Source organism: Amphiprion ocellaris, chromosome 2, assembly GCF_022539595.1.
Source record: "Amphiprion ocellaris isolate individual 3 ecotype Okinawa chromosome 2, ASM2253959v1, whole genome shotgun sequence".
NCBI classification, from domain to species: domain Eukaryota; kingdom Metazoa; phylum Chordata; class Actinopteri; family Pomacentridae; genus Amphiprion; species Amphiprion ocellaris.
The window spans coordinates 16,441,112-16,581,621 of NC_072767.1; the positions used below are offsets into that span (position 1 = coordinate 16,441,112).

General features: G+C 39.7%; 3 protein-coding genes, 1 long non-coding RNA gene, 1 other non-coding gene and 14 gene segments (V, D, J or C); 13 read left to right on the forward strand and 6 right to left on the reverse strand.

Moving 5' to 3' along the window:
* The first annotated feature begins 10,606 nt into the window (after positions 1 to 10,606).
* Positions 10,607 to 13,642, forward strand: LOC129347372 (uncharacterized). The gene is made up of 2 exons (XR_008599450.1): positions 10,607 to 12,157; positions 13,144 to 13,642. It is a non-coding gene; the product is annotated as an uncharacterized LOC129347372 (long non-coding RNA).
* A 6,980-nt stretch (positions 13,643 to 20,622) lies between these two features.
* aspm (assembly factor for spindle microtubules) lies at positions 20,623 to 51,807 on the reverse strand. The gene is made up of 26 exons (XM_055004213.1): positions 51,395 to 51,807; positions 50,981 to 51,124; positions 48,530 to 50,042; positions 46,380 to 46,475; positions 46,059 to 46,160; positions 45,807 to 45,953; positions 45,469 to 45,708; positions 45,312 to 45,379; positions 44,078 to 44,219; positions 43,015 to 43,145; positions 40,367 to 40,542; positions 38,620 to 38,765; positions 38,253 to 38,338; positions 37,946 to 38,158; positions 35,740 to 35,944; positions 35,140 to 35,288; positions 34,359 to 34,487; positions 33,071 to 33,265; positions 28,053 to 32,675; positions 27,641 to 27,790; positions 27,365 to 27,556; positions 25,300 to 25,492; positions 24,174 to 24,328; positions 21,233 to 21,409; positions 20,952 to 21,124; positions 20,623 to 20,852 (listed from the first exon to the last, which is right to left on the reverse strand). The coding sequence occupies exons 1-26, from the start codon at positions 51,668 to 51,670 to the stop codon at positions 20,750 to 20,752; spliced, it is 9,924 nt and encodes a 3,307-aa protein (XP_054860188.1). The 5' UTR covers positions 51,671 to 51,807; the 3' UTR covers positions 20,623 to 20,749.
* Positions 51,808 to 52,404: 597 nt separating this feature from the next.
* On the forward strand, positions 52,405 to 52,476 carry trnah-gug (transfer RNA histidin (anticodon GUG)). Its single transcript has one exon. It is a non-coding gene; the product is annotated as a tRNA-His (tRNA).
* A 13,647-nt stretch (positions 52,477 to 66,123) lies between these two features.
* depdc1a (DEP domain containing 1a) lies at positions 66,124 to 77,958 on the forward strand. Of its 2 annotated transcripts, XM_023292907.3 has the most exons (12): positions 66,124 to 66,309; positions 68,098 to 68,363; positions 68,487 to 68,625; positions 68,827 to 68,957; positions 69,672 to 69,802; positions 70,090 to 70,137; positions 70,734 to 70,871; positions 71,252 to 72,241; positions 73,776 to 73,948; positions 74,183 to 74,359; positions 75,516 to 75,722; positions 76,354 to 77,958. In XM_023292907.3, the coding sequence occupies exons 1-12, from the start codon at positions 66,262 to 66,264 to the stop codon at positions 76,489 to 76,491; spliced, it is 2,586 nt and encodes an 861-aa protein (XP_023148675.2). In that variant the 5' UTR covers positions 66,124 to 66,261; the 3' UTR covers positions 76,492 to 77,958. The 2 variants fall into 2 exon arrangements, with proteins under 2 accessions (XP_023148675.2, XP_023148676.2); XM_023292908.3 differs by lacking the exon at positions 71,252 to 72,241.
* Positions 77,959 to 80,124: 2,166 nt separating this feature from the next.
* Positions 80,125 to 92,973, forward strand: LOC111583702 (retinal Mueller cells isomerohydrolase-like). The gene is made up of 14 exons (XM_023292906.3): positions 80,125 to 80,260; positions 80,940 to 81,022; positions 82,645 to 82,795; positions 83,293 to 83,400; positions 84,964 to 85,105; positions 85,360 to 85,507; positions 86,188 to 86,269; positions 86,406 to 86,538; positions 87,868 to 88,010; positions 88,100 to 88,229; positions 89,208 to 89,322; positions 90,073 to 90,167; positions 90,287 to 90,398; positions 92,436 to 92,973. Exons 1-14 carry the CDS (start codon positions 80,250 to 80,252, stop codon positions 92,579 to 92,581), a joined length of 1,599 nt encoding a protein of 532 aa, XP_023148674.2. The 5' UTR covers positions 80,125 to 80,249; the 3' UTR covers positions 92,582 to 92,973.
* Positions 92,974 to 93,630: 657 nt separating this feature from the next.
* LOC111583700 (Ig kappa-b4 chain C region-like) lies at positions 93,631 to 95,238 on the reverse strand. The segment is given in 3 exon segments: positions 93,631 to 94,115; positions 94,929 to 95,010; positions 95,230 to 95,238. Coding segments are annotated over 3 exon segments (435 nt in total).
* Positions 95,239 to 96,262: 1,024 nt separating this feature from the next.
* Positions 96,263 to 96,795, forward strand: LOC111583703 (Ig kappa chain V region 3374-like). The segment is given in 2 exon segments: positions 96,263 to 96,365; positions 96,473 to 96,795. Coding segments are annotated over 2 exon segments (375 nt in total).
* Positions 96,796 to 99,226: 2,431 nt separating this feature from the next.
* LOC111583705 (Ig kappa-b4 chain C region-like) lies at positions 99,227 to 100,601 on the reverse strand. The segment is given in 2 exon segments: positions 99,227 to 99,733; positions 100,541 to 100,601. A coding segment is annotated over 1 exon segment (273 nt).
* Positions 100,602 to 101,581: 980 nt separating this feature from the next.
* LOC129350691 (immunoglobulin kappa variable 4-1-like) lies at positions 101,582 to 102,114 on the forward strand. The segment is given in 2 exon segments: positions 101,582 to 101,694; positions 101,771 to 102,114. Coding segments are annotated over 2 exon segments (393 nt in total).
* Positions 102,115 to 104,101: 1,987 nt separating this feature from the next.
* LOC111585332 (Ig kappa chain V region 2717-like) lies at positions 104,102 to 104,674 on the forward strand. The segment is given in 2 exon segments: positions 104,102 to 104,229; positions 104,337 to 104,674. Coding segments are annotated over 2 exon segments (375 nt in total).
* Positions 104,675 to 109,328: 4,654 nt separating this feature from the next.
* Positions 109,329 to 110,724, reverse strand: LOC111585341 (Ig kappa-b4 chain C region-like). The segment is given in 2 exon segments: positions 109,329 to 109,847; positions 110,649 to 110,724. A coding segment is annotated over 1 exon segment (276 nt).
* A 589-nt stretch (positions 110,725 to 111,313) lies between these two features.
* LOC111586194 (Ig heavy chain V region B1-8/186-2-like) lies at positions 111,314 to 114,363 on the forward strand. The segment is given in 4 exon segments: positions 111,314 to 111,634; positions 111,742 to 112,060; positions 113,870 to 113,896; positions 114,099 to 114,363. Coding segments are annotated over 4 exon segments (663 nt in total).
* A 3,109-nt stretch (positions 114,364 to 117,472) lies between these two features.
* LOC111585328 (Ig kappa chain V region 2717-like) lies at positions 117,473 to 118,005 on the forward strand. The segment is given in 2 exon segments: positions 117,473 to 117,575; positions 117,683 to 118,005. Coding segments are annotated over 2 exon segments (375 nt in total).
* Positions 118,006 to 120,022: 2,017 nt separating this feature from the next.
* LOC129350694 (immunoglobulin kappa variable 4-1-like) lies at positions 120,023 to 120,555 on the forward strand. The segment is given in 2 exon segments: positions 120,023 to 120,135; positions 120,212 to 120,555. Coding segments are annotated over 2 exon segments (393 nt in total).
* Positions 120,556 to 127,105: 6,550 nt separating this feature from the next.
* LOC129350696 (Ig kappa-b4 chain C region-like) lies at positions 127,106 to 128,545 on the reverse strand. The segment is given in 2 exon segments: positions 127,106 to 127,609; positions 128,410 to 128,545. Coding segments are annotated over 2 exon segments (483 nt in total).
* Positions 128,546 to 129,266: 721 nt separating this feature from the next.
* Positions 129,267 to 129,824, forward strand: LOC129350697 (Ig kappa chain V region 2717-like). The segment is given in 2 exon segments: positions 129,267 to 129,394; positions 129,502 to 129,824. Coding segments are annotated over 2 exon segments (375 nt in total).
* Positions 129,825 to 133,222: 3,398 nt separating this feature from the next.
* LOC111586198 (immunoglobulin kappa variable 1-39-like) lies at positions 133,223 to 133,846 on the forward strand. The segment is given in 2 exon segments: positions 133,223 to 133,309; positions 133,491 to 133,846. Coding segments are annotated over 2 exon segments (375 nt in total).
* Positions 133,847 to 134,805: 959 nt separating this feature from the next.
* LOC111587450 (Ig kappa-b4 chain C region-like) lies at positions 134,806 to 136,181 on the reverse strand. The segment is given in 2 exon segments: positions 134,806 to 135,331; positions 136,122 to 136,181. A coding segment is annotated over 1 exon segment (273 nt).
* Positions 136,182 to 136,978: 797 nt separating this feature from the next.
* On the forward strand, positions 136,979 to 137,565 carry LOC111585339 (immunoglobulin kappa variable 4-1-like). The segment is given in 2 exon segments: positions 136,979 to 137,114; positions 137,191 to 137,565. Coding segments are annotated over 2 exon segments (393 nt in total).
* The last annotated feature ends 2,945 nt before the right edge of the window (positions 137,566 to 140,510 follow it).

Here is a 140,510-nt window from a genome sequence, read left to right on the forward strand (position 1 = left end):
TCTTCATCTGAAGACCAGGATCTTCATCTTCATCCAAAGACCAGGACTCTAATCTTCATCTGAGGCGCAGGACTCTCATCTTCATCTTCACCTAAAGACCAGGACTCTCATCTTCATCTGAAGACCAGGACCCTCGTCTTCATCTGAATACCAATTCCTTCATCTTCACTTGAACACCAAGACTCTTGTCTTCATCATCATCTGAACACCAGGACCCACGTCTTCATCTGAATACCAGGACCTTCATCTTCACTTGAACACCCAAACTCTTCTCTTCATCTTCACCTGAACACCAGGACTCTCGTCTTCCTGTTCATCTTCATCTGAAGACCAGGATCCTCATCTTCATCTGAAGACCAGGACTCTCATCTTCATCTGAATACCAGGACCTTCATCTTCACTTGAACACCAAGACTCTTGTCTTCATCTTCATCCAAACACCAGGACCCTCGTCTTCATCAGAAGACCAGGACTCTCGTCTTCATCTTCACCTGACCACCAGGACTCTCGTCTTCCTGTTCATCTTCATCTGAAGACCAGGATCCTCATCTTCATCTAAAGACCAGAACTCTCATCTTCATTTTCATCTGAAGACCAGGACGCTCGTCTTCATCTGAATACCAATTCCTTCATCTTCACTTGAACACCAAGACTCTCATCTTCATCTGAACACCAAGACCCTCGTCTTCATCAGAAGACCAGGACTCTCATCTTCATCTTCATCTGAACACCAGGACCCTCGTCTTCATCTTCATCTGAATACCAGGACCTTCATCTTCACCTGAACACCAAGACTGTCGTCTTCATGTTCATCTTCATCTGAAGACCAGGATCTTCATCTTCATCCAAAGACCAGAACTCTCATCTTCATCTGAAGACCCGGACTCTCATCTTCATCTTCATCCAAAGACCAGGACCCTCGTCTTCATCTGAATACCAGGACTTTCATCTTCACTTGAACACCAAGACTCTTGTTTTCATCTTCATCTGAACACCAGGACCCTCGTCTTCATCTGAAGACCAGGACTCTCGTCTTCATGTGAAGACCAGGACTCTCGTCTTCATCTTCATCTGAACACCAGGACCCTCGTCTTCATCTTCATCTGAACACCAGGACTCTCATCATCTTCATCTGATGACCAGGACCCTCGTCTTCATCTGAATATCAGGACCTTCTTCTTCACCTGAACACCAAGACTCTTGTCTTCATCTTCATCTGAACACCAGGACCCTCGTCTTCATCTGAAGACCAGGACTCTCGTCTTCATCTGAAGACCAGGACCCTCGTCTTCATCTGAATACCAGGACCTTCATCTTCACTTGTACACCAAGACTCTTGTCTTCATCTTCAGCTGAACACCAGGATCCTCATCTTCATCTGAAAACCAGGACCCTCATCTTCATCTGAATACCAGGACCCTCAACTTCATTTTCATCTGAACACCAGGACCCTCGTCTTCATCTCACAGGCCAATAGGAGTGCAGGTTTTAGGCAGTTTTCCCTGGTAAGGGTAGATTGGGGGGCAGTCTTACCCAGGGAGAGCAAGTTTGAGGATACTTTTACCAGAAGAGGGGAGGTTTGGGGGTAGTTTTCCTTCGTAAGGATAGTTTAGGGGGCAGTTTTACCTGGGTTGGACAGGGCCTGGATGGTGAATTAACCTCATAAATGTTGTAATTTTAATGATTTTCTCATAAATATGACTTCTTCCTGCAGGTTTCAGGGCTCTCAGGGTGAATCTGCCTGATGAATGTTACAATTCTGATGTTTTTCCTCTAAACTTGATGTCTTCCTGCAGGTTTTGGTTTAATTTCTCATATTTTCCTCTAAATTTAACTTCTTTCTGCAGGTTTCAGGGCTCTCGGGATGAATCTTTACCTGATGAATATTATAATTCTGATTTTTTTCTTATAAATTTAACGTCTGTGCAGGTTTCAGGGCTCTCAGGATGAATCTCTACCTGATAAATGTTATAATTCTGATATTTTATAAATTTAGCGTCTTTCTGCAAGTTTCAGGATGAATCTCTACCTGATAAATGTTGTTATTTTGATGTTTTTCCTCTAAATTTAACGTCTTTCTGCAGGTTTCAGGGCTCTCAGGATAAATCTCTACCTGATAAATGTTATAATTTTGATATTTTTCTGACAAATTTAACGTCTTTCTGCATATTTCAGGGCTCTCGGGATGAATCTGTGCCTGATAAATGTTATAATTCTGATATTTTTCAGATAAATTTAATGTCTTCCTGCAGGTTTTGGTGTAATTTGTCATTTTTTCCTCTAAATTTAGCATCTTCCTGAAGGTTTCAAGGCTCTCAGGGTGAATCTCTACCTGATAAATGTTATAATTCTGATGTTTTTCCTCTAAACTTGATTTCCACCTGCAGGTTTGGTGTAATTTCTCAATTTTTCTTCTAAATTTAGCATCTTCCTGCAGGTGTTGGTGTAATTTCTCAGTTTTTCCTCTGAATTTATCATCTTTCTGCAGGTTTCTGGATGAATCTTTACCTTATAAAAGTTATTTTCATGTTTTTCCTCTAAATTTAACGTCTTCCTGCAGGTGTCAGGGCTCTCAGGATGAATCTCTACCTGATAAAAGTTGTTATTTTGATGTTTTTCCTCTAAATTTAGCATCTTCCTGCAGGTTTTGGTGTAATTTCTCAATATTTCCTCTACATTTAGCATCTTTCTGTAGGTTTCAGGGTGAATCTCTCCCTGATAAATGTTATAATTCTGAGGTTTTCCTCTAAATTTAGCGTCTTTCTGCAGGTTTCAGGGCTCTCGGGATGAATCTCTACCTGATAAATGTTATAATTCTGATGTTTTTCCTCTAAATTTAGCATCTTCCTGCAGGTTTCAGGGCTCTCGGGATGAATCTCTACCTGATAAAAGTTGCTATTTTGATGTTTTTCCTCTAAATTTAGCATCTTCCTGCAGATTTCAGGGCTCTCAGGATGAATCTCTAACTGATAAATGTCATAATTCTGATGTTTTTCCTCTAAACTTGATTTCTTCCTGCAGGTTTTGGTGTAATTTGTCAGTTTTTACTCTAAACTTGATGTCTTCCTGCAAGTTTTGGTGTAATTTCTCAATTTTTCCTCTAAATTTAGCATCTTCCTGCAGATTTCAGTGCTCTCAGGGTGAATTTCTACCTGATAAATGTTATAATTCTAATGTTTACCTCTAAATTTAGCATCTTCCTGCAGGTTTCAGGGCTCTCAGGATGAATCTCTGCCTGATAAATGTCATAATTCTGATGTTTTCCTGTCTTCCTGCAGGTTTTGGTGTAATTTCTCAATTTTTCCTCTAAATTTTGCATCTTCCTGCAGGTTTCAGGGCTCTCGGGATGAATCTCTACCTGATAAATGTTTTTATTTTGATGTTTTCCTCTAAATTTTGCATCTTCCTGCAGGTTTCAAGGCTCTCGGGATGAATCTCTACCTGATTAATGTTATAATTCTGATATTTTTCTCATAAATTAAACATCTTCCTGCAGGTTTTGGTCTAATTTTGATGTTTTCTCTCTAAATTTAGCATCTTTCTGCAGGCTTCAGGGCTCTTAGGGTGAATCTCTGCCTGATGAATGTTATAATTATGTTTTTCCTCTAAACTTGATGTCTTCCCTCCAGTTTTGGTGTAATTTCTCAGTTTTTCCTCTATATTTAGCATCTTCCTGCAGGTTTCAGGGCTCTCGGGATTAATCTCTACCTGATAAAAGATGCTATTTTGATGTTTTTCCTCTAAATTTAGCATCTTTCTGCAGGTTTCAGGGCTCTCAGGATGAATCTCTACCTGATAAATGTCATGTTTCTGATGTTTTTCCTCTAAATTTAGCATCTTTCTGCAGGTTTCAGGGCTCTCGGGATGAATCTCTACCTGATAAATGTTATAATTCTGATGTTTTTCCTCTAAATTTAGCATCTTCCTGCAGATTTCAGGGCTCTCAGGATGAATCTGTAACTTATAAATGTTATAATTCTGATGTTTTTCTTGTAAATTTAGCATCTTTCTGCAGGTTTCAGGGCTCTCAGGGTGAATCTCTACCTGATAAATGTTATAATTCTGATATTTTTCTGATTAATTTAACGTCTTCCTGCAGGTTTCAGGGCTCTCAGGATGAATCTCTGCCCGATAAATGTTATAATTCTGAGGTTTTTCCTCTAAATTTAGCATCTTCCTGCAGGTTTTGGTGTAATTTCTCAGTTTTTCCTCTAAATTAACGTCTTCCTGCAGGTTTCAAGGCTCTCAGGGTGAATCTCTACCTGATAAAGGTTATAATTCTGATATTTTTCTTATAAATTTAGCATCTTCCTGCAGGTTTTGGTGTAATTTCTCAGTTTTTCCTCTAAATTTATCATCTTTCTGCAGGTTTCAGGGCTCTCAGGATGAATCTCTGCCTGATAAATGTTATAATTCTGATGTTTTTCCTCTAAATTTAGGATCTTCCTGCAGGTTTTGTTTTAATTTCTCAGTTTTTCCTCTAAATTTAACGTCTTCCTGCAGGTTTCAGGGCTCTCGGGATGAATCTCTGCCCGATAAATGTCATAATTCTGATGATTTTCCTCTAAATTTAGCATCTTTCTGCAGGTTTTGGTGTAATTTCTCAGTTTTTCCTCTAAATTTATCATCTTTCTGCAGGTTTCAGGGCTCTCAGGATGAATCTCTACCTGATAAAAGTTGTTATTTTGATGTTTTTCCTCTAAATTTAGCATCTTCCTGCAGGTTTCAGGGCTCTCGGGATGAATCTCTGCCTGATAAACGTTGTTATTTTGACGTTTTTCCTCTAAACTTGATGTCTTCCTGTAGGTTTTTGTGTAATTTCTCAATTTTTCCTCTATATTTAGCATCTTTCTGCAGGTTTCAGGGCTCTCAGGGTGAATCTCTACCTGATAAATGTTATAATTCTGACATTTTTCTTATAAATTTAACATCTTCCTGCAGGTTTTGGTCTAATTTTGATGTTTTCTCTCTAAATTTAGCGCCTTTCTGCAGGTTTCAGGGCTCTCGGAATGAATGTCTACCTGATAAATATTATAATTTTGATGTTTTCCTCTAAATTTAGCATCTTCCTTCAGGTTTTGGTGTAATTTCTCAGTTTTTCCTCTAAATTTAATGTCTTTCCTCAGGTTTCAGGGCTCTCAGGGTGAATCTCTGCCTGATAAATGTTATAATTCTGATGTTTTTCCTCTAAATTTAGCATCTTCCTGCAGGTTTCAGGGCTCTCAGGGTGAATCTCTACCTGATAAATGTTATAATTCTGATATTTTTCTCATAAATTTAGCAACTTCCTTCAGGTTTCAGGGCTCTCAGGGTGAATCTCTACCTGATAAATGTTATAATTCTGATATTTTTCTTATAAATTTAGCATCTTCCTGCAGGTTTTGGTCTAATTTTGATGTTTTCTCTCTAAATTTAGCGTCTTTCTGCAGATTTCAGGGCTCTCGGGATGAATCTGCCTTATAAATGTTACAATTCAGATTTTTTTCCTCTAAATTTAACATCTTCCTGCAGGTTTCAGGCCTCTCAGGGTGAATCTCTACCTGATAAATGTTATAATTCTGATATTTTTCTGATTAATTTAACGTCTTTCTGCAGGTTTCAGGGCTCTCAGGGTGAATCTCTAACTGATAAAAGTCATAATTCTGATGTTTTTCTTATAAATTTAGCATCTTTCTACAGGTTTCAAATCTCTCAGGGTGAATCTCTACCTGATAAATGTTATAATTCTGATATTTTTCTTATAAATTTAACATCTTTCTGCAGCTTTCGGGCCACTCAGGATGAATCTCTGCCTGATAAATGTTATAATTCTGAAGTTTTTCCTCTAAACTTGATGTCTTCCTGCAGGTTTTGGTGTAATTTCTCAGTTTTTCCTCTAAATTTAACGTCTTTCTGCAGGTTTTGGTGTAATTTCTCAGTTTTTCCTCTAAATTTAACATCTTTCTGCAGGTTTCAGGGCTCTCAGGATCAATCTCTGCCCGATGAATTTTGCAATTCTGATGTTTTCCTCTAAATTTAGCATCTTCCTGCAGGTTTCAGGGCTCTCAGGGTGAATCTCTACCTGATAAATGTTATAATTCTGATATTTTTCTTATAAATTTAGCAACTTCCTTCAGGTTTCTGGGCTCTCAGGGTGAATCTCTACCTGATAAATGTTATAATTCTGATATTTTTCTTATAAATTTAGCATCTTCCTGCAGGTTTTGGTCTAATTTTGATGTTTTCTCTCTAAATTTAGCGTCTTTCTGCAGATTTCAGGGCTCTCGGGATGAATCTGCCTTATAAATGTTACAATTCAGATTTTTTTCCTCTAAATTTAACATCTTCCTGCAGGTTTCAGGCCTCTCAGGGTGAATCTCTACCTGATAAATGTTATAATTCTGATATTTTTCTGATTAATTTAACGTCTTTCTGCAGGTTTCAGGGCTCTCAGGGTGAATCTCTAACTGATAAAAGTCATAATTCTGATGTTTTTCTTATAAATTTAGCATCTTTCTACAGGTTTCAAATCTCTCAGGGTGAATCTCTACCTGATTAATGTTATAATTCTGATATTTTTCTTATAAATTTAACATCTTTCTGCAGCTTTCGGGCCACTCAGGATGAATCTCTGCCTGATAAATGTTATAATTCTGAAGTTTTTCCTCTAAACTTGATGTCTTCCTGCAGGTTTTGGTGTAATTTCTCAGTTTTTCCTCTAAATTTAACGTCTTTCTGCAGGTTTTGGTGTAATTTCTCAGTTTTTCCTCTAAATTTAACATCTTTCTGCAGGTTTCAGGGCTCTCAGGATCAATCTCTGCCCGATGAATATTGCAATTCTGATGTTTTCCTCTAAATTTAGCATCTTCCTGCAGGTTTCAGGGCTCTCAGGGTGAATCTCTACCTGATAAATGTTATAATTCTGATATTTTTCTTATAAATTTAGCAACTTCCTTCAGGTTTCTGGGCTCTCAGGGTGAATCTCTACCTGATAAATGTTATAATTCTGATATTTTTCTTATAAATTTAGCATCTTCCTGCAGGTTTTGGTCTAATTTTGATGTTTTCTCTCTAAATTTAGCGTCTTTCTGCAGATTTCAGGGCTCTCCGGATGAATCTGCCTTATAAATGTTACAATTCAGATTTTTTTCCTCTAAATTTAACATCTTCCTGCAGGTTTCAGGGCTCTCAGGGTGAATCTCTACCTGATAAATGTTATAATTCTGATATTTTTCTTATAAATTTAGCAACTTCCTTCAGGTTTCTGGGCTCTCAGGGTGAATCTCTACCTGATAAATGTTATAATTCTGATATTTTTCTTATAAATTTAGCATCTTCCTGCAGGTTTTGGTCTAATTTTGATGTTTTCTCTCTAAATTTAGCGTCTTTCTGCAGATTTCAGGGCTCTCGGGATGAATCTGCCTTATAAATGTTACAATTCAGATTTTTTTCCTCTAAATTTAACATCTTCCTGCAGGTTTCAGGCCTCTCAGGGTGAATCTCTACCTGATAAATGTTATAATTCTGATATTTTTCTGATTAATTTAACGTCTTTCTGCAGGTTTCAGGGCTCTCAGGGTGAATCTCTAACTGATAAAAGTCATAATTCTGATGTTTTTCTTATAAATTTAGCATCTTTCTACAGGTTTCAAATCTCTCAGGGTGAATCTCTACCTGATAAATGTTATAATTCTGATATTTTTCTTATAAATTTAACATCTTTCTGCAGCTTTCGGGCCACTCAGGATGAATCTCTGCCTGATAAATGTTATAATTCTGAAGTTTTTCCTCTAAACTTGATGTCTTCCTGCAGGTTTTGGTGTAATGTCTCAGTTTTTCCTCTAAATTTAACGTCTTTCTGCAGGTTTTGGTGTAATGTCTCAGTTTTTCCTCTAAATTTAACGTCTTTCTGCAGGTTTTGGTGTAATTTCTCAGTTTTTCCTCTAAATTTAACATCTTTCTGCAGGTTTCAGGGCTCTCAGGATCAGTCTCTGCCCGATGAATATTGCAATTCTGATGTTTTCCTCTAAATTTAGCATCTTTCTGCAGGTTTCAGGGCTCTCAGGGTGAATCTCTACCTGATAAATGTTATAATTCTGATATTTTTCTTATAAATTTAGCAACTTCCTTCAGGTTTCTGGGCTCTCAGGGTGAATCTCTACCTGATAAATGTTATAATTCTGATATTTTTCTTATAAATTTAGCATCTTCCTGCAGGTTTTGGTCTAATTTTGATGTTTTCTCTCTAAATTTAGCGTCTTTCTGCAGCTTTCGGGCCACTCAGGATGAATCTCTGCCTGATAAATGTTATAATTCTGAAGTTTTTCCTCTAAACTTGATGTCTTCCTGCAGGTTTTGGTGTAGTTTCTCAGTTTTTCCTCTAAATTTAACATCTTTCTGCAGATTTCAGGGCTCTCAGGATGAATCTCTGCCCGATAAATATTAAAATTCTGATGTTTTCCTCTAAATTTAACGTCTTTCTGCAGGATTCAGGGCTCCCGGGATGGATCTCTACCTGATAAATGTCATAATTCTGGTGTTTTTCCTCTAAACTTGATGTCTTTCTGCAGCTTTTGTTGTAATTTCTCAGTTTTTCCTCTAAATTTAATGTCTTTCTTCAGGTTTCAGGGCCCTCGGGATGAATTTCTGCCCCATAAATGTTATAAATCTGATGTTTTTCCTTTAAATTTAGCATCTTCCTGCAGGTTTCAGGGCTCTCGGGATGAATCTCTGCCTGATAAATGTTATAATTCTGATATTTTTCTTATAAATTTAGCATCTTTCTGCAGGTTTCAAATCTCTCAGGGTGAATCTCTGCCCAATAAATGTTAAAATTCTTATGTTTTTCCTCTAAATTTAGCATCTTTCTGCAGGTTTCAAATCTCTCAGGGTGAATCTCAACCTGATAAATGTTATAATTCTGATATTTTTCTCATAAATTTAACATCTTTCTGCAGGTTTCAGGGCTCGGGATGAATCTGCCTGATAAATGTTAAAATTCTGATGTTTTCCTCTATATTTAACATCTTTCTGCAGGTTTCAGGGCTCTCGGGATGAGTTTCTTCCCCATAAATGTTACACTTCTGATGTTTTTCCTCTAAATTTACCATCTTCCTGCAGGTTTCAGGATGAATCTCTACCTGATAAATGAGATAATTATAGAAGGTCTGGTTAATTTCCTGAGGTGACTGAGTATATTTTCCTGAGGGATCCTGAATTGCTGTTATGAAGGATTTTTCTTTATTGCACTGGAGTTGGTTCGCCAGAAATTTTCCTGATTTATTATTGTGTTCGAAATCATTATATCTTAGTTGTTGTAATAAAAACTCTGTTTTCTTGGATAGGATATTATCGAGGTTTAGTTTTGCATTTTGTAGTTCGGACCATAATTGATCACTTGGGTTTATTGCATAATTCTCTGTAAGTTGTTTAATTTTTTCTTCAATTTCTTTGTCTGTTTGTAGATCTTTTTTTTTCTTGTATGAGGAGTACGATATTATTTTACCTCTGATTACGGCCTTTCCAGTTTCCCAAAGCAAAGATGGGGGTAAGTCATTAGAGTCATTGTTTTTTAGAAAGTCTGCCCACTCACTCCTTTTTACTCGATCAAATTCTGGGTCTTTGAGTAGAGAGATGTTGAGGCGCCAAGTCTGAGGAGGTTTAGGGATGGAATCTGTTTGCAGGCAGAGAGATATTGGTGCGTGGTCGCTGATAACGATTGGGTGGATTTTAGTGGTAACTTTATGTGCGATAGAGTTATTTAAGAGGAAAAAGTCAATTCTTGAAAATGTTTTGTGCACCGGAGAGAAAAACGTATAGTCCCTCTTTGTTGGGTTTTTGAGTCTCCAGACGTCGTCTAGTCTGAAATCTTTCATATAATCATGTATGACTTTAACTGATTGTGATTGTTTTACATGTATTGGACTATTAGATCGATCTACTGAAGGGTTTAAAACTATGTTGAAGTCACCACCGATAATAGTTGTTGAGTTAGCAGATAAGTCTGCTAAGTGAGAGAAAACAGTGTGAAAGAAGGCTGGATCTTCATTATTCGGAGCATAGAGGTTTACAATAGAATATAATTTATTACAGATTGTTGCCTGGATAATAATATATCTGCCCTCTGAGTCCGTTACTGTACTGTTTAAAGTGAATGGTACTCTCTTATGGACTAGAATGGAGACCCCTCTTTGTCTGCTGTTATAACAAGATGAAAAGATGATACTATAATTCGAGTCTGATAAACATTTTTCTTCCGACTGTAGTAAATGCGTTTCTTGGAGGAGCAAAATATCTGCTTTTAATTTAGAGACATAGTCCATCATTTCAACTCTTTTTGTTTGTGAGCATATGCCATGAACATTCCAGGCTACGATATTAAACTTGAACATAGAGAGAAGATGTTCTGTCACTGAGTATGTAGCAATGTAATATAACGTCTGTGTGTGTCCTTGTGAGCTGTCTGTTGCTGTCTGTGAGCTGTGAGTGTTGAAGAGAGATGCATACAGCAGGTCAGGATCTATATATACATTATATAATAGCACATCATTCCCTGGAAAACTATCAACAAACACATTATAAAACATACAGGCACAATAAACATGGGGAGTACATAGAGTGTGAGTGAGAGTGTGGGGGGTGAGTGTGTGAGAGGGTGAGAGAGCTAAAGGGAGACATATAGAGAGGGAGAGAGAGAAAAGTAGAAGGAGGAGGGTGTTCTCCAGTGGGGAGTGTAGATTAGGAGAGTGAGACATTTACACCTGTGAGATTTTTTTTTTGATAACACTTTCTAGCATAAATGACTAAGTGATATATTAAACGTTTAAGCCAGTTGTTTTTTTTTTTGTTTTTTGTTTTTTTTGTTTTTTTAGAAGAGCCAGGGGGTATCATTTCAAAGCACGTTAACCACTGACAATTTTTTTTTTTTTAAAGGAAGTAACGGGATCCGACCTGGTCAAAACAAACAATATATTTGTGTGATTTGTGTCTTCCCAAACACCCTGGCTGGTTTAGAAATGGCAGAAGATACTTTTAATGATGTCGCAGAGGAAGACTAGAGTGAATTGTGGTGTTTGACAGTATTTGATTTAATGACACGTTCCTAATCCACCTTAGAGTACATGTAGGCTAAATATACAAATATGGCAGCACAATATCTTCAGAGTCCAACAGGAATATCTGTAGCTGTAACGTTCAAATGTGACTGTAGTCACTTCAATACATGCAATAGGTGCTCATGGCTCCCTGATAGGGCGAATAAACCATTGTTTGTTTTGACCAGATCAAATCCCTTTACTTCCCTTCCCTTTTTTTTTTTTTTTTTAAATATTGTCAGTGGTTAACGTGCTCTGAATGACGGTTAGGACGTGGATGACTGAACGAGTTTTTACTGTTTTCTGAGTGACTAGTTTAAACAACGTGGTCTCAGTTTGTTCCGATGTATTTTAGCAAATCAAGCTGATGTGCTGCGTGTTGTTCTGATGGGAGGCTGCTGAGGGTCTGAGTGTTTCTGAGAACAAACCCGAGTTAAACCTGAAGTTCTGCTCTGGATCTGTTCCACTGAACACACAAACTAACACACAACACAGCAGTGGACGTGCTTCTATGTTGTGGGTTTTCTTGGTGAGACAATAAATAGTTGTCTGACTTGTTCTTAACCAGGAAGCCTGTGTTAAGTTGTGATTATCCCCAGGTGACATGGACGTGTTTCCTGAACAATCACCAGGCGTTAAACACCTGACAGAATGACAGTGCTCTATGTAGATGAAGCAGAATGCTTGTCGAGCTGATCGGGAGCACAATGAGTAAAACAGTGGTCTCGTAATTTTATCGCTGGATTACGTGGTTTCGAATCCTCTCACCTACTTGAAAAATACGTGTTTTTTATTTCGGCCCGCACGTTTCTTTTTACTGTCTGTAGATGATATTTACATGGATATAGACTTTATTAAGTAGTGATGCCGACGTTTTTCGGCGAGGTCTTCTTTATCTGGTATCTTTATTTCACGTAAATCCAGGTCTGATCGTGACGAATCTGCGAACGAAACATCTGGAGACGGAAACTATCGCCAGTTAACCTGATCACCAGTTAAACTGGAACACTGGCTCACTGTGCTGCATACAGTTACGCACTGCGTCGTACGATTGAGACAAGGAAACTTGGAATGACTTTTCAGAGGTAAGAATAGTTTTTGGCTCTTTTTTCATTATGAAATCTTGTTGAGAGCTTCAGTCTATGAGAGCTAACTAGTTAGCCACTAGCAAAACACTAAGGCGAGCTAGCAGCTTGACAAGCAAATACCAGACGATTAATAGTAGCTGTAGTATAGTTGTACAAGCAGTAGTAGTAATACTAAAAGTACAAGCAGTAGTAGTATAAATAGCTGTTAGAGTCATAGAAGTAGTATCAGCATTTGTAATAATATTACAATTTGTAGTAGCAGTGCAAAAGAAAAACCCCATAGATTATGTGGTTCAAAAAGCGCAAAATGATAGGATGTTGCCTAACATTGTCATGTATGATATGCGGTTCAAAAAATGTCATAGTGCAATATGTTGTCAAAATAGTATGTTATTCAAGAAAACATCAGAGTATAATATGTCAACTAAAAAATGCCATAGAATAATTTTTCATTGCGCAAGTAAAAGTATAGTAAGTTTTAAAACTGTTCAAATTCTTATAATATGTTGCTAAAAAACAACAAAAAAACTAAAACAAAAAAAGGTCAGTAATATGTCAATAAAGCCTATAGTATAGTGTGTCGCCCAACAAACATCATAGTATAGCATGTCGCTCTAAAAACGTCAGAGTATAGCATTTAGTCCACAGCTGTCAGTAGGTGAGGAGCAACACAAAAACAGTCCAAACGCTGGTTTCCAGAGGGTTAGACAAGAATTTATTTGAAAGAGTAAGTTTACAACAACACAACATGTGAGGGGGTTAAAAACAAATGGGTGATAGTAAAATAAAAATAAACAGAACTAAAAGTGAACTTCATGTTGACATTGATGGGCATTCCAACCAGGAACAAAGTAAAAGATAATCAATATGAAAAAAAAAAACCTCTTCCTGTTCACCTCTTCAAGCCCAAAAACACACCGCAGTAGCACCCTAAACTAAAACTACCAATGGGTTCCTTGTTTTCCTTTCTGAACAATTCAAAGGTCCCTCTCTATCTCCCCACACATCCACCAACCACTGGAACACATCTCCAAAGTTCTGCCGGTCCAGCTCAGCTTCCCCTCAGAAGAAGTGCTGCCACCTGCCAGATGAAGGAGCCTTTTGAGAGGCAGCTGGCATCGTGATTGGACTGTACTTTGGTCTGTTCCAATCCAGCTTCAGCTCCAGTGACGGCAGGTGGGACGAGTCAACGGAGGCCTGGTGGACGAAGGCCTGCAGCTGAGTACAATCCAGAAAACAACAGAGGAGGAGTGCAGGGCCAGAACAAACAGAGTAGCACATTATGTCTCTTAGAAAACATCATAGTATAGCCTTTGCTATGAAAAAACACCATCATATACATCGTATATTGTACAAATAACAAGTCAAAGGAAAGAGACATACATTGTAGAATTGTAGTAATTGTGGGCTGACTGATTTACTGATTATCAGTATTTGATTTTTTTTTATTGATTTATGGTAATAAATACATTTAAAAATGGTGCTACTTTGGCTCTGAACCTTTATCTACCTGTGGTCGCTCTGTCTTCTGGAGTGATTTGATTGGTTATACGTCACGAATAAAACTGCTTTAACATCTGTAAACAAAACAAAAACGTATCAACAAAGTTTTCTGTTAGTTTGTGTTCTTCTAAGTTTAACTCCAAGATTTTAAATACTTTCATTTACTGCAAATGAATATCTGCTCCAAATGTCTCACTAATAATCATTATTAGCCTTAAAAACCCACAAAACACCCCTTTATACTCGACCACACTTAGTACAGTCCGGTTCCCCCTTCTATAAATCTGCTTGGAATCGTCCACTTCCTGTTTGTCAAAGTGGCTTTCTACCTGGATAGGTTTTGTTGGAGCACATGCAACAAACATTTTGGGTAACTGCACTTTAATATGGATGGATGACACTGAATTAGAGTCTGTTTTCATGAGACTGAGTTAAGATGTGTAGCTCTGTCGTTAAATAGGAATTATTTCTCAGAATTCACAGAGAAAAGTCTGATTGTTTGCTAGGTTAGCGTCTCATGTTCTTTGGCTCAGCTAAAGCTAACTCTCTCCAACTTCTGGATCTCTTGAGTTACTTGTTAAAATATCTTGCTAGAGGTGCTGAAGCTCAGAAAGTCTGAGATGTTTGTTCAAAATAAGCTCATTCTCAAGTCTTATCTGAACTGTCATCTTTTGTTTGAACTTTCCCTAAACTTAGGAGTTAATGACAGAGCAGCACATCCAGACTCAGTCTCATTTATGTAGAGATTAAACTTCAGTGTCATTCATTGATGTTAAAGTGCAGTTTTTCAAATGTTTGTTGCACATGCTCCCGACCAAACCAGTCCAGGTGGAAGACGATGTGAAGAGAAAGCTCCAGAGGATAAATATCCCACATTTACATTGGAAATAAATGTCCTTTAATTAGACATTGTCATCCAAAAGTTGGATTTCCCTTTAATGATGTTCAAATCTTTGTTGAGTGTTTTGTTGATGTTGGTTTGTAAATGTTTTTTGACACTCGGCCCCAAAGATTAAAACCTTGTACGGCTCACAAGCTGCAACAATTCACACATTATCAACTATCTTTCTGACTAAACTAAGATAAAAAGTAAAACACTGTCTGCATCATGAATGTAAATCTTTTTGGTTTTTATGACAGTAAACTGAATATGTTTGGGTTTGACCTTTTATAAACCAAAACAAGAAATGAATTACTGGAGAAAATGACAGATTAATGGACAAAGAAAGTGTGTTTTCCAACATATATGGCTGAATTACTCCAACATTACAAGATACATAGAATTTTAATTCAATTTTATTTATGTAATGCCAATTACAGGTCAAATTGTCTCAAGACTTTATATTTTTTTTGTCATATTTAAAATATGACAAAGTAAGAAATTTAAACCTCTTGACTAATCCAATTTATTATTTAGTTTTTAAGAGACTAATTGACAATTAAAACTTTCTCCACTAAAACTAATGAACATGAGGTCAAATAGAAACAGTTTTAAATACTGCAGTCCCACGACGACAAGAATAAAGTTTGCCAACAAAAACAGAATCTGCTGGTGGATTCCATTAAAATCCTAATAAATGATAATAAAGTGTGATACTAAAGATTTGTGGTGCTAAAAATGTCAAGTAAAGATATCAAGTTGAACATCTGGATGGAGGTAAAGTTGACCTTTCATTTCTCTGAAGCGACTCCATGGATTTTATGGATGGGGGTTAAAGACCTGCTCTTCTAGTGGTCTTTCTTCTAGTCGCTGTAAAAAGTCAGTCCATCCTGGCCGACTTCAACACCTCTTCATGACAAGTTGTTCTGCCTCCGACCTGGTGGAAACTCCAGAAACTCGGGAAAACCTGTGGAGACTCGAAGAACTCGTGGAGACTCGAAGAACTCGTTGGGCGGGGGAAGGTGTGGTGGGCTGTGGGGGGAGGTGGGGGAGTAGAGGGGGGAGGCCACCACCCACCTCCCCGCCTACTCTCCGCCCTGACTCCACCCAAGCTCCGCCTTGGCTCTGCCCATGTGGTCACTTCAGGAACTACGATGCCAAAGGGACGACGAATTTATTTCTTTTCATCTGATCTGTAGCTCAGTGAGTTAAGGATTTGCCTCTGGAGCAGCAGGTCGCTGGTTCAAGACCAGACCCTTCTTAAATTTTACTCAAAATCCTGACAAATACAAAGAAAGAAAAGGCCAGTGGTGGGACTTGAACCTGCGACCTTCCAGTTGGTAGTCTGTCTTCTTATCCCCTGAGCTATTCGCTCAGATACTAATTCTTCTTTTTTTTGCGTATTTATCATCTATTTTTTGTCGTTTTCGAGTTTTTTTTTAACTCGAGTCTCGACTCGACCGTCTTTCTCAGGAGGTTGGACTTCAGCCTATGTGCTGGAGGGTGGAACCCTCAGTTCCAAGACTTTCAAAGACTCCAGACCTCCCGAGTCCTCAGGACCTGAGCTTTCACACAGTCTGAAGGCTGAAATTTTCTAAGTCCCACAGTAGTTCTCTGTTAGTTTGAACCTTCAGACAGTCTGAGGACTGAAATTTTCTAAGTCCCACAGTAGTTCTCTGGTAGATTTAACTTTCAGACAGTCCAAGGGCTGATATCTTCCAAGTTCCTGAGTACTTCTCTGTTAGTTTGAACCTTCAGACAGTCTGAGGACTGAAATCTTAAAAGTTTGTCAGTACTTCTCTGTTCGTTGGAACCTTCGGACAGTCTGAGGACTGAAATCTTAAAAGTTTGTCAGTACTTCTCTGTTAGTTTGAACCTTTAGAGAGTCTGAGGACTGAAATCCTAAAAGTTCTTGAGTAGTTCTCTGTTAGTTTGAACCTTTAGACAGTCTGAGGACTGAAGTTTTAAAAGTTTCTCAGTACATCTCTGTTAGTTTGAACTTTCTGGTTAACAGAAGCCTTAGAACTTGTGACCATGAGTCTTGATTTCACATTTAGAACATCCATCTGAGTTCTTCTCAGACCTTCACCTGTGGGTTTTTTAGAAATCCTGAACAAACTTTGATTCTCTTCACTGAACAGTAAAGTTTGTCGAGATCAGAAGGTGACATTAGTTTGATCGATGCCTTCAACCTCTAGTAGACTTTATCTGGAAAGCAGTTTTCTGAAATGAATTCTTAGTAAATCTGTCCACAATCAAACCAAGAACATAGAAAGAGGAAATGTTTGAAGAAACAACTTGATGTTTTCATTTCAGACTAGAAAACACTAAGAACTTTATCTGTTTTTGATCGTTTTATTGTCTCCTGTTTAATTTGATCTTCTAAAGTCTAACTGGTGCCCTTTCAAAGGTTTTATCTTTAGTTTGATTCTTCTTAAATGTTTGGTTTTGCTCTTTTCTCACCTTTTATTCTGTTCTAATGTCTGATCTGATTTAGAAATGTTTTGTCTTTTTAATGTTTAATTGTTGTTTTTTCAAATGTTTTATCGGCTTATTTGAAAAATTTCCTTTTCTTTCCCAATGTTTAATTTTTTGATTAAATCTTTAAGGTTTTTCTTTTTAAATGTTTTACCACCTTTTAATTTTTAATTTTCTTTTTTAATGCTTCATTGTATTTTCTGTTTAATTCCTATTTAAAGTTTTATTGTCCTTAAGATTTAATTTTCTAATTAAACATTAAATTTTTTAATTAAATGTTTTGACTTTTAAAGGTCTAATAATCTAATTTTTTATATTTTTCTAAATGTGTAATATTCTTCTTTAACTGTATTTTTTAAATGTTTAATTATCTAAAATATTTCATCTTTAATGTTTAATATTTTTGTTTAAAATTTTTTGTTTAATTTCATAATTACATGTTTGTATCTTCCGTTTAATTATCTAATTAAATATTTTGTCTAATACAATTTAATTGTATTTAATATTTAATTTTTAAAAGTTTTATTATATTAAATGTTTTTTTCCTTTAATTGCTTTTTTACTGTAGTTTATTTCTTTAATCTTTTTTTTCTGTCAAGATTTTAACCCCAACCTTAAAAATGAAACAAACCCTTAAATCACAATGAAAATACTTCTGTTGTCACAATCATGAGTTAGTCAATTATTCAGTTTATCAATTCAACTTTATTTGTTTAGCACCTTTCACACAGATGACAAAACTAAACAAGCAAAGAGAAAAAACTATGCTAAAACTATGATTAAAACTCAAAAAAATAAATAATAATAATTTAACATCGTAATAAAAATGTGTCCAGGGGATGGAGGGAGTTTATTGAAGTCTTCTTGGGCTCACATGGGAAATCATTTAAAATATAAACTTGATATTCAGTCTAAGGAAACTGCAGAGCGACAGAAGAACCAACTATATCTCCTGTTTTCTCCTTTAATGAGTCGACTCTTCTTGTGCTTTCAGACCAACAAACTACAGACTCTTAACAACCTGCTCAAACTCTTCGTACAGGACCTCACCACATGGGTCAAGAAGGTTTCCATCTCATTTCTACTCTGAAGCTCACCTTCTCCTGCTCAAACTGCTGACAAATGTTTCTGCTGCTCTAAAGTCTGGTCTCTAGAACTTCCTAAAAACTCTTCAAGTCTCTTCTGCTGCAGGTTGCTTTGTAGAACTGTTCCAGAAAACCTCACTAAACCACATGGAGGGGCCTCAAGATAGTCGTCCAAATGAAACCATACAAAAACCAAACTAGCACAACCCAAACGCTAAAGTCTCCTGCAGCCTACCAGAGAACCTCTGAGAACAGAGAATCAGGACAGGAACTCTTACCTTCTGGACAACCAACGCTGGTTCACAAACAAGAATACAGAATGTGTCTGACCAAAACCTCTGAAGACTCACTACAGCCAAGATAAAGACACAACTCAGCTGTACCAAATCCACTAATCACTGCACACATTAGCACCATGTGCTAACTGTGGCTAAAGAACCACCTTTACCAAGACAACTGTCCAGTACAAAGCCCTAAAACACACCAAGAAACACATTAAAGACGATTTTACTGCTGGAAGCTGCAAGCCAACGCCTAAAGAACAAACTAAAGCAATGGAGCCAAACCCGGTTCAGTGGTGAAGACAAGCAGAGGAAATGTTTGGCTACAGCCACATAAAGCAAGAAGACACTGAGCTGCTCAGGTGTTCCTGATAACACCAAGCAGCCACCTGGACAGCCAATAGGAACACAGCTTACTGGAAGTCCAGAGGGCGGGGTTAGTGAAGCAAATTTAATTTAAAGTTGAAGCAGAAAGTTAACAAAGAAAGTTGAAAACCACCTTCTGATACCTGAAATCTCTGAGTTTTCACACAAAGAACACCTGAACATGTCAAACTGGTTCCATAGTAGAACCATCATTGTAAAAATGTCATAGTATGGTGTGTTGCTCAAAAACAACCAGTAGGTCACAGTTTATCATCCCCCAGTCATCTCCTGAAGTCCATATGGTGAGAGACATCAGTATCTGGTTGTTAATTTACCAGAGGATGCTTATAATCATGCTGATGTGGTCTGTACTCTACAGTATTTTAGTGACTCAATAAATGCCTAAGTAGTACTAAATAAATCAATAAATACATGCATACACACAAAAATAAGTTAATACATTAACTGTGTTAAGATAAGATTTAGATTTTTAAAAAAGTTGTTTATGTATTTGCAGAATCCAGTATTGCTCACTGGTTGGTTATTACATTTTGTTAGTTTGATTTCACTGTTTAAAATATTGCCACCTCTTTTCAGACAGAACCTGTGATAATAAAACAATACAAAATTTTTAGTTCCGTGTTAATAAAGCACTTAAAGCTTTAAGTATGGCTAAATGCTTTTTTCAAAATTAAATATACCACTCCTTAGGTGGTAGTGGCCCCAAGTTCAGTAAAGTTGGAAAGATATTCACAGATTCGGACTTCCAGCATCAATAACTCATTAGATATAGGTTGTCAAAACATAAACAGTGCCTCTTTCCCATTGTTGCAAGGCAGACTGTGCTACAAGCCCAGTTTTATCAAAAGTAGCTGTCTTTCAAGCTACAGGAATAACATTGGTGTCTATGGAGTGAACAGAGTCCGTCTGCAATTTGCAAAACCACTGCAACAGTAAAGAGAGACAAATATTCAATAACTTCACTCTTATACATTGTAGTGTCACTAAAATCACTGCAACCTTCAACTGGCTCCTGTTGACAAAGTGTTTTAACAGAAATGTAAATGCTGTAATTTGATTCTTTTAATGAACCATGTAACTTGAATGGATGTGATGCTGGTGTGACCACAGTGCACACGTCTGATGTTGCTCACAGTGGTCCAAGGGACGCTCAGGGAGTTTGTGTGTTTGCTCAGACTCACGAAAAATTAGAGGGAACATTGCCTGTGGGTAAGACATAGAGGGACTATATATTCACTTGACTCCTATGCAGCTACATTATAGTAATGTGCTTGTGTTTCTATATTTTCAGGGGAAAAAGAGAAAAGCAAAGTGAAGAAACTGTAGACTCAAGCACTGGGCAAAGCAAAGATCTAGAAGGGAGGAAGGTGGAGAGAGTGTTGAAATTGATGTTTTCTTCTTTTCCTTCAACTCCTTGTTTTCTTTCTCTTCTTTCACTTTAAAATTAGAACACCAATCAGCCACAACATTTTGACAACTGAAATGAATAACATCGATCATCTTGTTATAATGCAACGTTCTGCTGGGAAACCTTGAGTCCTGACATTCAAGTGGATGTTTGAAATGTACCACCCATTGGATATCAGACAATCCCCCAACCACCATGACAGCAGTCCTTGATGCCAGCTGCTACCCTCAGCAGGACAATGCACCCTGACACACCACAAAAACTGCTCAGGATTGGCCCGGGGAACACAACAGAGCTAAGCTCCACATGTTCCACACTCCTCAGATCAAAATCTTATTGAGTGTATGAGATGTGTCAGGATTTTCAGTTTGTAGAAAGTAAATTTTGTTTCCCTCTGTCTAGCGCTGTATATAAAATTTAGCCAAGGAACACCATGTCAATACTTTTAAAAACACAGATTTGTTTTATTATGTACATGGAAATCAATTAGTAATGAAAACAACATAAAAAATGTTTTTTTTCTGAAGAAAAAAACAACAATGAATAAAAACGTAAAAGTTTATCTATTTACAACACAATGGACAGTGTGTCTGCCACCACCTGAATGGCCCTGAGTGGGTCCACGATGTCTTTGAGTTTGTCCTTTCTCAGGACCCAATCCGGGGCAAATCTGAAAAAACAAACGGGATTTCAATTATCGTTGCAAACATAAACATATTTGTTTAACTCAGACATATATGGCACTGGATGCAAACATAAATATACATACTTTGGCGCAGGGCGGGATTTACGAGGTGTTGCTGAAACGAAAAAGCTTCCATTGATAGAAGCGTTAATTTTCTGTTTGATAATGGTTCTTTCTGCGTCCATCTTGTGCTTGCGAGCAGTGAGGCGGTAAATACTGCGTATCCGATCCAAGACCTTGGGGAGCTTCATGACCTCCTAAAGAAGATAAAGTTACCATTTTTTATCATCATGTGTCCTGTAAAATGAGCATTTGATATTGAATTTATGCATTTCTCTATTCTGCATGATATATTGGCTATGTACCTGAGCACGGTGCTTATCCTGCAGCAGCAGAGCAACAAGGAAGCAGGCCTTAGTGAAGATGCTTCCCCCTTTTTCTGCCACTTTATCTCCTGCTTTCTCCCGATATCTCTGCAGCAGGTCCAGCAGCGTCTCCACAGAGTCTTCCACCGAAAACACCGCCTCAATGGTCTTATGGTACTGAGGGAGGAAATCAACAATGAGAGAGTTGGTGAGTGAAAGAGAGGAAAAGAAAGACAGCAAAGAAGGAAGTAAAGCACAAACATGATATCAAAACATCCTAAACAGTTGTTCACGTAAAGCACAGGGTGAAAAGATTTAGGGCTGCCACAACTAATCACCATAATGAATAACATGGATGTTGACAATATGTCACCATCAATATCTTAAACAAATGTATTATTTTTACATTTTCTTGTAAAATACCACAACAAATGCTTTCTATTCCGCCAAGGAATGCGGCGGAGTTACGTGACGATCAGCGTTGGTTTGTCTGTCTGTCTGTTAGCAACATTATTCAAAAACTGACTAATGGATTTGGATGAAATTTTCAGGGAAGGTCAGAAATGACACAAGGATCAACTGAGTAGATTTTGGCAGTGATGCGGCTTATAGTCTGGATCCACAGATTTGTTAAAGATTTCTGTATCATTCCAAGATAGCGTCACTGTAACTATGACAATAAGTGAACACTACGTCAGCTGCCTGCTAACGATCACATGATTGTGATCCTACTTAAAAACGACCGTTGCAGACTTATTGGGACTTATCCATCGGAAATGATACAAGGAACAATTGATTAAATTGTGGGGGTGTTTCTGAGCCCCATCAATTCCTGCCGTCCGCTACATATTTAGGTCATGTGATTCTGTATCCGTACATAACTTACACATGCATAACATATGCCCGTGCTCAGCGCAAGGTCATTTTTTTATTGAAGATTTCATCTGTCGGAAATGATACAATGACTGAGCAGCCTTGGCGGAGTACTGCACTCTCAGTGCTTTTCTTTTTTAATTTCTTTAGGAGTACAAGTCTTGCATGATGGAAGAGTTTGTGCGTCCTTTTTATCGACTGTAAAGGTATGTGTTCCATCTTGTACTGTACATGCGCTGATTGTTTCCCGCCTTACGATGAAACATTTTGTGTATGTGTTCAAAGACAGAGGAGTACAAGTCTTGTGTGACGGACGATTTTGTGTGTCTTTTTATCGACACAACACAGAGAAGAGAAACCATTGGTAACATCAGCACCTCAACCTTGTTTCTGCTCACGTGAGACACTACAACATATGTGATGTTACTGCACCGAGGATTATGGGTCAGAATATCCAGAAACGCATGTTTCTTCACAGCTAAATCTGACTGGATGTAGGACATCCTGGTATTTTTGGCATATGTGTCGACTATATGTATTGAGAAAAAAGTTTTACTGGCATACTGTATCACATGGTAGTACGAATATTGGAACACACCCTTGGTTGTTTCTGGCTTTTTATTCTCACAGCGTATACTGCCACCTTCTGACAGAACTACATAGCCTTGTTTATTTGCCCCAAAGCAGTTAATGGAAACAAGTCTAATCCACATTTCCTTTTTCTATTTTTGTGACATTTAAAGAGTTCTCTTTAACTTTGCTTGACAGTCATATGGAGCCACAGCTAATGACACATGGGAGAGACCTCAAAGCACAGCTGCTGGCTCTGCTGCATTATAGGTTCCCAGAGTGACTCTCCAAAGGTTTCTACTGATTTTCAAAGCTCCAGAATGCCTGCTCTACATCTCAGGTGTCTCCTCAACCTCTAAATCACCCTCCAAAGCCTACAATCACTGCTTCATCACTCCCCTGCTGCATTTATTAAATATTCAGAGAGAGAGACACTCAAATTTGAAGGCGCAGTTAATCATGAGCTGCAGAAACCACAATTTGTATCAATAATCAAATTAATACTGCCTGTGTTTTGAGTGTGTTCACAGACTTCTACAGCAACTTAATCTGACAGCAGGACTACAGAATCTTTTTTGCGCTGAGGAGAAAAGTACAGCACAGCTTTAACCCTTTAAGAGTTATCGTTGTGCAAGTATGCCAGGACATACTCTTACATTTTTGCATACTGTAGTACAATCTTGCGGAGTATTTTTATTTGTTTTACATCAATATAACCCTTATATCCCAAGTTTTAATAACATGTATTGACTTACACTACCAGTCAAAAATATGGACACACCTTCTCATTCAATGTTTTTTATTTATTTGTATTATCTTCTACATCGTAGATTAATACTGAAGATTAACACTTTTTTGTTTAAAACATAATTCCATATGTATTATTTTATACGTTTGATGTCTTCAATATTAATCTGCAATGAATAAAATAATTAAATAAAAACCATTGAATGAGAAAGTGTCCAAACTTTTGACTGTTAGTCTATATCTTAACTACTACAATTAATTGCTTGAAAGTGCAATAAACCAAAAAATTTTTTAAATCGCTTTTGTTTCTGTTACATATATCTAAAAACACAAAAATACCATAGCTGTATCCCTCAAATTTGTAAAAAAGTTGCACAGAAATCCTGTGGTCTCGTTTATTAAGGATTTTTGTTATAGGCGCTTTATTGTGTATCTTTACAAACCCATCACTGCAACCATAAAGCCCTCTGAGACATGGTGAATGTGTGAAATATTAGTCTAACGTCCCAGATTTGATATGCACAAACAATGATCGATCTATCTTATCTGGAATCAAATCTACCGCCAATCAAATATGACTATACAATCGCAGCACTGGTGCTACGCTGGGCTCTATAGGGTTAATGTCAAAGCTCTGCTACAGAAAGTCAACCCATTTCTGTGTTGTACTTTCGGGTTTTACACCCCAAGTGCACCCGATTGCTTTAAAAGGCAATGTGACATAGAAAGTGCCTCCCTGCGTTTGTGGTACCTTGGAGAGGTTGAGGAGGATCTGGATGGAGAAGGTGATGACGTCCATGCAGGGGACGCTCCTGTTGCAGCAGCGGATCAGAGTGAAGATGATGTTGGTGGCTCCGCTCTCAACCAGCCGCTCACAGCACTCTGGGGACAGCCTGGTGGCCGTCTCTGTACACACAAACAGACACAAAAGCATACACAGAGGGTCCTCTGTTAGTGCAGGACAAACCTCATACCCACATGAATCCAACTCACATACAGTAACCAAGTATAATCAGTTTTATTTTCTATGGGGAGTCCTGTCCTCGCACTCATAAAGTCGCTGCTGACACACAGATTTGCTCTGGTTTTGCTCAAAAGTGCTCGCAAATAATCCTGTTACAGAAAAATCCAAAAGCGGGCACAGAGATCTAAGACTACAATTTTCACGAGCAAACAGAAGTAATCTGAGCTACAGGAGAGGAGATTAAGTTGGGGCATATGAAATTCGTTCAAGCAGCTGTACATCCGAGTTTAGGTTTGAGCAGGAGAAGAGCAAATCTGCAATAACTGGATGTGAAAACAGGAAGTCATGCTCTCGTGCTGAAGGATCACACTCTGCTATAACACAATCCTGTTTACTTAGTTGGATTTCAGATTGCATATTGCATTTTGGGAACACATGTTAACTTGCTTATATAATCCTAAAAGCAGCAGCATTTCTTCTATTCCCCACAGCCACAAACAACAAAAGAGAAACTTTTTCTCACAGTTTCTGCAAGTCTTCTTTTTTTCATGCTCAGCTCATAGATTTAAGAATTGCAGCAAGTACAGTTTCTGGATCTAGATTTATTTAATTTAGTGCATTTCATCTTATTAAAAAGAGTTTGCTTTTTGTTTTTCTTAGCTCATCACCCAAACATATGAAGCTCCCCTTAGGATCAATACAGACTGATAGATTGTAAAATTACAGACATATATTTTAAAATCCAACTTTAAAATCCTTTGCCTTGTTCTTTTGTCCAAATAAAAAGCTGCCATCCTTCATCAACTACAATTAATATCGTTCTTCCACTAAAGCTACCTGGGGCAGAAAAATTAGTTGGAAGCTCTATAGTTGCTTCACATGTGGTAGCTAAAAGAAAAAGCTGAAGTCTTACCCAGGTTTTTCAGGGCCTCTAGGATGTAGGAGAAGTGTTTGTATCGAAGGAGGTAGTCGAGCGCAGAAGATGTCTTGTTGCACAGTTTGTCCTCCTCTCGGATGCTGGCGGAAACTTGACGTAAGCGGTGCCTCAGCTTCACTATCTTGGGATTGTCATTCAGTCGGCGGGAGCGGTGTCCTCTCCAAAGAGCCTAGAGGGATGAGGATGGAAAAAGGACAAAAAGACAAATAAAAACCAACAATTAGTTGCTAACTATTGGTGTATCTTTTCCCAAACCGAGCCTGTTCAAGGACTGAAATGGTGTAAAAACTCAATTGAAGGCCAGCATTTTGTTATGATAAATTATGGCAAAAACAGTATTACCAGTAACAAAAAAATAAAAGTAATTACATGCTACATTTGTGTTCTCAGGTCTCCCAAAAATGATCTGACAAAGACGACTGCTTGTATTTGCTCAAAAGTCCTAGTTTGAAAGTTAGAACAGCACAACAGCAGAATCTAACACTTTCTTGATGATTTATACTTTACTTGTGATGTCATCCATTGCGTCAAAATAAGGTAAACAATATTTCATTACTGTATTGGTTTTTCATTATGATTAAGAGCTCAAATGCCTGATGCCAGAACAGTAAAGCTCTACAGAATAACAGCATGCTGCAGAACACATGACTGTGGTTGAGATGCTGACTAGACTGATATTGTACTTTAGCCTCAGATATTATCCATCCTTTATCTACACACAGCTTAATCATCATTAGGGCCACGGGGGGCTGGAGTCTATCCCAGCTGACTTAGGGTAAAGACAGGAGACACCTTGGACAGGTCACCAGTCTATCACAGGACTACACAGAGAGACAAAAAAAAAAATCACATTTCCATTCACTATGGACAATTTAGAGTTACCAATTAACCTCAGCATGTTTTTGGACTGTGCGAGAAAGTCGTAGAAAACCCATCCGTGCACAGGGAGAACATGCAAACTCCATGCAGAAAGATCCCGGGAAGGCTGGGACGGAAACCGGGGATCTTCTAGCTGCAAGGCGAAAGTGCTAACCACCACAGATACTGTGATGATGATAAATAATACTACAGAGTCACGTGATAAGAGCTTCTATAGAAGCTTTACAGATATTATTTGCACATTCTGTAACTTTGAAGGTCGATACAACTGTTTTTGAGACTGCTGTGTTACAGAGGCATTTAAACTTCACCACACTTTCAGCGGACACAAAGTGGGAGTACACAATGATGATTTGTCACAGAAATTGAACTAGAATAATTCAAGCTCCATCATAAAGAATAAGCTCACAGTTTTTTCACTTCTGTCTTAAACAGGATGTTGATGATTAACTGCAGTTTCTGCTGCATCACCACAACAAGGTTTTCTGTGGCAGTTAATGGGTTCTGGCCAGAGGTCACATAATGAAGATGAGGCCATAGTTTACCAGGACAGTGTTCCTGTAGTGAGCCATGTGTCTGTGGTTGAAAATGGTTTTATCAGTATATGACAAGTTTGTCTGAAGTTTGTATTCTTTGTCCTAAAGCTTCATTTCAGTGTCCACGTGACATTTAAAGGTCTCTTTTACAGACTGGCCATCAACGGATCCATCCCAGTATCAGTGGAATCCACAGTCCTTCTATCCAGGCAGTAAAATCATGGAGATATCTTCCAAGCTTACAGTCTTTGGTGTTGAAGCTCCTATTTGTTTTTTTCTTCTGGACAGCGTTTCTCATTGCATTGAAGTGGATGGATAATAACAGGGGAATGTTGCAATAAAAAAGTAACTTTGGAAGATATTTACTTGATTTGTTTCAGCACAAATAGTTGAACTTCAGATGAAAATTGAATAAATTTTTTGCACAGTGGATCCAGTCTGTGGATTTTGTCACTGACTTACACTAAAAGGGCATTTTAACTCTGACTGGCCAGTATAACCAAGAGGAAACTTTTAGGGCTCATACAAACATCCGACTATAGATTATATAGAAATGACATGATGAAAATGTGTGAACTCGCCCGTTTCAGTATCAGCTGTATTAATTTCAGCAGTGATTGTTATACCTGAGCCTTGACAATGGCCCTTTGAACCTTCTTCTGGCGTCTCAGAAGAAGGAATTTCCGAACAGCCTGCTGGATGATGGAAGCGGCTTTGTTCCGACGAGCTAGCCAGCTTTTGACTACTCTCTGAGCTATAACCACCTTCTTCCTGTCTTCCAGGTACCGTGTCCTCTGCTGCCTTGCTCTCACCCATCGCTTAAAAAAAAAAATAAGAGAACAAGTTTAAGACATGTTGTGTTCTTCACTAGTAAACGGCATTATGGGCTCTTGTTGCTGTACCTGTATGGTGATGACAGAATGGATCTGTCTTTTAGCTGACTCTAAAGCCCAGTGAGCTCTCAGGGCTCGTTGGATCTTTATGGCGCTGAGATGATGGAAAACTGCAGATGTAAAACGGAGTCTCTTCTCTGCCTGAACTGCCACAAGTACCTGAAACATATTGGCTTAATTTTAAAGGACTGGAAAAAATTTTTGAGCCTTTTTTAGCCTGTTCAATATGAATCATAATTTCAATACTTCCAGACAGACAGTCATTTCCTTTCATATCAATAAATCTATTTTAATATCACAAATGTCACATCAAATTAACACTTCTATTGATGTTACTTTTAAGTTTCATTTGAGCAAGTACTGTAAACTAAGGGCTGCCTGGAAGGCAGGATAAACATTTCTAGCAACCGGTGAACTTTACCTGCCGTCTTGCAATCCAGCCTCGGCAGCATTTCTGTAGCGTGACGGCAGCTTTCCTCATTTGGGAGTAATTGTTCCTCTCCTCTCTGCCGAGCTGCACTGCTCGGACCCTCCGCTGAAGCTTCACTACTGCTTCTCTCTTCGTCTGGAAGATCCACCGCAGCATTGAACCTCTCCAGTATGACTGGATCACAACAGCAGCTCGGTTTTGTCGGCTGATGTCCCTCCTGACACACCAGCCTCTGAAGGCTGCTTGAATCTGGATGGCGGAGTGTTTCAGTAACAGAAACTCTTCCTGTTGTCGTCTTTTAAGAACACAGGAACGATAGTGTCTCTGGATGATAACGGCAGAGAGTCGCATTGCCTGGAATCTGTTTTGCTCTCTGTGTTTTCTGAATGCAGACTGGATCACAGTGGCGGCCTGATGGCGGCAAGCAACCTCCTTTCTGACCTGCTGCCCTCTGAACACTGCTTGGAGGATGATGGCTGCGCTGCACATTTCCAGGTACTGTGTTCTTTGCGCTTTAGCTGCCGTAGTAGCCCGATGTCTTCGCTGAATGGTCAGGACGGACAATTTCAATTTCAGATACTGTTGCCGTTGACAGTGGGCCCTGTAAGCTCTTTGGACAACACTGGCAGCTCGATGCATCTGTTTGATGTTTCGTCTGGATTTCATTCCACGATATGCAGCCTGAAGCATGACGACTGACTTTCTGACCTCCTCATAACGTTTCACCTCAAGGTCTCTCTGTCTCTGAGCTCTAAACCTCTGCTGCAAGACAGAGGTGGCCCAGCGTTGTCTCCTGAAGGCAGATTGTTGTTTGTGCCTCTTGAAGTTGGCCTGAATGACAGTAGCTGCCCTGTGCATCTTGGTCATGTTGTTCCGCACACGACAACCTCTGAAAGCTGCCTGAAGAACAACTACAGAACGTCTCATTGTCAGGAAGTTCTCTCTGTCTCTCCTCTGAAGAACATGAGCTCTATAGCGTCTCTGGATGATAATGGCAGACAGTCGCATTGCCTGGAATTTGGCTTGCTCTTTGTGTTTTCTGAATGCAGATTGGATCACAGTGGCAGCCTGATGGCGACAAGCAACATCCTTTCTGACCTGCTGCCCTCTGAACACTGCCTGGAGAACGATAGCAGCTCTACGCATTTTTTGGTATTTATGCATCTGCTCCTTTGCTGCTACAGTGGCTCGATATCTTCTCTGTAGGACCAGAACAGATGATTTGAGACGAACATACTGCCTGCGTTCGCAGTGGGCCCTGTAAGCTCTTTGGACAACAATGGCAGCCTGATGCATCTGTTTGATGTTTCGTCTGGATTTCATTCCACGATATGCAGCCTGAAGCATGACGACTGACTTTCTGACCTCCTCATAACGTTTCACCTCAAGGTCTCTCTGTCTCTGAGCTCTAAACCTCTGCTGTAAGACAGAGGCTGCCCAGCGTTGTCTCCTGAAGGCAGATTGTTGTTTGTGCCTCTTGAAGTTGGCCTGAATGACAGTAGCTGCCCTGTGCATCTTGGTCATGTTGTTCCGCACACGACAACCTCTGAAAGCTGCCTGAAGAACAACTACAGAACATCTCATTGTCAGGAAGTTCTCTCTGTCTCTCCTCTGAAGAACATGAGCTCTATAGCGTCTCTGGATGATAATGGCAGACAGTCGCATTGCCTGGAATTTGGCTTGCTCTTTGCATTTTCTGAATGCAGATTGGATCACAGTGGCAGCCTGATGGCAATGACCAACTTCCTTTCTGACCTGCTGCCCTCTGTACGCTGCCTGGAGGACAATAGCAGCTCTACACATTTTTTGGTATTTATGCATCTGCTCCTTTGCTGCTACAGTGGCTCGATATCTTCTCTGTAGGACCAGAACAGATGATTTGAGACGAACATACTGCCTGCGTTCGCAGTGGGCCCTGTAAGCTCTTTGGACAACACTGGCAGCTTGATGCATCTGTTTGATGTTTCGTCTGGATTTCATTCCACGATATGCAGCCTGAAGCATGACGACTGACTTTCTGACCTCCTCATAATGTTTCACCTCAAGGTCTCTCTGTCTCTGAGCTCTAAACCTCTGCTGCAAGACAGAGGCTGCCCAGCGTTGTCTCCTGAAGGCAGATTGTTGTTTGTGCCTCTTGAAGTTGGCCTGAATGACAGTAGCTGCCCTGTGCATCTTGGTCATGTTGTTCCGCACACGACAACCTCTGAAAGCTGCCTGAAGAACAACTACAGAACGTCTCATTGTCAGGAAGTTCTCTCTGTCTCTCCTCTGAAGAACATGAGCTCTATAGCGTCTCTGGATGATAATGGCAGACAGTCGCATTGCCTGGAATTTGGCTTGCTCTTTGTGTTTTCTGAATGCAGATTGGATCACAGCGGCGGCCTGATGGCGACAAGCAACCTCCTTTCTGACCTGCTGCCCTCTGTACGCTGCCTGGAGGATGATGGCTGCTTTACGGATTTGTTCATATTGTTTCTTTTGTTTTTTTGCCGCAACATTTGCCCGATACCTGCGCTGAATGCTGAGCACGGAAGATTTTAAGGTAAAATAGTGCTTGCATTCGCAGCGGGCCCTATAAGCTCTCTGGATAACATTGGCAGCCTGATGCCATTGTTTGATGATTCGTCTGGATTTCATTCCGCGGAAGGCAGCTTGTAAGACAACAGCAGCATTTCTTTTGGCTCTTAAGGCGTGCACCTCCGTTCTCATTTTTTTGTTAGCTCTATAACGTGCCTGTAATACACAGGAAGCCCAGCGGAGCTTTTTGTAGTTGGTTCTCTGCTGGTGCTTTCTGAAGTGAGACTGAATTGTTACAGCTGCCATATGCTCGATTCGCAGCTGCTTTCTAACTTCATATCCTCTGTAGGCTGCCTGCAGACAAACGACTGCGCTGCGCTTTGACAGATAGTCCAGACGGTCTTTTCTTGCCAGGATCACCGCTCTGTACCTCTGCTGACAGGCCAAAGCTGCTGCCTTGATAGCTAGGAACTGCTTTCTATCTCGGGTGGTCAGAAACATTCTCTGAATTAATGTCGCGGCTCGGTGCATCTCTGCAATTTTTCTCCTGTCCTGGTGGCCACGGTACACTGCCTGGATGATGACAGCTGCACATTTCATTCTTCTGTACCTCTGCATCTGTTGATCCATGAGCATTTTAGCCCGGTAGCGTTGCTGTATAACAATTGCAGCACGCTGGGTAGCAAGGTAAGCCAAACGCATTCTTCGCATCCTGATCTGAGCCTGGATTGTTGTGGCGGCATTGTGCCTTTTGTTTAGGTCTTTCCTGACCCTCAGTCCCTGGAAGACAGCTTGCATCGTTATGGTGGCTTGCTTTAGTTTTCTGAATTCATTTTGCTGCTCTCTGCAGAGTAGAAGAGCTCTGTATCGGCATTGGATGATAATTGCTGCACTCTGAAGGAAAAAATACTGTTTCCTACATAAAAACATTCTTATAAAAGACTGAATGACAGTCGCTGCCTGGTGCTTTTTCTTCAGCTCTGTCCTAACTGTCATGCCTCTGAATCCAGCTTGGAGAATAACACATGCTGCTTTCTTTTGTAGGTATGCTTTCCTCGTCTCCTTTCCAGCCACAAAGGCTCTGTAAGCATGTTGTATGACTACAGCTGCTGCCTTCATGGATTTGTACTCTGTTTGTGCTCTGTGCTGACGATAGTAGGCCTGTATCAGTGTTGCACACTGATGCCGCTGTTTTATCCTCTTCCTGTCAGCTCTGCCTCTCCAGTTAGCTTGTAAAGTGAGCGCAGCATTCCTAAGACCATCATATTCATTCTTTGTCTTACGAGCCAAAACTGTGGCTCTGTACCTCTGCTGTATCACAGTTGCAGCTTTTCTCAAGACAAAGTAGTGCCTTTGGGCAGCGTATTTCCTAAAAGCTGCCTGGATTACTGTTGCTGCCTCGTGTCGTTTTTTCAGCGACTCTCGAGCCACTTTTCCCCGATAAGTTGCCTGTATGGTAACAGCCGCGTGTCTCATCCTCAGAAACATGTTCCTTTCCGTGTCTCTTGCCACAGAGGCCCTGAACCAGCGTTGGATTATGACTGCAGCACATCTCATCTTGGCCTCCTGTTTCCTGGCAGCATGCCCTCTGAAGGCACTCTGGATGACAACAGCCGAGTGGTGCTGCAACTTCAACATCCGAAAGCAGCGCCTTTGTACATGGCCTCTGTACTGGGCTTGAATGAGCACAGCACTGCTCTTGATCTTTCTGTAGTTACAGAGACACGTGTGCATTCTGTACCAAGATTGAATTCTTACAGCAGCGGCAGATTTTTTTGCCATCTTGTCCTTGTACCATTCTTTAAATGCAGCTTGTATGACTTCAGCAGCACGATTTTCTTTGTGTGTTTTCTGAGCTTTCCATCTTCTGTACCCTCTCTGTATTTTCACCGCTGCAGTCCTAAGGCAGACATAATGGTCCCGATCTCTTCTTGAAAGAGCCCATGCTCGTGAGTACTTCTGAATGACTGTTGCCGCCCAGTAGATTTTTCCATAAGAAGAGGTTGCCCTCCTCATTCGCCATTGTGCCTGGACAACAATGGTGTAATATCTGAGGCGTTGGTAATCCCTCATGGCCGAAAACATCCTCCACTGAGCCTGTACAGACCAGATAAGAAACATTTATTCAATGAACAATTGCATATGGCCGCTTCATTGTGCAGCAAATGTCCTTGCTGTAACAAAACTGACAAAGGGAAATTGTCCAAAAAAAAAAGAAGCAAAATCATAAAGGTTGACTTGAGAGCATGTAAATTCATGGCCATTAATATCAGCGTGTCCTTGGCCAAACTCTTACAACTGGAATCTCTGAAGTAGGAAAAACTAAATCAGATCAAGCAACACCTGAGGACACTGAAAAATACTGCAACATCTAATATGGATAGTTTTTTTCAGTACAGTGTAGCTACATGTTCAGAAAGTCTAATCATGTTCAACTTGGGTCATTCCCACTTTGTTATCAGTCCTGTTTATCAGTACATATGTGAACCTACCTGGACAACAGTTGCTGCTTCGTGCTGCACCGTCCGAAGCTGAGCCTCTTTTTTCAGTCTCAGCCTCTTGCGGGTTACATAGCCCCTCCAGAATGACTGAATGATAACAGCAGCTTGACTCTGCCTCTTAGCTCTGCACTTCTGGAGAAACCTCCTTGCCACCACCTGGATTTTCACCGCAGCCATGTTTCTCTTCTGTATCCAAAGAAGAAAATGAGATAAACTTAATACTGGTTCTATTTTTTGTTCTGTATCTCTTTTATATCGAGCAGTGTCATCTTTAATTTGAAGCTGGTTGGACAGTTAAACAAGAGCTGAAACTCAGTGAAAAACCCTGCAAAGACAGGGGAACTATAGGTTTGTCATAGTGTCACATTGATTTCAAAGTGATAATTGACACCAAAATTACTACCCATGTATACAGCATCAATAACATGTTCTGGGGAAAGTAATTATGAACAATCCAAAAATAAACAAGAAAAGTACTCAGAGAGCGCAGTACTCTGCTCTGCTCATTCCCCCATATGGCATTGTCAGAAATGCAGCATTTTCTGTTTGGCTTGTTTTGTTTGTTGTTTTTTAGAAATGCAGCATCAGAAATCACGGCACAATAGAATTTTGGCCATTTAATATAGATGTACCCACAAACAAAATGACCTTGTGCTGAGCACAGGTGTGTGTTATGTACGGATACCGAATCGCATGACCTAAATATGTAGCGGGCGGAAGGAACTGATGGGATTCAGAAACATCCCCACAATTTAATCAGTTGTTCCTTGAATCATTTCCAACAGATAAGTCCCAATAACTTTGCAGAGCTGGATTTGTAGCATGATCGCAACCATGTGATCATCAGCAGGCAGCTGACGTAGTGTTCATTTGTTGTCATAGTTACAGTGACGCTGTGCAGGTAACTCACAAAGATACAGAAATCTTTAACAAATCCGTGGATCCAGACTATAAGCCGCATCACTGCCAAAATCTAATCACTTGGTCCTTGTGTCATTTCTGACCTTCCCTGAATATTTCATCCAAATCCGTCAATCCGTTTTTGAGTAAAGTTGCACACAGACAGAATAACAGACGTAAGGACAAACGTACGCCGATCGTCACATAACTCTGCTGCATTCCTTGAGGGAGTAATAATAATAACAAAGCAAAACACCAGCAACTGAAACAGATTTGGTTGTTCTCCTGATCTGACCTGAATTATTGCATTCATACATGAAGGGCTCAAGTGGCTCTTTTGCTTTTAATTTACTCAGATAAATAAAAACATAGCACCAACCTTGTAGAGCTGTAGATCTTTCTTTAGTCTGTATTTCCTCCAGGCGCCCTGTATGACCCGAGCTGCTCTGGTTTCATTCCGCAGGTCCAGCAGACGAGCACACAAGAAGGACAGGTAGGACATCACAACCTGGAAACAAATCAATATGGTTGAAGCTGTAGGGTTTCACGCTGGTCTGGACTCCAGTTTTCAGACATGCTGGAAACTCTTTCTGTATGTGTATTTTTGAGCCACTGTAAATATTGACTTTTAAAATGAGGGGACTGTAATAATGCTTAAATCCACTAATTCTGAAAATTGGTTTAACCAGGTTAGTATTTTTTAAGCTAAAATGCCAAACATCTCTCTATTTGTCATGTTAGAATAAAACTAATATCTTCAGGTTTGAAAAATTATAACAGGTCTTGCTTTCACGGACAAAATTATCTGCAGATAAAGTGATAATGAAAAACAATTGTTGGTTGCAGCCTTAACTACCTGAGAGAAACAAATGCCACGTTGCTGTTCAACAAACAGCTACAAACACTTTATGTTATAATAATAGCAATGTGGATTTTTTGTGTTTAGAGAGAGACCTGAGTGGAATAGAAAGCTCCATTTCTCTTTTAGAACACGTATTTTATGGCCTTACATGCAATCAGTTATTACAAGCCTGGTGACAGGAACAGTAATGAGAGAAATCTGCTTACAGCGCATGTAAACATGTTATTTAATTACTTCTATCATCTGGTTTCTACACATAAGCAGAAAGAGTGGAGAAAAGCTCCCGTCTTCATCTCACCTTCTCGTTGGGAATGGTGTTGGACATGTCAGCTGGGTTGATCATGGCAGGAACTCCGCCCAGGAACGCCACAGCACTGTTGACCAGTTTGAAGTTGTTTTTCTCATTATCCAGGAGCTCTTTAAACTTCAGTGATGGAGAATCTAGCCCTGATCACAGAATAACATCATTACGTGTCGTTATTGTCTGTTCCTACATTTATAATAATCTCCTTGAAGCTAGAAAACACATTTAACTTCTGAGCCACAATATGATATCATTCACCTGTTCTCTAATATTAAGTCACTATAAGTGAAGAACAATGATGTTTTTTTGTTTCAGCCAGCAAAAGTTCCAAAACATCTAGTTTGGGTTGAAATGTGGCCCGGATTGTAAAGTAATATCAATGCTCTCTATCGGAAGAAGACTTTTCAGCTTAAAAAATTCATCTAACAGGTGGATGTGCAGCTTTTTAAATCCCTGTTTCTTGCCGTTTTCCACACTTTGATTTTCTCCAAATGTCCGTGTGACGCACAAACATCCTGCTAACTGAACAGTAGATGAAAAGATGCATCCATACAGGCAGCTGCACTGAGGTTGCAGCACACAACTGACACGTACCGTTCGGGCCTGTCGGCATGGAGTCAAAGGAGCTGTCGGAGTCGCTGGCTGAGCAGCTGAGCTCCAGTCGGCCCCTCGGTGAGCACTCGACAGTCTGAGTGGTGCTGTGACTGACGGACGCCTCTGGCAGGAGACTGGGGTGGTAGTGGTGGATAAGATAGCAGAGGACGCGGCCATCCGAGAACGTCACGGTGAAGTTCTCCACCTGCTCACACAGACAGCAGACTTCATTTACTGTATCCTTGAAGTTGGACTTTATGCTTCCCTGGGTTTTTCCTGAAAGGCTGTGAAGTTGTGCTTTCTACAGGATGCAGCAGCTGATTACAGGTTGTGCTGTAGCGGACGGGGTTAGCACTGGATTTCTTAAGAATTTAGAGCTATACACTGCGCTTGGGCAATGCTGATAGTAAACATGTACAAATCAAAGCAGCGGCAATTCCTTGATGGCTAATGGACTACAGAGATGTGAATGACGTCTTTAAATTCCAAGGCCCTGATATACACTACCAGTCAAAAGTCTGGACACACCTTCTCATTCACCCATCCATCCATCCATCCATCCATCCATCCATCCATCCATCATCTATACACCACTTAATCCTCATTAGGGTTGGAGAGGGGCTGGAGTCTATCCCAGCTGACTCGGGCAAAGGCAGGGGACACCCTAGACAGGTCGCCAGTCTGTCACAAGGCTACATATACAGACAAACAATCACTCTCACATTCACACCTACGGGCAATTTAGAATGATCAATTAACCTCAGCATATTTTTGGACTGTGGGAGGAAGCCAGAGTACCCGGAGAAAACCCACGCATGCACAGGGAGAACATGCAAACTCCATGCAGAAAGATCCCGGGAAAGCCGGGACGTGAACCAGAGATCTTCTCACTGCAAGACGAAAGTGCTAACCACTATACCACTGTGCAGCCCCCCTTCTCATTCAATGTTTTTTTTTATTTATTTTTACTATTTTCTACATTGTAGATACATACTGAAGACATCAAAATTATAAAGCAAGCTATATGGAATTATGTAGCAAACAAACAATTGTGAACAAATCGTCTCTACGTGCATGGTCCCACCGTGAAGCATGGAGGAGGAGGTGTGATGGTGTGGGTTTTTTTTGCTGGTGATACTGCTGGGGATTTATTCAGAATTGACAGCACACTGAACCAGCATGGCGACCACAGCATCCTGCAGCAACATGCCATCCCATCTGGTTTGCGTTTAGTTGGACCATCACATGTTTTTCAACAAGACAATGACCCCAAACTCACCTCCAGGCTGTGTAAGGGGTATTTGACTAAGATGGAGAGTGATGGAGTGCTGTCAGACGACCTGGCCTCCATAGTCACCTGACCTAAACCCAATCCTGTTGTTTTGGGATGAGATGGACCGCAGAGTGAAGGAAAAGTAGCCAATAAGTGCTCAGCATCTCTAGGAACTCCTTCAAGACTGATGGAAAACCATTTCAGGAGACTACCTCATGAGGCTCATTAAGAGAATCCAAGAATGTTCAAAGCTGTTGTCAAAGCAAAGAGTGGCTATTTTGAATAATTTAAAATATAAGTTATAAGTATGTTTTGACTTATTTCACACTTTTTTGTTTACTTCTACATAATTCCATATGTGTTCATTCATACCTTTAACGCCTTCAGTGAGAATCTACAATGTAAATGGTCTAAATTTAAATAAAGAAAACACACTAAATGAGAAGGTGTGTAAAAAGTTTTTGACTGGTTGTGTATGTGCAAAATATGTATCTGCACACATATTGTAATTGATTGTCAAATGTACATGGGGCGTATATCCTTGCTCCACAGAAACGTAGCTGCCCGTAGATATTTGTATTGATGATATCTTTTTGTTGAGGTTGGCATTTGGTGCAAATTTAGCAGCCTAAGCAAAATCACCATGTTCATCGGTTATTTCAAACCTAATACTCACGTTGTTTCTTTACTCGTCAAATCATTTCCATTTGAAATAAAGAGAAAGCATTAACTGTTTATAGACAGATTGAAGATAAAGCTTCCAGCAAAGACACAACACCAAAGGTTAGAAAAATCCAATAGCACTTTAAAGTAAGTGGTCATACTGCACCAAGCCAAACAAGACAGAATTTAATCAAAACCTATAGAACTCTGGAACTTTAACTCCGAACATGACAGTGTTTTTTTTTTTTTTTTTTCCCCAGTGTGTCTCACCTTGAGGTTGTAGAAGTCACACACAGAGCGGACCCAGTCCATCAGCAGGGTAACCTTGGTGCTGCTGTGTTCATACGGCACCTTGGTCATTGCCGGACTCAGCTGAAGGCCCCGATCGGTCCTCAGAGACGCCAGGCTCCGTTTGGTCCTCAGGGTTCTCTTCAGGAAGCCGATCTCGTCCCTGAGCTGATCCTCATCCAGAATCACCTCCACCTAAACACATTAGTAGCACATCAATCACCTTGTTAAAAAAGTATAAATACTTCTCAGAACTATTCACCAGAGGGAAACAAAATGTAATACACACATGAAATGCAAAGATGATTTTCCACAGGAGGCTCAGTGTCTTTTCTCTGTGTCCATCCACAACATCTCTCGAGTCAATGGTGGCGCCTAAACATAAGAACACAACTGTTAAATACATGCTGCAAACATAATTTTGGTTTGTGGCTGGGAAAAAATAATGTGAATATCAGAAGATTGATGTTGAACTGCAGATGTAATCAAAGAGAAGAGTCGGAAAGTTGTAGAAAGCACAACCAAGTATGAGAACACAATGAATATGTAACACTTTACCTTTTGAAATAGTTGATAAAAAAAAATACACAACAAATCCCATTTCGCTGAGGGCAGCCATTCATTCAAATCTCCCAGATCATAAATTTATTCATTACCGTGTTCATCCTTGAGGTCGATTCCTTTGCTTCTGAGCACGTGCAGAGCGACGTCGACGTTGTGGACCTTCTGCAGGCGGCTGATGGCCGGCAGACGGAGCTTCGCTGATAAACTCCAGTCCTGGACGAGGAGCTCCATCACACGCCTGAGGACAATATCGTATTTAAACAAATATACATTTATCAGAAATGAATGCAAGATAGGAATCCCTGTTTGCTTCTCTTTTTATTTTCTACACCATGGGTGGACAGCAGGAGAGATTTAAAGTAACCAGGTTAGAAAACATGTGGCTATGATCAGTATGTGTTACAATAATAGAATAAAATCACAAATCGGTGTGACAATGTGAAAGGGATCTCTGGTAGTGAGACACCTACAGTTTATTATTAGCTGAATCTAAAGGAGTCTGAGTTTTGTAGTGAGTTTGAACTCACTGCTTAGCTGTTTGGCTGCTCATAGGATTTAGTGAAACTGGTGTCCACGAAGACAGCAGTCCTAAATGAGGGGATTGTAATAATGCTTAAATCCAATAATTCTGATAATTGGTTTAATCAGTTTAGTGTTTTTACGCTAAAATGCCAAATAGCTCTTTATTAGTCATATTAGAATAAAATGAATATCTTCAGGTTTGAAAACGTGGCTATGATCAGTATTTGTTACAATAATACCACCAGATGACCCATATAACTTATCTGCTTCTACGTGACTGTTACATGTCCATGTGTAAAAAGCAGTTCTACCACCACAGAGAATAATATCCACTGTACTTAATACTATGCAACAATTAATCAATTCTTGAATTTTCATCCCAGCAAATACTTGATCCAGTTATGTAGGGCTGCCTTCTAATAGTCAAACAAACGTTAGTTGATGAGGGGAGCCGTAATCATCCAAGTTTTGATTTGGCTAGTAGCTGGAAAAAAAGTCCTTGATCAGAGGCAGCACGTATTTCATATTTAAAAATGATGACTTTTTTACTTATACAAAAAGGTCTCTGATTGCTTAACATTATATTACTTAATCCCTGGAGGGAAACTCTGACAGATACAATTATATGCTGTCATAACTCCCACAGTGTCCAACTAAGAACTATATCAGTGATTATTAAACTCATCATTTTCTTTTACAGCTTTCTGCCAAAGATTTTCATGAAAGGGTTTGTGCGCTGTCCACAGGTGTACACCCAAAAATTCACAACCACAGCAATAAACTTCAGCACGCAGACACCTGATGTAGTATGAACAAGAGTTCATCCACACTCATGAAGCATATTTGACCTTTTTCTGATGAGTTCATCATGTCTTTCTTTGAATTTTCAATTTAAAATAGTGGCCTTTTACATCTAATCCTCCTAAAACCAGAGAAATACCAGTGAAGAAGCCTGCCAGTCTAAGAGTAACCCAGAGAATACTAATCTTATCACTGGAGAGGAGATCTTCAGTCTTCAACCTTTCTGTGCAATAAAAGAGCAAACACGAAAAATGAACTTTTCGGAAACACACACATGAGACTGAACTATGATCAGAGTAATGCAGTTACAGCGACAGGCCAGACAAAGAGATCGTCCTTCAGCGAAAATCCCACAGAGGAAATCCCCTGTCTGACACTTCTCTGCTGCAGAGTCCTAAACACCGAATCCCTCTGAGCTGCTGGGACACCACCACGCAGTCCAGAATGACCTCTGAGAGAAGAAGTATCCCTTCTGGGATCACAGCGTCACATTAAAATTCATGACGTCTCACTCACACTAGACGGATGCCGCATTTCAAGTCGACTGCCAAATTTTTCACAGCGAAGTTGAACTCGTCCAGAGGCCTCTGGACGTGGGAGACTGGTAACCCAAGGTAGCCCAGGTGCCGGGGGAGGATACCCTCTCCGCTCAGGAAATCCCTCGAGAAGGCCAGCAGCAGGTCTTTACTCGCCTGGACAAGAAACAAGCAGCACACGGCATGGCAGAGGTTAATGCAACTCAAGATGATGTAGGAAACGCTGCACGGAGTGTGAGATTTACTTTGAGATGGCTTTTGGGTCTGTGTACTCCCCTGTATTTACAGATGCACGGTCTCATTTTCAAAAAAAAAAAAAAAAAAAAAAGGAGTAAATAGACTCTGTATACATGCAGGTTTTTTTCTGTTTGAATAGACAAATCCACACATTTACATACACTACCATTCAAAAGTTTGGGGTCACTTAGAACTGTCCTAATTCTTTCATTTTTGAACAAAAAGCTTTTTTTTCAATGAAAATAACATTAAATTAATCAGAAATACAGTCAAGACATTGTTAATGTGGTAAATGACTATTCTAGCAAGAAACATCTGATTTTTAATGGAATATCTCCATGGGGTACAGAGGAACATTTCCAGCAACCATCACTCCTGTGTTCTAATGCTACATTGTGTTAGTTAATGGTGTTGAAAGACTCATTGATGATTAGAAAACCCTTGTGCAATTATGTTAGCACATAAATAAAAGTGTGAGTTTTCATGGAAAACATGAAATTGTCTGGGTGACCCCAAACTTTTAAACAGTAGTCTGTTTTTCACATTAATAAAAAAATAAACAACTTAACAACATTTATCTTAAAGTGTTGATTGGCTATTACTCAAGAGTAACAGTTGGGAAATTGCTCAAGACCACAGAATGGTAACTACAGATTGAGGGACCTACATCAGAGGTAAAGAAGCTCATTTTTAAATTAATGTTTTGGGATTTGAATTATACTACCAATGCTCAGAAAAATTTGGATAGGTTAAAGCTGCTCTAACATCAAAATACTAAGATTTAACTTTAGAGCTTTAAATAGAATTTAAGTAGGTGTCATATTAAAGGGTGGCTGAGTTGGTTAAATTACTCCTGGTGCTTTTGCCTGGTTCTAGCTGCCTGAGTTCAAGCCGTCAATCCTACTAGTGCCCACCTGTGGGCACAGCTTTTTTAAGATCAACTAGTCAATCATGGTATTTTCTAAAAGTAGGTAGGTGATGTTAAACATTTGTCTGTGCTCCCATCTGTGACATACATTTGTGTGTAGTGTGTCGGAGAAACAGAAATGACTGATAAAACAAACCAAAATACAGGTAGATGACAGCAGCTGCACTGTAAGATCAGTGAGTGATGAAAGCTTCCCCTGATCAGTTTGTGACTGTCAGTATGTACATGAACCAGCCCAGAGCTAAAACACACACCTTTGAAAGCACCTTAATTCCACTTTTGTGAGGTTAGGTATTAGTGATAAGACATGGTCTCAGCTCCTAGTCTACTCAAGAGGTAGATGATGGAAGGAAATAAACTCTTATGGGCCTTCAGATATTTACATCATTACACTAAAGCAGACTGAATCTGTTTCTGTGCTTTAAGATGGAGTTATGGTCTGTCCAGGGTGGATGTTGGATTGTCAGACTGCATCGAAGCCCCCCTCCTCCCACACTTTTTCAATGTTAGATAGCAGGTGTCTGCGTCGGCCGTCATCCGTCACTTCACAACCTGACATTCACACCGACCCATGTGTGCGGAGAGGAGCTCAGCATTGTACGTCTCTTTCTAGCACTCTTTTTTCATTTGCTATTCAACCATTTCTGGCACTTTTAAAGCACGCAACCCTATCAGTGTCTCCATGAACAGATCAGCTACAACTGTGCACCTTTATCCCCCGTTTTAAAACACTACAACTTCTCAGTCAGATCGGTGACAGACACATTTTCTTTCCTACCTAAGAAACAGTTCTGACAGACCATAAATCAGTTGCTAACTGAACCGGCACCTGTCACACAGAAAATAGGTGTACTTTCTGAAACCAATTTCTTCATTTATCTAAATTTCTAAGCTTTAAAACAGTATTATAAACTAAACATAAGTCTAATTTTCCTCTTAAGTTTATTCCAAAAACATTAGAGGTCAGACATCTGGAGAAAACACACAGAAACAAAGATGAATATCACTAGTGAAGTTATTGTATGTTGTAATTTTAGAAACAGACTTATATGATGTGACTGAACCTTTGCCCTTTAATCAGACTGATGTATAGAGGGTGGGCCAAATTAGGCTCACAGTTGTTTCACCATTTGTTTCACGTTTTAGATTGAATTTATCCAAAGCTCAATTCCAAGCCAGTATTCCATATCCCTTATTCACATTTTGGAAATTTGGTTAAGCTATTTCTTCCAATTTTGGTTTAGATTTTTATATTTGTTTTTGGTATTTTTTCCTCTGGCAAGACACTGAGCCCCGGGTTGCTCCTGGTGGCAGGTTAGTGCCTTGCATGGCAACACTGCTGCCATTAGTATGCGAGTGTGTGTGTGAATGGGTGAATGAGAAACACTGCAAAGCGTTTTGTAGAAGTGCGGAGGCGAAAAGGCGCTATATAAATGCAAACCATTTACCAAATGCAGACCCACCTTGAACTCTGCGTCCACACAGAACAGACAGGGGTCGTGTTCAATCAGTCTGGACTCTTTGGCTTTGTCCAGGAAACACACTAGCAGGAGCAGCTTCTTTAGAGTGAAGCGGGACAGCGCCTCCTCGTGGCCTGACCGAAGAAAATTCACACAAGTGAGTCTAAAAATGTGCTCCATACAGGCAGTTTTTTGGATAAAATTACAAAAATGTTTTTTGTAATATAAAATCATAGTTTTATTTGATAAAAAACAGGTCTTGATTAAGCAGGTAGGCACTGTCCAATGGAGGCCTTTGATGCTTGTGATTAGAAACTCAAAGAGGAAAACTACCAGAAACCGTGGAAATGCCTGATTGTTATTTTTAAGTCTATAACAAAAGTAGATCTTGGGTAGATCAGGGTATTGTAATAACATTCAATCAAAGGACTTTGAATTTATTTTTGAAAAAATGTCCTCTTTAGTGCTAGTTTCTCACAGGTGAAAATTTGCCATTTCATATCATTGTAAATTGAATATTTCAGGGTTTTGGAAAGCTAATCTGATATAAAGAGGCATTACAATCGTCACTTCAACCTCTATGAAACAGGTGTTGACTATTTTAGCATTCCCTGACATTTAATACACTGAACTGTTAATAACAAAATAATATTTAGATGAACCAATAATAATCATAAGCTGCCGCCCCAAATTTCAGACAGCTCTAAATATTGCAGTATAATATAAATGCACTGCACTTTTTTAAAGATTTTTTTTGGCATCAGAAATGTCAGTGAAGAATGACAAGAAGTCAGGTCATTTAATTAAACTTCTGCTCATACCATAGCTGCTAATTTTCAATCATGAAGAGTTTCTGTCTGCTTATGATAAGGATGGCAAAGGATGCTTACGTTACTTTTCACTCGAGTGGGAATACAAAACGCAAGCTGGGCTGATAACACAAATGGTACACTTTTAATTACTTTGGATATAAACAGACAAAAAGTAGTTCCCAAACAAAGTCCACCACAGAAGACTGCTGACATTTCTGCAGCTTCAACACCGACACAACACACTCCGTAATTACCGTCTTTGTAGAGGTGAGGCACTCTGGGGTGCCTGAACTCAGCAGCGATGTCTGGGTTCCAGAGCAGCCGCTGGAGGATGAACATAGCCAGACCCAGAGCATCGCTGTTGCTCTCCAGAGAGATCAGCTCACCGTAGATCGTCTGAGGAGGAGTAACATTGTGATGGTGAGAAACAGTGTTTGAAAGTAGGGCTGAAATGATTCCTCGAGCTATTCAAGTAATTTGATTACTAAAATTCCTCAAAGCAAAATTCTCTGAATTGAGGCTTCGTTTAATCCACTACATATAAGATCCCAGGTCATTAACTGAAGGACCTCAGTTTGAGTCCGGACCCAGACTTCATCCTATACGGACCTGGACCAATATTCAGGAAATTATAAGGGGATTTTAAATTTGACAGGACGCTTGTATTTTAACCGGCGCAGCTTTTCTAGAGTTTATGGCATTTATCAGATCAGAGGCTGAACTATGAAGACAGTTCAACACAGTCAGACTTTCTTTGTGTGAGTCGACAAAAACGAAAACCTCATCAGAGTTAACAGGTGTGGTTTTCAACTTTCTTTGGCAATTCAGACTTTCTGCTTCACACAAACAGGAGCATTTAACGCATCATTTGATTTGGTTTTTGTGAAAAAAGGAAACAATCGCAAACAGGTTCTTTCAATGAAGAACAATGAGAAAAATAAAAATTTATGATGGTAAAAAGCTGCGATTGGAAATTATGTAAGAAAGGAATGCTGGCAGAAAACTGTTAAACGTGTGTAATGTATTTATTTTACTGATCAATGCAGCTGATTATTGAAAACAGACAGCTGCACAATAAAACTACCAAACTTCATACATTCAAACATGATACTGCATTGAAGTGCATGCAGGTCTGACACTGTTTCATAATGAAGGAAATCACTTTAATTTGTGGCCAAATCAAAATGAAACTAATGTTACTGATTGAATATTCTCTGTAACAAATACAAATAAACTGCTCAGTTTTCTTAATTGTGTTCTATCAGCTGCAGTACCAGCAGTTTAAATGGACCACAGATGTCTGCCTGCATTCCATCAGGATAGTTATTTCTGTTGCACAGCGCACTCATTTCCATTTTTGATGCTGTAACGTGCATGCCAAGTGCAGAATCCGATTACTCGATTAATCGCCAGAATAATCGATAGCTGCAGCCCTGTTTGAAAGGCGATTGTTGTCAAGCAGAAGAAGACGGTGATGTATCAGAATACCTCGAGGCCGATCCGCAGCCACAGCGGGTTGTATGAAAGCAGCCAGCTGAGGACTTTTTTGCGTTCACCTGAAGGAAGACGAAAAATGATGTTACTTTCAGACTTATTGATAGGAACTTCAGAGAATGGAAAAATCCCTCATTAGTAGGTTTCTTACCGATGTCCTTCCAAAGGTGGCGGTCTTTCCTGACAAGCAGCCGTCTGGCCTCCACCTCCAGCTCTAGCCTCTGAATAGCCTTGACCATGGCTTCGGATGTGAACAACTGGCAGGCAGAACGACGGAGGCGGTTTAGCTTCCGTCTGGCCGTGTAGGTGCTGAAAGACATCTCCTCTTTGGTGGGAGCTTTAGGCACACTGAAGTTGTCATCGCTGCCCATGGCAAGAGACACGGCACTCACTGCACAAAACACGCATGAAAGAGGTCAAGTTTTAGGTGTTGCTGTACCGATTCTTGCATTTAAGTTCAGTGATGAGTGAAAGCTCGGTGTGTGTTACCTTTAGTGACTTCAGTGTTCACTTTAAAGTCATCTGGGGTGAGAACGTAGTTGATCCACCATGTGAATCCCCTCTCCTGCTTCTCGATCCATCTCTCATCATAGAACATGTTCTTGGCAGCAAACGGCATGGGATGTCGTGGTAAAGCTAAAAGAACAGAGCAGAGGAAGAAAACAAAGTAAGTTAAACTAAAGTAAAACGCTTTTCCACGCATCACAAAAGCTCATTTTACAGTGTTCTGCAGTCAACTACCTGTTTGAGCCGGTTTAATAAACGTCAGCTTCGACTGCGCTACGGCGACTACTTTTGCCGTCTTCACAGATGGAGCAGCAGATGTTTTCCGAGATGCAGCACCTGTGAGCAACAGAAAAACAGTCATTTCGATCTTCAACACAAATCCTGTCAGCAAACTGTCAAAAACGCAATATTAGCAGCAGTATCTACATCTTACAGACGTTACAGCTGCAAGGTTGACCTTTTCTCTCTGTGCTTCATTAAAATATCAATCCAACTCCATTAAAACACATTAACCAGTACACATTTACACCACAGGAACTATGCATGAATGTGTACCTCGTGAGATGGCTTTGGAGCTCAGTTGCTTAGCCTGAGCAGGAACTGCAGACCTTGTAGTCTTTAGAGAAGATGTGGTCACTGAGGATGCTGGGCCTGGAAAAAAAATTCAAGAGTTGTAATTCGCTCTCATTAATTAATTAATGGACAATTTTAGCTTACATCCAACTCCTGCAGTGAGCCTTAATATCCCGAATGTAGCACTCTATAGCCGTCAAACGTAGTTTGTGGATACAAACTAAACAGTGAAAATTACAGTCCTTGGAAAAATATAAATCACATAATGCATATAGGGCTGAACAGTAAATTAATTTTAAATCAAAATCACAATTTAACACAAAGCAATTAGAAAATCCCAAAGGCTGCAATAAAAATTTTGAGCCAGTTTGAAGATTGTTTTATTAATGACAGGCTGAATTAAGATTGCAACAAATCATTTTCATTTAATTCAAAAATTTGTCAGTTATTTTTGAAATTAATCAGTTTGTTGCTTAGTCCATAAAACATCACAAAATGGTGAAAAGTGCATGTCAGTGTTTCCCAAAGTCCAAGATGACATCCAAAAAGGTCTTGTTTTGTCCACAACCCAAACAATATTCAGTTCACAGTCATAGAGGAAGAAAGAAACCTGAAAATGTTCTCATCTGAGAAGCTAGAAGCAAAAGATTTAGCCATTTTCCCTTTAAAAATGTACTCAAATCATCCCTAATAGCAGACAATGAATTAATAGTTGACAAGTAATTGATTAATTGTTGCAGTTTTACTTTGGAGTATGAAGTGCTGCCTGACTCCTATGATTTTTGTGGCTCTCTGAGTGAACCTGATCTGGCTTTTCATCAGGATACTGAGGCTGAGGTGACATTACAATATAAACTAGAGCAGAACGAAAGAGGAGCAACACTTTCTGGTTGACGCTGAAGATCGCTAGGCTACAAATTAAGTGCAGCCGCTGTTGGACCCCAGTGCCAACATTTTAAATTTGAACATCCCATGTCAGTTTGTTGTCAGTGTGTCTGCCCAGGTGTCTGTGCGAGAGAACCCAGACTATGCTCTGGTGTGATGGATTGGGAGTTGAACACGATCTCTTCTGTTTTCTTAGGGTTCAATGTGAGGAAGTGTTTTGTCGCACCACCGGACAAAGTTCTGAATCCCGTGTTTGTATACAGCTGTGTCTAATATGTGCTGTAATGCAGCAGTCACTAACCACTGGGCCATGGACCGGTACCAGGCCACACAGAAATAATGAAAACATATTATTTTTCATTTTAGTTCCTGTAGAGTCTACACAGTGTTTTATTTTGAAAAATGACTAGATTGTCTTCCGATCACTTCCGTCTGTGCTTGTTTCCCACACTTGATTCTGTCAGTTTTCATGCCTTAAATAAAGCTGTCAATCTAAACCCTGTCAAAATGTTAAAAAAAAAAACATCTCTGGGGAAATTCTTTGAAAAGAGGGAGAGGCTGAGACAAAAATAAGTAAGAAGTTAAAAAATATTTAGCAATAAAAAGTAATTTTGTTCGTTTACGACCCTTATTTGTATATCAAAATAACCCTGAGTAGTATTTGTTGTGTGTGCGAACTGGTCCGCAGAAAGTTGAAACCAGTCCGTGGTTCAAAAAAGGTTGGAGATCGATGCTCTAAAGAGACCCACGATAGCGTCATCTTCACAAAACATAAGTATGTTTCTGTAACAGCGCAACTAGTGTCAACGTAGGCCTTAAAGGTAGAGGAGCAAAATTAGAATGCCATAAAAGTGCTGTTTTCCATTTAGTTTTAACAATACTGCATTCAACACTGTTGCATTGTTTGCAGAATTAACAAACAGCAGAATAACAGTGAAAAAGAGAAAAACCTCACAAAATCAGCTTTTATAAAGCACATCATCTTATTACCAGTGCTTTTCATAGAGATTCTAAAGCAAACTGGGGCAGTTTATGACTTCTGGTATATTAGGTCACCAAATGACAAAAAATCAAGGAGATTGAAGACTCTTACGAGGCACATTAAGATGCAACATTAACATTTTATACATTGAGCTCTCAGCATCTTGGGCACAACTAGCTGAAACAGTTAGTGCTCTCTCCAATTTATTGAACTTTGTTGGAGTGTGTTGTATGAACATTACAGCGTTCATGAACAATATGCTCACCTGCTGTTCTCTGCCGCTGTGATACACCTCTCTTCTCCTGTACTGGTCTCGAGGGCTCGGTTCTTCTAGTTACCACCCTGCTCCTTTTGACCGGCTCAGTTTTCCCAGCATCCTCAGTCTTGTAATTCTTTCTCAAATACTCCTCACTCTTCCTCTTCTTGCTCTTTCCCACCACATGAATGGGAAACAATTCTTCCTGAATGGGAGGAGGTGGTAAAACTGTTGGGGACTGCTTGCACAGACTAGAGTTTGACAAGTGGAGAGGAGAGGATGAGCCCACAGGTGATGGAGACGTGAGGGTAAAAGCGATGGGAGTCGGATCTGAAGCAGGCAGAGAAGCGACGGAGAAAGAGAAGCGAGAAGGAGCGATGGGTGGAAGGGAGGAGACGGGGAAGGTGATGGGAGCGGGCGAGGCGTCGGGCCTTGGAGACGGGCTGCAGGAGGTAAACTCTGGGGCTCGATGGCCGTCATCACACAGTGTGGCTGCTCTGTCCGGCTCTATCACAGGGAGGGTTGGAGTGCCTCGTCCAGACTCACACTGACTGCTGCCATCAGCCATCTCAAGTGTCTTCTCTAAGAGCCGTCGCCGTGATTTCTTGATTTTCCTTCCACTCGAACTGTTTGCCTCCGCTGGTGCTTTGCTCTTGGTCACCGTGGCGGAGCAGAACGAGGGCTTTTTTACATTTTCTTTCGCCTTATCGGCCTCTGAACCAACAACCTCATTCACAACAACCTTTTTGCTGACAAAGAAGGTCAGTCTTGGCTCGTTGGGCTTGCACAGCTCCGGGCTACCGTGTATTGATTTGAGGACATTTGTGTGAGGTCCGGGGTTTTGCTTTTCGCTCAGGGATTCCAGTGAATCTGAAAAGTCACAGCTCAAATTAGCGTCTCGGGGACTGGTGTTAAAGGAGATCAGATCAGAGTCAATGAGCATCAGCGCATCCTTCAAAGACAGAGCAGAGGCTTTGTAAGATACACTGTCAACATGAGGAGCAGCAAGAGGTGGGCTCTCGGAATGAATATGAGGCATCAGCTTCTTAAACCTCTCCGGTGTCCCGATAGGTGATAGCGTCCTGTTAAGCAACTTAGCGAGATCTTTGTTATCAGGTTTTCCTGCCAGGTTGTCTGAACAAGCAGACGTGTTTCCAGAGTCCATCAGCTTTGCAGTAGGGACGAGCATGACGTGAGGAGAGTTCTTCTGACAGATATTCTCCTGGTCTGACAACACCAGAGGCTGCTGGCTTTGGTTGGGATTTAAGGCCTTGAGCTCCTCTGATGTCAGGCAGCAACCATCACTGGGGCTGTGCTTGGTAAGGGACCTCTCTCTGACAACCTTTTCCTCGTTAAGCGAAGCAAGCGGGCTGCGTGGTTTGTCCCGTTTGTACTGTGGCTTTCGGGACACTTGGAATGTTTTATTGGCTGCCATCTTCAGTGGGGGTTTGGATTTCTTTCTGCTCGGCGCAGCCCCTTCTTCACCCCCTCTTTTGCTTTTGATTGTGTCCCATAAGCTCTTCTGAAACACAAACGATCAAAAGTAGAAGTTGCAAATGCCACATCAAATATCATGTGTGAAATGCAGCTGCTTGAGTTGCCACTCAAACACAATCAGGCTTTTTCTTGCGCTTGTACCAGGTTTAACTAAGTACAAATCGCACCAAATAGGCTTTCAATTCGGTCTAGATCTGACTGTCAGAAAAATCAGCATATCAGTTATATTCTTAATTCACAACCAGTTTCATAGAGCCAAAGCATATGATATCAAACGTCTTGTTTTGTGCAGTTTAAAATTGAGAAAAGGAAATTAAAGACTAGCTGTGAACAATTATTTGATTTCAAATCAGAATTGCAATTTAAAAAAGAATGGAATAAGGAAAATGCAGAGGCTGCCATTTAGGATGTACTTGGTGTTGCCATTAAATTACACTAATATTGTAATTCAGTTTCATTTAATTTGAGCAGATTGAAATTTTCAGTGGTTGTTTATACCTATTGTTCAATGCATACGTAGTTCTTGCATGTACACTGTGGTTCAACTGACATAAGCCTAGTCTCTAACAGCCACACTTCATACATTTTGCAGCATGTCAGGCCCAGGGTTTAAACTGCCTTATCGGTGGCTTCATAAATCCACACTGTCCTCCTTGTGAGACAGTCACGCTTTTGATGCTCCACTTTTAAATCTCACACAGTAAATATGTAACTGAAGCTTGACATATTGCAAATGGAATCAAAATATCTGTCCAGACAAAATCACAGTTAGCCCCTAAACTGTCAGACGTAGTTTAAATAAGATCTTTTTTTTTTTACTTTGAAAAGGCTTCAGTGAATAATTGATCATCCAAGTGCCGAGTAATATTCTGTCAATCAACTAATCTCTGCAGATCTGAATAAATCAAACTCTTAGTGCAGTAGTAGATGTACCAGCCTGTGTGTTCAGCTGAGGATATTTACCTTTTTCTTTTTCGGAGCCTCTGCTCTTCCCAGCAGAACAGCCTGGTGCTTGAGGATCCCATTGGCATTGAAGATGATGAGCTCTCTGATCCCACCTTCTTCTGTCGGAGTCCAGGTCACTGTCAGACTGAATGAGCCCTCAGGCTGCAGATACAAAGCACATGGTGCCATCAGGATAGACTCACCAATGTTGAATGATGGGTTTTTCCAAATAGACGTAACACGAGTACTGCATATATTAATGTCAACAAAACTCCCAGACATGACAGCAGCTGTCTGTAGGACAACTACTGCAACGCTGTTTCAGCTCTGTAGCCTAGTTTACAATCATGTATCATTCAGACTGATGGTTTGGTTAATTATTTCTACAATACACATAAATTGCACCGCGGGTAATTAACAGTTAACACATACCTGGATCGTGAACGTGTTGTAGTCCACAGAAAAGCCTTTACTAGATGGGATCTTTTCAATAATAACCTCCGCATCTCCGTCCACTGTGGGGTTCTCTATCCGCAGAACAGCCGACCTGGAGGTGCCCAACTTTACTGTCCCGAAGGTCACAAAAGGAGCCTTTGAAAACTGGATCAAACTCAAAACGGGAACATCATTCTCCTTGTTCGAGTCGTGTCTCCTTACTGGGCTGAAGTCCATGCGTCCTCTTCGTGCTGAACTTACCGTTTCAGCCATTTTACATTAAATTCGCAGTCTACTCGCTAGCTACGTGTCATGTTGTTCGCGTTGGTCGTTTAAAATACCTCTCTATCCGTATAAACGGTTTACTCACCGCTGATAGCAGTCTGCTAACAAACGTTAAACACGCTTCCTTCAACAACACACTGAAAGACGACCTGGTTTGAAATTCGGTGGTGGTGTGTCCTCAGCCAATGACAAGCGAGACATGACCACGTCATGCCCAATGAGAAATCAGAAAACATCAATCCGTACGAATACACAGCTGTCGACCAATCAGCGCTCGAGTACGTTTTTAAACTGCCATAATCCCTGCCCACATCCTGAGACACTGAAAAACTAAGATGTATCACTCTATGAATTTTGTCACACCCAGAGAAAAAATGTATTTCGAAAAAATTTGATCTAACATGGAATTAATTCTGAGAATAAAAGCTGCCGAAGAGTAGACTGCATGGGGTTAACGTCTTTGCTGTAAACCAGAAAGTGGCCCACAATTTCAAATTTGTGTGATGAATCAATATATATATATATATATAAACGATCTTTGATCCAATGTGAACGCTATTGCTCATTCGCGTTGAACTGAAATCTCCATGAATATATCTCCAACTTCATTTGTTCCTGAATTGATCTTTTCAGTTACTCATATCAATACTCAACTACCTGTAGGATCACTAGAGTTAAGTATGTTTGCTGAAGCACAGAGGACTCCATCTGGTAGACAGCTCGCCGTGATCGTATAGTGGTTAGTACTCTGCGTTGTGGCCGCAGCAACCCCGGTTCGAATCCGGGTCACGGCAGTCTTTTAAATGCTCTCTCAAAGTCCCATGAATTTGCAATGATACAATCTTCACCGACGAAATGTCTTGCAGGAGATTATTAACCTGAAAACAAACTCAAAAAATGCTAGAAACGAATGCCTAGTGCAGCTTTTCTTTTCTCAGAACACTAATATCGAGTCCTGGCAACATTACAGTACACGAGCAAGCACATTCAGCGTTCAATGAGTCACCAGAAATTTCCTAGTAAATGGTAGGTCCCTGTTATAACCAGCTGAGGGCAGCCTTGCTTAGGAGTTAAGTATAGCTTATATTCAAGATCCACACGTAGTGATGGCTGATCGAGGCTTTGTTGAAGCTTCGACACTTCATTCAAAACATGGTTCATTACTCGAGGCCTCAATGACACACAGTGCTCGAGTAGGACATCTAGTGGTCAATAATATGAAGTGCAATCAAGACGTGGTCGGTTCATGGATTGTTTTGGATTTAATTCGCCATGCACACATTCCTGTTTGACTACACTAGATGATTGTATGGGTTGTAGTGGACACAAAAATAATATTACTAGTAATAATAATAATGACAATAACTATTGAAGAGCACGTTTCTTATTTCCCATGTTTGTCTGTATCCCTATATACTCTTTGCTTATATTCTATGTTATGAAACATTTAAACGGTGCTGCTACATTCATGAGATGCTCTACAAATACAGACTGATGTCATTTTCACATGGGGCTGGTGCAAATAAAGATTTTATGGATTATTATGGATTTTGGCAAAGTATGTCTTGGGGTTTATTGGTAAAGAGGTCAGTAAAGAGGGTGTGCTTATGTAACTGGTTATGAGTTTTTATTGAGAAATAATTTATCAACAGTTTTGGGGCCACTGTTCCCTCTAAGCTACGTGCGATACTTTTTTTTTTTTTGCGCATTTATCATCTATTTTTTTGCCATTTTCGAGTTTTTTTTAACTTGAGTCTCGACTCGATCGTTTTTCTCAGGAGGTTGGACTTCAGCCTTTGTGCTGGAGGGTTGAACCCTCAGTTCCAAGACTTTCAAAGCCTCCAGACCTCCCGAGTCCTCAGGACCTGAGCTTTCACACAGTCTGAGGGCTGAAATTTTCTAAGTCCCACAGTAGTTCTCTGTTAGACTGAACTTCCAGACAGTCCAAGGACTGATATCTTCTAAGTTCCTGAGTACTTCTCTGTTAGTTTGAACCTTCACACAGTCTGAGGACTGAAATCTTAAAAGTTCTTGAGTAGTTCTCTGTTAGTTTGAACCTTCAGACAGTCTGTTAATGTTTCGATTAAATCTTGAAGGTTTTTCTTTTTAAATGTTTTACCACCTTTTAATGTTTAATTTTCTTTTTAAATCCTTCATTGTATTTTCAGTGTAATTCCTATTTGAACTTTTATTGTCTTTAAGATATAATTTTCTAATTAAACATTTCATTTTTTAATTAAATGTTTCGTCTTTTATTGGATAGGTGTAGTGAGAGACAGACAGGAAACGGGGGAAGACTAGCAGCAAAGCACCACTAGCGGGACTCGAACCCGGGACACTGCATTGGGGACCAGCCCCTGTACATGGGTCACCTGCTTAACCCGTTGAGCTATATGGGTACCCATGTTTTGTCTTTTTAAGGGTCTAATAATCTGATTAAATGTTTTGCATTTTTAAAAATGTTTAACATTCTTCTTGTTTAATTGTATTTTTTAAATGTTTAATGATGGAAAATACTTCATCTGTAATTTCTGATATTTGTATTTTAAAAATTTTGTTTAATTTCATAATGACATGTATTGTATCTTGTTGAATCATCTCATTCAATATTTTTGTCTGTTTAATAGAGTTAAATATTAAATTACATTAAATTATATTAAACAGACAAAATATTGAATGAGATGATTCAACAAGATACAATACATGTCATTATGAAATTAAACAAAATTTTTAAAATACAAATATCAGAAATTACAGATGAAGTATTTTCCATCATTAAACATTTAAAAAATACAATTAAACAAGAAGAATGTTAAACATTTTTAAAAATGCAAAACATTTAATCAGATTATTAGACCCTTAAAAAGACAAAACATTTAATTAAAAAAATTAAATGTTTAATTAGAAAATTACATCATAAAGACAATAAAATTTGAAATAGGAATTAAACAGAAAATACAATGAAGCATTTAAAAAGAAAACTAAACATTAAAAGGTGGTATATGTACATATAATTTAATTGTATTTAATGTTTAACTCTATTAAACAGACAAAATATTGAATTAGATAATTCAACAACATACAATACATGTCATTATGAAATTAAACAAAATTTTTAAAATACAAATATTAAAAATTACAGATAAAATATATTCCATAATTAAACATTTAAAAAATAAAATTAAAGAAGAATATTAAACATTTAAAAAAATGCAAAACATTTAATTAGATTATTAAACCTTTAAAAAGACAAAACATTTAATTAAGAAATTAAATGTTTAATTAGAAAATTACATCTTAAATTTCTTAAATCTTTTTAACAATAAAACTTTCTAAAAGTTTTATTGTATTAATTTTTTTTTTTGTTTGATTTAATTGCTTTTTGTTATGTAGTTTATTTCTTTAATCTTCTTTTTCTGTCAAGATTTTAACCCCAACCTTAAAAATGAAACAAACCCTTAAATCACAATGAAAATACTTCTGTTGTCACAATCATGAGTTAGTCAGTTATTCAGTTTATCAATTCAACTTTATTTGTTTAGTACCTTTTACACAGATGACAAAACTAAACAAGCAAAGAGAAAACACTATGATTAAAACTCAAAAACATTAAAAAAAATAATAATAATAATAATTTAACATGGTAATAAAATATGTTGTGTCCAGGGGATGGAGGGAGTTTATTGAAGTCTTCTTGGGCTCACATGGGAAATCATTTAATATATAAACTTGATATTCAGTCTAAGGAAACTGCAGAGCGACAGAAGAACCAACAATATCTCCTGTTTTCTCCTTTAATAAGTCGACTCTTCTTGTGCTTTCAGACCAAAGAACTACAGACTCTTCACAACCTGCTCAAACTCTTGGTACAGGACCTCACCACACGGGTCAAGAAGGTTTCCGTCTCATTTCTACTCTGAAGCTCACCTTCTCCTGCTCAACCTGCTGACAAATGTTTCTGCTGCTCTAAAGTCTGGTCTCCAGAACTTCCTAAAAACTCTCAAAGTCTCTTCTGCTGCAGGTTGCTTTGTAGAACTGTTGCAGAAAACCTCACTAAACCACATGGAGGGCCCTCAAGATAGTCGTCCAAATGAAACCGTACAAAAACCAAACTAGCACAACCCAAATGCTAAAGTCTCCTGCAGCCTACCAGAGAACCTCTGAGAACAGAGAATCAGGACAGGAACTCTTACCTTCTGGACAACCAACATTGGTTCTCAAACAAGAATACAGAATGTGTCTGACCAAAAACCTCTGAAGACTCACTACAGCCAAGATAAAGACACAACTCAGCTGCAACAAATCCACTAATCACTGCACACATTAGGACCATGTGCTAACTGTGGCTAAAGAACCACATTTACCAAGACAACTATCCAGTACAAAGCCCTAAAACACACCAAGAAACACATTAAAGATGATTTTACTGCTGGAAGCTGCAAGCCAACGCCTAAAGAACAAACTAAGCAATGGAGCCAAACCCAGTTCTGTGGTGAAGACAAGCAGAGGAAATGTTTGTCTGCAGCTAAATAAAGCAAGAAGACACTGAGCTGCTCAGGTGTTCCTAATAACACCAAGCAGCCACCTGGACAGCCAATAGGAACACAGCTTACTGGGAGTCCAGAGGGTGGGGTTAGTGAAGGAAATTTAGTTTAAAGTTGAAGCAGAAAGTTAATAAAGAAAGTTGAAAACCACCTTCTGATACCTGAAATCTCTGAGTTTTCACACAAAGAATACCTGAACATGTCAAACTGGTTCCATAGTAGAACCATCATTGTAAAAACATCATAGTATGGTGTGTTGCTCAAAAAACATTAGGACTCGGCTGTCAGGGGACAAACATGTAAGAAACATGAGAACAGAGAGAACCCAACCAGTAGGTCACAGTTTATCATCCCCCAGTCATCTCCTGAAGTCCATATGGTGAGAGACATCAGTATCTGGTTGTTAATTTACCAGAGGATGCTTATAATCATGCTGATGTGGTCTGTACTCTACAGTATTTTAGTGACTCAATAAATGCATAAGTTGTTTTTTTTAAATGCTTTTTAGTTTTTAATAAACATTTAAGAGCCTATATGTAATCAATAAATGACCTTTGCCTATCTTAAGAAAAACTCACTCAGAACTCTGATATGTTAACAGTACTAAATAAATCAATAAATACATGCATACACACAAAAATAAGTTAATACATTAACTGTGTTAAGATAAGATTTAGGGCTGCACAGTGGCGTAGTGGTTAGCACTTTCGCCTTGCAGCGAGAAGATCCCTGGTTCGCGTCCCGGCTTTCCCGGGATCTTTCTGCATGGAGTTTGCATGTTCTCCCTGTGCATGCGTGGGTTCTCTCCGGGTACTCCGGCTTCCTCCCACAGTCCAAAAATATGCTGAGGTTAATTGATTACTCTAAATTGCCCGTAGGTGTGAATGTGAGAGTGATTGTTTGTCTATATATGTAGCCCTGCGACAGACTGGCGACCTGTCCAGGGTGTCCCCTGCCTTCGCCCGAGTCAGCTGGGATAGGCTCCAGCACCCCCCGCGACCCTAGTGAGGAATAAGCGGTGTATAGATAATGGATGGATGGATGGAAGATAAGATTTAGATTTTTTAAAAAGTTGTTTATGTTTTTGCAGAATCCAGTATTGCTCACTGGTTGGTCATTACATTTTATTAGCTTGATTTCACTGTTTAAAATGATGCCACCTCTTTTCAGACAGAACCTGTGATAATAAAACAATACAAAATTTTTAGTTCTGTGTTAATAAAGCACTTAAAGCTTTAAGTATGGCTAAATGCTTTTTTCAAAATTAAATATATCACTCCTTAGGTGGTAGTGGCCCCAAGTTCAGTAAAGTTGGAAAGATATTCACAGATTCGGACTTCCAGCATCAATAACTCATTAGATATAGGTTGTCAAAACATAAACGGTGCCTCTTTCCCATTGTTGCAAGGCAGACAATGTGCTACAAGCCCAGTTTTATCAAAAGTAGCTGTCTTTCAAGCTACAGGAATAACATTGGTGTCTACGGAGTGAACAGGGTCCGTCTGCAATTTGCAAAACCACTGCAACAGTAAAGAGAGACAAATATTCAATAACTTCACTCTTATACATTGTAGTGTCACTAAAATCACTGCAGCCTTCAACTGGCTCCTGTTGACAAAGTGTTTTAACAGAAATGTAAATGCTGTAATTTGATTCTTTTAATGAACCATGTAACTTGAATGGATGCGATGCTGGTGTGACCACAGTGCACACGTCTGATGTTGCTCACAGTGGTCCAAGGGACGCTCAGGGAGTTTGTGTGTTTGCTCACACTCATGAAAAATTACAGGGAACATTGTTTGGGACTCAAGCAGTTCCTTCTTTTACTCACTATCTCCCCAGCCTTAGAAAAAAAAAAACCTGTTCACACGGCACAGATGAGGTTGAGGTACACAGGAAATGTTTGGCTCCATTGTACAAGTTTGGGTAAACGGTTTTGTGGGTTGCCCAGTAAGCCAGTGGGTCTGCCGTTCTTTCTACAATTGCATTCGCTGTGGCGCTTTGCATTTGCCAGGCTCTACTTGCGTCTTCGTCTAATAGGCTCCACAGCTGAACTGAAAAATATTGAAGATCATCATCATCATCACCAGAAATGTCAGTCATTCCCTATTCAGAAGAGAAAAAGAATACCAGTGGAAGGTGCTGCTGGTGGTGGAGGACGAGGCTGTGGTGGTGCTTGTGACGTAGATGACTGCTGCTTGGTATTCTTTATGTTAATTGTTGTGCATTCTGTTATTAAATGTTCTTTCACACTGGCTGCCACTCTGATTGGTGAATCCAAAAGTTTTGAACTGCAGAGCCACGTGCAGCAACAGCCAGTGAACTGTTCTTTTCTTTGGTTTGTAGTCTGTCAGCTAAGCACCTGACAAGGTTCTGTGCCAGGTGTTGTGGCATGGGGGTGGTGAGTTGGGAATATATATATATATATATATATATATATATATATATATATATATATATATATATATATATATATATATATATATATATATATATATATATATAAAAAATCTATCTATCTATCTATCTATTCTCTACGAAATACGAAATCTGACATACTACTAACTCTCAAAGCAAAAACAACAGCAAAAAAAAACAATCTACTCTGCGAAAGACAATTCAAATGAACAACACTAAATAGGGATCTCCTATCCCGGAACACTCGATCCCGCTGAGTGATTCACATAACAAACCGAACCAATCAGGTGATTCGAAGCAGTTGAGTGCTTCAAACGTCACTGAAGTGATTCAAACGTCACGAGTCACGTGACCAAACCACGCCTCGGCACCGTGGCTCGATATGTTTGCTTCATGAGCAACAGCGCATGTGTCGAAGCCTCGGGTATCAGAGGACCGTCACTATCCACATGTCACATGTCCATACTGTATGTACCGTTAAATGCATACTCTATGGACCTCGAAAAAATACAAGATAAACATTGGTAGACAAATGTCCTAAAATATCAACATAAAGAGCAAAACATAAGCATAAAATCTAAAAATACACATTGTACTAGGACAATAAATAAAAAGAAAAAAGTCACAATGTCATAAGAATGCGGTAGAGATTACAATATGAGTCCTATTCTAGGAAGAACCTCAAACAGTTCGCAGTAAACAGTGTGTTCAAACGGCAGAAAGCCATCTTGTAAACAGAGATGGTTTACTGTTTCTTCTTCTGTTGCTGATTTGCTCGGGTGCCCAGGAGGAGGAGAATCTTGTGCTGGTTCAGTGTTTTAATATGGATGGAGGCAAAGTAACTCCAGAAAGAAGCTGAAACACTGGAACTGCATAGCTATAGTCTGGGGTGTTCTGTGATGATTCACTGGATGAGAATCAAAATTGTAAGAACTTTTTGGGAATTAAGGTTAATCTTTGGTTTTGTTTTGTTTGTTGGTATATGATATTAAAATCTTTGTTTGGGTGCTCCATAGTTATTCAGATTAAAGAAGCCGATAGAGTGTGAAGGGATTTTTTTTCTTGGCAAACCACTAAAAACATTGAAAACATATACTACTGTTCAAAAGTTTCTTTATGTGAGGGGTAGAAGTGACTGGACATTATTTATTGAGTAGAGTCAAACAGAGAACAAAACAATGCAAAAAATAGATTGGGTATTATTTGAAATACACATTACCGTTCAAAAGTTTGGGGTCATCCAGACAATTTCATGTTTTCCATGACAACTCACACTTTTATTCATGTGCTAACATAATTGCACAAGGGTTTTCTAATCATCATAGCCTTTCAACACCATTAGCTAACACAATGTAGCATTAGAACACAGGAGTGATGGTTGCTGGAAATGTTCTCTGTACCCCTATGGAGATGTTCCATTAAAAATCAGCCGTTTCCAGCTAGAATAATCATTTACCACATTATCAATGTCTAGACTGTATTTCTGATTCCTTTAATGTTATCTTCACTAAAAAAAAAATGCTTTTCTGTCCAGAATAGGACATTTCTAAGTGACCCCAAACTTTTGAACGGTAGTATAAGTCAGAGTAGGGTGGAATCCCAAAAAAAGCATAAGCTAGAAATGCTCAAGTAAGCAACAGAAACCTCAGCGATGTGTATACAGCACTTGAGTAACTGTGCTTTTTTTGGTTCTTGAACGTGTTTAGAGGGGATCGTCGAGGCAACTTGATTGATTTATAGATGTGAGGATACTGCTTGCAGACGTTATCATATGGCTAGCCTCCCCCACCCACACAGTAGAGTAGAGTAGTCGAGTAGAGTCGAGCCGAGTAGGTGCTAATGGCAATGCGCATCATCTATCCCTTTTACCCTCTACTGTCTCTTTCTGTTGGACCCCCACCACACTGTCCTTCTGCCCTGAACTGATTTCCCCACAGAGGGGCTGTGAAGATATGCTAATGTAAATGCCACGCCTATGTATGAGTGGATACAAGAGTGCTGATTCACCACTTGCTTTGCTGACACTGCAGTTCTATGATAGGAGACAGCCAGGAACAGAGGGGTGGTCTAAACAGCAAAACACTCACATCTGTTTTTTATGCATTGTTAGTATTTATTGTTTCAATTGAGCGGCTTAGCTAGATAATCTTATTCAGATCCAGATGTCTTTTTTAAGAGACCGACCTGTGTACTTGAGCGCACAAATACAATTAAAATATGGCAGAGACAGAAGATTCACACACACACATTAGTTAAAAATTTGGAACGCAATCAAAAATAAACTTATAAATACTTCTGAGCGTGGTACTACTAATTGTGAAATATCCTCTGACCTGACATCGTATTCCTTTGGGAGCAGAGAACAGATGTCATGAGGATGTAAGCAGAGTCTTGTAGATGAATGCTTCGGTTTGTCATTGGTGTCACGCATGAAGATACAATGGTGAGAAGAAATTATTACCTGTGTTAGAGTGCAGTACCCAATGGTGGAAGGCATACTAAGGAAAAGTAACATCTGTATTCACGTGAATGGTTGTGGACACTGCTGATGCATGTTTGGTATTATTCTACTAATTTATAGATTCTATACATGCACAGTCAGTGACCATTTACGCTCACTTTATTAGGTACACCTGTTCAATTGTTTGTTAACGCAAACAACTTATTAGTCAATTACATGACCGCAACTCAATACGTTTAGACATGTAGACGTGGTCAAGACAACTTGCTGAAGTTCAAACCAAGCATCAGAATGGGGAAGAAAGGAGATTTAAGTGACTTTGAACGTGGCATGGTTGTTGGTGCCAGACATGTTGGTCTGAGTATTTCACAAACTGCTGATCTGCTGGGATTTTCACACACAATCATCTCTAGGGTTTACAGAGGATGGTCTGAAAAAGAGAAAATTTTCAGTGAGTGGCAGTTGTGTGGATCAAATGCCTTGTTGATGTGAAAGGCCAGAGGAGAATGGGCAGACTGGTTGGAGATGATAGAAAAACAACAGTAACTCAAATAACCACTGGTTACAACCAAGGAATGCAGAATACCATTTCTGAACCTGATAGTACCATATTACCCTAGCAGAACTCTTCGCTCTCAGACTGCAGGCTTACTTGTTGTTCCTAGAATCTCTAAAAGTAGAATGGGAGGCAGAGCCTTCAGTTATCAGGCACCTCTCCTGTGGAACCAGCTCCCAGTTTGGGTTCGGGAGGCGGACACCCTCTCTATTTTTAAGACCAGGCTTAAAACCTTCCTTTTCGACAAAGCTTATAGTTAGGGCTGACTGGGTGACCCTGACGGGGTGAGCTGGTGTTTTCATTTGCACAACTGACTTCCCCTCTTGACGTCCCTTTAGTTTGCCCCTAGTTATGCTGCTATAGGCCTAGGCTGCTGGGGGACCTCTCTGGATGCACTGAGCCCTTCTCTAACTACCTATGTATTTACTATATATACCATTATTGCATTACATTCACTCTGTTTCTTTCTGTGTCCTTTCTCCGAGTGTCCCTGGTCCCAGAGCTGGATGCTGGATGCTTCAGATGTGTGGCTGTGTTTTATGGTCCTTGTGTCCCACCCCCCCACCTCTCTATCTCTACCCCTCTATCTGTATCCCTCTATCTCTATCTCTACCCCTCTATCTCTACCTCTCTACCTCTTCTGTCCCTCTCAACCCGCCCGGCCAGCAGGCAGATGGGTCCCCCCACATTAGAGCTGGGTTCTGCTCGAGGTTTTTTTCCCTGTTAAAAGGGTGTTTTCCTTGCCACTGTCGCCTTTTGGCTTGCTCTGGGGGTCAGGCATATGGGTTCTGTAAAGCGTCTCGAGACAATTTGACTGTAATTGGCGCTATATAAATAAAATTGAATTGAATTGAATTGAACGCACAACACATCCAACCTTGAAGAATATGGGCTACAGCAGCAGAAGACCACACCGGGTGCCACTCCTGTCAGCTAAGAACAGGAAACTGAGGCTACAATTCACACAGGCTCACCAGAATTGGACAATAAAAGATTGGGAGAACGTTGCCTGGTCTAACGAGTCTCCATTATAGCCGCGACATTCAGATGGTCAGAATGTGTTGTAAATAACATGAAAGCATGGATCCATCCTGCCTTATATCAACGGTTCAGGCTGGTGGTGGTGGTGTAATGGTGTGGGGGATATTTTCTTGGCACCCTTTGGGCCTCCTAGCACCAACTGAGCATGGTTTAAACCCCACAGCTTACCTGAGTATTGTTGCTGACCATGTCCATCCGTTTATGACCACAGTGGACCATCTTCTGATGGCTACTTCCAGCAGGATAATGCACCATGTCACAAAGCTCACATCATCTCAAACTGGTTTCTTGAACATGACAAAGAGTTCACTGTAGTCCAACAACCTCCACAGTCACCAGATCTCAGTCAAATAGAACCTTTGGGATGTGGTGGAACGGAAGATTGGCATCATGGATGTGCAGCCGACAAATCTGCAGCAGCTGTGTGGTGCATTCATGTCAATATGGACCAAAATCTCTGAGGAATGTTTCCAACACCTTCTTGGAAGTATGCCACAAAGAATTAATGCAGTTCTAAAGGGAAAAGGGGGGTTCAACCTTTCACTAGCAAGGTGTACTTAATAAAGTGACCAATGAATGTATATTCCCATGGATGGTTGTGGACACTACTGCTGCATGTTTGGCATCAGTGAGTAAATACATGAATGTTGGGAGAAAACAGGCAATTTAAGCCAAGAAACTCTTAGCACAGTCAGCGTATCAAAGAGTTTCAATCAGAGTCCTGCACACTGTCTCACTTGCAAGATACATTTCGGCACTAAACCATCATCAGGCAAATAGTTTGGTACAAACAGAGAAGCCATCTTATACAGAGAGTGGCTGTCACCCTGCTGCTAATGTACATAGTCCACATACCATGGGGAGGTGTGAATTACTAAAACATCCACCAAACAACTGTTCCCATTAACACATAGAAAAGAGAATCGTAAACTAAATTATTTGAATAGCCTGGGTAAAATCCTAGGATAAGAGTGCTTAGAGCCTGCAGCAATATCAAAAACCTAAAATTGCAAATAAAGAAATAACCCCCCAAAATGAGGTGAGCATCAGTTATAAAACATCACAGCAATAAATTTCCTTGAAATCCTCCATAAAAAGTGAAAGCAGTCATCATGTTACTCATATGCCTGATTAGTCCACAGAGCTGGGTACCACTGCTGTGTAAATCCACTCTTCATGTCCACTGTTGTCTCCATGAAGTGACAGATCCTTCTCAGTCTGAAAAACTGCCTCATGTGGAGATAAAGTTTGATAAAGTTCCAGAACTTAAATAAAGTTAGACACCGTGCAGAAGTCTGTTTGAAACTGGGGTGAAATAGAAAACAGTGGGCTACAACATGAGAAAATTCACTTAGTTACATTCCACCATTGCAGTTAGCTACATAACATGACCATATCGAAGAGCACACATAAATGGAGGTTGTACAATGGATGGAGAATGTACTACTGGATAGTAAATGTGTGTGCAGGTCCAACCATGGACTCACACAAACTTTGTTTCAAGATTGTCCTTTTTATATATATTTTTAACACTAGAATACAGATTCCTGAGCTTTTTCTGGGCTGTGTTTGTTGCATTAGGCAGAAACAGGTTGTGGAACTTCTGGAACATTTCACAGGATGCTTGTGTGAATTGTTCAGGGATAAGTGTGAATATTGATGTATGAGGAGATGTTAAGTGCTCTGGGGAGCTGCATGTATTCCTTTTTGTGTGCTAAATAGAGAGCACAATTGTTACAGTTGTAATGTTAAAAGTGTCAGAGTCAAAACTGGCTAGGATTAGGTCTGAACAATTGATGGATTTCAAATTGAAATCCTGTTTTGACACAATGCAGTCAGCGAGTCACAAAGGCTGAAATTTAGGATGTAGTATGTATATTATTTAAGAACTTATAAGAATGGCCTTTGCAAGAACATGGCTAAAAACTGGGACAGAAATGCAGTTCAGTAAATCTTAGAAAAAATATAAGTTTATACTAGTTCTTTATTAATAAATGACTATTCATACAGGGCTGTACAGTGGCTTGGTGGATAGCACTGTTGCCTTGCAGCTAGAAGATCCCTGGTTGGTATCCCAGTCTTTCTGCATGGAGTTTCTATGTTCTCTCTGTGTATGTGTGGGTTTTCTCCAGGTACTCTGGCTTCCTCCCAAAGTGCAAAAACATGCTGAGGTTAATTGGTGATTCTAAATTGTCTGTAGGTGTGAATGTGAGTGTGATTGTTTGTCTCTATATGTAGCCCTGCAGTAGATTGGTGACCTGTCCAGGGTGTCCAAGACAAATAAACAAATGTTACAATTCAAATAGAAAAGCTAGTGTAGCATGGTATATACAAAAGCATAAAAATGTTTATAGTGTTATTTAAGTGACACAGCCCTGCAGATTATACAGGAATGTGCAAATCTTATATGTAGACCCAACTTTGTAATATTTTTTCTTAAAACTTACTGAAATGTAAAAATTTAAATAAAAAAATGCAAAAAACTCTAATTTGCAGGCCTCCTAAAACAACAACTGACAAGTGATTATTTTTTTTTTGCTCTTTTCTTTTTTTTAGTTATATTTAAGAATGTTAGAACATAAGATCATTGCAAAAGAAATAGGTTTCATTGTCAGTTAGAGCAGAGTTCCACATATTTCTGCTCCTCAGAACTAATGTAACAAAGGAGCTTTGGACTTCTCTTTGACATTTTGGCTTTCATCATTTGCAGTTCTCCAAGGTCTGTAAAATATTTCGGCTGAATTTTGAGAATTTCAGATCTTTGCTCTATTTTTACCTTAAAAAAAACAAGAACTATGAGATGAGACACAGACAAAACTGTTCCCAGCAGATTCAACCCACATTGGGCTGCAAGACTTGTAAAATTTGTCAAACACAAACACGCACGCGCGCGCGCGCACGCACACACACACACACACACACACACACACACACACACACACACACACACACACACACACACACACACACACACACACACACACACCATTTAGTCTATATCATCACCTTACCAGGTCTATAAGAGTTATATTTTTAAAGATATCGAACTTTAATGACGCTTTACCAGTTTAAACCTTTCTGAGCTAAATGACAAAAAATTCTCAAAAACATGCAGTTCTCAAAGATCAGATAAAACATATTTTACAGAACTTAGTCTGGATCCCAAATTATCTTCTTAAAGTCCAGTTGGATTAATTTAAACAACTTTGGATCCCAAATTACAACTGAGCAAACTCCTCACAAAAGCTTTCCTGAAACCTGACTGAATTTAACACGGACTGACATGAGTTTGGGACCATAAGCTGCATCCATTCATTCTGTTTTGATCCTCCACCCTCCTCAGGTCGAGTCTGGTCACGTGTTCCGGTCGCCGTCCAATCCGGTGCCAGAAGAAGACGGCTCGTAATTTTGAACAGACGGAGAGCAGCCAGGCAACATAGTCCCACAGCTGCCGTTCACAAGCTGCAAAACATCCGCATATGTCTACGCGAGGAATGGATATTATCTCTCGCCATATCGGATAAAGTGAAAACTTTAGCGCCTCGTCTTTGTAGTAAACATGAGTTCTCACGTTATCACTCCTGGACCGTACCGAGCCACAAAACTGGTAAGTTAACGCGTATTAGGTGGCTAACAGCTAGTTAGCTAATCCATTAACGTCAACGGAGACGTTTAGCTCAGCTGACAGCCGCTTTAAATAACCGTTGCAATTTATTTAAAGGTTGTCTAAAAGCAATGTTAAGTGTGTTTGTTTGTTTCAATGACACAAAACCGTGGTTTACTTGGTCTTTTACGACTACCGTACGTTAAGTTGTTCACTAGACTAAGTTATGCAGCTTTTACGGACGACCTGAAATATTTTAGAAACTCCGCCTGCAGCTGTGTTCACGACTGTGCTTAGAGATTATTTTGTTGGTTAATGAACTAATTTGTTTAGGAAATGCTATAGATAACTGTGAGTTTTAAAAAAATGGCCATCATGAAATATCAGAGCCCAAGGTGTCATATTTGTTCAGTAAACAGTCCCAAAACCAACAACAAAAGAGAGGCAGAAATTTAAACACTGAAAACCATCAGAGGTCTCACTGCATAATGTCATTATCATAATGTTGGTGGTGCTCATCTTTTTCCATCCCTTGACTATTCAGTTGTTGTGTTAATTAAATATATGAGCACTTTTTAAAGTTCAGAGCTCAAATCCTCTCACATTTTGTAAGGGATTATTTCAGTCTCCTTGAACAAAAAATCTGATTAACCACTAATAAGAACAAATTATCGGTGTGATAGGGCGACAGATAAGAGCCAGGCATGTTGTAATTCTTTGACTACAACTCGAAATCATGTTATGTTAATTGTTTATTGTCTGCATAGCATTTCATCACACTTGAATATTTGGGAACCCACTTTACAAATTCCTATTTTAAGAGAAAATAATTTATTGTTTGCAAATTCTTTTACTGTTCCAACTGAAGGTTCAAAGATATCCAAAGATGTCCATTCGTATGGTGTTTTTTTATATGCTGGAGGACACCGCCAGTCAATATCATGGCTGAGCAACTTTATTTTTAAAACCTGGATTTAGACTTACACGCTTCATATAATGCACCTAAGGAATCAGTCCCTTTAACTTGGCTGGGACTTTCTGTATCATCTTCTTCAGAATTGGTTAACAGTGTCAACATGTATAGCTTAAATTTAGAACTTGTCGTGTAGCATAGGATAGTTTTACAGCATTTGAGCAGACTTCATACATCTGCACATTCTAAAGGAAGCGATAGTGTACACTTACATCTATGCTGTATATGCATGAATCATTTTTATGATAAAACACTTCTAAATGTGGGACTTTATTACACAAAGACTAGAAGATTAGAGGTTTATTAGATCGCAGGACTGAAACTTTGACAATGATATAAAACAGCAAAGCAACTAACATTTTAAAAGTTGGAATCTGCTAATAGTAGTCTGTTTGCCTCAATGATTGACCTAAAAAAAATAAATTGCCCAATTGGTGTTGATCAAGTTTTTGTCAGACCTTTCAGCATTGGAGTAGGATTTTTTTTTTTTTCAAATCTTCAAAAAACTTCTTCTAAAGTTCATGAAGAACAGAAATATGCAACAACCAAAATCCCAGAAAGGTAATAAAGTCCTCCAGTGAAACCATTGTTTTCCCCGAACAACTCGAAGAAGCAAATTTGCTGATCTCCCAATAAAATTGTTGTTAATGCTCCAGTGTTACTAGTGTTTGGACCCTAAATTACCACTGTTGTATTTGAAGCCCTGACTACTATGTTTTCATAATTATTGTTGTGGTGCACTAGCATTATCTTGTTTCCATATAAAAAATGTTTGTTATCCTCTAACCAAAGTGAAAACTGTCTCTGTCTCCTTTCAGTGGAATGAGGTGACTCGTTTGTTTCGGGCAGGTATGCCCCTCAGGAAACACCGCCAGAACTTCAGGCACTACTCTTCCTGCTTCACCGCCTCAGCTGCGGTGGATTGGCTGCACCAGCTTCTCTGTAGCAACAGCAACTTTGGCCCTGATGTCACCAGGCAACAAACAGTTCAACTCCTGAAGAAATTTCTGAAGAACCATGTGATTGAAGATGTGAAGGGTCGCTGGGGAACAGAGGATCTGGAGGACAGCAACACACTGTACAGGTGGACAGTTTGCAGAAATTCGCTTTTTAGTTTTTTTAATTAAACACAATGAAATACATGTGAGAGATTACCTTATTTGTGGTCCAGAAAAACTGAATGAGATGATGTCATTTTTTCCACCAGGTTCCCCTCCACTTCTCCTCTGAAGCCTATTCCCTGTCCAGCTCCGGCCTCCAGCTCCATTAAGAAAAGATCTTCGTTCAGGGACAAAGAAGGTTTCTTTAAGTTTAGAAGCTTCAAGAAGCATGAGAAGGAATCCCTGGTGAGTTAGGCTCAATACAGGTTACTGCATTAATGTATTTACAGTGTGGCTGTCAAACTTATGTGTGTAACACAAATATATTGATGCACGAATGTCATCTTCTTTCAAGGCAAATTGCCAGCTCATAATCACAGTTTTGTCTAAATGTAAAAAAAAATATCAGTTTTGTGATTGTGGTTCATTGCTTTATTTCCTTTCCAGGAAAATGTGGATCCTGCTCTTCAGGCACAGCAAGACGGAGAGAAGCAGCCGCTAGAAGAGCAGGAGACGCAGAGACGTGAGCTGACGGTGGATGATGAACAGGACATCTGGAGAGACATCACGCTGACGCAGTAAAACACACAACATGAACCAAAAATCTCTCACACTTTTGTGTCATGCACATTGACTGCATTGCTCATTATTAGTTCGCAGGGCTCCAGAATACCTTTCTAATTGGCAGCACATGATTTGGTTGCATAACCTGGTTCTGTATCGGTGTAAAGACAGCGACTCAAGGCTTGATATTTGCAAAATAATTTAATATGAAAATATATTAGCTTCGTCATCAGTCTTAACCTGTGACGTTTTCTCTTATACATCCTTTAAACTCCTATGTTACCTAAAAACCTCCACGCATAGGCTCTGGTAGATGCTAGCTGGGCATGTGACCAAAATTTACTTTGAAAACACTGATATAAGTTGTTTTACTGTACAGTTTATCAGAGATTTCTGTGAACAGAGTTTTCAGTGAGCGCAGCATTTTAAATATCAACATTATTGTATCAGTCATGTTTATTTAGTTGTGGGGAAGCCAGAATCATGATTATTGTTAATATTTCTTTTTGTAACATTGCAACCGTAGCACTGCATTGGTGTTTGTAATTGAAATTTAAAGCACACTTAAGAAATGGTCCAGATGCAGCCAGTTTGTTTGCAGTCTGGAGCCTTGGTTCTTCACAGTGCAAACAAAGAAGAATATGAGACCTAAAGAGAAATTTAAATCCAGATAGTAGATGGTGAGGAGAATTTTCTAGTGTAACAAAAGTTTTTTTTGTGTGTTTCAGCCTTCAGAGGATTCTTGGTGTTGCATCTTTCTATGAGGTTTTAGACCCGCGTTGTGTCAACCCACAAAACATCATTCATAATATGACAAAAGTCAACAAGCATGGAGTGGTCACACTGGATGACAAGAACAGTAAGTTTGTTTAGCAACAGAAGTGTCCAAAAGCCAGCATATAATCATCATACACTACAGAACAGTATATCTATATAGAGTAATGTATAATCTCATTTTTGATAAGATGCGTGTCTACTGTTCACATAAAACCAATTACAATCCACAAAAATATGAGCACTGGCCTCATGAAATAAACTTTTAGAGCTATACTAATTTAGAACTGACTTTTTTTGGTGTAAGACAACCTATAAACAGCGGGATTCCCAATATTGCAACCAGTCTAACCTATCAACACACCTTTATAGATGACCTTCCACACTGGGTTTTGTCTGCCATGAAGAGCCTGGCCAACTGTAAGTAGCAACAAGCTACGTAGACGACTTGGTCCTGCCTAGAAAGGGGAAGAAAATATTTGTTGTATACACTACCGTTCAAAAGTTTGTTGTCACCTAGACAATTTCATGTTTTCCATGAAAACTCACACTTTTATTCATTTGCTAACATAATTGCACAAGGGTTTTCTCATCATCAATTAGCCTTTCAACATGATTAGCTAACACAATGTAGCATTAGAACACAGGAGTGATGGTTGCTGGAAATGTTCCTCTGTAGTCCTATGTAGATATTCCATTAAAAATCATCCATTTCCAGCTAGAATAGTCATTTACCACATCAACAATGTCTAGACTGTATTTCTGATTAATTTGATGTTAACTTCATTGACAAAAAACAAACGCTTTTCGATCAAATATAAAGACATTTCTAAGTGACCCAAAACTATTGAACGCTAGTGTACATTTTGAATTATTTGCAAAGTTTGTTTTTTATTTGTTTTTTGTTTTATCTTGTAAGTGTTGGTGTTATGCATGTCATTTGAAAGCACATTTTTCGCTTTCAGGTATCAGGCATTGTTCAGTCTTGCGTGCAGCAACCTGCTTTTTGTTTCCAGGGCCAAAGTATGACAGCGCACAACCATCCTATCCCGGTTTTGAAAGAGATGTCTTCAAAACGGTGTCTGATTACTTCTACAGCCTTCCACAGCCCTTACTCACATACGAACTGTATGAACTGTTTATCAATGTCCTGGGTAAGTTCACCGTTTTGTGTTAATCCTTTGATTTTTTTTTTAGAAGCCACTTGTTGGTGTTGTGCTACATGAAAATACTGATCAAACTGGCAGGATCTTGATGCACAGTCATGTTGACCTGCTGTCTCCACTATGAATTGATTGCTTGACTTCTAACACAGCATTTTGACCCCTAACAGAGGTTTTGGGTGTTTGAGTCCTAACAGAGATACGAGCATCTGTACTATTTGTGTCTATTGGTGTTTGCTGTTGTTTCTGTATGTAAAGTAAAGGTTTGAACTAACTAAACCTTCTCCCTCCCCTTCACTGTCTGTTTGCACTGACACTCTGCCTGCCCTGCTTGGCTCCCCCTGCTTCTCCATGTCTTTATCCGCTCTCAGTGTTTTGTGGGTACGTCGCAGCTCCCACTACGCATCAACGTGGGAAGCGAAAGAAGTCAGATCTTCCCTCAGTTCCTCCTCCAGCCAAGTCATCATTTCGCTCCACAGAGTGTCTCCTGCTGTCGCTGCTCAGGCAGGGGACATGTGATGAGGCAGAATCACCCATGACAGACGTGCTTGGTGGGAAACTTCAGTCACGACTGGCAGCACTGAAAGGAGGCAGTGCAGGTGATGGTCAGATTGGAGGCAGCTGTATGAGCCTCAGTACAGCTGTTTCTGTGAGGCCTCAAACCAGGAGCTGCTCGTTGGAAAACGTCCTCGATGACTCCGCACCTCTCACCCGGCAACAGCTGTTTTCATCCAGTGACAGCCTGACGTCCTGTGCCTATAGTAACAGGAGCCAGGACGACAGCCCTGCCATAATAGCAACGTATAGTCATTCAGACTTTACATCCAAAACACCTTCTGTTACTTGTCAAAATGCTCCAGGAGCTGCAGTCAGAAATAGACTGTCTGTGGCTTCAATAGGTGGACTCTCAGCTGCACAGAGGTTGCATCACTTGCGACCACACAGCGTAGGCAGCTGTCTGGACATTGTCATAGAGACCAGAGAGGAAGATGTCAAAGAGGTCCAGTGGCAGGGCCGAGCAACCAGCTGCCTCGATGTGAGCACTCCTGCAAGCCAGAATCACTCCTCAGCTTCACGCCCTCCTTCACTGCCTTCACACCACCCCTCTTCTTCCTCCTGTGATCCTTTGTCCTCCTCTTTTGTATCTGCTGTAACCAAAGCACAAGCTGCTACAGGACCCAGTGGGCCCAGACCTGCTTCCAGTACCTCTAATCTCTGGACACTCCCTGCACCTGCTGTTGTACGCCGCTGCCTCAGCTCTCTGGATGTGTCCAAGCCATCTCGACCCATTTCACTGTTCAAACCGCCTGTCTGTGTGCCCACCAGCAGCTCCCAGCTCCTCAAACCTAAACCTGAGCACAGTAAGACCTCCTTCCTCTACCTGTCTGTGTGTCTGCTTTTCTGTTCATGTCTAACCAAATTAACCTCATCTAACATCTAACCTCTGGCAGCATTGAGTTTGTTTTAACTTCTATCTTACAAATACAGCTCTGTTCAACTCAAGGATAGGAAGTCGGGAGTTGAAGAGCTGTAGAAGATGACCGCTTTCTGTGTTCTGTGCTCTTAGCCTGTTATATTAAACAAAAAATCCTAAAACAAAATACTGTTCCATAGGCAAACAAAGTGGAAACGACTGATGAAGCACAGTATACCTACTTTTGGCTTGTGTTGCTATATTTCATATCTGCCACTTTTTTTTTTTAATTTAGGTGAGAGATTTCATAAACCGGGCCTTCTAACTTCAGGCTCTGCTTTAATGAGATGAAATGTGTCGGATTTATCCACAACTCTATCATGCACATTCTACAGTACAGTGAAATAAAATGAAATTGAAATTAGACAGACTTCTGTGTGCAGCATGGAGCTGTTTGAAGCTGTGGGAGCTCAATGTATCTGATTTAACATTTAAATATACAGAAATAATGACATAGCTGGTTTGAAGAAAGAGAAAATGGAAACAATGTGTTGATTTAAAAGGCGCCGACACTTCATTGTTTGGCACTGTGCTTTTTTTTATAAAACTGGAAACGCATTAGGGAGCCCTGATCCTCAGCCATATACTGTATATCACAGCCCTGCCACAGTCCACACCCTAGCTAACCAGCTAGATCCATCCTGTTACGTGTTCCCCTACCTGCAGGCCTGTTCGCTGTTATGGCAGTCCTCCTTTTCAGCTGCCTCTCCAGTGAGTCCAGCAGATAACTCCAAAGTCTTAGACTACAGCTAGGTAACTTAGTTGGCTATTTCATCATAAACAGACTTTAGAGAGAAAAAAGAACAAGCACTATCATTGACAGCTACAGTCCTAGGCGGTGAGTTGGAGTCTGTCTACAGAACAAAAGACCACCTGGAGAGGCAGCTGAATATCGTCAAGGACTGGCCGTTCTCAAGGTGGGAAACACAAGACATGGCAGGTGCTAGCTGGTTACCTGTCACTGAACTTTCTCAGTAAAATTTTTATATAGTACATTTAATAACATGATCTTCACAATTCATCTGAAAATTTCATCATTTGCCAAATTCAGATTGACCATGATGTGAGCTCATCAGATTGCCTACAGCTGCTGGCGTATTAATATTTTCTGTATTTGCCACAACACAAATTTTATGAGTTTTTTTTCTAAGTTCTATGTAGGACTGCTTTATTACAATACCAGTCGTAACATGTTATGTTCATAACTCTTACCCAACGCATCTTTCACCATAGCTGTAGTTAATTAATCTTGTCATTCATTCATCCATTCATCTATTCATTTGTCTAAACTTGTAAATGATGTAGCAGTGATGGATGAATGTGGTCATGAAGAGTGATTCTACCCGTTTTTTTTCTATACTCACTGCAAACAGAAATGTCTATCTGCTGTCATTACATTTTGATTGTGTGTATGCATGTAGGCGTTCTCCAGCCTCAGTGTGAACGTGTAGCCATCGAGGCTCTGCAGCTTTGCACCCTCCTCCTCCCCCCTGCTTTGCGCAGGAAGTTGCAACTCCTCATGAGGATGATGTCACGCATTAGCCAGAACGTGGACATGCCTCGTCTGCACCCTGCCATCGGCACCCGAACTCTGGTGAGGAGAAACCGTTGTGACAGTGTTCCCCTGCTAACAAACAACACACACATGCGTTCAGTACAATACTCGCAAAAATACTGAGGAGCAGTGACGTGTAATTTTGCTTAGTTGATTTTATGGTTGCCATTCCCACATCCACATCATGCTTTTTCTTTATATCTAACATGATGTGTGTCTGAGTGGCAGTTTGACTATGTTTATTTGCTCCGTTTACCTTTTTGTGTTCTTCAGATGGTTCACACGTTTTCAGGCTGTGTCCTGGGCAGTGCTGAGGAGTGTGATTTGGATGAGCTGTTGGCTACCAGACTGGTGTCATTTCTAATGGACCATCAACAAAACATCCTGTCAGTCCCAGAGTACCTGCTCAGTGCTATCAGTGACCACATACAATACCTGCGCACAGTACAGGTACACCTTAACACTGTTGCATATGGACACGTGCAAACCACGTACACAAGTCGTAGACTATGTAATACAATATATTTCAAACAAATGCAAATGAAAACGTGAAATCCAGCTAAATATAGAGTTTAGAGGCCATATATTAACAGAATAACATCAACTGTAATGACCAGTCACTGCAAAAAATAATAACTGTTAGGAAAAACAACAGCACTCTTCGCTTTTTTGTGGCATCAGCCAATAGATATGTTAGTCTAAAACAGCTGAGCCAGACTCTGTTAATGTGCTGAGAGGAGGTTTGTGAGCTGTAACATGCAACAGTTCTCTTTTTGGCTTTGTACTGACATTTAGGGAAGTTTAGACTGTTTGAAGTCTTAGTTACAAAGATCTGGAAAAGTTAGTTACTGTAATTTCCGGACTATAAGCCACTACTTTTTTCACACGCTTTGAACCCTGCGGCTTATACAACGATGCGCTAATGTATAGATTTTCACGGGCGAGCTTCATGCTGTCAATATGTTGAGCTTCATCACATCAGACAAATGAAATTGCCAGACAGGTCACAGTGAACCAATGAAACTGTTCCAATTAAATCAAACACATTCACACTAAATTCTTCAGATCAGTCATTTTGCGCATCATGCACACACCCTCATCATGGTAAACACACAAAGAAATGCATATGAAGCAGCTTTTAAGTTAAAGACAATCGATCTACCTGTCGAAGAAGGAAATAGAGCTGCTGCACGTAAGCTTGGCATCAATGAACTGATGGTGAGACGTTTGAGTCGGCAGCGTGAACAGCCTCAATGCGTGTTACTGCCGTGTTACAGGCACTGTTTGGAAAAAAACATTTATTTAATTAAAAGTTTTTAAAAAATCTCTGTGTAAATATCTCATATTACAACGCTGACACATACGGCTTATAGACAGGTGCGGATTTTATATGTACAAAACTTTTTTTGTCTTTTTCAATTTAGTGGGTACGGCTTATGTTCAGGTGCGTTCAATAGTCCGGACATTACGGTACAGTATTGATTTTCACACTAGGCTGGAATACAGGAATAGAGATGTATATTGTTGCCGTATTAGACTTCTTGCTTTGCCTCTTTTCTATGAAACAGTACAGACATACTGATGATTTTTACTGTCCTGACCCCAGATTCCTATCGACTCTGTTTCTAATACCGACGGTGGCGATCCGGTTTGCGCTCCCGTGCCAATTTATGCATTCTGCCATCAAATAAGCAGTGCTGAGTTTGAAGAGCAAAAGCTGGCATCTTCTCAGAAAGCCATGGAGGAACTGCTGGAGATCCTGTTGACAGACCAAAATATAAGTGAGAAGGACAGACGCAAGAAACTGAAGCAGGTAACAAAACACTTCCACAACAGTGACTAGTATTCTCACATAATTGATTTTAACAAGCATAGAGCTGGAGCTGCTACTGTTAACAAGCATGGACTTAATAGCAGCATTTTGTAGAACCAAAGCAAGCCAGAATTTTAAAGCAGAATAATATATGAATATGAGTTTTCTAAACCAGAAGCTGATGAATTGCCCATTTGTTTATTCAACATGACCATGTAGAAAAAATAATTGTGACCAATGTCCAATCTATACTTAGCTGGACTTTTACAGCAGCATATTAAACTTGTCATAGCTTACATTTCTTTTTAGTTAGCAGCCAACATACAGCATATGCTTGTACTAATATATCCACCAACTTCTGCTTGTTTGGCAACTTAGTGAAGCTCTATTTCACTGGCACATTAAACTGGACAGTCAATTTCCTTCTTTTCTAGATGTGTATATATCTTTTAGTGACCTGATATTGACCTTTGTGACAGCACTGTTTTTGCAACAGTATTTTCAGTAGTTTACAAATTAAGCAATAATGTATTTTAGCCTAGATGTAGTTACACTGTGCCACAAACGACTGTCGTGGGTCTGCAGACACAGGAAAGTGTAATTCTGTGTCTTCATATTGTCTTTGCTACAGTTTCAGAAGCAGTACCCAGATATCTACAGATGTCGATTCCCCTCTTCAGACAAAGAGACCAAGACTGACGACAAACCAAAGATTAAACCTCCTCTCCTCAACATCAAGAAGACCAAAGCTTTCAGCATCAGGACCTAAACCCGTGCAGAGGCCAGAGAGTTGTTGCTACTGTTCTGATTGCTGCACTATTACTGCACTGATATTGCACTCCGAGAGGAGATTTGAAAAGTTCTTTTCCCTTTGCAGCCATAAACGTTGTGTTACATTGGAAACCTGTTGTCTCATTTGTGTGCTACTGTTAGAGTTCATGCAGGCTGTGAGACTTCTACAACAGTTAACGTGTGTATTCATGTTGTGTATATACGTAATTGGGATGTGTGTTGACAGCTAAGTAAGATGAAGGCAGGTTGACAGACCGTAGATCCGTAGAGCCATTCACACCATTTGTTGTGTTTAAACGTGTGTGTGTTTTTATAAAGCAGAGTATTTAGGTGTTCATCAGTTTCTTCTTTTATCCTCACCTGTTCCTCTTCTGGTAGCTGATACTGATCTGCATACATAAGTGTGTAACCGAGCTTCAGAGAGCATTTGGGAGTAAAATATGCAATTTTGACATCACTGGTAAATATGGGAACAATTAGATGATATATTAAGTTATATGAATGATGACATTGGGAGAGTGTTAGTTGTTTTAAGTATTTCTTGTCCTGTTAACTGTTTATTTTTAGGACATTTTATATTCTAGATGCTTAATTTTTATTTCACATGCTCTTTAGAATTTTTTAGGTATGGTCTTCAGCTTTTTTCTTTCTCTCTAAATGTTTCTTGTTGACTTTTTCCTTCTGTTGCGCTCATTTGCGTGGCATGTTACCGTTTGTTTCATAGGAAATGTCTGATTTTAACAGTCTCGGCTTTTTCATATACAACTCGGTTATTTCAAATTGAGCTAGTCTTTTCCAGTTTCTTGTTTTTTGTGTGTGTTTCATCCCTGCTTTGTATATTGATTAGAGAAATGTTTTGCACTGGGTTTGGGCATTGTGGATAACCAACAAGCTTACATTATTCATAACAATGTTAATTTATACTTATTTAATGCATATTACCCCCGTAAGCTTTTCACCAGCCACCTGACATGTTTTGTCACAACAGCTTATAATTAAATGCTTTCTCAGGATGCCAGCTAATGACTCTGTGGCATTACTCTCTGAAATGAATATGCAGTGCTTTGTAACTGTCTATGTAATGGACCTGAATGTCTCGTGGCATACATTAATTTCGGTGCTGGATGGTAGCAGGTATTTGGTAAGCTGAAGTGAATTACAGAACCTATATCATGTTAGGTGTCTGAAGAAATGTAACAAACCTGACTCCCAATGTGTCACTTTTCCGTTTTATTTATCTAAGGCTATATGAAGTATTAGTCCAACCCTGATGTGTGTTTGTTTAAACCTCAGAGCCAGTGGTACGTATATTGTTTAACCATATATGCATTCATCTGCAACGCTTTTGACAAAGACTGACAGAGAATTGTGTATACCTACAACTCATCTACATTGTTTACTATGCAAAGTCTTGGGAAATAAACCCGTTCAGTTTTTATCTGTATGACTCTCTAGTGCTTGTGTTTATTTTATGTGTGCCAACAATAGTGTACACATTCAGTATATTATTATGTACAGTCTATAAGTGATTGCAGCCTTATTTAGTGCGTCTTACATATTAAATGTTTCAAAGTGGTATTTGCAATAATGGCATTATATTTAATCTGAACAGAACGTATTTGCTCTGCAGGAATTTTAAAAGCTAACCGTTTAGTTTGAAAAACAGGCCCCACAGTAGGAACTCGGAACAGCAAAAGGCAGTCTTGTATATATGTTTTTCAATATCCATCTTTATTTTTGACCTCTTTCTCAATACATCCTCCATGCTGAGAACACCAGTGTGGCACAAATTTCTGTGTTTTTTTGGTGCTGAAGGGGTTGTCTTTCTCCACCTTTCTCTTTAAAATACCCTTAAGCTGTTCTATTTAAAGTTGGACCACATACTTGCCCAGGTTGTAGTTTCCCCTGTTTTCTTCTTGTGTGGTTTTGGCAGTGTGCTTGGGATTGTTGTTGTCCAGGAATGTTCCGCTTCTGCAGACTGGGAGTCATCGGGTCGGCCAGTATGTGGTAAATCCGCAGACATACTTGGTGTCGTCTATAAATGTGATTCTCCAAAGACCTTTTCCACTCTGTAACCCCGTATCATCCTTTTGTGCTTCACTGTCAGGACTATGCATTCACTGTGGGAGTCCTGGCCAGGTTCACACCAAATATGCTGGACTCCATCTGAGCCAACAAATGCATCTTGATCTCATCAGAGGAAAGTATGTGCTTCGAATATTCATCAGGCTTCTTTTCATGTTTTTTGGCCAAATTTAATCACATTTTTTTGTTCCAAAAAGCACACAAGAGCTTCTTCCTTAGACGCTGTCCATAGAAGGCAGTATCAAGTAAAGTCCATCACGCTGAGTTGAGTCTGAAGCACTTGCAGGTCTCTTTCAGCATTACATTGTCCAAGTAGCACCTTGACTGTGTCTTAACTGATTTTTAGTTGGTCACCAAACAACTCGTATCCTTTTCCATCTTTAGAAAGTCTTGCCATCAGTTTTCAGTTCCTCTGCCAGTTCTTTTCCATGTGGAACCACGATGTAGATATGCAGATATACACAACCCATAGGTCCCAAACGGAAAGTTGTGGTGTGCACAGCTCATTTTATAAGCACGTGAATGCAGCTAGGGTCACTGGACTGTTGTATTCCAAACAGTTCAGCCAGGACTCAATAGTTTGTAATTTTTTTTTACAAATGCCAGCCTCATGGTGGCGCTACATGAAAAGATTATCACCAATGTCACCAGAATCCATTCTCTGAGGCCAATGAACTCTGAAGAAAGGCTCAGTCCATCATATAGTTAAGATATTTCAGTGGTTGACTACCAGGCAGGCACTGTCAATAACGCAAAAAAGAACAGTTTCCGTCCAAGAAAGAACGCTGTGTTGCCAAATTTATTGAAGTTCCTTCCTAAGGCCATCATTCTGGTTCTTGAAGTGGCAAAATCATTAGCATCACCTTCGTCCTCAAGCAGGTTGTGTTTTGGGGTTACAGACAATCAGGCACAGCTTAGACTTGTTGTTTTGCTGATTAATTTTCAGGCACCAGCATCAGTGACACACACACACTAGATGATAGATTACTGCTTTGTCTAACCTTTTGTAATGCAACTATTCTTCTACTCAGCATCCCGGTTTCATTTATCAAGATGACAGTATAAATAAATAGGCAGTTATTCACTGACTCTGCTCTTTCTGTTACTCTCCTCCCTCCAGACTAGCAAAGTGAAGCAGATTATTGGGTGTTTGTCAAAGATGTCTGGAACTAATTAGATAGGATTCTGTGTGCATGCATACCCACCTTTAAACAACACCAACATGCTGCTTTTAAAAGCTGACTTTATTAGTTTGACCCCCGTCACTGGTAGGTGTGTGAGCGTTCCCAGGATGACAAAGATCTTGTTTAGATGGCCTCAAAAACATTCTGCATGGAGTCGAGGGCCAGGCGGCTGAAAGCAGCAGAGACAAAACTGGTTTGTTGAGCTCTGAAAGACTTGGGGGAGGTAGAGGAGTTTTGGGGAAGGAGGAGTGAAAGGCATGAAAGGAAAACAAGGGAGGAGAGGGCAAGAAGAGGAGAGAGAGGGAGTGAGGAAGGATGGAAAGGGGGAGGGGAAAATGAAGGGAGGAGGGGGCCCAGTTTCCATCGCTCACCACAGGAAATCTGTGTGTGGTTAAAACTCAAGCCAGAGTCTCTTTTGCAAGCAACTCTGTGCATGGGAATCACAGAGTGAAGAGCATACAGCAGCATGGTCAGCCGGTGAGTAACACTTTCCCGTTATTTTCTCAAGTCCATGTTTGAGAATCAAAAGAAGACCGATCAAAACATTAGAACAACTTCTCAAGGTTCCGATTTATTGCTTCTTGGGATTGCAATACAAGAAAGCAGCTTTCAGAGATGTCTCGATCTGCTGGAAGAGACAATATTGAGCCAACTGAGAGGGTTGGAAATAATGAAAAAGTAAATTATTTCTACAGCAGTGAGATGGTCAACAAAACTTAGAAAACACGTCTGTGCATATAAAAAAAAAAAAAGCTGTGGTTAAACAGAGCTGAGGAAGAATTTCAGCTGTACTTTTCCCAGAAAAGAGGCAGACAAGTAAACATTTGCAGCAACATCTGCACACATAGATTGTGAACCTGTTAGGATTTTCTCCATTTCTGCAAGAATTAGACCAAAAACATATAGTAAACTTAGTGAGTGATTGATTGATTTATGCAAAAGATCCAATGCTGCATATTTGTGAGTGGCAAAAGAATGTGAACTTTTGCTTCCAGCATCGTGTAGGACCCTCTTGTGCAGCAGGCCCTGGACGTTCATCGTGATTCAGCAGCAAACCCTACTGTGGATTTTTTTCATACAAGCTAAAATCAGTTTTTAAAAACAGTTTTCTGACTCAGTTATGTGATGGAATTCTGTTTTTTATTTCCTTCTCCAGTGTGGAGCATCCTGCTGCAGGCTACAAGAAGATCTTTGAGACAGTGGAGGAGCTGAATGAACCCATACCTGCAACCATCACCGGTAGAAACATATTGATAGAGAATGTCAACACAGACTAACAGGGACAGATGCACAGTACATTTTAAAAAAAAAAAAAAAATCTAATGAACATTCTTTTGCCTTAACATTTTATTATCCTCAAATATAAGTTTGTGTGGGTGGCAACGCTGGCGCATTCACCACTTGTGTCCACTTGGGACCACTGCTGGATCATGGTCATGAACTTTTGTACAAATATTAATGCTTCCCAGCAAGTCAATCCTGGGCTCTCTTCTGCTTTTCCTTCTCCATGACTCCAGAAAGACTGGAGTCTATTATGCTCCAGTCTTTCTGTGTCTGTTTCCACGAGTCCACTCCGGTCCAACACAGCAAAGACAGAGAGAGAAGGAAAGACGGGTAGTGTCAAGATAAAGTTACTTGAGTTGACACCAACCTATCATGGCCATTCAACGCATTTTACAATGCTGGTGAAACTGGATTTTTTTTCTTGTTGGCTCATGCATATACAATCTGTCTGGTTGTAAATGAAAGTGAAAGGGAGAGGTAAGGTGAGGTTGACGTGCCTGCTGCTTTTCATCTAAAATGCTGATGTTCTAGTGACAACAAGAGACTCTGCATGTTGCATAGCGAAGGTTTAAGACCTGGGAACAGTAGGTTATAAAACAATTATATTTTGCAGTGAAAGTATATTGGTGCAATGAGGCAATGCACTAAAAGCAGAGAACTGAACTCACACTAATGTAAAGTTTGGGTTTGATTACCTTTAAAACCTGAGTTTAAGTCTTTGCATTGCTGACTTCTGAGGGAAAGGAGTCCATGACATCATTCATCTGTCATGGTAAAATGGTTTCCAGACAGCTGTGTGACAGGAGTCATTGGTAAAAATATATCTGTTGAAGGTTGTTAACTGACCATCAGCAGTCTACATACCTCACAGAGCTTTATTTTCTCTTTTCAATAACATGGTGAACAAAATGCCACTGGTACATAAACACAAAACAAATAGAAAAAAAACAGAAGCTTTGGGAGCTATTGTGACTGGACCAAGCTTTAAGTCCCCACCTATTTACATGGACACATAAATGTCACAAGTATGACCTTTGAATTAATCTTTCATCAATCCATTATCTAGACAAAGCTTCATCCTCATCAAGGTGGGGGCTGGAGTCTATCCCGGCTGCCTTAGGGTGAAGGCAAGGGACACCCTGGACAGGTCACCAGTCTATCGCAGGGCTACACATAGACAAACAATCACACTCATATTCACACCTACGGAAAATTTAAAATCACTAGTTAACCTCAGCATGTTTTTGGACTGTGGGAGGAAGCCGGAGTATCGAGTGAAATGAATCAGTCTTGTTAATGAAAATTCTCGTAAAAGTCTTGATTGTGGGGCGCTCAGGTAGTTAAACAGATTGACCAGGATAGTCACAATAGTCTAGTTTCGATTTGAGCTTACGGACCTTTGCTGCAGGTCTTCCCCCCCATTCTTCTCCCTACTGTCCTGTCTGCTTCTCTACTAACAAAAGGCCAGAAAATAACCAAAAAAAGTGTTGCTATTGTCAAATTTGAAACGGATCGTTTGCTATTTGTAGTGTCGGACAGGCTTAAAAACAGCAGAATGTTCCATTCTATGTGTGCAGGGGTTATCCCGTCATGGCTGGGGGGCAGTCTTCTCAGGATGGGTCCAGGCCAGTTCGAGGTGGGAGGTGAACCTTTCAACCACCTGTTTGATGGACAGGCTCTCATTCATAAGTTTGACCTGAAGAATGGTCAGGTGACCTACTACAGGAGGTAACAATATTTGGCATTACCTTACACTATCAGCACATTTTTAATAGGACTCATGATAAAACGCTTGTTTTTTGACTGGCATTGTTCTGAGATAACTAGATTTTTTTCAGTTTTGATACAGCTGTTTCTACATGTTGTCTTTGACCTTTTAAGGGGCTTATTAACATTGCCATGTATGCCAATCGTGAACATTTTCACTGTTCTCTCTCCTCTTTAAATAAAAAAATGAGATCTGATTTTGGAATGCACTTTTGTGCAGCTGAGGAAAAGCACTGACAGTAAATTCATTCACACTGGAATGTTGCAGAGGAAAAGACAAAAACAAAACACAGGCATGGAGCAGCTACAAACCACAAAAATCCCTCAGTGAATGTCTCTGAGAAGCAACAAGTCTTTCTTTCAGTGCTGTGTTTCCCAGATTTCAATTCCTTTTCAGGAGAGAATAAAGGTTGCCTACTGGTTCTTTGGAACTTGGTGCGTGTGATTTGTGTTTTCAGGTTTATCAGGACAGATGCGTATGTTCGTGCCATGACAGAGAACAGAGTGGTCATCACTGAGTTTGGCACAGCAGCCTATCCAGACCCCTGCAAAAACATCTTCTCCAGGTGACCCCAAACCTCCTGTGCCCAGATGTGATTGAAGTTTTCAGTTGAGCTTTGATTATTCACATATTGCAGGGACATTTTGAAAAATGCACTTAATTTGTGGTCTGACCAAGAGTTAGATGAAAACATCAAATCTTTCTCTCTGAAACTGAGGCTAAGAGACTGTTGGTTTAGATTAGCAGCAGCACTAGAAACCTCCAGCATTCCTGTAGTCTGGTTGTGTACTGGATGTTGAAAAGGTGCAACTCTTGGAGAGCAAAGCAGTAGTTTTTTTATAGGTTTATCTATGGTGCTTGTCAGCTTTAGTTATTAAATACTATGTCAGACAAATTCTACACAAATCTTTTTTTTTTTTTAAATGAAACACTGGAGTTCAGGTCAATTTTTTTGTCCATCTTACTGCCATTTATCCCTCACATTTATAACCACACCACTTTAAATCATCACTTTCATTGAATTTAAAACAGTCAATTTATAGTCTGATTCACTAGATGTAAGATGCAGGTGTAGACCGACCAGGTATAACATTATGACCACCTGCCTAATATTGTGTTGGTCTCTTTTATGCTGCTAAAACTCCTCTGACCCAGTGGGGCATGGACACAGGACCTCTGGGGACGTCTTGTGGCACCTGGATGGTGGCAGTGAATTCTGTGGGTCCTGTGGGTTTCAGTGTGGGAACTACCTAGATCAGGCTTATCCTGGAACATCCCACAGATGCTCAGTAAGATTTGGATCTGGGGAGTGCAGAACCCAGGTGAACATCTTAGCTCTGTTCCTGCGCCACTCCTGAGCAGTTTTTGCAGTGTGTCAGGGTGCATTGTCCTGCTGAGGGTGGCAACTAGCATCAAGGACTGCTTTTGCCATGGGGGTTGGGATGTGCTTGACCTGCAATGTTTAGGTGGGTGGTACATGTCAAACATCCACATGATCGAGGTTATTCACTTCACCTGTCAGTGGTCAGAATGTTGTGGCTGATCGATCATTTCAGTCAGCTTTCACCTTCTTTTAGCTGTCTGCATGTTACCATTTTCTTCACAAGGGGAAACAACAACAACCTCCAAGAAGAAACCAACCACACTAAAAATTTCAAGATTTATCAAGGGTGTGGATCTTGAACTTAGACAGCAGTGGATTATCCATTTTAATGACTGCATGCAAAATGTTCCACTACAACACTTCCACCCCTCATCATTTAGAGGGAACACTAAAGCTGCACTCTTTGCTCAGCGCCGCCACAATTTTGATTGGTTTGAAGAACTACAAACTAACCAAAGTGTCTTTTTTCCCTATAGCAGAGTGGTATTGTAGTGCAACCAGAGCAGAGAGTCTGCTGGCAAAGTGAAACTAACCAATTTATTAATTAGTCAGTCAACAGAGAATTGATGAGTCCCTCTGTGATTTTTGGTTAAACCACTTAAAACTAATCTCTGTCTATCAAAGTTACAAATTTAGATGTTGTCTGTGAAATTAGTTCCTACCTGCATGGCACTGCTACTTCAGAGAAACAGGTGGTTGGCTGAATATAAACTTTCAGTTTTCTTTGTGCTTGTGTCTGTTCAGGTTCTTTACTTATTTTAAAGGCATTGAAGTGACTGATAACTGCTTAGTGAACATCTATCCAATTGGTGAAGACTTCTATGCTGTCACTGAGACCAATTACATCACCAAGGTTGATCCTGATTCGCTGGAGACATTAAAGAAGGTGGGACCTGTTTACATTTCCAGGATTCTCAAATTCACCAACATTTTACTGGCAACTTCAGAGTTGGATGATACAATTGTCCTTTACTGTTAACATGAGTAAAGAAACTTTTTATTAATACTTCTGCTTTTCATAACTGTTCATTTGAGCAATTGTACAAAGCAATTTATTGGTATATTTATATTTATAAATGTATGATTTACATGGTATTTCTTGCATTCACTCCTTGTCTTGTGTGCATGTGTTTCCATCAGGTGGATCTGTGCAAGTACCTGTCAGTGAACGGGGTGACTGCCCACCCCCACACTGAAGCAGATGGTACAGTCTATAACATCGGCAACTGTTTTGGCAAGAACATGAGTCTGGCTTATAATATCGTCAAGATCCCGCCTGCTCAGGGAGGTGAGTTTGGTGCACAGCTACCTCTGTCAGTGACAGAATGACAGTCATCTTTAACTGAAATCATTTTGTCGGAAAAAAAAACAAGAAAGATTAATCAGACGTCTTATTCCATTTAAAATGTGCAAACATTAAAGTGATGCTGTAATGTGATGATTGATTCTTTTTTTTTTGCAATAACTTTGTTAAAACACATGATTTATTTACTGCAAAAATTCAAAGTAATGTCTCATATTGCATTGACACAACAAAGAAACTATAAATAATGTAGGAAACAGTGACAGGTAAAGTTAATGTTGAAATCATCATTAAATAAATCGGCAACCTGGCAGTAGATTTAAAGTATTTGATAAATCAAAGACCACATCATCAGGTCACATAAATGGGTACAACACAAAGACAATCCTTATTCCTTCAATTTTATTTAAAAAATCTGTAGATAGATAGATGGATGGACAGAAAGACTAAATTTCCAGATGAGAAGGCAGAGAGAATGAGATGGACTGGGAAAGAAAACAGACACAAGAAAGAAAAAAAAAATAAGAACCAGAAAGAAAACAGAGGCGAAAACCAATCAATGATAAAAGAAAGGGAACAAAAGGATGACAAAAAGAAAGATAGCACATAAAAGTACTTACAAAAAATAATGTTGTGTAGTAATGTGTGCATCTGTGTGTTTCCAGATGAATCAGAGCCATTAGAGAAATCCAAAGTTGTGGTGCAGATACCCAGCAGTGAGAGGTTAAAACCCTCCTACGTACACAGGTACACACTTATCACATGCACATACTTACACTGCATCAAAAAGACTTTTTTTATGTCTCAGATCCATAACATGAAAACAAACAAACCATATATTTTCTCCATCCATCTCTCTGTTTGTCTGTCTCTCTGTCGGTAGTTTCGGTATGACAGACAACTATTTTGTATTTGTGGAGCAGCCGGTGAAGATCAACCTGCTTAAGTTCCTTTCGGCTTGGAGCATCAGAGGAGCCTCATACATGGACTGCTTTGAATCCAACTACAGCATGGGGGTAGGCTGGGGCTGCACTGGCCCCCTGCTATTTCTTCATATCAATACATATAATAATAGAATATTTAAAAATGTTTAGCATTTAATCATTACACTAAATAAACGTCCCTTTTGCTTCCGCTGTGATCTGAGTCATTTAATATTTATCAGATACTGTGCTCCTATATGATACATACTCAAGTTAATGTGGATTGGCTGTAGTACTGGGTTACTGAATGACCAGAGGAGGCACCTTTATGTTGGCAAGCAGAGCATCATGTTGGGTTGAGCTAGTATAGGAGCACCATGATAGAGACTTGTATGAGGCTGTCTGAGATCAGGTCAGCGAATGAGGATCAACTTGAGCTGAGATAAAGTAGGGCAGGAAATCTGTATTTCTGTAGAAAGCTGTCATAGTGGTCCTTTCTGGTAATTCTGTATGACAACAAATAATAACAAGAAAAGCACTCAGAGAGCGCAGTACTCCACCAACACTGTTCATTTCCCCATATGGAATTGTCAGAAATGCAGCATTTGTTTATTAGTTGTTGATGATCAGAAATCACGGCAACATAGAATGTGGCCATTTAATATAGACATACCCACACATAAACTGACCTTGCACTGAGCACAGGCGTGTGTTATCCATATGTACCTTATGTATGGATACTGAATTACTTGACCTAAATATGTAGCAGGCGGCGGGAATTGATGGGACTTAAATTGTGGGGAAATCACCCTCACAATTTGATCAATTATTCTGTGTATAATTTCTGATGGATAAGTCCAGAGAAGTCCGCCACGGTTGATTTGTAGTAGGATCGCAATCATGTGATTGTCAGCAGGCAGCTGACGTGGTGTTCACTTGTTGTCATAGTTACAGTGATGCCACGATGCTGTCTTGCAATGATGCAGAAATCTTTATCAATTCCATGGATCCAGACTATAACCTGCATCACTGCCAAAATCTAATCACTTGGTCCTTGTGTCATTTCTGACCTTCCCTAAAAATTTCATCCAAATCCATTTGTCTGTTTTTGAGTAATGTTGCGCACAGACAGAATAACAGAAGGACAGACAAATGTACGCTGATTGTCACATAACTCCGCAGCGTCACTTGGCAGAGTAAATAGTGTTGGGAATGGATTTGCGTCAGTATTGATGGCGTCAAAAGTGCTGTGAACGGCTGATCTCAGTCTGAGGATCAGGTTCGGTTCATCCTAAATTGCACCTATTAATATTGTCCAATCAGGGATATGTTTCCTGTCCCTCATGTCGGCAGAGTGTGTTTATCTGGTTGCATGTGGCTGCCTCCACCTGTTTATATTCAGTATGTGTGTGTGTGTTGCAGACATGGTTCCATCTTGCCACTAAGGACCCAGCAGCTTATATGAGCAGCCACAAGTTCAGAGCGTCAGCCTTCAATCTCTTTCATCACATTAACTCCTATGAAGACCAGGGATTCATCGTGGTAGACCTCTGCACATGGAAAGGGTGAGTGGCTGTGCTGCATGTGTGACTGTGTTCATGTGTTTTACGTGTAATCGTGTCATGTGGACATCTCTCTCTCTCTCCATCTGCAGTCATGACTTTGTGTATAACTACCTGTACCTGGCCAACGTCAAGGAGGAGTGGGAGGAGGTGAAGAAAGCAGCAACAAGAGCTCCTCAGCCTGAGGTCAGACGATATGTACTGCCGCTGGATATTCATAGGGTAAGCCCACAAACACACTGCAAATTACTACTGTCATTACTCCTGTATTTACTGTTTGTGTAGCCAGTGTTGGAGAAACAGCATTCATCGTGATTGGTTACATACATGTGTTAAAATGCATGAGGAAATCAGTTTGAAATGTTAAATTATGATGAATTATAAGTTAATAAATTATTATTTGGAGCTATGATGCCTTTTTTAAAACATCATGTAACATAAAACTAAAGAAAATAGGAAGACATCAAACTGAACATTGTATTACAATTCAACACCAGGCTGTTTGCAGGTCGTTAAAGTCTTAAAAAGCTCTGAATTCACTTACCTTAATGAAAGAGCAGGTTTTAAAATGAAAGTCGCTCTGATCATTTAAAAAAAGAAGTTTTTAAAAAATCTTTCTTTTCCTTGTTACGTATGAAACCTAAAAATCAGAATCTTTGTTTTTGAGACTGTTCACTGCTACACTGCAGTTTCAAGGTGGAAATGCTCAGATATGGCTTTGACTGCTTCTAGTTAACTAAAAAAAATACTAAATGGAAATGTTCACAAGTTAAAACACTTGATTTTCAGCAGAAGGGGTCTTTAAAGGATTTTTAAAATACCACATAAATCATTCATAATTCTTAAATGTCTTGGCTGCTGTAGGCAGTAAATTTCGTTTAAAGGGTTTCTGTATGTGACTGCGGGCTCCCAGGAAAATTACACCTGTAAGCTAAAGCTGGGATTGTTTTTTTTTTATGGAGTTTCAATCAGCAATATGTAACAGTTCTTTGTTTTAAAACCAAAGCATGTTGTTATTGTAAATCAGGATTGACTTGACCTTATTCTGTCAGCCTCAGCTGATCCTGATACCTTTTACATAAATCACACTTTTCTTCCACTCCTGTGTAAAAGACCTGAGTGGATCAGCATTTAGCATTTATATATATATATATATATATATATATATATATATATATATATATCTTTATATGCATCCAGGAGGAGCAGGGGAAGAACCTGGTCTCTCTGTCCTACACTACAGCAACCGCCGTTCTTCATAGCGATGGCACCATCTGGCTTGAACCTGAGGTTCTGTTTTCTGGACCAAGACAAGGTAATCCACTGTATACAGCAGTATTTACAGGCACGCACAGAGAAATTTGCAATTTTATCATTCAGATCTGTATGACAACAAGTCTATAATCAGTAAAATGTATTCTTTGTATAGCGTGTTTTCCACTTTTATGCAGCTGTCCAATATTATACTTTATATGTTTTGTGCATAAGCCAACATGTATATTACAAATTGGGAGGCTAGTGGAACAGTGTTTCTGTAGCCCAGTGGATAATTTATCTCACAATGAACTGTTGGAGCGGCTGCACTCTGGCCGACACCTTCGCCTCATCAAAGCGGAAACAGAGAGACTCAGGAGGAGCTTTTTCCCTCAAGCTGTCAGGACTGTCAACTCTGACCTCCAGTCAGCAGCTCACAAACAAGGACTATAAACACACAACTGTAAATATCACAACATTACACATCACACAGACTGCACATTCTCTGTGTGAACACACATCTTCACTTTTGCACATCTGCTACCTTTTGCACTGTGTACATTCCATAAATACTACCATTTTACCTGCTTGTATTTCTTGTATGTTATGGTTTATGCTATTTCTATTTTTTGTGTTATCTGTATTTTTCTTTTATATATTCTTACCTATTTTAACATTTTGTATTTATACTGCATTTTACTGCCATACTGTATGTGTATGTGACAAATGAAAAAATCTAATCTAATCTAAAGGGCACACAATGTACTGATCCTTCTCATATTATATTTTTATGTGGCTGTCTTCCTCTCAGCTTTTGAGTTTCCGCAGATCAACTACTCCCAGCGTCGTGGGAAGGAGTACTCTTTTGCCTACGGCTTGGGACTCAACCACTTCATCCCTGATAAGGTAGGAGTGCTTTTATTTTTTTACAGCAGGAGATACAGACACTGTCAGGGCCTGAGAAGTCAACTGACTCCCCAGCACCCACAGGTGGCAGTGCTAACAGCTGCTGGTTGTTTCTGTAGATTGTCAAGCTGAATGTGCAGACCAAAGAGACTTGGGTGTGGCAGGAGGAAGACTGTTACCCGTCAGAGCCGCTGTTTGTACCAACACCTGGAGCTACAGAGGAGGATGACGGTAGAACACGTTCTCCCATCTTAGTACACAAATTCACACATTTCCCCACTACTGGTTGTATCTATAATTTGGATTTCCCTCGTCTTACAGAATGCTGTGGTGACGCTGGTCAATGACTTAGTGACAGTAGCCTCTAGATAGCTGACTGAATTACCAAACTGATTCTTCTTTGCTCCTCTGAGAGCATTTGCGACACTCATAAACCTTGACTGTTTGTTTTGGTTTATTTGGATTTTTTAATGGACAAGTTCTGCAGTAAAGGTGTTGGAGGAAGCTATGAATTTACTCGTCATGAAAGTTTTCCTGTGTGGGGACAAATTGTGCCAGAGAAGTTTTCACAAACTACCAAACAAACACTTTAACCTCTAGAAGGCTCACTACAAATAGACAAAGAAAAAGTTTTTTTTATGTTCATTGTGATCATGTCTTTACAAATTCCATGATTATTTATTATGGAAACAATCACTTATTAATAAAAAATGACTGGATATCACTAAAATGTCAACTAAATAACCGTCCGAATGTAATGAGAACCACTTTCTAATTAGCTAAATAATAATAAAATGAGCTTATTCAAGAATTGTTTTGATTGTGTTCTTTTTAATAAGTTTAGATAATCATGACAGATATTTCTTTTTTTGGCAATATATCAAATTGTATATGGAAAATAACAAATTGTATCTGTGTTAGAGAAATCCCTTTCAACTAAGTTATCCATTACAAAAACACCTCTCAAGGAAGTGTGTTGATTCCAGATCACATGACCTGCTCCACATGATGTCATTTCCTCCTGAAGAAAAGACTGGCCAGACTCCAAGGCTTTCTGAGTTATTTAATATAAAGTAGTGTGTGAGTCAAGTGTGGTTTTATCGCATGTCAACAGGTTTACTACAATATCTTTATAAATAACTTTCAATTTCAATTTTACTCAATTGCATAAATAATATTTAGAATAAACTTTTTCTAAAAATGCCATGTGGTGTTTGGTTATAGGTGGCCATGTTGATTTTAGGCCTGAAAACAGCAAAAATGTCAACTATGATACAAGACGTCCTGCAATTATATATTGACCCATTTAGACTTGTAATCTCTCCTGTCAAAAAGAATATCTGAACACATAATTATCTAAGTACCCTCATTTATATTCTGGCCAAAGCAGTATCCTTTCTTTTTAGAGCAGTAGAAAACTCACATTATACTTTTTTTGTTTTCGTTCAGTTGCGGGAAAACCCTGATAAATATATGTAAACATTGAGCCAATTACGAAAAGACAAAAGCCACAAAAGCTGAGTGGCTGAAGCAGGCCTTGTTGTTGTTGCAGTGAATTATCCATTTTAATGACAGTGCTTGAGTTACTGCATGCAAATTTTCCACGTTATCAGTTCACCTGTCACTAGTTTGCAGCGGCACTACTACTACATACTGGACTTAACACCACCAAAGAGAACTGTGGTTGGTTTAAAGAAATACAAACAGCAGAGCATGTTTCCTCTTGCAGCAGAATGATACTGGGTGCAGTCAGACCATTCTCCAGCACAGAAAACGCTGTAAGGATAGCTCTGGCTATGTGAGAGCAGCTGCTGACAAGCACTGAATATAATATACTGACAAAGACATACCTTCAAGACATCTGTTCAAGCACTTGTTATTTCAGTTCATCTTATGTTTATATGATGCTACATAACTTTGTGCCTTGTATAGTTGCCACACTCTAATTATTAGTGAATTATATCATTAATAAAGGGCTGTAGTTCTTTTTTTTAGCCCTACATGTAACATTTATGACACTCAATCCTATTTAAAGAGATCAATTCATGCGAAAACACAATATTCTAATTCAAACACTGCATCATAATTTGAACAATCTGTCCTTCATTCTGCATTTGAAATTCAATCTTCCTAATCTATACGTAATCAATTTCTAAACTAAAAAAAAATTAAATCTAGCCCTAAAAGGATGCTAAATCTGTGCCTAATCTTGAGAATGTCTGTGGTGGAAACACAAACACAGTCACCACCTCTGTCTGGGTTTTGCAGGTGTTTTGCTGAGTATCGTGGTGAAGCCGGGTGCAGAGAGACCAGGCTTCCTGCTGGTTCTGGATGCTATGAAACTGACGGAGCTCTCCAGGGCAGAAGTCAACACCATCATCCCTGTCACCTTGCATGGAGTATACAAACCATGACCTTTGTCAATTCCGGCCAAGATACTTCCTGAAACACACCAGTCCCTCTCAATTTTTCTTCATTTGACCCTTGGAACATATTATAAAACATTTATTTTATGCTTTATTTCATAGTATTAACGCTGTTTCTCTTTATGTTGATTGTAATGAACAAGTGAATACTGTCTTGTAGCTAGTGGTAAAAAAAAAAAAAAAGGCAAGGAGTGAAGAGAAACTAACTGGCACATAAGTATAAATAGCTGCTTTTACTGCATCAGATACACGTAATTATTTCAGAAGCAAAATGGCATTTGCATGTCTGAAGTCATCTTTGTAAAGCAAGGGCTACATTTGCAGTTCTTTGTGAAAGATATTTCAAACTATTTTAAACAAATAAAAGCAATTACATTCCAGTGACAGTTTTGCATTTGTGGTTACAGTTTAGGTGTCTGAGTAAGAGTAGCTGTGTTCTAATTCAGAGGCTGCATCCTTAGAAGAACATGACAGCCATGTCTGAGCATTGTTAAATGAGACGTCTAACCTATGAGGACCATGAAACAATTAATTAAATAGTAAAATAGTAATATATGTTTTTTACTTAAAATGAACTGGTATTTTAATGAATTAATGACATATTTAATACCACATTTATGTATTTAATTCAAATTTTAATTAATTAATTACGAATTTAATTAATTTTTTAACGATGTACTTATTTATTTATTTTGGCACTTTTAGTCCTTCATAGCTGTGGTCTTTGATATAGTAAATACTTGAAATCTACTGTCAGGTTGACGATTTATTTAATGGTGATTTCAACATTAACTTTACTCGTCACTGCTTCCTATATTATTTGTAATTTCATTGTTGTGTCAATACAAAATGAGACATTATGTTGAACTTTTGCAGTGAAAAGTTCTCATGTGTTTTAACAAAGTTACTACAAAAAATTCAATCCTTCACATTGGAGTATCATTTCATATTTACAGATTTTAACTGGAATAAGACATCTGATTGAACAATAAAATCCTCAGAAACATTCTTGATTTGAAGACGACCATCTTTATTATGTGAAAACATGAGCTGTGGCATCATTAGGAGGAAAATAGGACTATTTGAATCTTTATTTAGTTTGATGAGAGACAGAAAGAGAGAGAGTTCCAGAGAGCAGACAGAGAGTCAAACCAGTATGAGAGTCCCAGTGAGTGAGGTCAGGACTGGGAACACTGGTCTCTCCTCAGTGTCTGTGAGAGTGGAGTGTGGGAGCCCTGGGTGGCCTCACAGCTCACAGAGACCACCTTCCTCCACTGGTCTGCAGGGAGCCTCAGGGTGCTGCTCCAGCTGTAGTGGCCGTCCTTCTCCAGCACCCCGGGGCTCCTGCTCTCCTCCCAGCTCATGCTGCTGCTGCTGCTGCTGCTGCTGCTGCCGTCCACCTTCCAGGACAGACTCCAGTCTGAGGGGAAGCCCTTGTTGGCCAGACACATGAGCGTGGCCTTCCCCTGCTGCAGCTCCTCACTGGAGGGGGGCAGCACCGTCAGGGTGGGAGGGACATCACCTAGGAGACACCAATCAGCTTAGAGGACAGGGAGCACACAGCTGTCACTCAAACATCACACACGTGGACACCTTCAGTGTGACACGCTGGATTCAGTCCTTCAAGGAGTTTGTGTCTCATGCTTTTTCTGCTCCAGCAGTCACTCACTCACTCACACATTGTTTCAGTTCCCTTTCAGAAAGCTCTCATGTAAATCAGCTCAGAGAGAATCATCTCACAGTTTCACCTCAAACATGTCCAACTACTCTGGAAACTAAACAAGTACATGTGGAAACATTCACAAGTTTCACTGCAAAATCACTTCAAAGTCTGAACTAAATACTAAAGTATTTAGTAGAAACAGAAAAATACAGAAAGTTTGTTGAAGAAAATTTTGAGTTTTTCTGTGGATTTGAATCATCATTTACTAAACGGTTAAAATCATTTCATCCAGATGTAGAAACAATTTATGATCAGATGAGGAAGTTTAGATATTTTGCACATTTTCAAATAGAAATCTGTATCGACACTCCATCCAGGATTGAAGAACATGAATTTATTGATATTATCTTGTAAAAAATTAACAACGGGACCAATGAAGTTTTATCTAATGCACATTTCAAGTTTTGTAATTTCCCAACTTAAGTCATTTCAATCATGTAAACATTGAATTTCATCAAACCTGATCAGAGTTAGCATCTATGAGGAGGAATTCAAACTTTAATACATGAAGTTTTTCTGAATTCAAAAATATTTTACAACTGGTCAGATTCTGAACTTTTAAAAGATATTTTAAAAATTAGTATTTAGTAGTGACTGAAAACATTAACTTACTTCCAACATCCAGTCTGGTTCCTCCACCGAACGTGTACCACAGTGATACAAACTGATTGAGTCGCGGTACAAAAACCTCTGACTGTAGAGAGACACGTCTCTGACTTTGTCAGACTGAACTAAACCTACAAGCTCTCAAGATTCTACCATTAAAACCAGAAAGAATCATTTATCCTCTGGACCATCCACATGATTTATACTCAATGGAATTAGTTTTTACATTTCAGTATTGAAAGAGAGCTTTGTTTATAAGTCCAAAATATTTGTAACGGATCTCTGACTTTGGAACAAACAAACTCACCAAAATCATTCACTGTTTGTCTCATTTTGTCAGCTGGTATGAAAATTGAAAATAACACAGAGCTGCAAATATGTATAATTTCTTGTTTCATTTAATATATGTCAATTTAAAATTTTTCTGGGTAAATATTAATTTTCAAAACAGAAAATAACAAGCAAAACAAAAAGATTTCATACACATAAACTGTTGAATATATCATACAAGTAAAATTAAATACACATTTATAATTGATTGATAAATTCACTAATCCATTGATGAACTTTCAAAAATTGTTGTAATCAGAAAATAGCTCCAGTGTTCTGGGAGAGTTTATCATCCTGACAGCAGAAATGTAGCATTTTTAAGTTTCACAGAAGTGTTTTCTCAGGATTGAAATGATAAACTATAAAAAATGCTCATACACATAAAGTATTTAAAAGAGAAACAATATCAGCAGTAAGTCCAGACATATTCCCAATCAATTCCGTAAATAATTAAATGATTCGCTGATAAACTCTCACTAAATGTTTGAAGAAGAAAGGAAATGTTTTAAAACAAGATATATTCAGAAGACTAAACCTGAATACACAATCTTCCAAAATATTCCTAATCGATGAACTGAGAAAGACCCTGAACATTCAGTTTGACTGTTTAAGAAATGACTGTTAGTCATTTGGACACTTTGATCAGCTGCTTTTATTGTGCATCATACATCACGTGGTGTGTTACCAAGATTTTTGTGAATGACAAATATCAAATTTAGTTTGTGGTACAGCATTAAAAACAAGACATTTTAGCTGCAACAAATCTTTCAGAAACAGTTGTTGATACTCTGGACAAGCTACATCTGCAGAACACATTGTGAATAGTCTTCATTTGAACTATATTTGAATGAGGAAATGGTCTCCGTTAGTGCTGTTTGCATGTTTTGTTACCATAAAACTCTGAACTCCAACGAGGACATTTCCATAGAGAGACACTTTGCATCAGCAGCACCATGCTCCAGTGCTCTGGGAGACTTTATAGTCCTGACACTTGAACACTGGATGACTGACAGCTGTCCTTCATCACAACAGAAGACACACAAATCCTCCTCATCAACAACATGACTCTGATCTGCGTCCTCATCTGGACTCTCCTCTGCTGCTGCTTCACAGGTAAAGTCCAGAGAATCCAACTCCTCTCCTCTATCAACATCCGTCCCTCTCAAATCAAGCCCACAGAACCATGATGCTGCTTTCTCTTTGTGTCTCTGTATCCTCAGAGTCCAGAGGACAGATCACAGTGACTCAGTCTGGAGCAGTGAGCTCTGCTCTGGGAGGCTCCGTCACCATCAGCTGTAAGACCAGTCAGGATGTTTATGGCTCTAACCATTTAGCCTGGTACCAACAGAAAGATGGAGGAGTTCCTAAACGTCTCATCTATTATACTAGCACTCGAGATGCAGGGATTCCAGATCGTTTTACAGGCAGAGGATCAAAGTCTGACTTCACTCTGACCATCAGTGGAGTCCAGACTGAAGATGCAGCAGTTTATTACTGTCAGAGTTTTCATGTGATCAGCAGTCAGTATGTGTTCACACAGTGAAAAAGCGTCGTACAAAAACCTCCCTCAGTCAGACTGAACAGAAACTGAACTGACTGATACACTTCACTGAACACACACGCACGCACGCACGCACGCACGCACAAACAGACAATGATAACATAGAAACTATACATGACTTTTTCTGTTGCAGCTTCTCATCATCCTTTCAGTTCCCATAATGGACATATTCTTTTCTAATTGGGCAGAAAAATCCGGACAACTGAATGTTTCCAGTTCATGAGAATAAACTGTTATGATCTTTTACTGGAGCTGTACATCTATTTACAATTTTCTCAAATTTGTCCAGTTAAAATAAAGTGTGAAGACAAAGACCAGCAACAGAAATCATATAATGAAGATGTCATGGCCCCAATAGAATCTGTACAAACCCCAGTACCATAAAATACCATTTAAAATACATTAAACTAAATGACTGATCTTCCTCAGATGTTCCCCACATGTTTGCACTCTCCCCTTTGATGCTGTATCAATGCAAATATTCCCACTGAGGGATTAATAAAGGATTATCAACTTTTTTGTTATCTTATGTTACACTATATTGACAACAGTATTGGGACACTCCTCCAAATAATTGAATTCAGGTGTTCCAATCACTTCCATGGCTACAGGTGTATAAAATCAAGCAGCTACACATGCAGTCTGCTTCTACTAACATTTGTGAAAGAATGGGTCGCTCTCAGGAGTTCAGTGAATTCAAGCGTGGGATCATGATAGGTTTCCACCTGTGCAGTAAGTCTATTTGTGAAATTTCCTCGATAATCAATATTCCACGGTCAGCTGTCAGCGGTTTTATAACAAAGTGGAAGCAAATGGGAACAACAGCATCTCAGCCACAAAGTGATAGGCCTCCTAAAATCACAGAGTGGGGTCAGTGGATGCTGAGGAGCAGTGGGCAGAAATCACCAACTTTATGCAGAGTCAACAGCTGCAGATCTCCAAACTTCATGTGGCCTTCAGGTTAGATCAAGAACAGTGTGGAGAGCTTCTTGGAATGGGTTTCCATGGCTGAGCAGCTGTATCCAAGCCTCACATCACCAAGAGCAATGCCAAGCATCAGATGCAGTGGTGTGAAGCAGCCACCACTGGACTCTACAGCAGTGGAGACGTGTTCTATGGATCGATGAATCATGTTTCTCTGTCTGGCACTTTGATGGACGAGTCTGGGTTTGGTGGTTGAAGGAGAGCAGTACCTTCCTGACCACACTGTGCTAAAAGCAGACATTCCAATATTTGTGGCATTATAATATATATCTTATGGGATGTTATCTTATCTCACCTTATGTTATCTGATCTAATGTTAACAAATAGATTAAACATGACAGATCTTCCTCAGCAGAATAAATCACCCAGTTTTCAGTGAAATGTAAATGAATGAGAGTGTCGTAGTTTCTCTTAGACCTCAAGGATGTGTAGATGTTGAAGAAAATGTCCGACTGGACAGGATCTAATTCCAACAGTCAGGGAGGCAGATGTAGTGAAGGAACCTGACAGTGAAGCTGATTGGAGGATGAGAAGCAGTTGATCAGGAGGGTGAAGGAGATTGGAGGGAAAGTGTGAGGATGTCTGTTGGTCAGGTGGTGAACAGCAGCGACTGGAAAGGTCCATAGAAATACAGAGACCTGGTGAAGAGAGAACGAGGCTGAAGACACAGAAGAAGAACAAAATAAACAGGACTGATGCACGAGTCATGACTCATCACTATTTTATTCTTCTCAATCATTTTCTATGTGTGACATCAAGCCATTCTTCTGTTTTGTTTAAATACTGTTCTTGGACGTTTTTGTTTTTTAGTATTAGTTCTGACTGATGTTCAAAAATTCTATCTATCTATCGATCGATCTATCGATCTATCTATCTATCTATCGATCGATCGATCGATCGATCGATCTATCTATCTATCTATCTATCTATCTATCTATCTATCTATCTATCTATCTATCTATCTATCTATCTATCTATCTATCTATCTATCTATCTATCTATCTATCTATCTATCTATCTATCTATCTATCTATCTATCTATCTATCTATCTATCTATCTACAGAATTTTTAAATAAAATTTAAGGAATTAGGATTGTCTTTGTGTTGTATCCATTCATGTGACATGATGATGTGATCTTTGATTTATTAAATGCTTTAAATCTACTGTCAGGTTGACGATTTCTTTAATGGTGATTTCAACAGTAACTTTACTTGTCACTACTTCCTACATTATTTGTAGTTTCTTACTTGTGTCAATACAAAATGAGACATTATGTTGAACTGTTGCAGTGGAAAGTTCTAATATATTTTAACAAAGTTACTGAAAAAAAATCATTCATCACATTGTAGCATCATTTCATATTTGCAGATTTTAACTGGAATAAGACGTCTGATTGAACAATAAAATCCTCAGAAACATTCTTGATTTGAAGACAAATATCTTTATTACGTGAAAACATGAGCTTTGACATCAAGAGGAGGAAAATAGGACTATTTGAATCTTTATTTATTTTGATGAGAGACAGAAAGAGAGAGAGTTCCAGAGAGCAGACAGAGAGTCAAACCAGTATGAGAGTCCCAGTGAGTGAGGTCAGGACTGGGAACACTGGTCTCTCCTCAGTGTCTGTGAGAGTGGAGTGTGGGAGCCCTGGGTGGCCTCACAGCTCACAGAGACCACCTTCCTCCACTGGTCTGCAGGGAGCCTCAGGGTGCTGCTCCAGCTGTAGTGGCCGTCCTTCTCCAGCACCCCGGGGCTCCTGCTCTCCTCCCAGCTCATGCTGCTGCTGCTGCTGCTGCTGCTGCTGCCGTCCACCTTCCAGGACAGACTCCAGTCTGAGGGGAAGCCCTTGTTGGCCAGACACATGAGCGTGGCCTTCCCCTGCTGCAGCTCCTCACTGGAGGGGGGCAGCACCGTCAGGGTGGGAGGGACATCACCTAGGAGACACCAATCAGCTTAGAGGACAGGGAGCACACAGCTGTCACTCAAACATCACACACGTGGACACCTTCAGTGTGACACGCTGGATTCAGTCCTTCAAGGAGTTTGTGTCTCATGCTTTTTCTGCTCCAGCAGTCACTCACTCACTCACACATTGTTTCAGTTCCCTTTCAGAAAGCTCTCATGTAAATCAGCTCAGAGAGAATCATCTCACAGTTTCACCTCAAATATGTCCAACTACTCTGGAAACTAAACAAGTACATGTGGAAACATTGACAAGTTTCACTGCAAAATCACTTCAAAGTCTGGACTAAATATTAAAGTATTTAGCAGAAACGGAAAAATACAGAAAGTTATTTGAATAAAATGAAGAGTTTTTATGTGGATTTGAATCATAATTTACTAAACAGGTCAAATCATTTCATCCAGACGTAGAAACAATTTATGATCAAATGAGGAAGTTTAAATATTTTGCACATTTTCAAGTATAAATCTTTATCGTCACTTCATCCAGGATTGTTTGAGGAAGATACATTTATTGATATTTCTTATAAAAAAAACTAACAAAAGGACTCATAAAGTTTTGTCTAATCCACACTTCAAGTTTTGTAACATCAGAAATTTAAACATAAAAATTCATCAAACTTGATCCGAGTCTATGAAGAAGAATCTAAACTTTTATACGTTAACTTTTTAAAATTAAAAAATAAAATAAAAATTCAACTCATCAGATATTTAATTTTTTGAAGATATTTTAATAATTAATATTTTATTTTCAGTAATGATTAAATATATAAACTTACTTCCAACATCCAGTCTGGTTCCTCCACCGAACGTGTACCACAGTGATACAAACTGATTGAGTCGCTGTACAAAAACTTCTGACTGTAGAGAGACACGGATCTCTGACTTTGTCAGACTAAACTAAACCTACAAGCTCTCAAGATTCAACCATTAAAACCAGAAAGAATCATTTATCCTCTGGACCATCCACATGATTTATAGTCAATGGAATTAGTTTTAACATTTCAGTATTGAAAGAGAGCTTTGTTTATGAGTCCAAAATATTTGTAAGAAAATGAGATTAAAGTTTTCCTTTTCTGATGAAAAGAACAAGAGAGAAAATGAAAAGAAAAAATCCTCCTGAAATGAAAGATCTTTAAATTGAACTTACGTCCAACATCCAGTCTGGTTCCTCCACCAAAAGTCCACCACAGTGATACAAACTGATTGAGTCGCTGTACAAAAACCTCTGACTGTAGAGAGACACGGATCTCTGACTTTGGAACAAACAAACTCACCAAAATCATTCACTGTTTGTCTCATTTTGTCAGCTGGTATGAAAACTGAAAATAATACGGAGCTACAAACACCTACAAGTTATATTCTTTATTTTGGATGTATCAAGTACATTTTTTTTGCTTTTATTTCCACAGAAACTTTGATTGATATCTGGAAAAAAATGATTAACCGTAAGAAGAAAATCATGCACAAGCAAAATATTAATGGCACAAAAGTAAATAATGCAAAAATAATGAGAGACATTTTCCCATTTAATGCTCTTAGAAATTAAGTGATACATTGATAAAGTTCACAGCTGAATGATTTTAAAAGGAGACATTTTGAGACAAGACATTAACTCAGAAGAAAACATCAATCAAAAATTTTGGAAAAAATTCCTGATAAACATTCTGATAATTTGACTGTTGGATTGATAACCAGCATCATCAGATTGATTCCAAGTCCCTGTTGGAGTGAGTCAGACATTTCCATAGAGAACCACTTTGCATCAGCAGCACCATGCTCCAGTGCTCTGGGAGACTTTATAGTCCTGACACTTGAACACTGGATGACTGACAGCTGTCCTTCATCACAACAGAAGACACACAAATCCTCCTCATCAACAACATGACTCTGATCTGCGTCCTCATCTGGACTCTCCTCTGCATCACTCAGGGTGAGGAAAATGGTTTTTCTGTGATGTGAAATCATGTAAGTGTAGCTGAGTTTCATTGTTTCTTCTCTCTCCTCAGGCTCTGTTGGACAAAATGTTGTTTTGACTCAGTCAGCAGCCAAATCAGTGCAGCTCGGTCAAACTGTCTCTATTGACTGTAAAGCCAGTCCTAAAGTAGCTCTCTACTCTGGTTCACAATACTTCCTGGCCTGGTACCAGCAGAAAACTGGAGAAGCTCCAAAACTCCTGATCTATCTTACAACAAGCAGAGCTTCTGGAATCTCCTCCAGATTCAGTGGAAGTGGAACAGGGAATGGAGTGGACTTCACTCTGACCATCAGTGGAGTCCAGACTGAAGATGCAGCAGTTTACTACTGTCAGAGTTATCACTACATCAACAGTCAGGATGTGTTCACACAGTGAAAAAGTGTCGTACAAAAACCTCCCTCAGTCAGACTGAACAGAAACTGAACTGACTGATACACTTCACTGAACACACACACACACACACACACGTATAAACACCTGCTTACTAAATCAGTGGACTGTACCGACATGTACTTCAGTTTCCAGTCAGCATGTGCACATGATCAGAACCACCCAGGAAGGATCTTGTATGAGGAAGCATCATGTCTGCTATGAGGATCCACAAGATAAAAAACATAACAGCTGCAACTTTCCATTACAACCAGAAAAGGGCATTTTAATTGCTTAAAGGCAAATGTTATGTCATAAAATGTCTTTTTCTTTCCAATGTACACAGAAAAAAATCACCACACTGCAAGGAAAAACTACAAAATTCTCGGAATTGTGAAACTGAACCATCAAATATTTGCCATCTCCATTTGGAAAATTATCCACCAGTTCATGACTAATTGACTTTTCATTGTCCCTTGAAACCATGATAAAGCTTCACACTGAGGGTTTATTAAGCTTGTTATGAAAAGTACATGACAGCCTTATTCAGTAGCTTCTATTAAATGTCACAGTAATTTATATTTGTCCTTTTCAAAGATGTAACCTGAACAGACAATGGTTTAACATCATCATAAACAACCACATTTAGTGCAGTAAAATCATTTTAATTATTCATTCAAAATGGTAAATACAATACTCAGTGGAGTAAAGAGTTACAGTTAAAAACATATAATAGTTTGGTGATTTAAAAATATTTGCAGATTTTATACAAATAAACAACATTAAAAGAATTACATTTGTAATTATAAAATAATCATATATTACTTGACAAAAGGACACTGGGACACATTAAAGTTCCAATAGTGCAGCAGTGGACGACTGTCTGCTGGTCAAGATTCAGTGAACCTTCAGGGTTCTGAGACTGCATGTAAAAGTGAGGATGAAGAAAAAAACTTGATGAGGCACAGTTGTAAGATTTTCCAGGACTCTCTCTAGCTTGTTTTCACTCAATGCCTACATGTACAGAACACAGTTATCCTCATAAAAACATATGAAGAGCAAAAATGTCAGTAAATGTTACACATACAGTCAGGTCCATAAATATTTAGACAGTTTTCAGCATGGCTCTGCACACCACCATCATGGATTTGAAATGAAACAACACATTTTATATGAGCCCTCCATCCTTTTAAGAGACTAAAAGTAATTGAACAATTGGCTGCTTAGTTGTTCCATGCTCAGGTGTGTTTTTCCCTCATTATTTCATTTACAAGGAGCAGATAAAAGGTCTATAGTTCATTTCAAGAGTGATATTTGCACTTGGAATCTGATGAGGTCAACTCTCAACATAAAGTACAAAGAGTTGTCACTATCAGCAAGGCAAGCCATCACTAGGCTGAAAAATCAAAAGTCTAAAAGATCAGAGCCCCTGAAGTTCCTGCTCAAGACACTGAAGATCATTTTATTCTAAGTGTACAGAGATCAGACTCTACATTTGCCATTTTCTCAAAACTGCTTCCAGTCCAAGACAAAAGATGAATTACTTGTAGGAGTCAAATAGAGCTTTGTGTTGATTTTCATATATTCTTTCTTGTTATTAGCATGTAGATGTGAGTGGGAGGGAGAGAGAGAGAGAATATGTGTACATGTGTATCTATAGGAGAATGAATGACCATATGTGTGTCTAACTCCACCTAGAGGAGACCAGAGAATCTAACCCCACCCACACACATCCACATTTCCCATGAAATAATAAAAAAAGATGTTGTTTTGAAAAAAGATATATTCAGAAGAGTAATACAAAATACTAAATATTGGAAAATAAGTGTTGTAATTTCTTTTTAATCAAAATTCTGATCAAGTGATTGATGGATTGATAACCAGCATCATCAGATTGATCCAAGTCCCTGTTGGAGTGAGTCAGACATTTCCATAGAGAACCACTTTGCATCAGCAGCACCATGCTCCAGTGCTCTGGGAGACTTTATAGTCCTGACACTTGAACACTGGATGACTGACAGCTGTCCTTCATCACAACAGAAGACACACAAATCCTCCTCATCAACAACATGACTCTGATCTGCGTCCTCATCTGGACTCTCCTCTGCTGCTGCTTCACAGGTAAAGTCCAGAGAATCCAACTCCTCTCCTCTATCAACATCCCTCCCTCTCAAATCAAGCCCACAGAACCATGATGCTGCTTTCTCTTTGTGTCTCTGTATCCTCAGAGTCCAGAGGACAGGTCACAGTGACTCAGTCTGGAGCAGTGAGCTCTGCTCTGGGAGGCTCTGTCACCATCAGCTGTAAGACCAGTCAGGATGTTTATAGCTCTAACTATTTAGCCTGGTACCAACAGAAAGATGGAGGAGTTCCTAAACTGCTCATTTATTATGCTAGCAGCAGAGCATCAGGGATTCCAGATCGTTTTACAGGCAGTGGATCAAAGTCTGACTTCACTCTGACCATCAGTGGAGTCCAGACTGAAGATGCAGCAGTTTATTACTGTCAGAGTTTTCATGTGATCAGCAGTCAGTGGTTGTTCACACAGTGAAAAAGCATCGTACAAAAACCTCCCTCAGTCAGACTGAACAGAAACTGAACTGACTGATGCAGTTCACTGAACACACACACACACACACACACACACACACACACACACACACACACACACACACACACACACACACACACACACACACACATACACACACACAGATCCCAAAACAAGTTCCGTATCTTCAAATACTTTAATTGAAATCAAACTGTCTTTATAGCAGCTGTTCAGTTTTCATTGAGGTCCCATTATAATCCATATTTTTTATTAGATTAAAAAACAAATCAAGCTGAGAAAACCTGAAACTGTTCATCTTTATTTTCCTTCCAAGACACAGACCAGACTCAGAAACCTTCATTATCAATGTTTAATTTTAGTTTCATCAAATTTTTTCCATCTAGCACCAACTAACAACATGCCTCATCTTTAGATTCGTCACATAGAAGTTAAACAGAAAAATCAACAAACAAAAGTGTCCTTTGGTTGTATTACAGTCTTTTACGATTGCTTAAGCACGATTTTGAAAACAGGGCTCAGAATTTCAAAACACTGCACACAATTAGCACAACCACATGCACAATATGCAGAACACCTCAGATCCTGTGCAAAATGAAACACTCTTGTAAAAACTATATACACATTTATAAAAACCATTATGTTACCATATAAAACACACACATTTCATAAGGTTTAATTCTGTTTGAACCAGTTACACACTGATGTGTTTAACTTAAAACATTTTTAGCAGTTCTACCTCTCAGTGATTAGATTACTGTAAGTGAAATACACAGAGAAAGTGCAAATATACAACATGGCAAATTCACCAAACACAAGATCAATGCTGCAAACTATTGAAAATATGATTTATTTCTCTTCATAGAACCAAAATCAGTCAACACAGACAATCACAACAAAGCATGTCCCAACACTGTAAGCCCAGAAAATAGACAAATAAAAATACTGTACTACCAGTACAGGTTAAAAGTACTGTAAAGTAAAAGAAGAATACAAAAAGAAATCTGAATAAAATACAGTAAATACCACACATCTCTTTGCCTAGCTGGATCTGGCCAGAGAATTTCATCAACATCACAGGCAATATCCTCATCAGCAAGACAACGTGGGAAGAACTGTCTTGAAGAACGGATCCATCCTTGCAGCTACAGCGTTGATTTGGTCACAAGCCTCTTCCATGGCCTGAATGAGGGGCACCTGAGCCTGGGGCTGGAGATCATAAACCTTCCACCACCGTGTCTAGAAAAACTCTTCCATGGGGTTTAGAAATGGAGAATATGGTGGAAGGTACAGTACTGTAAACTGTGGATGGTGTTGAAACCAGTTCTAGACCAGAGCAGAGCGGTGGAATGAAACATTGTACCAGATGACAATATGTTGCATCTGGTGCATTTGGTTAATTACTGTGACGAGGTTGAGCAATGGGTCCAAAAATGTGAAAATGTGATCTGTGTTGTAAGGACCCATATTGGCATGACGGTGGTTTTATAGAGCTCAAACCTGATTGGTGTGTCTACAAAATGAAGCAATCATGTGTTTGCACACCTGATGTGTGTGTTTAACCAACTGGCTCATGGGTGTGGTGATTTGTCAGGCAGTGCTTTGGAACTGCAAGGAAGTGACATCATGAAATACTTCGGTGTCTAATGTATACAAGTGTGTTTAGTCTTTCACAAATCACTGTGTGTATTGTTCTGCAACAAGTGTGAGGGTGACTTTATGTTTATAGTGGTGAAAATCTGGTACAATAATATGCTCCTTGAGTGTAAGGTGTTGATAATTATGTCATGCTTTTGTTCTTAGTATTTATGCAATCATAAAAAACTGTAATAGATTTCATGCACTGACAGTCAGTCGTTTGGACGATCTCCTGTTTCCTGCTGCAGCACATGATCATGTAGCTCTTTCAGCTCTGTGGACTGGTCCACAAACACAGATGCTTTGTTCCAGAAGGGGCAGAGTCAGTTGTTCTTCCTCAGAAGACTAAGATCTTTTGATGTATGCAGTGAAATGCTGCACATGTTCTACCAGTCAGTGGTGGCCAGTGTTGTTTTCTATGCTGTGGTCTGTTGGGGAGGCAGCGTGACTCAGAGGAACACCAGGTGAGTGGACAGGCTGGTGAAGAACGCTGGTTCAGTGCTCAGCAGGAGTTTGGACTCACCGAGGACTGTGGCTGAGAGACACAAACACAACACAGTGCAGTCCATCCTTAACTAAGCCAGCCATCTTCTCCACAGCATCCTGGCTGGACAGAGGAGCAGCTACAGTGAGCAGCTCATCTCACTGTACCACAGGACTGAATGGTTCAGGAGATCTTTTATCCTCACAGTCACCACACACTACAACACCTTGGTCAAAAGCAGTGGCTCATGATCTGACCTGTTGGCTGCTACATTCCTGTGACTCAATTCAGCCATGCAATAAACAATTACCCTGAGCCCATCAGGACCCATGCACCACCCCCTCCTATATACACTTTAGTTCTATATTTCACATTGCACCTTGTACTTTATAATACTCTATTTAACGGTAATTGTTACAACCCCGGCTCGGGGGGGAAGCAACATAAACAGTTGTAGGTGGTAAAAATCAAATTATTTATTGCAGAAAAGTTTGAACAAAAATGTGCAAAATACTATACAAATGAGGCAAAACTAAGGAAGAGGGCTGGTGGGTGCTGCTCAAATTAAAGAAAACAGCAAAACACAAGAAGAGTTCTCATAAGGAGAACTTAACACTATACTACAATACAGTCACTGTGGACCAAAGAAAAAACGGAACAAAAAGGCTCACTACCTGGGAACTGACACAAAACAAAACTACATGGGAGTCAGCACCCCTAATCCTGGTGAAACTAGACAAAAGAAAACTACCTGTAATGAAATGACGCTGTATCAGTTTTTAACTCTAATCCTGGCCCAATTCCTACCACACAGTCTATCTGCCTCAACCACACAGAAACACAGAATGACACGCTAGAAGTCAGCTGCCTCGTTCAGTTGAACTGCCAACTCTTTTAAAAGAGTTTTCAGTTGGTCAGCCTGGTGAGCGCCGCACCAATCGCAGGACTCCTGGTTGCAGTCACGCCTCTGCCGTCGTGGTCCAACCAGGGAGTGGGGATCACACAGCCCTATTTGCATCGCCACAACATATGGTTAAAACACACACACAGGGTAGGAGGCGCTGGCCGTAAGAGTAATCCATAATCTCATTGAAAATTTTCTCTTGTGGGACCAATAACAGATATTCAATCTATCTAATAACATTCTGTTTATTGTAAATGCCACCAATGTGCACCTTATTTTAAATATCAACAATTTTTGCACGTCTATAAATATCAGCAACTTATTGCTCTTCGTTCGACCAGCAATTTGAATGATAATAGCATGCTCTTTTGTACATTGTTTCCTATCTATCTATCTATCTATCTATCTATCTATCTATCTATCTATCTATCTATCTATCTATCTATTTATCTATCTGTGACCTACTGATTAGCCATCGTGCCATACAGCTGTGGGGGAACTAATGATTGGTTTGGCCATTGCAGCAGGGGGTTCAAATTGATTGACGGACATAGCTCCAGTAAACTCCTGAACACTCCTGGACAGGTACGCGCTGTGCAGCACGCGAAACACTGGTAAGCTTTAGATTTTGTATTAATATTGTTTCTTCTTTTAAGACCAGTTTTCCGGCTTATCGGCGGCGTCATGCGCGTGTAGCGTCGGACAGCCGAGGTAACCAAAATGTTTGTTTATGTTTATTGTTATCGTTCTGTTGCTTGATTGTGGTTAAACATTTCTTTGTTTCATTACAGTTTTGCCTCTGTTGCCTTGTCTTTTTGCTTGTTTATTTTGTTGTTTCTTTCTTTTAGTTTGTAGTTGTTTTGTCTAGTTCTGTATTAGTTTGCTTGGTTCGAGTTTAGTTTCGTTTCTCATCATGTGTGTTTATCTTTAGGTTCTTGTGGCTGTGTTCTCTGGCTCAGTAATCAGGTTTCTCCCCTCCATAGCTGCGTAGGGCCTGTGTGACTGTCAGTTTTAATAACTGCATTCATAATAACATTAGTGTATGTGTGCTGAACATATTTTTGTACCAGAATAAAAATTGTATTTATATTTTTCTATACACGCCTCTGTATTCATTTGTGCACGTACCTGTGTTTAGTAGGGGAAACCCTCTGTTGAGAGGCAGGATTGTTAACATTCTTAGGGTGGAAGTCCCTCGGTGACGTTGTCGGTTCTGTGTTAAAAGAAACCAGAAGACCCTCACCAGTCCTAACTTGGTTACACATCTATCTACAGAATTTTTAAATAAAATTAAGGAATTAGGATTGCCTTTGTGTTGTACCCATTTATGTGCATGATGATGTGGTCTTTGATTTATTAAATACTTGAAATCTACTAATCTACTGTCAGGTTGCTGATTTATTTAATGGTGATTTCAACACGTTTCCTTCACTATTTGTAGTTTCTTTGTTGTGTCAATACAAAATGAGACATTATGTTGAACTGTTGCAGTGAAAAATTCTCATGCGTTTTAACGAAGTTACTCTAAAAACTTTAACTCTTCATCACATTGTCGCATCAAGTTCATGTTTGCATGTTTTAACTGGAATAAGACGTTTGATTAAACAGTAAAATCCTCAGAAACATTTTTGATTTGAAGACGACCATCTTTATTATGTGAAAACATGAGCTGTGGCATCATTAGGAGGAAAATAGGACTATTTGAATCTTTATTTAGTTTGATGAGAGACAGAAAGAGAGAGAGTTCCAGAGAGCAGACAGAGAGTCAAACCAGTATGAGAGTCCCAGTGAGTGAGGTCAGGACTGGGAACACTGGTCTCTCCTCAGTGTCTGTGAGAGTGGAGTGTGGGAGCCCTGGGTGGCCTCACAGCTCACAGAGACCACCTTCCTCCACTGGTCTGCAGGGAGCCTCAGGGTGCTGCTCCAGCTGTAGTGGCCGTCCTTCTCCAGCACCCCGGGGCTCCTGCTCTCCTCCCAGCTCATGCTGCTGCTGCTGCTGCTGCTGCTGCTGCTGCCGTCCACCTTCCAGGACAGACTCCAGTCTGAGGGGAAGCCCTTGTTGGCCAGACACATGAGCGTGGCCTTCCCCTGCTGCAGCTCCTCACTGGAGGGGGGCAGCACCGTCAGGGTGGGAGGGACATCACCTAGGAGACACCAATCAGCTTAGAGGACAGGGAGCACACAGCTGTCACTCAAACATCACACACGTGGACACCTTCAGTGTGACACGCTGGATTCAGTCCTTCAAGGAGTTTGTGTCTCATGCTTTTTCTGCTCCAGCAGTCACTCACTCACTCACACATTGTTTCAGTTCCCTTTCAGAAAGCTCTCATGTAAATCAGCTCAGAGAGAATCATCTCACAGTTTCACCTCAAACATGTCCAACTACTCTGGAAACTAAACAAGTACATGTGGAAACATTCACAAGTTTCACTGCAAAATCACTTCAAAGTCTGGACTAAATATTAAAGTATTTAGTAGAAACAGAAAAATACAGAAAGTTAGTTGAATAAAATGAAGAGTTTTTCTGTGGATTTGAATCATCATTTACTAAACAGTTAAAATCATTTCATCCAGATGTAGAAACAATTTATGATCAAATGAGGAAGTTTAGATATTTTGCACATTTTCAAATAGAAATCTGTATCGACACTCCATCCGGGATTGAAGAACATAAATATATTGATATTATCTTGTAAAAAATTAACAACGGGACCAATGAAGTTTTATCTAATGCACATTTCAAGTTTTGTAATTTCTCAACTTAAGTCATTTCAATCATGTAAACATTGAATTTCATCATTTAGCATCTATGAGGAGGAATTCAAACTTTAATACATGAAGTTTTTCTGAATTCAAAAATATATCACAACTGGTCAGATTCTGAACTTTTAAAAGATATTTTAAAAATTAGTATTTAGTAGTGACTGAAAATATAAACTTACTTCCAACATCCAGTCTGGTTCCTCCACCGAACGTGTACCACAGTGATACAAACTGATTGAGTCGCGGTACAAAAACCTCTGACTGTAGAGAGACACGGATCTCTGACTTTGGAACAAACAAACTCACCAAAATCATTCACTGTTTGTATCATTTTGTCAGCTGGTATGAAAACTGAAAATAACCCAAAGCTGCAAATATGTATAATTTATTGTTTCATTTAATATATGTCAATTTTAAATTATTCTGGGTAAATATTAATTTTTAAAACAGAAAATAACAAGCAACACATAAAGATTTCATACACATAAACTGTTGAATATATCATACAAGTAAAATTAAATACACATTTATAATTGATTCTCTGATAAATTGACTAATCCATTGATGAACTTTCAAAAATTGTTGTAATCCAAAAATAGCTCCAGTGTTCTGGGAGAGTTTATCATCCTGACAGCAGAAATGTAGCGTTTTTAAGTTTCACAGAAGTGTTTTCTCAAGATTGAGATGATAAACTACAAAAAATGCTCATACACATAAAGTATTTAAAAGAGAAACGATAGCAGTAAGTCCAGACATATTCCCAATCAATTGTGTAAATAATTAAATGATCCGCTGATAAACTCTCACTAAATGTTTGAAGAAGAAAGGAAATGTTTTAAAACAAGATATATCCAGAAGACTAAACCTGAATACAAAATCTTGTTCCTGATCAATATTCTGATAAAGTGATTGATGGATTGATAACCAGCATCATCAGATTGATCCAAGTCCCTGTTGGAGTGAGTCAGACATTTCCATAGAGAACCACTTTGCATCAGCAGCACCATGCTCCAGTGCTCTGGGAGACTTTATAGTCCTGACACTTGAACACTGGATGACTGACAGCTGTCCTTCATCACAACAGAAGACACACAAATCCTCCTCATCAACAACATGACTCTGATCTGCGTCCTCATCTGGACTCTCCTCTGCTGCTGCTTCACAGGTAAAGTCCAGAGAATCCAACTCCTCTCCTCTATCAACATCCGTCCCTCTCAAATCAAGCCCACAGAACCATGATGCTGCTTTCTCTTTGTGTCTCTGTATCCTCAGAGTCCAGAGGACAGGTCACAGTGACTCAGTCTGGAGCAGTGAGCTCTGCTCTAGGAGGCTCCGTCACCATCAGCTGTAAGACCAGTCAGGATGTTTATGGCTCTAGCTATTTACACTGGTACCAACAGAAAGATGGAGGAGTTCCTAAACTGCTCATTTACTACACTAGCAGCAGAGCATCAGGGATTCCAGATCGTTTTACAGGCAGTGGATCAAACTCTGACTTCACTCTGACCATCAGTGGAGTCCAGACTGAAGATGCAGCAGTTTATTACTGTCAGAGTTTTCATAGCATCAACAGTCAGTGGTTGTTCACACAGTGAAAAAGCATCGTACAAAAACCTCCCTCAGTCAGACTGAACAGAAACTGAACTGACTGATGCAGTTCATTGAACACACACACACACACACACACACACATATAAACACCTGCTTACTAAATCAGTGGACTGTACCGACATGTACTTCAGTTTCCAGTCAGCATGTGCACATGATCAGAACCACCCAGGAAGGATCTTGTATGAGGAAGCATCATGTCTGCTATGAGGATCCACAAGATAAAAAACATAACAGCTGCAACTTTCCATTACAACCAGAAAAGGGCATTTTAATTGCTTAAAAGCAAAGGTTATATCATAAAATATCTTGTTCCTTCCTAGGTTCAGATGTTCCCCACATGTTTACACTCTCCCCTTTGATGCTGTATCAATACAAATATTCCTGCTGAGGCATTAGTAAAGGATTTTCAACTTTTATGTTATCTTATGTTACACTATATTGACAACAGTACTGGGACACTCCTCCAAATAATTGAATCCAGATGTTCCAATCACTTCCAGGACTACAGGTGTAGAAAATCAAGCAGCTACACATGCAGACTGCTTCTACAAACATTTGTGAAAGAATGGGTCGCTCTCAGGAGCTCAGTGGATTCAAGCGTGGGCTCATGATAGGTTTCCACCTGTGCAATAAGTCCATTTGTGAAATTTCCTCGATAATCAATATTCCACGGTCAGCTGTCAGCGGTTTTATAACAAAGTGGAAGCAAATGGGAACAACAGCATCTCAGCCACAAAGTGATAGGCCTCCTAAAATCACAGAGTGGGGTCAGTGGATGCTGAGGAGCAGTGGGCAGATGTAGCGTACTGAGGAGCAGAACATTCCAGAGCAACACACAAAGATCCAAAGACCCTCTCTCAAAGCTGTAAATTTGATAAGACACCATTTCAGAAGACAGCTAACCCAAAATTCACCTCCAAATGGAACATCTGCTGATTGGATGTTTACTACTAAAGGACCACTCACGGCTCTATTGGAGACAACAGGATGCCTCCTACCTCCACTAGAATCTGATTAGCACCATAAAGTGTTAACTTTGAGGAAAACCACACCTCTGCAGGATCAGCATTCTGACCTTCTGATCTCCCTAACTAATACACAGAACTTTATACACAGCAATGAATAGAACAGTTTAAATCAGAACATTAAAGAAATGCAGCATCATCAGAATGATGATCTGGACTCAGTCTCTGATACCAGGTTGATCAGGACCAGGATGGAAGAAGAACACATCGAATCTGAAGTGTTTGTGGAAGATGCACACACATGATACACAAACACCCTCCTCTCTCTCTGTCACAGACCACAGCCATAAAAGATACAGAGAGACTTTTTACTCTAAGAATATTTACTCCCTATGTCTTGTTTTTCTTATTACTAGTGAATGTATATGCTTGTATGTTTAACCATGTTAGAAGTTTACCTTCATGTAGCCTAAAGTCTACAATTTGTAAGTTTATTCTTATGTTTACACATTTTATTATTATCTCAGGAACCAAGGAGATAAACATATTGTGTTTGGTGTCATTTTAATCATTTATTCGATGTTGTTTCAGACCTGTGATCAACATAAATGTTGAACTATTGGATTTGCACATTTAAGAAATGAACTAAGAGTAAGTTATAAAGGTATTTGGCCTCTGACCTCCCCTGGACAGTGAAGCTTAACACCACAACTTGGGAGGAATACATCCATGATTGGTTAGATACTGATTTGCATTTGTTGTTAGATCTGCTGCTGCTGGCTCTGGATAGGGCCCCTCCTTCCTCTTGTTTTCTTCCTTTTCAGGTATGCTGAGCACTGTGGCAATGGCAGGTGAGGGCATTCCTTGATCAATCAGCAGAAGCAGGAGCGGGTGTGCCAGAGCCAATCAGCTGACTTCTCCTACACAATATAACCTGACTCCACTGTTTAGTCGACGCCAGATCGTGAATGCCCAGCAGTCAGTTTTCTGATCAATTCACTCTAGCCATTGTTCCTGTGAACCTCTAGTAAATCTGTTTCTGCTCTTTCATAGTTCGGACCAACCACCTGCTCCCGCTGCCAACCCATTCCTACCCACCAGGATTCGTCTACACCCCCGTCCTCTGTCTACATCTCTGGAAATCTCCTGGAAAATCTCCACCACCTCCCAACCTCCGTCTAAGCCTCCACCGCCGTCACAGCCGCGACCGTCTGACACAGCCCTACAGAAACCCCCCTGTCTCGTCTGGTTCTCTGCCTCCCAGCTTCCTAGTTGTCCATCGTCAGTCAGTCTCAGTTATGAGCAGTCTCAGTCTTAGTTTATTATTATCGTAGATTTGTATAAAGTTTTCTGGTTCATTCTAAGTTGTGGAGTAATGTAATTTCTGGATTTCTAGTTGATCTAGTTCTGGTTTATTCCGGATAGTTCTCTAGTTCTTGTATTTTTCTTCGAGCAAATCTTGTTTCAGAGTAGTAACTGTTTTTGCTGACTTCTAGTTTCATGTTCTGAGATCCGTGTGAGCATAATCGCTGTTTAGCTTAGGAAATTCTTGTAGGCTTACAGTCTTAGTTGTTTTCACTCTCCTGCCCAGGTATTACCTGCCGTGGGTCAGTTCGCTTGTTGATAAATACTCTTTGTTTAGTCTTCCAGCCACTAGAGGTCCTGTAGTTCTCAGTAGTTGTTACTGTTTCCGTTTCCCCTTTCTGGGAACACACTTCCGTTGGGAGTTGGAGTCTTTGTGTATTTTCTTGTTGTAAATAAAGCATTGAATCTGCAACTGCTCAACTCCTTCTCTTTCCTGCGCCTGAGCCTCAGAGAAAACCTAACATTTGGCTCCAAAACTTTCTATATAGAGGAAAGTAACTGGAATGCAACTGAGTTTAGTTTAGTTTTGGGCTTTTTAAAACTGGGCTTGCCTGATTTTTGTCTTGAGCTCGGCTTTTTTTTTTTTTTTTTTTTTTTAATGAAGAGTGTAACTTGGGCTTTTAGGAAAAATTTGACTTGGGTTTGTAACTGGGCTCATAAGAATGGGTTTGTCACAAAGGATCTTAGAAAAATGAAACTCTTCGATGAATGCAACTGGACTAAAGAATTGCTTAAGAACTACAACAGCGCAGATATTTTCTTGATAACTTTGTGCTTTGACTCTAAGTGTTTTTACTTTGGCACACTTTTGCAACTCAAACCTGCCTAAGTTCCTTCTTGTCTCTGCTTCCTGAACCAACTCATCCAGTAGATCATCACAGCTCCACATCCTGCAGTGGCCTCCCTCTCACTACTACAAAGCAAGTATCACTGTCCTTCTGCTAAATGGGTAAATTTGAAAATTACAATGGGTTTTCAAAATTATTCTAAATTCATCACCTTTTCTACCAACTGCTTCCAGTGACGATCACAGTTCATTAGTTTATCTGCATTTATTCATTCATTTATTCACCGTCTGTTGTTGTCATGTCATTGTTGTTTATTGTTTGTACGTAGAATTAGTTAATAAATGTTTGTATATAATTATCATCAGTTCTACCGTGTATTTCTTTGTTTTGGAAACTGGAGGTCAATGAAATCAGAGTTTATGACTTTCAGAATGAGACTGATCAACTTCATTTCAATCAAAGTCTCTTTGAGACTTAGCTTAAATTGATAATTTCCTCAGGCAAGCTGAGGTGGTGTCCCTACATTAATGAGTGCACTTTTAATCATAAAGTGTAGTTTCTACCATTTCTACACAATCCGCCACACAGATTTAACCAACTTTCTGTAGAATCAACAACTGCAGATCTCCAAACTTCATGTGGCCTTCAGGTTAGATCAAGAACAGTGTAGAGAGCTTCTTGGAATGGGTTTCCATTGCTGAGCAGCTGCATCCAAGCCTCACATCACCAAGACCAATGTAAAGCATCGGAAACAGTGGTATGAAGTGGTCATCACTGGACTCTAGAGCAGTGGAGACGTGTCCTCTGGATCGATGAATCATGCTTCTCTTCGTGTGTTATTGTGGTGGGTGTGATGGCGAAATTGAGGCCTCTTGTCAAAACAGTTTGTTCAGGTTCCATGAGGGTGCGTTGTCATAGGTTTCGTACCCATTTGTTATTGAATTGTGTGTGTGTGTGTGTGTGTGTGTGTGTGCCTGTTTCTGTTTTTTCTTTCTCTTAGTTTGTTCAGTTTTTGGATGTGGAGATTTTTTGTTGTAATGAAGTCTTCTTCATGTGTGCGTTTTAAATGTGAACTTATTTGTTTTTGTATGTCTGGCTCCGAAGAGAGGCGTTCTTTGAGTTCGTTTGAATAATCGTGTGTAAATGTGTTGATTTTTTCCAGTTTGTTTGCCGTAGTTCTTATCCTCTCTGATGAGAGCCTTCTTTGCTTTGTTTATTATGTTTTCTGCATTTTTTGTTGGGATGGAGTTCCTGATGTTGAGGCTTCTCGGTGTTACGTCCTCGTCTCTGCATCGGAGATTGAATGTAAGATGGAGCCTACACCTTCTCGCATACCTGGGACTCCATCCTCCAGAGACCACCGGACGGCGGGGGGCGTGGCCAGTCTGACAGATTCTGACAGATCTGACAGATCTGTCAGACCGGTCACCTGATAAAAAAGGACACATCAGCACACGTTGGATGGCGCTCTGAAGAAGACTGCAGTTGCAGTTGAAACATGTCAGCTAAGGTAAAACCATCTTTTCTTTGATTTGTCGGTGTAAAAAATAACGTTATCCTATGATAATTGACGACAAAATGAACATCATCCAACTAGCAGTTGGATCAATATGTACGTCTCCAAGAGAGAGAGTTTTGTGCACATTTGCACACAAAAGAACAGCACTGATCACTTTATCCAATTCTGGTAATTTTGAACTGACCTCTAGAAAGCATGGAGAGAAGATGAGTCCAGACCAGGATCTATCAGCAGCTCACACTGTGTACAACTACATGTCTTCATATCAGACAGGTGAGTTGTCACACAGCTGCAGTTAAATATTTTGTCACATCACATCCTCAAGCTGACCCTGAGCTTTCAGTTTGACTGTTTAAGAAATGACTGTTAGTCATTTGGACACTTTGATCAGCTGCTTTTATTGTGCATCATACATCACGTGGTGTGTTACCAAGATTTTTGTGAATGACAAATATCAAATTTAGTTTGTGGTACAGCATTAAAAACAAGACATTTTAGCTGCAACAAATCTTTCAGAAACAGTTGTTGATACTCTGGACAAGCTACATCTGCAGAACACACTGTGAATAGTCTTCATTTGAACTATATTTGAATGAGGAAATGGTTTCCGTTAGTGCTGTTTGCATGTTTTGTTACCATAAAACTCTGAACTCAAATGAGGACATTTCCATAGAGAGACACTTTGCATCAGCAGCACCATGCTCCAGTGCTCTGGGAGACTTTATAGTCCTGACACTTGAACACTGGATGACTGACAGCTGTCCTTCATCACAACAGAAGACACACAAATCCTCCTCATCAACAACATGACTCTGATCTGCGTCCTCATCTGGACTCTCCTCTGCTGCTGCTTCACAGGTAAAGTCCAGAGAATCCAACTCCTCTCCTCTATCAACATCCGTCCCTCTCAAATCAAGCCCACAGAACCATGATGCTGCTTTCTCTTTGTGTCTCTGTATCCTCAGAGTCCAGAGGACAGGTCACAGTGACTCAGTCTGGAGCAGTGAGCTCTGCTCTGGGAGGCTCCGTCACCATCAGCTGTAAGACCAGTCAGGATATCTACAACTCTAACTATTTAGCCTGGTACCAACAGAAAGATGGAGGAGTTGCTAAACTGCTCATTTATTATGCTAGCAGCAGAGCATCAGGGATTCCAGATCGTTTTATAGCCAGTGGATCAAACTCTGACTTCACTCTGACCATCAGTGGAGTCCAGACTGAAGATGCAGCAGTTTATTACTGTCAGAGTGGTCACTACATCAACAGTCAGTGGTTGTTCACACAGTGAAAAAGCGTCGTACAAAAACCTCCCTCAGTCAGACTGAACAGAAACTGAACTGACTGATACACTTCATTGAACACACACATACATTCATGAAGTTGCTTGAACATGTCTCCACTGTTTCTTTCACCATAAATCATGAATTTCAAGCATCAGGACAAGTTTAATGTCAAAGACTGATACAAGTATCAGTGAAATTATTTTGTCTTTGACAGTTTCTCATCATCCAAATACATATTTATTTCTGATTCATCTGTGACAGTTTATGAGATCAAGCTTCATCAGGACCTTTGACCTCAGCTTTATGTTGAATCACAGCTCCACAACTACATAAATATGAAGACACAGATCAGCATCAGAAACCTTCATGATCAATAACAACCCAAACAAAGCCTGAACATCCCTATAATCTCAGGAAAAAACTAGTAAATGTTTCAAAAGAAAACATAACTTTTCACCTATAGATAACGATACTACAACATATTTAAAACCAGGACGTAAACTGCATCAAAACCAACTGCAACTGAGCTCCGTCTCCTTCAGTATCACATCATGACCAACTCAGGTGTTGAAAACCTCTTCAGACTCTGTGTCACGATCATCAAACAAATGCAGAAAATGGTCTCCTTTTCTCTGACTTCATTAAACAGCATCACACAGCAGAAGGACTGAGACTGAGAGACATTATACATGTTACACAGCAGGTGGTTTCATTGCTTATTTCAGACATATCATTGTGATCTTATGTAGCCTCATTAACCTCAACACTTTTCTACATACAAACATCTGAGCTGCTGCACAGATTCACAGTTTCTACAGTGAAATCATTGGGAACAAAACAGTCATGTTCAGGATGAAGTTTTTTGGTGTGAATCAAGGGGATTATTACAGAGTTTTTAGCTTTGCTGCTTAAATTGACTAAAAAACAGTCAGTCAGCCGTCAAATCCAACGCTGCTTTTTGTTGTTAACCCATAACATTAATCATATTACAGGATAGACTCACACAAGCAGTGGTTCTTTATGAAATTATTTAAGGAAGGATTTATCCACACTTCAGCACCAGTGTTTGTCCAACAACATCACAGCCAGCTCAACATACAGTCTGTGTCATCATCACAACACACCTGTCTGACTCATTTTGCTCTACAACTTCACATCTGTAATGCGACAGAATGGAAGGTCCATCATGAAGAAACTTTAGTGCAACAGAAACAGACACTGACAGTTTAAATATTGATTTTTCTTATCAATAATGAATGTAATCCAAGTTTTCAACACAAGATAAGCTGAACTTTGTTTCTTTCAAGTGTTTAGAACTAATCCCTCTGAATTTAATGAAAACCTGCAGCATCAGACAGCAGTTGGATAAATATGTACGTCTCCACGAGAGAGAGTTTTGTGCACATTTGCACACAAAAGAACAGCACTGATCACTTTATCCAATTCTGGTAATTTTGAACTGACCTCTAGAAAGCATGGAGAGAAGATGAGTCCAGACCAGGATCTATCAGCAGCTCACACTGTGTACAACTACATGTCTTCATATCAGACAGGTGAGTTGTCACACAGCTGCAGTTAAATATTTTGTCACATCACATCCTCAAGCTGACCCTGAGCTTTCAGTTTGACTGTTTAAGAAATGACTGTTAGTCATTTGGACACTTTGATCAGCTGCTTTTATTGTGCATCATACATCACGTGGTGTGTTATCAAGATTTTTGTGAATGACAAATATCAAATTTAGTTTGTGGTACAGCATTATAAACAAGACAATTTAACTGCAACAAATCTTTCAGAAACAGTTGTTGATACTCTGGATAAGCTACATCTGCAGAACACATTGTGAATAGTCTTCATTTGAACTATATTTGAATGAGGAAATGGTCTCCGTTAGTGCTGTTTGCATGTTTTGTTACCATAAAACTCTGAACTCAAATGAGGACATTTCCATAGAGAGACACTTTGCATCAGCAGCACCATGCTCCAGTGCTCTGGGAGACTTTATAGTCCTGACACTTGAACACTGGATGACTGACAGCTGTCCTTCATCACAACAGAAGACACACAAATCCTCCTCATCAACAACATGACTCTGATCTGCGTCCTCATCTGGACTCTCCTCTGCATCACTCAGGGTGAGGAAAATGGTTTTTCTGTAATGTGAAATCATGTAAGTGTAGCTGAGTTTCATTGTTTCTTCTCTCTCCTCAGGCTCTGTTGGACAAAATGTTGTTTTGACTCAGTCAGCAGCCAAATCAGTGCAGCTCGGTCAAACTGTCTCTATTGACTGTAAAGCCAGTCCTAAAGTAGCTCTCTACTCTGGTTCACAATATTACCTGGCCTGGTACCAGCAGAAAACTGGAGAAGCTCCAAAACTCCTGATCTATCTTACAACAAGCAGAGCTTCTGGAATCTCCTCCAGATTCAGTGGAAGTGGAACAGGGAATGGAGTGGACTTCACTCTGACCATCAGTGGAGTCCAGACTGAAGATGCAGCAGTTTATTACTGTCAGAGTTTTCATAGCATCAACAGTCAGTGGTTGTTCACACAGTGAAAAAGTGTCGTACAAAAACCTCCCTCAGTCAGACTGAACAGAAACTGAACTGACTGATACACTTCACTGAACACACACACACACACAGACACACACACACACACACACACACGGACGATGGTAACATAGAAACTATACATGACTTTTCTGTTGCAGTTTCTCATCATCCTTTCAGTTCCCATAATCAACGTGTTCTTTTCTGATTGGCCAGAAAAGGCACTAGAACTGAATGTTTCCAGTTAATGAGAAGAAACTATTATGATCTTTTACCAGAGCTTTACATCTATTTATAATTTTCTCAACTCTGTCCAAATAAAAGACAAGACAACGACCAGCATCAGAAATCAGAAATAGTTAAGATGTCATGGCCCCAATAGAATCTGTATAAACCTCAGTACCATAAAATATCATTTAATATATTTAATATCATTGAAGGAGAACAGTACCTGCCTGACTGCATTGTGCCATGTGTAAAGTTTGGTGGAGGAGGATTATTGTGTGGGGATGTTTTTCAACGGTTAGTCTTGGCCCCTTAGTTCCAGTCAAAGGAACTCTTCATGCTTCAACATAACAAGACATTTTGGACAATTTCATGCCCCCAACTTTGTGGGAACAGTTTGGGGATGACCCTTTCCTGTTCCAACATGACTGCACACCAGTGCACAAAGCAAAATCAATAAGGACATGTATTGGTGAGTTTGATGTGGAAGAATTTGACAGAGTCCTGACCTCAACCCAATAAATCACCATTGGGATGAATTAGAACACAGACTGAGAGCCAGGACTTCTCATCCAACATCAGTTCCTGACCTAACAGATGCGCTTCTAGAAGAGTTGTCAAAAAATCCCATAAACACACTCCTGAACCTTGTGGAAAGCCTTCCCAGAAGAGTTGAGGCAGGAACAGGTGGGCAAACTCCACATTAAACCTTAAAGAACATTAAAGAATGGGATGTCACTGATGTTCGTGTGCATGTAAAGGCAGATATCCCAATACTTTTGGCAATGTTCACCATGTCCCAAAAGTTCATTCTCCCCAGAAAAACACAGCTCAAATACTGAATATGCAATATAATCAATTTATTCAATCACCAGTATTTCCTCTTTTCGCTTTGATCACATCTTTCAGTTTTTCAGGCATGGAATGTACGAGGTTCTTGAGTGTGGATGATTCTATCTTCCCCGACTCCCACACTGCCTTAGAGTTGAGCTGTTTCATGGTGGTTGGTTTTGGACTGGTAAAGATCTGACAATTCAGGATTCCCCAACAGTTCTCAATTGAATTGAGGTCAGGGGAGTTTAGCGGATATTCCTCTTTATGCAGAAAGCCAGGTAGATGCTCAGAACACCACTACAGAGTCATATGAGGTGTGAGCAGGGGCACCATCTAGCATAAATGCTAATTCTGAATGTCTGTTAAACATTTCCGTTCAGTCACAGGCCCTAATTTTTCCTCCTGGCCAACACTGGAAAAATACTTTTCCAGAGAGTCGTTGGTGTAATATTGTGCATTAACAGTAGAACCTTGAGGAACGATGTGCAGCTCTGAGAGACCTGAAGTGGACATAGTCTCCCAAATCATACTATGGGCACTGAATTTCATTTGCTTAGAAGATTGTACTTTTTTGTCATCATGTGTATAGATATGGTCATTTTGGCTGTTGGGTGTCGGAAATAAGTAGAGAGGGCATTCATCAGAGAAAATTCAGTTCTCCCAGTCTTTTGGAGTTCGAGTTATGTACTTCTTTGCGAAAGCCAGTCTCTTCTCCTTTTGCAGTTTAGTGAGTCGTGGGGTACGTTTCCTCTTGTAAGCTTTCAGCCCCAATGTTTCTGTTCAATAATGATGCACAGTGCTCTTAGAAACATCTCCAAGATTTTTCAGCCTCTCACTGAGTCGTCAGCATGACAAGTGTCTTTTACCCTTGGCCTTTCTCATCATATCCTTGCCTCTTGCAGTTAGACCAGATGGACATCCTGAGCGAGGCAAGTCTTTTGTCATGATCCCTGTTCCAGCCCCTGTTTCTCTCCTTCCTCCTGTTCTCTCTGTCTATCTGTTTTGATCTGTCTCTCATTGACTCCCTCTGTGTGTCTGTCATCTCTCCCTCATGTCTGTCTCTCTCCCTGTTTCACCTGCCTGCATTCTGCTACCTGCTGATTACTGCAATGAGTGTCAGCTGCAGTAATCAGCTCACTCTGGACACCTGTTCACAATCACCTCTTGCAGTATAAAGCTCAGCTCATTCAGTCACACCTTGCTGGATCATAGAGATGCACATCCCATCTTGGACTCAGTGTTCTCTTTTGAACTCTGCTTCCTCCACTCTTGGACTCAGTTTTTCCCCCTGGGTTTCCCACACATGGACTCTGTTCTTGTCTGGATTCTCGCCTGTCCTGTTTCAAGTCTCCAGCCTGCCATAGCCCCACCTGGAGTCTTGTCACCCCCATCCCTGGATAACTGCCAGTCCTCTCTGTCCCCCAGCTGTCTGTCTGCCAATTTTGTTCCCCTACCAGCTTCTGGATTCCCTGAGCCTGCCTACTTTGCCACCCCACCCCCCTTGGTTCTGTTTCCCCCTGGTTTTGTAAATACATTGTTTTGTGGTCTAGTTTAGTTTATCCCTGTTTGGTATTTGTAGTTTAGCAGTGGGTTTTTGTAGGGTTTATAATGTAGTTTATTCTAGTATTAGATTTGGTTTAGTCTATCTCCTGGTTGTTTCCTCTTTTTTGTATTGGTTGAGTTTTTGCTTGGCTTAAATAAAGACCTGTTTCTGTTGCCACCTGTCTGCCATATCTTTGCCTGCGCCCGGGTTCTCCAACCACCCCCATAACGTCTTTGAAGGATCATCCTTTGTTGTACCTTTGCCACCACTATTGCACACAGTGGATATTTCTGCCAAAGGCTTGAACGACCTGCTGACCTTTTTTTTTTCTGCATTTCGAAGAGCAATGGTCTGTGCACGAATCTCAGACTCTGAAAGAGTAGTTTTTCCACCCTTACCCTTGGCCATGGAAACAACACTTCCAGAATTTGCTTGAGAATGTAATGCATTTTGGTCAGCCACGAAATTTATATACTGTGTAGGATTATTTATTAATGTCTCTCCACCAAGTTATCAAATTTAGGGTAAATGTTTGCTCAAATAGGGTTAATGTTACTTTGTGCAGAATGAGGAAATAGTATAACTGATATTCGACCAGCAAAGTATTTTGATTGAACAAATATAATAATGCAGCACATAAAATGTCTCTTTCTCCAAAATAATCAGGGCAATTATTTAGGTTAACAGGTTATGTACAAAATTTCAGGAGCTGGACTCAATACAAATTTGGGACCAAAATGAAAACGGCAGAACAACTGAGGCAACTGGACTTTGTGACTGTACATTTATTAAACTAACAGCATTCATTACCAACATCAACTATGATTAATAACATCTTGTAATGAATAGCAGGACAATAACACACACAATGCAAGACAACACAAAACAAACAAATGAGGGGAGTATGAGTGACAGAGAAGGGAAGGAAGACAACACACTATTGAGACGCAATATTAGGATGAATATTACATTGTAATATGGTGTTCCAGGGAGAAAGGGATTAAGAGACCACACCTGAAAACAGCTGTAACTTTTGGTGAATGCTAATTTTAAAACTCGGAAAAATTGACTTTTGGGAATTGGTGCAGCTTTCTAAAGTTTCTCTAAGTCTTCAGTGATAGAAAGGTACCTGCATGTCTGTGATGATGCTGCTGCTGTGATGGATGCTCCGGTCGAGTTTCAGTGGATGCAGATCAGAAACAACAGTGGAAAGAGTGGAGTCTGAGCTGGTCTCAGCGAACTTGTGGGATTCTAAAGAAAGCTGATGGTACTCAAAGATAACTTAGGATGGATGGTAAGTGGAGCTCGATGGTAAGGAGACCTCTGGCAAAGGAGGACTCAAAGAAAGGAGGGCTTGAAGTAAGAAGGGCTCAAAGTGGTGCTTTCAGCTGCGGTCTTTTAAGGAATTCTTTTGCATCACATTAAAAAAATGGGGGGGTTCTGGACCAACCTCCATCGGAGAGGGCTAAGATCCAGATGTCCCTCACAGAGTTACATTTTCCGATAATTCTGCGGTGTATGTAATTCCAAGATAGTATAATTAAGCGACACATCATTTACTTGTGTACATTCCTGACAGACAGCTGATCAGAATGATACTAAATATGCCCATATGAACATCAGGCATGTTACACTTCTAATACTGCTCAGTAAATGAGTAGAATAAAAGACTAAATGATATAAACTGATCATGAGGCTACTGAAAAGTTCATCTGTTCTGTAAAATGAATGTAGATAAAGAAGAGTTAAGTCCAGAATGGTCGAATAATTGTCTTTCTATGTTCTAATGTGAATCATCTTGAAATTGTTATCAAAATTCCTGAGCCCCATTTTCAGGGTCAGGAATCAGTCAGAGAGTTTACTGTGTTCATATGGTCCTTTGTCCTAGTGGTGACCAGTGTGTCTTGTGGTATTATCACTGGGGGTGAAATCCTTTTGCAGGGTCAGCAGTCAGTAAGAGTGGTTCTGGCAACCATTTGGTCCCTTGCAGGCCTGATAGTGACGGGGGGTTTAAACCACTCTCTTGGCTAAACTCGGCCCAATATACATCCTGGATGTCCAGAGGTGTGTGTTATGGAATCAACTGAATGTCTGCTTTTTCATGGCCTCTTATGATAAAATACTCTCCAAACCATCCTGCCAGATCTGGAAGGTGTGTTGCTTTATGGTTCATGGTTGCATGGAGCCCTCTCTCCAGTCTGTGGCTGTAAGGATGGTAGATGTTCAGAGCTGCAGGAGGCAGATAAAGATCTGCTCTTGTTCTATTTCATTGTTGTTGGCTGGTGGATCCTACAAGCAAACAAACAGTACCTGATTGACCAGATTTAACCCATTTTGGTGACAAACAAGTATGTTGTCCAGTGGAGTGAGGAGAATGAACTTTTGGGACACGGTGTAGTGTATCTTATGGCATGTTATCTTACCTCACCTTATCTTGTTATCTGATCTAATGTTAACAAGTAGATTAAACATGTCATTTTCTATTGCAGCCTTTTCACCATTTATTCCACCATAATCCATGTTCTTACTTAAACTGTCATGATCTTTGACCTTAGCTGCATACTACTTCTCAGTTTTCTCAACTCTGCTAAAATGCTATAAATCAGCTATAAATATAATGTTAAAGGTAAGAATCTTAATGATAAAAAATGGAACTTCAATATCAAGTGTAAACATAAAGGGTCAAAGAATTTCAAAAATCTCGAACTAACAGAAAGTTCATTCCTGATGTTGGAAACAGCAGTTGTGGAGCTTTCACAGATCTTCCTCAGCAGAATAAATCACCCAGTTTTCAGTGAAATGTAAATGAATGAGAGTTTGTTAGACTGGACAGGATCTAATTCAAACAGTCAGGGAGGCAGATGTAGTGAAGGAACCTGACAGTGAAGCTGATTGGAGGATGAGAAGCAGGTGATCAGGAGGGTGAAGGAGATTGGAGGGAAAGTGTGAGGATGTCTGTTGGTCAGGTGGTGAACAGCAGTGACTGGAAAGGTCCATAGAAATACAGAGACCTGGTGAAGAGAGAACGAGGCTGAAGACACAGAAGAAGAACAAAATAAACAGGACTGATGCACGAGTCATGACTCATCACTATTTTATTCTTCACAGTCATTTTCTATGTGTGACATGAAACTGTTTTTCTGATTTTGTTTGAATTCTGTTGTTGGATGTTTTTGTTTCTTGTTATTTCTTACTGATGTTCCTTCATCTAATCATGTCATCTTATCTTATCTCTTCTTGTTTTCATCCCTAACTGATCTCGAAATTTAAGAATTACAGAATCTGAAGTCCGTCTTTAACTTTTGTATTGTGACCACAACTATGTTATTTTCAGGTTTCAGGTCCTCATGTACTCTTCAATCAGCTCTCAGGTGGAACAAGACTGTGATCAGCTGCTGTAAGATCAGCCTCAGCTCTCTGATGGGGAGAACCTCTTTTTTCTTTCCTGCATGTGTTTGTACAGGATTTGATGAAGGAGTTCAAGGTTTAAACAGATGCACTACTAAAACTAAAAACTTTTCCAATTAACGATTAATATTCTCTGTATTTAATGATGATACTTTGAGTAATTGAAAGCACTGTAGGACTACAGTTTTCAAAAATTTAATGAAAGTAATTCAGGATTGTCTTCATGTTGTAGCCATTTATGGGACATAATTATATCATGTTTTATTTGTCATTTGTTTTTAGCAACTTCATGGTCACTTCAACATGAATTTAATTCTCTTCTCTCCCACATTACTATGGGCTGCTTTACTGTATCAGAGCAAAATGAAGACGTCATCTTGTATTTATACACCTAAATGATCATTGATATTTTCATAAAAAACCCTCCGAAAGACAAAGACTCTCTTTCATAAAATTATAGCATCACTTTCATATTTGCAGATTTTAACTGGAATAAGAAGTCTGATTAAACAATAAAATCCTCAGAAACATTTTCGATTTGAAGACAAATATCTTTATTACGTGAAAACATGAGCTTTGACATGATGAGGAGGAAAATAGGACTATTTGAATCTTTATTTAGTTTGATGAGAGACAGAAAGAGAGAGAGTTCCAGAGAGCAGACAGAGAGTCAAACCAGTATGAGAGTCCCAGTGAGTGAGGTCAGGACTGGGAACACTGGTCTCTCCTCAGTGTCTGTGAGAGTGGAGTGTGGGAGCCCTGGGTGGCCTCACAGCTCACAGAGACCACCTTCCTCCACTGGTCTGCAGGGAGCCTCAGGGTGCTGCTCCAGCTGTAGTGGCCGTCCTTCTCCAGCACCCCGGGGCTCCTGCTCTCCTCCCAGCTCATGCTGCTGCTGCTGCTGCTGCTGCTGCTGCTGCCGTCCACCTTCCAGGACAGACTCCAGTCTGAGGGGAAGCCCTTGTTGGCCAGACACATGAGCGTGGCCTTCCCCTGCTGCAGCTCCTCACTGGAGGGGGGCAGCACCGTCAGGGTGGGAGGGACATCACCTAGGAGACACCAATCAGCTTAGAGGACAGGGAGCACACAGCTGTCACTCAAACATCACACACGTGGACACCTTTAGTGTGACACGCTGGATTCAGTCCTTCAAGGAGTTTGTGTCTCATGCTTTTTCTGCTCCAGCAGTCACTCACTCACTCACACATTGTTTCAGTTCCCTTTCAGAAAGCTCTCATGTAAATCAGCTCAGAGAGAATCATCTCACAGTTTCACCTCAAACATGTCCAACTACTCTGGAAACTAAACAAGTACATGTGGAAACATTCACAAGTTTCACTGCAAAATCACTTCAAAGTCTGGACTAAATATTAAAGTATTTAGTAGAAACAGAAAAATACAGAAAGTTATTTGAATAATATTCAGAGTTTTTCTGTGGATTTGAATCATAATTTACTAAACAGGTCAAATCATTTCATCCAGATGTAGAAACAATTTATGATCAAATGAGGAAGTTCAGATATTTTTTACACATTTTCAAATATAAATCTGTATCGACACTCCATCCAGGATTGAAGAACATGAATTTATTGATATTATCTTATAAAAAATTAACAGCGGGACCAATGATGTTTTATCAAATCCACATTTCAAGTTTTGTAATTTCTCAATCATGTAAACATTGAATTTCATCAAACCTGATCAGAGTTAGCATCTATGAGGAGGAATTCAAACTTTAGTACATGAAGTTTTTCTGAATTCAAAAATATTTTACAACTGGTCAGATTCTGAACTTTTAAAAGATATTTTAAAAATTAGTATTTAGTAGTGACTGAAAATATAAACTTACTTCCAACATCCAGTCTGGTTCCTCCACCGAACGTGTACCACAGTGATACAAACTGATTGAGTCGCTGTACAAAAACCTCTGACTGTAGAGAGACACGGATCTCTGACTTTGGAACAAACAAACTCACCAAAATCATTCACTGTTTGTCTCATTTTGTCAGCTGGTATGAAAACTGAAAATAACACAGAGCTGCAAATATCCATAATTTACATTTTATTTTAGTATATTTCAATTAAAGAATTTTATGGGTAAATATTAATTTTCAAAAGAGAAAATAAAAAGCAAAAACATGAATATTTCATACATATAAACTGTTGAATATATCATTCATGTAAAATTCAGTACACATTTATGATTGATACTGTGATAAATTGATTCATCCACTGATAAACTTTCAAAAATTCTTCTAAGTCAAAACAAAGCTCCAGTGTTCTGGGAGAGTTTATCATCCTGACAGCAGAAATGTAGCGTTTTTAAATTTCACAGAGTTTTTTTTTTCTTAAGATTGAGATGATAAAGGGTTCATACACATAAAGTATTTAAAAGAGAGACGATATCAGCAGTAAGTCCAGACATATTCCCAATCAATTCCGTAAATAATTAAATAATCCGCTGATAAACTCTCACTAAATGTTTGAAGAAGAAAGGAAATGTTTTAAAACAAGATATATCCAGAAGACTAAACCTGAATACAAAATCTTGTTCCTGATCAATATTCTGATAAAGTGATTGATGGATTGATAACCAGCATCATCACATTGATCCAAGTCCCTGTTGGAGTGAGTCAGACATTTCCATAGAGAACCACTTTGCATCAGCAGCACCATGCTCCAGTGCTCTGGGAGACTTTATAGTCCTGACACTTGAACACTGGATGACTGACAGCTGTCCTTCATCACAACAGAAGACACACAAATCCTCCTCATCAACAACATGACTCTGATCTGCGTCCTCATCTGGACTCTCCTCTGCTGCTGCTTCACAGGTAAAGTCCAGAGAATCCAACTCCTCTCCTCTATCAACATCCGTCCCTCTCAAATCAAGCCCACAGAACCATGATGCTGCTTTCTCTTTGTGTCTCTGTATCCTCAGAGTCCAGAGGACAGGTCACAGTGACTCAGTCTGGAGCAGTGAGCTCTGCTCTGGGAGGCTCCGTCACCATCAGCTGTAAGACCAGTCAGGATGTTTATGGCTCTAGCTATTTACACTGGTACCAACAGAAAGATGGAGGAGTTCCTAAACTGCTCATTTACTACACTAGCAGCAGAGCATCAGGGATTCCAGATCGTTTTACAGGCAGAGGATCAAAGTCTGACTTCACTCTGACCATCAGTGGAGTCCAGACTGAAGATGCAGCAGTTTATTACTGTCAGAGTGGTCACTACATCAACAGTCAGTGGTTGTTCACACAGTGAAAAAGCGTCGTACAAAAACCTCCCTCAGTCAGACTGAACAGAAACTGAACTGACTGATGCAGTTCACTGAACACACACACACACACACACACACACACACATACACACACACACACAGACGATGTTAACATAGAAACTATACATGACTTTTCTGTTGCAGCTTCTCATCATCCTTTCAGTTCCCATAATCAACGTGTTCTTTTCTGATTGGCCAGAAAAGGCACTAGAACTGAATGTTTCCAGTTAACGAGAAGAAACTATTATGATCTTTTACCAGAGCTTTATAACTATTTATAATTTTGTCAACCCTGTTCAAATAAAAGACAAGACAACGACCAGCATCAGAAATCATATAGTTAAGATGTCATGGCCCCAATAGAATCTGTACAAACCCCAGTACCATAAAATATCATTTAAAATACATAAAAGTAAATGACTGATCTTCCTCAGATGTTCCCCACATGGTTGCACTCTCCCCTTTGATGTTGTATCGATGCAAATATTCCTGTTGAGGGATTAATAAAGGATCATTGGGTTTTACACTCCCCAAAATTTACTACACTAGCAGCAGAGCATCAGGGATTCCAGATCGATTTACAGGCAGAGGATCAAAGTCTGACTTCACTCTGACCATCAGTGGAGTCCAGACTGAAGATGCAGCAGTTTATTACTGTCAGAGTGTTCACTACATCAACAGTCAGTGGTTGTTCACACAGTGAAAAAGCGTCGTACAAAAACCTCCCTCAGTCAGACTGAACAGAAACTGAACTGACTGATGCAGTTCATTGAACACACACACAGATCCCAAAACGAGTTCAGTATCTTAAATTATTTTTATAGAAATCAAATTCTCTTTATAGCAGCTGTTCAGTTTTCATTCAGGTCCCATAATAATCACGTGTTTTTATCAGATTCACAAACAAATCAAGAGAAGAAAACCTGTATCTGTTCATCATTTATTGTCCTTCCAAGACACAGATCAGGCTCAGAAACCTTCATTATCAATGTTAAATTTTTGTTTCATCAAATTTTATCCATCTAGCACCAACTAACAACACGTCTCACCTTTAGATACGTCACATAGAAGTGAAACAGAGAAAATAACAAACAAAAGTTTCCTTTGGTTGCCTTTGAACAACAGTAGACAAGGAAGAAAAATTCCTTTTTGCTAGCCGGGAAGGACCAAAAAAAGCAAAAAATAATTAAACTCCTGCAGAACCAGTTTTAGGAAGGGTGAAAATCTGCTTAACCAGTAGGGCGAGGATCAGTGGGGACAGAGAAAAAAGATACAGATTAAAAAGACAATACATGAAAGGCAAACACTTTGTAAGTCAGTGAGGCCAGTAACTGCAAATTAGAGATGTGTAGCTCCAGATCCAGACACCTGCAGAAAGGACAAAACACAAAGTACAGAGACACAAGACACAAAGTTAGTGATGCAATGGTGGCTTATAAATGTAGACAGAAAGATGAGAGTAAAGGAGAAGATGTTTAGTGAATCATGAGAAGTTGTGCAGCAGTCCAAACCTAAAACAACACAAGTAATGGTTCATGTGATCCTGAGCAGCCCTAACTATAAACTTTCTCAAAGAGGAAAGCTTTTAACTAATCTTGAAAGTAAAGAGGATGTCTGCCTCCTGAACCCAAACTGGGAGCTGATTCCACAACAGAGGAGCTGAAAACTGAAGGCTCTGTCTCTTGTTCTAGTTTGGGAAACTCTGGGAAACACAAGTAAACCTGCAGCACTGAGAGCACAGGGCTCTGTTAGGATAATATGATACAATTAAGGTCCTTTATGATATGATGGAGCTTTGTCACTAAGAGATTTAAATGTGAAGAGGAGGATTTTAAACTCGATCCTGGATGTTACAGCGAGTTGGTGAAGAGACACTAATATGAGTGAAAACTGATTAATTATGCTATAGTTAGAAGAACGTTACTGGTCATTAGAGGTCATCTAGGTTTCTATGCCCTAAACACTGCTTTAAGTTTGACTAAATGATTTGTATCCTCTGGCATCATGAATAAATAGAACTGGGTGTCACCTGCATAGCGATGAAACTTTATACAACTAACTGATGTAAATGGATGAATTATCACTAACATGAACAAACAGGAATATGTCTGATAAATATGATTTAAACCAGCCTAGTGTTGTACTTTTAATCGAGATTACATGTTTGAGTGTTTATTATAAAATGTTGTGATTGGACCCCAACTAATGGAGACAATAATAATCCAAACAAAAGAAAACCGTGCTTTAAAGGGATGCACAGGTCTCATCTGAGCTCCTGGTTCCACCACCAGTGTTGATTTTATCTTGTTTGCTGTCTGTGTGTTTGTCTCTCCTCTCCTGTTGTCTCTCCCCTTTACCCTCACCCCAACCAGTCGAGGCAGATGGCTGCCCTCCCTGACTCTGGTTCTGCTGGAGGTCTCTTACATTTAACAGATTTCTGTTTCTCCATTGTTGTCAATCTTTGGATTTGTGGGTTTTCCATGTATAATTTTCTCAAGATTCATTTTTGTTTGAGAATTCTAAAAATTTGAAACTAAAGTGATATTGAAGGATCTAAACTGTGATATTTAAATCAGTCAGGCAATTCAAATGGATCCCCCTGAAACCTTTGTGAAATCAGACCTTTATGCCAAATGTCATTGGAGGCAGGTTCAGTATGTGGCCCATCTTTTCTGGTATAGATGGACAGAGGAATATCTTCTGCTGCTCCAAGAAAGGCAAAACAGGAAAAAAAATGAGTAAGAACAGGAGTGTTGGAGACGTTATTCTGGTGGTTGACCCCACTGCTCCAAGAGGGTTATGGCTATTTGGCAGAGTGTGAGGGACCAAGTCAGATGGAAGAAGTCTGATCTGCTCAGTGAGGCTCCAGACTAAGACTGAATGATTCATAACCAGTGTGAGCTGCTTCCTACACACTGATGGATGACAGGAGTTTCTTCACACAATCAGTGAGGGATGTAGTGCAGATTATTGCTTACATTGTGTCTCCTTTGTTGTAATTCATTGAAGTACCTGATTCTATGAAGGATAAAAACAACAGGACTTATTCATATGTATTTTGGGTTTTCACTTCACTCTTCACACATCCTGCATTTCTCCAACTTCAGCCTCAGTGAGATACTGAAAGAGTTTCTGTCTCATAAACCTCTAAACTCCTCCACAACATAACTGACATCTTGTCTTACTCCTGAGTGGAGATGAAGTTCTCTGCCACAGATTGTCTCTCATTAGGTGATGGATGATTGCAGTAGTCAAAGCAGTGAGCAGGAAACAGCCTGATGTGTTGAGGACAGCTGCAGCTGACTGACTCGGTGTGTTTGCATATGTGTCCTGCCTCTGTGCTCCCAGACGTTAAGAGCTCAGTGTTGATCAGTGTCTGTTCAGGCCTTTCACAGACTCTCACACAGCGGCAGTACAATGATCATGTTTGGGACTCTGCTGCTGGCCACCCTGGGGCTCCTTGTTCAGGGTGAGACTCTGCTGAAAACTCTGCTTCAGGATGATGGAAAAACACTGAAACCAGCAGCATGGACTTTTATTCCATCTGTTGTCCATGTTAAAGAAATGATCCTCATGTGTTTGGATGCTGATCATCTTTCTCCAAGCTGGATTTGTCTCAATAACTCTTCTCCTCTTTTTCATGTTTTCAGGCTCATCAGGACAAATCACTGTGGCTCAGTCTGCTGGATCTCAGTCTGTTGTTCCAGGACAGAGAGTCTCCATCACATGTAAAGTCAGTCCAAGTACTAGTTACTGTTTCAACTGGTACCAACAGAAACCAGGAGAAGCTCCCAAACTCCTCATTTACTGCTCTAGCAGTCGTCAGTCTGGAGTTTCTGATCGTTTCAGTGGAACAAAATCTGGAAATACTGACTTCACTCTGACCATCAGTGGAGTCCAGACTGAAGATGCAGCAGTTTATTACTGTCAGAGTGGTCACTACATCAACAGTCAGTGGTTGTTCACACAGTGAAAAAGCGTCGTACAAAAACCTCCCTCAGTCAGACTGAACAGAAACTGAACTGACTGATACACTTCACTGAACACACACAGACAGACAATGTTACCAAGCAAATTAAATATGACTTGTTCTGTTGCAGCTTCTCATCATCCATTTAAATCCAAACATAATCATTTGCTCTTTTCTGATTGGTCAGAAAACCAAGAAAAGTGACTGTGGGACAGTAAATGAGAATAAACTGTTATGACACAGATCAGCATCAGAAACCAAACAATCAAAGATGTCATGGCCCAAAAGCATCTGTAAATCCCTCATTACTGTAAAATATAATAGAAAATGTAAAAATCTAAATGATGAAAAGAAAACTTCAATATTAAGTGTAAACATAAAAGGTCAAATAATAAAAATGTGTAAGTCAGAAAGTTAATTCCTGATGTTGGAAACAGCAGTTGTGGAGCTTTCACAGATCTTCCTCAGCAGAATAAATCACCCAGTTTTCAGTGAAATGTAAATGAATGAGAGTTTGTTAGACTGGACAGTATCTAATTCAAACAGTCAAGGAGGCAGGTGCAGTCTATCTATCTATCTATCTATCTATCTATCTATCTATCTATCTATCTATCTATCTATCTATCTATCTATCTATCTATCTATAAAGACTTTAAATAAAATTCAAATATCAAAGATTGTCATTGTGTTGTACCCATTTATGTGACACGATGATATGGTCTTTGATTTATTATATGCTTTAATTCTATTGTCAGGTTGCTGATTTATTTAACAGTGATTTCAACATTGACTTTACTTGTCACTGTTTCCTTTATTAATCATAGTTTCTTTGTTGTGTCAATACAAAATGAGACATTATGTTGAACTGTTGCAGTGGAAAGTTCTCATATATTTTAACAAAGTTACTGGAAAAAAAATCATTCATCACATTGTAGCATCACTTTCATATTTGCAGATTTTAACTGGAATAAGAAGTCTGATTAAACAATAAAATCCTCAGAAACATTTTCGATTTGAAGACAAATATCTTTATTACGTGAAAACATGAGCTGTGACATGATGAGGAGGAAAATAGGACTATTTGAATCTTTATTTAGTTTGATGAGAGACAGAAAGAGAGAGAGTTCCAGAGAGCAGACAGAGAGTCAAACCAGTATGAGAGTCCCAGTGAGTGAGGTCAGGACTGGGAACACTGGTCTCTCCTCAGTGTCTGTGAGAGTGGAGTGTGGGAGCCCTGGGTGGCCTCACAGCTCACAGAGACCACCTTCCTCCACTGGTCTGCAGGGAGCCTCAGGGTGCTGCTCCAGCTGTAGTGGCCGTCCTTCTCCAGCACCCCGGGGCTCCTGCTCTCCTCCCAGCTCATGCTGCTGCTGCTGCTGCTGCTGCTGCTGCCGTCCACCTTCCAGGACAGACTCCAGTCTGAGGGGAAGCCCTTGTTGGCCAGACACATGAGCGTGGCCTTCCCCTGCTGCAGCTCCTCACTGGAGGGGGGCAGCACCGTCAGGGTGGGAGGGACATCACCTAGGAGACACCAATCAGCTTAGAGGACAGGGAGCACACAGCTGTCACTCAAACATCACACACGTGGACACCTTCAGTGTGACACGCTGGATTCAGTCCTTCAAGGAGTTTGTGTCTCATGCTTTTTCTGCTCCAGCAGTCACTCACTCACTCACACATTGTTTCAGTTCCCTTTCAGAAAGCTCTCATGTAAATCAGCTCAGAGAGAATCATCTCACAGTTTCACCTCAAACATGTCCAACTACTCTGGAAACTAAACAAGTACATGTGGAAACATTGACAAGTTTCACTGCAAAATCACTTCAAAGTCTGGACTAAATATTAAAGTATTTAGTAGAAACAGAAAAATACAGAAAGTTATTTGAATAATATTCAGAGTTTTTCTAAACAGGTCAAATCATTTCATCCAGAAGTAGAAACAATTTATGATCAAATGAGGAAGTTTAGATATTTTACACATTTTCAAATAGAAATCTGTATCAACACTCCATCCAGGATTGAAGAACATAAATTTATTGATATTATCTTGTAAAAAATTAACAACGGGACCAATGAAGTTTTATCTAATGCACATTTCAAGTTTTGTAATTTCCCAACTTAAGTCATTTCAATCATGTAAACACTGAATTTCATCAAACCTGATCAGAGTTAGCATCTATGAGGAGGAATTCAAACTTTAATACATGAAGTTTTTCTGAATTCAAAAATGTTTCACAACTGGTCAGATTCTGAACTTTTAAAAGATATTTTAAAAATTAGTATTTAGTAGTGACTGAAAATATAAACTTACTTCCAACATCCAGTCTGGTTCCTCCACCGAACGTGTACCACAGTGATACAAACTGATTGAGTCGCGGTACAAAAACCTCTGACTGTAGAGAGACACGGATCTGTGACTTTGGAACAAACAAACTCACCAAAATCATTCACTGTTTGTATCATTTTGTCAGCTGGTATGAAAACTGAAAATAACCCAAAGCTGCAAATATGTATAATTTATTGTTTCATTTAATATATGTCGATTTTAAATTATTCTGGGTAAATATTAATTTTCAAAACAGAAAATAACAAGCAAAACATAAAGATTTCATACACATAAACTGTTGAATATATCATACAAGTAAAATTAAATACACATTTATAATTGATTCTCTGATAAATTCACTAATCCATTGATGAACTTTCAAAAATTGTTGTAATCAAAAAATAGCTCCAGTGTTCTGGGAGAGTTTATCATCCTGACAGCTGAAATGTAGCGTTTTTAAGTTTCACAGAAGTGTTTTCTCAAGATTGAGATGATAAACTATAAAAAATGCTCATACACATAAAGTATTTAAAAGAGAAACAATATCAGCAGTAAGTCCAGACATATTCCCAATCAATTGTGTAAATAATTAAATGATCCGCTGATAAACTCTAACTAAATGTTTGAAGAAGAAAGGAAATGTTTTAAAACAAGATATATCCAGAAGACTAAACCTGAATACAAAATCTTGCAAAATGTTCCTGCTCAATATTCTGATCAAGTGATTGATGGATTGATAACCAGCATCATCACATTGATCCAAGTCCCTGTTGGAGTGAGTCAGACATTTCCATAGAGAACCACTTTGCATCAGCAGCACCATGCTCCAGTGCTCTGGGAGACTTTATAGTCCTGACACTTGAACACTGGATGACTGACAGCTGTCCTTCATCACAACAGAAGACACACAAATCCTCCTCATCAACAACATGACTCTGATCTGCGTCCTCATCTGGACTCTCCTCTGCATCACTCAGGGTGAGGAAAATGGTTTTTCTGTGATGTGAAATCATGTAAGTGTAGCTGAGTTTCATTGTTTCTTCTCTCTCCTCAGGCTCTGTTGGACAAAATGTTGTTTTGACTCAGTCAGCAGCCAAATCAGTGCAGCTCGGTCAAACTGTCTCTATTGACTGTAAAGCCAGTACTAAAGTAGCTCTCTACTCTGGTTCACAATATTACCTGGCCTGGTACCAGCAGAAAACTGGAGAAGCTCCAAAACTCCTGATCTATGTTACAACAAGCAGAGCTTCTGGAATCTCCTCCAGATTCAGTGGAAGTGGAACAGGGAATGGAGTGGACTTCACTCTGACCATCAGTGGAGTCCAGACTGAAGATGCAGCAGTTTACTACTGTCAGAGTTATCATTACATCAACAGTCAGGATGTGTTCACACAGTGAAAAAGTGTCGTACAAAAACCTCCCTCAGTCAGACTGAACAGAAACTGAACTGACTGATACACTTCACTGAACACACACACACACACACACACACACACACACACACACACACACACACACACACACACACACCCACATACACACAGACAGGGAGACTATGACGGCCTTCACTGGACTGCTAAGGGCTGCCATCTGCTGAACATCTCCAAGACTAGGGAGATGGTTGTGGACTTCCACAGGTCTAAGCTACGGCCTGTCAGTATCAGAGGAGAGAACGTTCAAGTGGTGCAAACCTACCAAGATCTGAGCTGGTACCTCAATAACAAACTGGACCGGTCCACAAACACAGATGCTTTGTTCCAGAAGGGGCAGAGTCAGTTGTTCTTCCTCAGAAGACTAAGATCTTTTGATGTATGCAGTGAAATGCTGCATGTTCTACCAGTCAGTGGTGGCCAGTGTTGTTTTCTATGCTGTGGTCTGTTGGGGAGGCAGCGTGACTCAGAGGAACACCAGGTGAGTGGACAGGCTGGTGAAGAACGCTGGTTCAGTGCTCAGCAGGAGTTTGGACTCACCGAGGACTGTGGCTGAGACAAGCAAACACAACACAGTGCAGTCCATCCTTAACTAAGCCAGCCATCTTCTCCACAGCATCCTGGCTGGACAGAGGAGCAGCTACAGTGAGCAGCTTATCTCACTGTACCACAGGACTGAATGGTTCAGCAGATCTTTTATCCTCACAGTCATCACACACTACAAACCTTGGTCAAAAGCAGTGGCTCATGATCTGACCTGTTGGCTGCTACATTCCTGTGACTCAATTCAGCCAAGCAATAAACAATTACCCTGAGCCCATCAGGACCCATGCACCACCCCCTCCTATATACACTTTAGTTCTATATTTCACATTGCACCTTGTACTTTATAATACTCTATTTAACGGTAATTGTTACAACCCCGGCTCGGGGGGGAAGCAACATAAACAGTTGTAGGTGGTAAAAATCAAATTATTTATTGCAGAAAAGTTTGAACAAAAATGTGCAAGATACTATACAAATGAGGCAAAACTAAGGAAGAGGGCTGGTGGGTGCTGCTCAAATTAAAGAAAACAGCAAAACACAAGAAGAGTTCTCATAAGGAGAACTTAACACTATACTACAATACAGTCACTGTGGACCAAAGAAAAAACGGAACAAAAAGCCTCACTACCTGGGAACTGACACAAAACAAAACTACATGGGAGTCAGCACCCCTAATCCTGGTGAAACTAGACAAAAGAAAACTACCTGTAATGAAATGACGCTGTATCAGTTTTTAACTCTAATCCTGGCCCAATTCCTACCACACAGTCTATCTGCCTCAACCACACAGAAACACAGAATGACACGCTAGAAGTCAGCTGCCTCGTTCAGTTGAACTGCCAACTCTTTTAAAAGAGTTTTCAGTTGGTCAGCCTGGTGAGCGCCGCACCAATCGCAGGACTCCTGGTTGCAGTCACGCCTCTGCCGTCGTGGTCCAACCAGGGAGTGGGGATCACACAGCCCTATTTGCATCGCCACAACATATGGTTAAAACACACACACAGGGATAGGAGGCGCTGGCCGTAACAGTAATCCATAATCTCATTGCAAATTTCCTCTTGTGGGACCAATAACAGATATTCAATCTATCTGATAACATTCTGTTTATTGTAAATGCCACCAATGTGCACCTTATTTTAAATATCAACAATTTTTGCACGTCTATAAATATCAGGAACTTATTGCTCTTCGTTCGACCAGCAATTTGAATGATAATAGCATGCTCTTTTGTACATTGTTTCCTATCTATCTATCTATCTATCTATCTATCTATCTATCTATCTATCTATCTATCTATCTATCTGTGACCTACTGATTAGCCATCGTGCCATACAGCTGTGGGGGAACTAATGATTGGTTTGGCCATTGCAGCAGGGGGTTCAAATTGATTGACGGACATAGTTCCAGTATACTCCTGAACACTCCTGGACAGGTACGCGCTGTGCAGCACGCGAAACACTGGTAAGCTTTAGATTTTGTATTAATATTGTTTCTTCTTTTAAGACCAGTTTTCCGGCTTATCGGCGGCGTCATGCGCGTGTAGCGTCGGACAGCCGAGGTAACCAAAATGTTTGTTTATGTTTATTGTTATCGTTCTGTTGCTTGATTGTGGTTAAACATTTCTTTGTTTCGTTACAGTTTTGCCTCTGTTGCCTTGTCTTTTTGCTTGTTTATTTTGTTGTTTCTTTCTTTTAGTTTGTAGTTGTTTTGTCTAGTTCTGTATTAGTTTGCTTGGTTCGAGTTTAGTTTCGTTTCTCATCATGTGTGTTTATCTTTAGGTTCTTGTGGCTGTGTTCTCTGGCTCAGTAATCAGGTTTCTCCCCTCCATAGCTGCGTAGGGCCTGTGTGACTGTCAGTTTTAATAACTGCATTCATAATAACATTACTGTGTGTGTGGTGAACATATTTTTGTACCAGAATAAAAATTGTATTTATATTTTTCTATACACGCCTCTGTATTCATTTGTGCACGTACCTGTGTTTAGTAGGGGAAACCCTCTGTTGAGAGGCAGGATTGTTAACATTCTTAGGGTGGAAGTCCCTCGGTGGCGTTGTCGGTTCTGTGTTAAAAGAAACCAGAAGACCCTCACCAGTCCTAACTTGGTTACACATCTATCTACAGAATTTTTAAATAAAATTAAGGAATTAGGATTGCCTTTGTGTTGTACCCATTTATGTGCATGATGATGTGGTCTTTGATTTATTAAATACTTGAAATCTACTAATCTACTGTCAGGTTGCTGATTTATTTAATGGTGATTTCAACATGTTTCCTTCACTATTTGTAGTTTCTTTGTTGTGTCAATACAAAATGAGACATTATGTTGAACTGTTGCAGTGAAAAATTCTCATGCGTTTTAACGAAGTTACTACAAAAAAAACTTGACTTCATCACATT

Coding starts and splice junctions, on each gene's coding strand:
- aspm (XM_055004213.1), bottom strand. CDS start 51,670: ATGGCTGAAACGGTAAGTTCAGCACGAAGAGGACGCATGGACTTCAGC. Junction 40,543..43,014: donor GTGTGGACGCAGAGTTCAAG/GTGGGTCTGCAT, acceptor TTTCTTGTCCAG/GCGAGTAAAGACCTGCTGCT. Junction 21,410..24,173: donor TCCTCCTCAACCTCTCCAAG/GTACCACAAACG, acceptor TTCCTCCCTCAG/TACCATAAGACCATTGAGGC.
- depdc1a (XM_023292907.3), top strand. CDS start 66,262: ATGAGTTCTCACGTTATCACTCCTGGACCGTACCGAGCCACAAAACTG. Junction 68,364..68,486: donor GACAGCAACACACTGTACAG/GTGGACAGTTTG, acceptor TTTTTCCACCAG/GTTCCCCTCCACTTCTCCTC. Junction 72,242..73,775: donor CAAACCTAAACCTGAGCACA/GTAAGACCTCCT, acceptor GTATGCATGTAG/GCGTTCTCCAGCCTCAGTGT.
- LOC111583702 (XM_023292906.3), top strand. Junction 81,023..82,644: donor CATACCTGCAACCATCACCG/GTAGAAACATAT, acceptor CTATGTGTGCAG/GGGTTATCCCGTCATGGCTG. Junction 88,230..89,207: donor TGCCGCTGGATATTCATAGG/GTAAGCCCACAA, acceptor ATATGCATCCAG/GAGGAGCAGGGGAAGAACCT.